This window comes from Rana temporaria, chromosome 2, assembly GCF_905171775.1.
Source record: "Rana temporaria chromosome 2, aRanTem1.1, whole genome shotgun sequence".
Classification (NCBI taxonomy): domain Eukaryota; kingdom Metazoa; phylum Chordata; class Amphibia; order Anura; family Ranidae; genus Rana; species Rana temporaria.
Genome location: NC_053490.1, coordinates 121,249,555 through 121,393,733, shown reverse-complemented (window position 1 = coordinate 121,393,733; position 144,179 = coordinate 121,249,555). Strand labels below are relative to the sequence as shown.

At 43.7% G+C, this 144,179-nt stretch overlaps 1 protein-coding gene across 3 annotated transcripts; it reads left to right on the top strand.

Annotated features, from left to right (window-relative positions):
* The first annotated feature begins 32,772 nt into the window (after window positions 1-32,772).
* LOC120929450 (glycoprotein-N-acetylgalactosamine 3-beta-galactosyltransferase 1-like) lies at window positions 32,773-89,252 on the top strand. Of its 3 annotated transcripts, none has more exons than XM_040340881.1 (5): window positions 32,773-32,859; window positions 56,663-56,802; window positions 72,523-72,717; window positions 80,246-80,907; window positions 88,412-89,252. In XM_040340881.1, the coding sequence occupies exons 3-5, from the start codon at window positions 72,525-72,527 to the stop codon at window positions 88,643-88,645; spliced, it is 1,089 nt and encodes a 362-aa protein (XP_040196815.1). In that variant the 5' UTR covers window positions 32,773-32,859; window positions 56,663-56,802; window positions 72,523-72,524; the 3' UTR covers window positions 88,646-89,252. The 3 variants fall into 3 exon arrangements, with proteins under 3 accessions (XP_040196815.1, XP_040196813.1, XP_040196814.1); XM_040340879.1 differs by lacking the exon at window positions 32,773-32,859 and adding an exon at window positions 56,424-56,533; XM_040340880.1 differs by lacking the exon at window positions 32,773-32,859 and adding an exon at window positions 56,470-56,572.
* The last annotated feature ends 54,927 nt before the right edge of the window (window positions 89,253-144,179 follow it).

Genomic DNA, 144,179 nt, shown 5'->3' with positions numbered 1-144,179 from the left:
GGTGTGTGGGCAATGTCGTTTTTAATGATAAAGTTGGAAAAACTTCGTTTTTTGGACATGCTGAAAAACAACGTTTTCTTTCATGCCGAAAAATGATCGTGTGTACGCGGCATAAGGCTCGTAGCTTTGGATTATAGCCAGGAGCAGAGAGATATATTTTAACAACATGCAATTGTTCCCTAGTGTCGGGCTGACACTTGGGAAATGTGAGTGTCATTTAATTGAGTTTTAAATAAATAAAGATTCCTCTTTTTTCTTTCCAATAATTATCTGCTGTTCACTACGAGTAGAAAGTGGATCCTCCTAATTATACAGACATCGCGTTATTGCTGGTTTATAATCTGACCAGCCACAGTCTCTGGTGAGTCATTTTAGAACTTTATTGATGAAGGAGCACATCAGATACTTGAACACATGAATTGTTGGATCACGTTTTTTGTTGAATATTGAAATTTGGATTTTGTTTGGTAGCACATTTTTTTCTGTTTTTTGTTTTTGTTTTTCCTTGGACTTTTGTAACTTTTTATTATTTTTATTTTTTTTTACTTTTGAAAATATGTTCACGTATGCACTTTTTTTGCCAGCACTGATTAGCAAGTTAATTGCAATTAGTACGCCGGCGTACTTTCAAATTTCCTGCGGCGTATTTTTGTTTTGAATCCTCAAAACAAGATACGACGGCATCTGGGTTAGATCCGACAGGTGTACGTCTTCGTACGCCTTCAGATCTAAGATGCAATTCTTCGGCGTCCGCTGGGTGGCGTTCCCGTTGTTTTCCGCGGCGAGTATACAAATTAGCTATTTCCGACGATCCACGAACGTACGAACGAGGTCGCATTTTTTTACGTCGTCTCTAGTCGGCTTTTTTCGGCGTATAGTTAAAGCTGCTATTTGGTGGCGTACACAATGTTAAGTATGGCTGTCGTTCCCGCGTATAATTAAAAAAAAAAATTTCGTTTGCGTAAGTCGTCCGTGAATCGGGCTGGGCGTAATTTTCGTCCATGTCAAAACAATGACGTCCTTGCGACGTCATTTAGCACAATGCACGGCGGGAAATTTAGGGATGGCGCATGCGCAGTTCGTTCGGGGTGGGGACGCGCTTCATTTAAATGAAACACGCCCCCCTACTCGCCGATTTGAATTCAGGATTCAAACCAAAAAAAGTAAGTTACGGCGGCGTAGCGTATCTCAGATACGCTGCCCCCGGGGCAGATCTTTGTGGATCTGCCCCATAGTATAATCGCACTTGCACTTTATTTCTCTATAGACACATATATAGGCCCAGATTCTCGTAGGGCGGCGTAAATGTAATCGGGCGTAGCGTATCGTATCATAGTTACGCTACGCCACCGCAACTTAGAGAGGCAAGTGCTGTATTCATAAAGCACTTGCGTCCAAAGTTACGTCGGCGTAGCGTAAATGTGCCTAAATCAAATGAGGAACAGGGGGGCGTGTTTTATGTAAACGAATCATGACCCCGACGGCCGCTCGTACGTTCGTGGATCGTCGGAAATAGCTAATTTGCATACTCGACGCGGAAAACAACGGGAACGCCACCCAGCGGACGCCGAAGAATTGCATCTTAGATCCGAAGGCGTACGAAGACGTACACCTGTCAGATCTAACCCAGATGCCGTCGTATCTTGTTTTGAGGATTCAAAACAAAGATATGACGCGGGAAATTTGAAAGTACGCCGGCGTATCAGTAGATACGCCAGCGTACTCTCTTTGTGGATCTGCCCCTATGTGTGTCAATCTATATATGTGTTACCACAATATACAATACGACGATTTATTTACAAATGAAATCTAATAATTGCAATTAACTGCTAATCAGTGCTGACAAATCTACTAGGGATTATCCTTTGTAAATATAGGTAGTGGCAGATTCCCAGTTCCCCACTGCACTGAGGGGCTTAATCTGACAAACCTTACATCACAACTGTGTTCTGTAGTAAAGTAGGAGCTGGTGGGAGGAACCACAGCTCCTGAGGCAGTGGCGTAACTAGAGACTTCAGGGCCCCGGTGCAAGAAATCATAAAGGCCCCCCCCCCTCCACAGTGACATGACAGTCAGGTGGACCCCTCACACTGGCGGGCGGCAGTCGGGCACCTCACATGAGCGGGTGAAGGCCCCCCCAAACTTGGCTGAATTACAGGGCCCAGGCGAAATGATGACTGCTGAGACACTGATAATTCTACCACTGGTTAAAGGTGTGTTACGTGCAGAGTCCGGGGTGTGCTACGTGCAGAGTCCGGGGTGTGCTACGTGCAGAGTCCGGGGTGTGCTACGTACAGAGTCCGGGGTGTGCTACGTACAGAGTCCGGGGTGTGCTACGTGCAGAGTCCGGGGTGTGCTACGTGCAGAGTCCGGGGTGTGCTACGTGCAGAGTCCGGGGTGTGCTACGTGCAGAGTCCGGGGTGTGCTACGTACAGAGTCCGGGGTGTGCTACGTACAGAGTCCGGGGTGTGCTACGTACAGAGTCCGGGGTGTGCTACGTGCAGAGTCCGGGGTGTGCTACGTGCAGAGTCCGGGGTGTGCTACGTGCAGAGTCCGGGGTGTGCTACGTGCAGAGTCCGGGGTGTGCTACGTGCAGAGTCCGGGGTGTGCTACGTGCAGAGTCCGGGGTGTGCTACGTGCAGAGTCCGGGGTGTGCTACGTGCAGAGTCCGGAGTGTGCTACGTACCGAGTGCAGATGTCAGAAGTGCCAAATTTCGGCTGAAAAAAAGCCTGGAGTAAAAGTGCAAACACTATCTACACCAATGAAAGATACAGCCACAGCACCTGTGATCATCATTATCATGCTGATGATTACACTGTACTTCATGTGACTGTACTGTATATAGGCTGTACAGTGTGATCATCAGCATGATAATGATGATCACAGGTGCTGTGGCTGTATCTTTCAAGGCTGCAGACAAAGTTTGCACTGTATACTTTTACTACTCTTGTCAAAAGTAGTAACAGTATACTATAGCAACCACTGAAGTCTGAGTCTCAATTCAGTACTATACTAGCCTGCTGGCTGGAAGAAAAAAAAACATTTCAGTACTGTAAAGAATGCTGCAGAACAGTTGGACGTAAGCTGGGATGGAAAGGGTGTCAGGCAGACAGTCAGTGTGTGGACTACTAGTTTGTAACTCCCAAATCTGAGACTGGAGGCTGCAGGATGTGTTCAGTGCAGATTTATGTGAGGGGAGAGCAGAAAGTAACAGGAGATAGTGAACTGGGAAGGAGAGGGGGTGGGGATCGGTGTGCGAGTGTCTGATCACTGCATAGTCTTACGGGGAACATGTGTAGGCAGTGGAGCATGTAGTACACAGAGGGAAGGGAAGTAAAGCTGGGGTGAAAGATGCATCAGAAGAAAGTGAATGTAACTTTTCTCCTCTCTCACCTCGATCATTGCAGGAACTTCTCATGCGTCTGGAAGCCCTCGGATTTGTCAGGGAATTCCCGTAAGACGCTTTGCACATAGACGTGCGCAAGCGCATAGTCTTTGCCATAGAATGGCTCACAGATGCGCGCATGCGCGCCAGAGCTCGCAATTGTGGGCACGCATGCGCACAGATACGGGCACGCGCGCACACGTACGAGCCTAATTCAGTTTGGCGTCGGACAGCCTATTTAAAGGGTGTCTGGGCTCTTGTGCCCTTGCTGACTGATCTTCAGCTTGTTTCTGTAATCCTGCTTGATCCTGTATGTTTTCCCAGTATTCTGACCCGGGTCCGTTCCTGACTCTGGCTCTGTCTACGATTCGGTACCTCACTGCCCGCTTGCTGACGAACCTGGCTATCCCTGAGACCTTGCTCCTGTCTATGCCCCTGGTCACTGTTAACCCTCGGTTACCTGCCTGGCTTTCACTTGTTCATGCGCAACTCATCACGGACTACTCCAGGCCGCTGAACCCTGCCAAGCTGTTCTCCCGGGACCCCCGGCTCCAGGCACTCGTGTCCCTCCTGTCCTTCGGCTTCCTCTGTTTCACCTTCAGCGGAGCCAGGACAGGAGATATAAGAGAGGCCGACCTCATCAATTCAGTCTCCCATCCGATCCCTGACAGGATTAATTTGAGTGCACTTTGTGTAGCCATTGGCTGAGGAGGCAGAAGCACCACCCCCTGCTGCCTTCCCAGCCAACGGGGGCCTGCTCTGCCACCAGGCTGGGGGAGCATGACGGCCGGGACTCCCTTCATCCAACTCGGCCAGCACCCGATCCCTGGAACGAACAGTACGCACCAGCGGCGGTTGGGCACCTCACACGGGCGGGTGGCGGGCCCCCCCCTACTTGGCGGAATTAGAGGGCCCAGTCGCAACGGCGACTGCTGCGACACTGATAATTCCGCCACTGTCCTGAGGAGTATGTGCAGGACTGGCAGCTCTTTGGTTTTGAATAGAGTACAAAAAGGTTAAAAGCCCTGCTTATAGTGTGTTGTCTGTGTCCTGTTGGGAAGATTTTCCTTGAATTGCCTCCCAGAGATGCAATAGGAAGTAAAGGGAAATCTGTGCAAAGTAAGGGGAAATTTTCTCTTAGTTGCCTCTATAACAGGTTTCCCCATTGGAAGATTTACCCTCATCTCTTGTTCCAATGACAACTCTAACTTTAGGTTTCGTACACTGGTCAGCAGGCCAAAAAGATAAAGTGAATCTCCCCAGTGGAGGTATAGACAGGATAAAAGCCTGACAGAATTCTAAACCTTTCCTACCATATCGAAAAATAAAATCAAAAGTTTGGGCTATTCATCCAACTCTAGGGATGCTGAGAGTGCTAATTTAAGAATGACATGTAAAGCCCTGTACACACGATCGGATATCTGATGGAATCTAATCCGATGGATTTTTTCGTCGCATATCCGATGAAGCCGACTTTCATCAGTCTTGCCTACACACCATCATTCAAAAATCTGACCGTGTCCAACGCGGTGATGTAAAACACTACGACGTGCTGAGAAAAATGAAGTTCAATGCTTCCGAGCATGCGTCGACTTGATTCTGAGTATGCGTGGATTTTTGACCGATGGACCTCCACACAGACGATCGTTTTGTTCTATCCCTTTTTTATCCATAGGAAAATTTTAAAACATGTTCTATTTTTTTTTCACTGATGGAAAACAAACCAATGGGGCCCACACACGATCGGTTTGTCCGATGAAAACAGTCCATCGGTCTGTTTTCATCAGACAAACCGATCGTGTGTACAGGGCTTAAGAGTATTTAGAGACAATGAATGGGTAGCGAGATGGGGGAAAGTGTCCTTATGATATAAATCTCCAGCCTGTAGAATAAACAAACAGAAACAAAGAGATATTAAAATACAAAAAGGAAAAGAGCAAAAGAAAGACAGGTAGGGAAATGTACAGTAAATAAAAGGTGACGCATCTGTTCCAAGCAGATCCTTGCCAACTTTCTATATTGGAGTTCCATCACTGTTAGTACAAAAAGCTGTGCAACATAGAACTGAATTGCTATTGTTATAAGTGAGGATTACTATTCTAAATATTGAAGTGTTTTAGAAGAGAACAGTATGTTTATGTACACTAGTAAGTATGCAGGCTGCCAGGGTTTCTTCTAAATGTAGTACATTTTTTGAATAGTAAGGCTTTTTTGCACAGTTTATGTATAAAAAAATAGTAGTAGAAAGTAAAAGTAATCGCAGTTAAAGCGGTTGTAAACCTACATTTTTTGTCTTATGAATGCATAGGGCAGGGCTCAGGAGCAAGCACGCACCAGCGCCCCCATAGCAAGCAACTTGCTATTGGGGGAACTGGTCATGGGAGAGCAGCCAAAAGACCCCAAAAAAAAGGGGATTGGGGCAGCTGAACATTTAAGACCTCTTCAAGTTTCAAAACCTTTTGCCTTTAGAACCATTTTATTGACAAAAATCTAAGACAGGTTCATTGGGGCAGATGTATTAAAGGATAAGTTCACCTTTGGGAACATGTTACATGTTCCACCTATTTTTAGGGTGGAACATGTAACATGTTCCTGCTCCTGCATCGGCTTGGCAATCCGAATATCTCTGTGTGACAGCAGTACAGGGAGAAGTTCCCTGTACCAGTTGTCAGTTTTTAAAAAGAGCGTGGACATGCGGGCTCCGCCCACATGGCCGCGTCAGTCATTCACTGAGTTCTGTGAATGGATGAACTACAAGTACTGACATCCTTTGCAGCTGTCTGCTTGTAGTTCTCAATGAACTACCTCGGCACTGTTGAGCACTGTGGTAGTTCATTGATTCATCCTGTCAGTGTGAAACTGCTAATCGCTGGTGCAATGATTTCCAGGCTTTTACCTTCAAAAAATGTGCATGTATTATTTTTTTTAAGTGAACTCAACCTTCAAATTGTCAAACTTTACAGTATTAAAACAATGTGAAGGGATAGTCAGATTAAAGTATATGTTAACTATTACCTTGTAAAATAACCAATTCAGTTTAAAATATAAATGAAAGGCAAAACATTTGTGTATAGATATAAAACAAAAACATTATAGATTCCTTTTTTCTTCCTTTCTATAAGTTAATCACTTATAGAAAGGAAGAAGAAATGAATCTATATAATTTTTTTTTTTTTTTATCTATACACAAATGTTTTGCCTTTCATTTCTATTTTAAACTGAATGGGTTATTTTACCCTCTGTTCTCAGCTGCATAAGGCGCTCAGGGAGAAGAAAGAGCAGTACACTGAATATCACAGTGAATGGCTGTGCAGAGGGAAGTCTCAGGACAAGTCTGATCATTGGCGGAGAGCAGGCCGAGTTGTTTTTTTTATATATTTTTGGGGGATATTTATTATAGCAAAAAGTAAAACATTTTTTTTTCAAAATAGCGCAAAAAATAAAAAAATAAAAACTGCAGAGGTGATCAAATACCACCAAAAGAAAGCTCTATTTGTGGGAAAAAAAGGACGTCAATTTTGTTTTGGTACCTCGTCAAACGACCGCGCATTTGTCAGTTAAAGCGACGCAGTGCCAAATCGCAAAAAGTGCTCTGGTCAGGAAGGGGGTAAATTCTTCCGGGGCTGAAGTGGTTAAATCATTGATTTTTTTATCCACCATGTAATGCTATATGCAGCACTACCCCTGTAGGAGCTGCTGGTTTACATTTTGTCTACGCTCTGCCTTTCAACCCCAGAAGTTTTGCTCGAACCCTTCCTTGGCACAACTGGACAACACAACAATTGTGGAACCCACTGGCAGTTGAGAACCACAATGATATCATACAGTGACAAAAATACAATTGAATGTTATTACCTTTTTCTGACCACCTATTCAAATAGTATTAGATAAGGCTTTACACAAAATGCAGTTTAACTAAGAAGTGTTTACTTGGTAGGGGGAAAAAAAAGAAACAGAGTTAATAACAACAGTTGACTTCTCACAGGGCCCTGCAAGAGTCAATGATAAAGATTAAGTACAGGGTTAAATATTACAGACCAAAATACAGACCAAAATGTTACGACGTGTAACAGGAAAAAAAAAAACTAGGAATCAATCTCTCCCTCCCTTAGGTCCCTCCACTGGTTGCCCGTAAATGACAGAATTATGTTTAAGGCACTATGCTTGACGCACAAATGTGTTCAAGGAAGTGCGCCCCAATATCTATGTGAAAAATTTAAATGTCACAACCCCAATCGCGTTTTCCGATCTACTAACTAAAATCTACTCCAGATACCCAAGGCTCGCTACAAGTCCAAAGGAGAACCAAGATTTGCAGTCCAAGGACCTAGACTGTGGAACGCTTTATCAACCAGTATCCGAACGGAAGTGAATCACCAGGCCTTCAGAAAAAAACTCAAAACCCATCTATTCTGAAGGGAAAATATAGTAGGAAATGGATACCAAGCGCCCTGAGGCGATTCAGTTCGCATGTGTTGCGCTATACAAGTTTTTCACTCACACTCACTCGCTCAGACCTGTGTAAGAACGCGGTGGAGGGGTTTCCCCAATATAGTACTATCAGCACTGGAGTAACTCTCCACTAGGCCTCACTCAGCTCTCAGGAACAACAATACTGTACAAAATGAGTATAAAATAATTACTCTATGTATACGAGTCTATAACTCTTTAGCTCCCCCTAGCGGGCAGTTCTTGGACACGTGTCCTACTATGATAGCTTGTAATCGTTCCTTTCCGGTTAACTGAAGTCATCGCTAGCATTAGTTGGTGCACGTTAACAATTTGTAATCCAATAGAGATAAAGAAAATGGAAACGTGTTGGTGACACAAGCGCCAATTCCTTTAATGCACAGTCACTGCCGGATGCAATGTATCCCTGCACGTGGCGTGTTAACCTCCAAACAACAATGGTAAGTCTACGAGATCCACCTTCCTGCGATACAGTTATTATATCATTGGGCAGGTGCCCTTCTCACCCAATGAGGCCTCGCCTCTCCAGTATGCTCCTTCTGTAGTGTCCCGGTTCTCGGCCTCTCCGCAACTGACAGATCCTGGTCCTCCACGCAGCTGACACAAAGTGCTGGTGGTCAGGCGACACTGGTTGCCCTGGAGCGTAGGCCAAACACTGCATCAAGGGTCCCCTCCCTCAGGATAGGCAATCCACGAGGGCGACTGTAGGCCCAGGCTTCTGAGGCCTAGGCTTCCTTAAAGCAGGCCTCAGCACAGGCTTCCTGCTTGCTAGAAGTTGCCGTCCCGAGAGAGCAAATCTACGCCTCCCCTTCCTTTAAGAAGCTTCTCCCAGAAGGCTGTGCACTTTTGGTAGCACAGTAGCACTGTGGGCTTTGTAGTCTGTTAAACACCCAAGGCAATGGAGTCTTTATCTCCCTGCACTTCAAGTTCCTAAATGCATTGTTGTAAAGTCATAAAACCAAACAAGTGGTGGCAGTATAATGATTGACCACCGGAGGGAGCTGAGTTCCTTCTTAATTACAAACTGTAGTCTATCGGTCCACATTGCAAAGTGACACCTTGTTACATATAATTAAAGATATTACCTTATACAGTTACTAAAATACAGTACATTACTTTTTTGCTGTAGTGGTGCTTTAAAAGTAATACATTTTTTCCTGCATGTACTTGGCATATTGTGTTTTTGCAGACGCATTTTGTTTGCTTCTGACTTTGAGGCTTTTATACAGTATATGGGGGTCCCGACTTATTATCTGTCAAGCCCCAGTAGATTCCTAATCCAGCTCTGTTAGGTCATGTATGACCATGCTTGTTAGTAAAGGTTGACCTTTAAAATGTTTCATCACCATACCTTTTTTCATCACGCCTATTCATCAACACCTGCATACCTGTAGAACTGGTGAATCAGCCTTTGGGTGTGCAGATCTGTGTGTGTAATGCTGATACTATGCACAGGACACACGCAACTGCTTGTCATTACTGCTCAATGAAGGACATGAGATTAAATTGAAAAAAAGATAAGCTCCACCCAAATGTAATAATTACCTGCTGGGTGAAGAAGGATCAAAAAGCATACCTTTAAATTCCATGATGATCAATTACTTTTGATGATGACTGGATCAAGTAGGAGAAGGGAGGGAAACTTGGTAATTCCTAATGGATAATTCTATCTTTAGCTGGGTGTTCCTTTGTCTGGCTGTTGCATAGGAATACCTATTAAATGTTAAAGGATTTACCAGTGGAAAAGCACTCTTTGCAATCAGATGCTATTGCTTTCCAACTATTGATGATCAGTTTAGTCCAATTTAGAACTGTCAAACCAATAAATCCTGGCGAATGTGTAAATTATACGCTCATCCTTTCCATTCCAGTGGTGGTCTCATCCCATTTCTCTATACACAGTAATATACCAAGGAAAAAAAGAGTAGCAAGTACATTAATGACATTTCCAGCAATATCTAATGAAAAAAAAAAAAAAACGCAGCTAAAAAAATTACAGCATAAGATGTCCTGCACCATCTCTGTAGCAATGTCACCTTCAAGTGCAGCCCAGAACACCATTATAAGCATGTCCAGAGTGAGGAAAATACATTCACACTGCCTTTAACCGTGTAGTGCCTAGAACTCAAGGGATCTATCAGTGGGTCATGGCATTGGCTCTTTGGAGAAGTGAGGGCATCCTGTGGTCATTCAAATAGCAACTTTGAGGAGGTTGGGTTCACATTAGTGCGAATTTGATGCAGGTTTCGCCACATCCAATTTGCATGACAGGAGACTGTGACTGGCTCTCTATGGAGCCGGTTCGCACATTTCCGTGGTGGCTCAGAAGCAGCTTCTGGTCCGTTTCAGGGCCAAATTCAGACAAAAATTTGGCCCTGAAACGGAGAACAGGGATACACTGGACACCTGCTGCAAGCCGCATTCGGCATCAGTGTAAACCCAACCTTACATAGCTATTTTAGGAGGCCATAGTCAGTGTTGGAAGAAGACTACATGGTAAAAATTTCAGAGGTTGAAGGAAAGAAAATTGCATAATGTATGGCCTGCCTTAGATAGTACAATCCCTAGCTGAGCACTCCGTGTTTCTCTATGATTTGTAGTTGGTTTCATTTTACCACTGCAGAGACAGGGCTCAGGAAAGTCATTGTTTTACTACACGTTCAAATACTGGAATAACATACTATTTAATAAACAGATCTTAAAGGAACACTAAAGGTACAATTTAAAAAAAAAAAAATAACATACATGTTATACTTACCTCCACTGTGCAGATCGTTTTGCACAGAGTGACCCGGATCTGTGTCTTCTGGGGTCCCTCGGCGGCTGTCTCGGCTCCTCCTCGCAAAAGCTTTCCACGTTCATGCGAGCTCCCTCGCATGGTGGAAAGCTTTTGCGAGCGCGCTCCCGTGATACAGCAGTGCCATAGCCGCCGACTGTATCACTCGGCCCCGCCCCCCGGCGCGCCGCGTCATCCACTGTGATTGACAGCAGCGCCAGCCAATGGCTGCACTGCTATCAATCCGCCCAGCCTAGCCAATCAACGGCCAGGCTGGGAACCGAGCAAGATGACAAGCACGCGCCCGGGACTTTCGAACGGTGAGGTAAGTAAAACGGGGGCTCGGGGGGGGGCGGTGCTGTCAGATGTTTTTTTACCTTAATGCATAGGATGCATTAAGGTAAAAAAACTTTTACCTTTACAAACCCTTTAAAGAAGTTGTAAAAGCAGAAGTTTTTTTTTTTTAATGCATTAAGATATAAAAATATTCTGTGTGTAGCAGCCCCCCAGCAACCCCTAATTACTTACCTGAGCTCCATCTCTCTCCATCGATGTCCACGAGTGTCTTAGCCATGGGGGACTCTCCTCCTAAAATGCACTTTTTTGAATAAAAAAATAAAACAGTAAAGTTAACCCAATTTTTTTTTATATTGTGAAAGATAATGTTACTATCAGGAATCAAGTACTTACCGAGACCGATATGCAGAGGGTGGCTCACCTTTACGACCAAGTGCGCCCGTCCCCTGAGGTTGAGACAGGAGGCAGAAGCACAAGGCGGTACCGGTGCCAGCGAAGAAGCGGTGCTTGCAGGTAGTAGCAGCAGATGTAGTAGCTTCAGCGGGACTGCAGCTGGAGACAGGAGATAACCGAAGATACGTCAGGGATGCAGGTACGGATCAGGTCCAGATGAAGACTAGGGACGTTCCAAAACACAAGCCGAGGTTCAGGGGGCAGAGAAGGTAGCAGGTCCAAGTCACAAGCCAAAGTCCAAGGGCAGGAGAAAGTACAAGTCCGGGTCACAAGCCAATAGGTCAGGTCAGGAGAGTTCAAGCAAAGTAGGTGAGACAAGCCAAGTTCAAAAGTTCCAGGAGAGAGCTGAGTCGGGAAGCAATCCACAAGGTAAGGTTTCCAGGATACGGGTCAGAAGCTGACGACGAACCAGCAATTAGCAGAGGGGAAGGGGCTGGCTTAAATAGGCAGCACTGGCCACTGATTGGTCCACAGAAAGTACAGGTTCAGCACCAGGCTCAAATGGATAGCACACAGGATAGCACTGAGCAGTGGCTCAAAGACAAAGAGCTGGACCTGAAACGGCGAGATCCCAGGTTCAACTCCATCCAGAACCAATTGGGGAAAGTGACCGCAAAAGGTCTGTGCCCTGACAGTTACACCGAGCAAATTGATACCCAACATGTCACGCTTCAAAATTACGCCCACTCGTGGAATGGCGACAAACTTTTACCTCTAAAAATCTCCAAAGGGAACATTAAAAAAATTCTACAGGTTGCATGTTTTAAATTATAAAAGACAATGGGCCAGATTCTCGTACATCCGCGTATCTTCGCGCGGGTGTAACATATCTGATTTACGTTACGCCTCCGCAACTTAGCAGGGCAAGTGCTGTATTCTCAAAGCACTTGCTCCGTAAGTTGGCGTAGCGTAAATCGTCCGGCGTAAGCCCGCCTAATTTAAATTTGGAACAGGGGGGCGTGTTTTATGTAAATGTTGTGTGACCCGACGTGATTGACGTTTTTCCCGAACGGCGCATGCGCCGTCCCTGGAATTTCCCAGTGTGCATTGCTCCAAAGTATGCCGCAAGGACGTCATTAGTTTTGACGCAAACGTAAATGACGTCCAGCCCCATTCACGGACGACTTACGCAAACGACATAACATTTTAAAATTTTGACGCGGGAACGACGGCCATACTTAACATTGGTACGCCGGGAAAAGCCTAACGTAAACGGTGTAAATGTACTGCGTCGGCCAGTCGTACGTTCGGGAATTCGCGTTTCTAGCAAATTTGCATACTCGACGCGGAATTCGACGGAAGCGCCACCTAGCGGCACAGCATAAATATGCATTTACGATACGACGGTGTAACACAGTTACGCCAGTCGGATCTACGGAAAATCTATGCATAACTGATTCTAAGAATCAGGCGCATGGATACGACCGCGCAACTTAGAGATACGACGGCGTATCTGGAGATACGCCGTCGTATCTCGTTTGAGAATCTGGGCCAATGTTTGTCACGCTAGGCACTTCACAGTTTGAGCAGGGTCATTAATGGGGAACAATCAACATTTTTTACATATATTCAAACAATTGTTTAAAATATTGAAAACATTGGAAAAAACATTAAAAAGATATATACGGCATAGGTGGGAAGTAGGGGGAAGCTGATGGGATGTTGGCTGATTCAGGAATTAAATATAAAGAATTAATTACTATATATGGCTAGCCCAGAGTGAACAGTCCATGTATCCTGGGTAGTAGGGCTGCAACTAACGATTATTTTCATAATCAATTCGTTGGCCGATTATTGTTTCGATTAATCGGTTAATAACCTTAGAAAAAAGAATTTTGCGGCGATTTGCTTTTTTTTACTTTTTTTAGGCCAATTTATTGTTGGGCAGATTAAAAGACACAAATTGCCGCAAAAATGCATTACATGCTTTTTTGTAGCTTCTTCGTTGAAGTATATTGAACCAAAAAAACAAAATAGCACTGTTTTGCTTTAAAAAAAAAAGTACTTGCCCTTTCCAAATACACAGCTTCTGAAAAAATCATGCAACGTGTCCCATAGGAAACCATGTAAATTAACTGTAGTGTGTTTCTGCAAAAAACACCTGAAAACAGAGGTGTGACCCAGGCCTGAGATGTTTAGTAACATAATGGGGTTAAAAAAACAAAAAGAAGTACAAAAAGAGCAAATAATCGCTACTGTAAGGGGTTAATTTTTTACTGTGTGACAGTGAAAATAATATTTACAGTAGCGATTTGCTCTTTTTGTACTATAAAGGGCTAATTTTTTTTTTTAATCTCATTATGTTACTGGCCAATTAATCGATTATGAAAATTGTAATCGATTAATTTCATAATCGATTAGTTGTCGATTAATCGATTAGTTTTTTTTTCGGCCCTACTGGTTAGTGACCTCAGGAATACGGTATATCAACACTGGAAAAGCAGCATGCTGAAGAGCAGAAGCAACTCTGATAGTAAAGACATAAAAACAAAAAGAGCAGCGCCAATCTAAGTGTAGATATTTGACAAAGCACGGTTTAATCATAACATATTGCACTCATTAGACAGTGGTGATGTTAGGGCACGTCTGTAACAAGGACCAAGGGTGTCTTAGGAGTCCAGGGCGGCCTCACAAGCAGCGCAGTTCCATCGTACTTGGGGGCTCCGGTGGTTTCCGGTGTCTCGGGCTGGATGTGGAGAGCGCAGCAGGAAGTCGTTAGCGGGACATCACTGATGTCAGACGGACGGCTATAGGATGATGCAGGGGGATGCTCACTTTCGAAGCATGCACGCTTCTTTCTCAGGCGATGTTTTAAATTACAGAGGTCTAGGGATAGGATTATTGTTCTCGCTCTAACGACTGCAGTGATATCTCACATGTGTAGTTTGAACACCGTTTTCATATGCGGGCGCTACTCTCGTATGCATTCGCTTCTGCACGCAAGCTCGAAAAGATGGGGTGCGTTAAAAAAAAAATATTTTATTTTTTATTATTTATTTAACCTTTTATTTTTTATTTTTACACCGTTCTTTTAAAAAAAAATGGTGTCACTTTTATTCCTATTACAAGGAATGCAAACATCCCTTGTAATAGAAAAAAAGCATGATAGAATCTTTTAAATATGAGATCCGGGTACCAAAAAGACCTCAGATCTCATATTCACACTTAAATGCAATAAAAATGCGGCGCGGCTTACCTTTCGCTGGATCCACAGGCAAGTTACTCACCTTGTCCCTGGATCCAGCGATGCCACCCCGCTGTGTGAGCGAGCAGGACCTCCTCGCTCGATTCACAGTCTCCCCGTGTGCCGCCGATCTCCGTTCCCTGCGACGTTACGACGCACGGGAGCGGAGAACGGCGCCAAATTCAAAAAAGTAAACAAACACTTTACATACAGTATATTGTAATCTTATAGATTACAGTACTGTATGTAAAAAATACACACCCCCCTTGTCCCTAGTGGTCTGCCCAGTGCCCTACATGTACTTTTATAAAAATAAAAAATGTAATTTCTGCCTAAAAACTGTAGATTGTCCAAAAGTGTCCCTTTATGTCAAAAATGGTTTTAGATCAGCTAGAAAACAGCGATAATAAATTATAATCACTTGCAGAAATGTGCGATAGCGATTTGTGGGGAAATTCGTCATAAAAAAAAAATAATAATGACAGCGACAATTCTGCAACTGAGCACATTTCAGTGATTTTGAGTTGATTACATTATTGAATAATTTTTATTATAATTATATTATTATTTGTTATAATTATTTATAATTATTTATTATATTATAATTTATAATTTTGTTTTAAAAAAAAAATCATACCCGGGATGCCTACAAGACTCTTGCTTGGTCAGATTTAAGTGAGTTATTTCTAAAAATTACAGGCCTACAGTATAAAACGCCAAATTTCCTTGCAAAATAATTGTACCGCTTTTGGTACGTAATTCCAGACAGAATCATACCGCCAGGGAGGTTAAGAGCTATGGGCGGAACTGCGACCCGAGTATCCTATGGGAGGCACACAAACCAGTGATCAGGGGGATACTAATCAAACATGGCTCACGTATTAAGAGAGAACGGGAATTACAACTGAAGACGCTCTTAGATAAGATTTGCATAGCAGAAGCCAAACACAAACGAACGCCGGAACCGGCTCTGGAAGCCGAGTTGCTTTCTCTTAGAAGGCAAACGGTGGACCTCCTTCACTATAGAGCTAAAGCGGCACTGCAATTTTGCCGGAAACTTACATACGAATCCGGGAATAAATGTGGGAAGCTTCTCGCTAAAGCGGTTAGGAGCCATAGACTTAAAACTTTCATACGCCAAATAATGACACCCTCGGGACACAGAACCATGCCGACCCACATAGCGCAGGAGTTCAGGAACTTTTATACCTCTCTGTATAATCTCCCAAACAGATCCCCTAACGATGCAACGATAGAGGCATACATTGCCGCCTCACAACTTCCCCAGCTATCACGGGCGACGGGAACCGACCTTGACTCCCCCATTACTGTAGAGGAACTGAAACAGGCGATGGGAGGGACGAAACCAGGCAAGGCGCCGGGACCGGATGGGTTCACCCTGCAGTACTACCATTCTCTTCTTCCACTGCTGGGTCCCCATATGGTGAGGATGTTTAACAACCTTGGAGAAGGGGGTTCATTTACCAGGGACACCCTGCGAGCGCACATCTCCCTCATACATAAGGAAGGCAAGGACCCGACCGCTTGCGGCAGTTACAGGCCCATCTCCCTTTTGAACACGGACCTCAAGCTATTCACTAAAATCCTAGCTAACAGATTGACCCATTTCATGCCGGACATTATTCATCTGGATCAGGTGGGCTTCATCCTTGGGCGTGAAGCCAGGGATAATACCACCAAGGTGCTTAACTTGGTCCACTTAGCGGCCACGTCCAAAACACCCTGTGTCTTTCTCAGCACAGATGCTGAGAAGGCATTTGATCGGGTCAACTGGACCTTTATGTTCTCCGTTCTTAAGCGAATTGGCTTGGGACCTAAGATGGTCCAATGGATCTCCAGTATTTACTCCATACCCACGGCCCAGGTTAAGGCCAATGGAATCCTGTCTGAACCCTTCCCCATTACAAACGGGACAAGGCAGGGATGCCCACTCTCACCCCTGCTCTTCGCGCTGGCTCTAGAACCTTTCCTGTGCACGGTGCGCGCGAACCCCGACATTACGGGGGTCGGCGTGCAGGGGGCACAATTTAAAATAGCGGCGTACGCAGATGATTTATTGTTTTCCCTGACTAACCCGGTGGTGTCCTTGCCGAACCTGCTCCGAGAATTTGATAGATACGGGACCCTATCCAACCTGAAAATAAATTTTGACAAGTCGGCAGCTATGGGGGTCAACATCCCCCCCGCTAGATTGAACTCTCTGAAAACCCAGTTTAAATTTAAATGGTCGGACTGCTCCCTCAAATACCTGGGGACCCTAATACCTGACGACTTACAGCGCACCTTTGACCTTAATTTCCCGCCTTTGCTGACCAAGGTTCGCCTGCTGTTGCAGGGGTGGACCAGGGGATTGCACTCCTGGTTCGGTAGGTGCAACCTGATCAAGATGTCGATACTCCCCAAATTTCTGTATTTGTTTCAGGCACTGCCAATTAAAATTTCGCCACGGTTCTTTAAACAAGTCAACTCTCTTTTTATTAACTTTATATGGGCTAACTCTAAGCCCAGGTTGCCCAGGCGCCTTTTGACTCTGCCGAAGCATCAAGGTGGATTGGCCTTGCCGGATATGCGTAATTATTACGAGGCGGTACATCTGGGCAGAATTATTGACTGGAACCGTCACGGTGAGACTAAACTCTGGACCCAATTGGAACAGGCCCAGACGGTGGTTCCACTGAAGGGGGCCGTCTGGTGCTTTGACCAGCTGCCCCAAATTCTGACCTCGCACCCGGTTATTGGTTCCACCCTCCGAGTAGGGGCGACGACTTTACGCTCCTCTCACCTTTCTTCGGGTGAATCCCCACTGTATCCTATATTGGGGAATCCAGCATTCCCCCCGGGGCTGGACTCGATGGAATACAGATCGCTGGCGTTGTCAGGGTGCAACCAGGCTTCTCACTTTCTCGCGGGCACTCAGTGGCCTTCTGTCCATGACCTGACGAGCGCCGAGGGACGCTTCCAGCTCCCGTTTTGGAAGGCGATCCGCCTTCACCATTTTCTACATTCAATAGCAAACCCGGCACACTATCAGCGAGAACTTACAACGTTTGAAGAATATTGCAGGGAGGAGGGGACACTACCCCAGGTCCTCTCTAAAACATATGCTCTACTTAACTCACCCCCCACACAACCTGACTTGCCCTTCCTGCGGAAGTGGGAGACGGACTTGCAGCGCTCTTTCACAGACGCCCAAAAACAGACGATGATTCGATTCTCACTGAAAACGTCAATATGCACAAAAATTCAGGAACTTAATTATAAGATCCTGACCAGATGGTACTACACGCCTCAGGTATTGCATAGATTCTTCCCCACGGCCACGGACATATGTTGGAGATGTCAGTCAGAGGTAGGAACGTTTCTCCATATCTTCTGGTCATGCTCCCGCTTACAACATTTCTGGACAACAGTTAGAACGATCACCCAGAAGTTCACAGACCATGTAATTGGCGACGACCCCGCCTTCATTCTGCTTCACGCGACTTCCATACCGGCACGGAGCTACAAGAAGTCGATCATTAGACATCTATTGAACGCGGCCAAATCATGTATTCCCCTTAGATGGAAGAAGAGTACTCCCCCGTCAGTGGGAATGTGGTTGCGCAGGGTGGAGGAGATTAAACAATTAGAAGACTTGGTCCTCACGGCCCAAAACAAGCAGGAGAAACACACTGAGGCGTGGAGACTCTGGAATATGTTCATCTATTCAGATGAAGGATCGGCTCTACGTGATTCTTAGTCTGGCAAGGGGATACAGCTGTTGTGGCTTTTGGCAAGTGATCCCTTCCTGAGTTATGGACTCTACCATCTTCACCTGGTCTTCCTTCCAGGTTCTGACTCTTCAGCTGATTGGGTTAGCTGTGCCACGATTATATCAGTCCCACGCATGCAAGCAGAAATCACCATGACAAAGAGCAGTGCTGTAAATGTACTCTGAGCTGCGCATCATGTCAGTGTTTGTTGGTTTGTTTTTTAACATTAACCACTTGCTGGCCCACCAGAGTATGTTTACTGCGGAAGGGCAGTATGTGCAGGCACAATCACGTGCATGTACATCATTGTGCCTGCTCGGGCTAAGGGCAGCGAGCCCCCCCCCCCCCAGTTGATCCCAACACTTGGGGCCCAGTGATCATGTGATTCATGTAAATCATCCATAACAGCTGTGTTTCCTATGCTGTGATTGGCCCTCAGCTATCACATGGTTAACCCATTCATGACAGTTGAAAAATTTGCTATTACAATGATCTTCATTGTATCAGCAAAGTGTAAAAAGAAATAAAAAATCCTGATTCACCCCCATGTAGTACTGATGAATGATTAAAAAAAACAGTAAAAATTTAAAAACATTTTTTTTTTATTGAATAAAAAATCAGTCATATGACAATGATCTACTGCACTGGGGACAGTATGTAAAATTACAACTTCAAAAAACTCACCATGCCTCTTACTAAATGCATCAGACTGTATACTTCCAAAAAGGGGTCATTTGGGGGATATTTGTACTGTCCTAACATTTTAGGGTCACAAGAAATGAAAAAGGCCGTCAGTACATCAGAATTTATAAATTTACAAATATATATACCGTAGTCAAATGCACAGGGGCTCACTTATATATATATAAAAAAATTATTGCGCTCCCACCTAGAAAATGATCATACAAACTCAAGTGTCCTTCAACAATAGTGTTCATACAAAAAAGCAAAAACATGTGAGTTCATAAATACTAAAGGGTTAACTCTGAAGATTTGTTCCAATAGATAAATATGAGCGGACTCATGAATGGCAAAGTCCATATAAATTGAATGGGATAAGGAAAACTTGACAGCAGGTGAATCTACTCTGATGTTCTGTTCATCTAGTAAAAGAAAGGCATTCACGGCCGCTTACCAGATAGAAGATCGTATAACGCCCATCAAAATATACTCCAGCCAGGCCAGGATAGTCATCCGGGGATTCCTCCTCCAGGACACACTGTTCACGTTGTGCTGAATTTCGTTCGGCTTACACTGGATTCCTGCTGCGGTATACTCCTCACAGTTTCACCCGATCGGATCACCGATCACTGATTCCATGTAACACTCAGGCAGAATGGAAAGAAGAAAGCCTCATGGTGTAGTATGAAGATTCAAAGGCGTTTATTAAACAAGTTGCACTGCACTGCAAACACAACGCAAATACACCAAAGGGCATGCAAAGATAAAAAACACAGCCGCGGCTGACAGTCCGATCGGCTCGTGCGTGGTGACGTATGGAATACTGACTCCACCCGACGCGTTTCTCCGTAACAGGATTCTTCTGGGAATCAGTGATCCGATCAGGTGAAACGCAGCAGGAATCCAGTGTAAGCCGAACGGAATTCAAAACAACGTGAACGGTGTGTCCTGGAGGAGGAATCCCCGGATGACTATCCTGGCCTGGCTGGGGTATATTTTGATGGGCGTTATACGATCTTCTATCTGGTAAGCGGCCGTGAATGCCTTTCTTTTACTAGATGAACAGAACATCAGAGTAGATTCACCTGCTGTCAAGTTTTCCGTATCCCATTCAATTTATATGGACTTTGCCATTCATGAGTCCGCTCATATTTATCCATTGGATAATGGATAACCCTTTAGTTAACCCTTTAGTATTTATGAACTCACATGTTTTTTTTTGTATGAACACTATTGTTAAAGGACACTTGAGTTTGATAATTTTCTAGGTGGGAGCGCAATTAATTTTTTTATATATATATATACCATATGTTGACTGAAGTTTTAAGGTTTTTTGACTGCACCACCACTTTATTTATCATTTATTTTTATTTTTTGCAATTTTCTTGTTTGCACGTTGGTGTAATTTTTTCACTATTTATTTAATAAGGGTTTCAGCGCAGATTTTTTTCCTTTTATACAGGGGCTCACTTACCTGCAATTATGTAACAACAACAACCTAAGTAAAGCACTGGGACCTGAGTGGTCCGACTTTGTTCACATATATGTTTTTCGAGTAACGCAGTTAATGAGCAATTCGCAATGATTTATTAATTATTTTTTGAAATCCTGACTCGGTTTGCGAGTGTTGTCTCGCAAAAACAAGCAGGATTCAAGCCTCTGCGGTGTGCAGTACCACATTTGGCCATTTCTTTATTTTTGTTGCGTGAGACCTTTTTTCCACTGTAAACTGTATGTGAATTCTGTTAAGTCAGCAAGTTGCCATACTGCATAGACTGGGTCTAAGAGGTATGCCTTTTGCATACAGTATATTGGCTTTTGAAATGAAACACAACTTAATAGAGGAGTGAATCTTTACCACCTGGGGACACAAACAGCAAAAAACTGATCTGACTTTACATGCACTTCAAAGATCAATTAAATATGATATGTCCGTTATCTTATAACTACGTTTTTTTTATTTGCGTCATGATCATTTTCTTATGAAAATGTTCAACCTGCACAAAAATATTGCATAGGTCTGCAATCTTTGTTATCACATGACATGAAGTATTAAAGTGGTTGTAAACCTTTGTGTTTTTTCACCTTAATGCATCCTATGCATTAAGGTGAAAAAACACCTTATAGTCACCCCCCCACGAGCCCCCTTTTTATTTACCTAAGCCCCGAATTTCCGTGCTTGCGATCCTGCATTGCTTTCCCCAGGTTTTGTTGGCTCTTTATTGGATAGATTGATAGCAGCGCAGCCATTGGCTCCCGCTGCTGTCAATCAAATCCAATGACGTGGCCACCGGGGGGCGGGACAGAGTCATACAATGGGCAGCTATGGACGCCGATTGTATGGCACGGAAGCGCGCCCTCAAGCTAACTCCCTGTGGAGAGAGCTTTCCAGAGTGGGTTAGCTCTTGCATGGATGAGCCGTGAGAGCCACCGTGGGACCCCAGAAGAGGACGATCGGGGCCACTCTGTGCAAAACGAACTTCACGGTGGAGGTAAGTATGATATGTTTGTTATTTAAAAAAAAAAAAAAAAAAAAAAGAAGCTTTAGTACCACTTTAACTCCTATATTATAATTTTTTTTTTGTAAATTACTTTTTATTCAGTTTTATAAAATACAAACAACATCAGGTCGCAAATTGCGAAAAACAACCACCGGCTACAATTAGAATTACCGGTATACATTAACAACAAAAACACAGAAAGAAAAACAAAACAAAAAACTATAAACCCCCCCCCCCCCCAGAACAACAGAACTTTTGCCTAGACAGATATGTTCCTTGCATTAACCTCTCACCGGAATAGTGACACAGTGATATAGCTCTATGATACCCTGCTCAGTCCTAACAGATAGTGCCAGCAATGCGGTCCCCCCCCCCCATCAGATGAAATGAAGGTCCAATGAAGAAGAAACAATTCCTCAACCCAAAATGATCAGTGCATTAACTTTTGTTCAATCTGTATACATTTATTACTCTAGAACATGGGTCTTCAAACTACAGCACTCCAGTTGTTCAGAAACTACAATTCCCATCATGCCTGAATGTCAGTGTGTCAGTGTGTCACAATGCCTCATGGGATATGTAGTTCTACAACAGCTGGAGGGCCGTAGTTTGAGTATCCCTGCGCTAGAAACATTCACCTCCCATGTTTATATTCCATACAGGACCAGTAGCTATAACATTCTTAAAGTTAATCTTATACTGTGTCCACAGAGTTCATCCAATCCCCCCAAACCGTGTCGAACTTGGCCATCGCCCCCCTACTCAGATAGGTAGCTTTATAAAAGTGCCTTCCAGGACTCCAAAGTTGGAGTCGAATAACTCATCCATGATAGGATAATATGCTTTTTAGCATAGAATAACGATAGGGTGAGAAGAGTCCGTATAGCCCTGGTAGTGGCCAAAGGCTCCACCAGATGCAACCAACATACTTCAGTGGACATGGGAATCGAGAAAGAAGTGACCGACCTGATACAGTGTGCTACAGATTGCCAGTAGGGTTTAACATGAGGACAATCCCAAAATATGTGCATGAAGCTTGCTAGGGGTGCAGAGCACCAAGTTGGTTCCCAAACATCTTGGCTAATCTAGCTGGGGTGAGATAAATTCTATGTAAGAATTTATAATGGATCAATCTAGCTCTGGTAGAAACTAGTCACCGAAGTGCAGTCCCCCACATGTCATCCTAGTCATCTCCAGGGCTGATCCTAGGGTCACAGGCGCCTGGGTGCCCTTATATGGGCGTCGTCATTTTACTAACTCCTCCCCTTTACAAATGTTTCTATGGCAATGACTCAACCACAGAGATGCTCCCCTTCTTCATAAACCTGGGATCCTTACATGATCTCTTAACAATAAACAAAATACAGGAAGAGAAGCAGAGTACTTTATTGGGACCTGGAGGGGGGCCTCTATGATGGACACAGAGAGGGCTGCTGTTAGAGAGTCTATTAGATGTTTGGCGCCCCCACCTCTGCAGACGCCTGGGTGCAGTGCACCCTGCTTAGGATCGGCCCTGGTCATCTCTGTCCAACCCTGGGGCCACAGCTTCTCAAGTCCATCTGCAGGTCTTCATTAATAGGATCACTCTTATATTCTATGACAAATGTGAAACAGGTTACTTGTGAACATCATTATCAGCGTTATGTATGAAACCTCTTGCATAGAATGCATTAAGGTGAAGAACTGTGAGGGTTTACAACTCCTTTAAGGCTGTATGGGCTAAAAGGTGTTGACTTTCACTGGCTGTATTTCCCTGCATATGAATAAAGGAGTTATTTGCTGATCCATGCCGTTGTGCTTGATTTTCTAGTGGATGGTCTCTATAACATACTCCCACAAGTCATTTGCCATTTGCTGCATTCTTTTCGAGTTTCAGCCATAATGACTCTGCACCAGCACAGTTCTTGTTAGTGATATAATCTCTAAATCCCACTTTTAGATAACTTTTTACATACATACATACATACAGTACATACCCTTTCACCCCTTCTGCCAATTCTGTCCCTCCAAAATAGAATGTACCCCTCCATATTTGCAGCTCAGTCATGGAAGTTGTCTGACCTTATTTCCATTGGGCCAGATTCTCCAATATTCTGCGGCGGCCTCGCATAAGCTATTTACACTACGCCGCCGCAACTTACTGGAGCAAGTGCCGTATTCCTCAAGCACTTGCTCCGTAGTTTGCGGAGGCGTAGTGTAAACGGCCCGGGGGCGGCTTATATTTAAATTAAGTGCCCCCCCGTTTCAATCGAACTGCGCATGCGCCGGGCTAAAAATAGCCCAGTGCGCATGCTCCAGTTCTCTGCGGAAAACGTCAATGACGCCGACGTGTGCGTCATTGACGTAAAGTCGTATTCAAGAACGACTTAGGAAAACAACGTACCCGACGGGAAAAGACGACGCGGACCCGACGCTATACTTAACATGGCATACGTGGGACTGGCGTAAGGTTACCCCTCATATAGCAGGGGTAACCTTAAGCTTACGCAAACGACGTAAGTGACGGTTACGAGACGCGATTTCGTTCGGGAATCGGCGTATCAGGCTCATTTGCATAAACAAATGAGACCTGAACGTAAACGCCACCTAGCAGCCGGCAGGGAAATTACATTTAAGATCCGACAGTGTAAGTGACTTACACATGTCGGATCTTCAGCGTATCTATGCAAAAATGATTCTAGGAATCACTCGCATAGATACGCGGGTCAAAAAAGAGAGATACGACGGAGTTTCATGAGATACTCGTTTTTTCGGGAGCAGTGATTTTAATAATGCTTAGTGAGGGGGGGTGTATAGTATGCCTGTGAAGTAGCGCATGTTTCCCGTGATTAGAACTGTCCCTGCACAAAGTGTAATTTCTCAAGGAAAAAAAGTCATTTAAAACCACTCGCGGCTATAACGAATTGTCGGCTCCCAGCAATACAGAGAAAAGGCATTGAAAGTCATTGAGAAAAAAAATGCGTGGGGGTCCCCCCAAATTCAATTACCAGGCCCTTCAGGTCTGGTATGGATATTAAGGGGAACCCCGCATTAAATAAAAAAAATGACGTGGGCTTCCCCCCCAAATATCCATACCAGGCCCTTCAGGTCTGGTATGGATTTTAAGGGGAACTCCACCCCAAATTTAAAAAGAATGGCGTGGAGTTCCCCCCAAAAATTCAAACCAGAGGATGCTTTGCGGGTGTGTGACCCCTCAAAGCACCATGTCCCCATGTTGATGGGTACAAGGGCCTCATCCCCACAACCCTTGCCCGGTGGTTGTGGAGGTCTGCGGGCGGGGGGCTTATCGGAATCTGGAAGACCCCTTTAACAAATGGGCCCCAGATCCCGGCCCCCCCTATGTGAATTGGTAATGGGGTACATTGTACCCCTACCATTTCACAAAGAAAGTGTAAGAAATTGTAAAAAAAAAAAAAAACAGACACCGTTGGGAAAGTCCTTTATTAAAAATAAAAAAATTAAAATAAAAAAAAAGATTCCAGCGGTGGTAACCGAGAGTTCTTTACCACCGCTGGAATCTTTTTTTATTTTATTTTATTTTTAATAAAGGCATGTTGAGGGGGTAGAATCTCAGGAGTTCTAAGTTTTAAAAACAGAAGTTTTTTTTGGTAGCAGTAATTTTAATAATGCTCAAATTGTGGCTGGATCTAATCCTAGATTTTCAGAATAAATTCTATCAGCCGCTCTTTTCTGAGCCCAGAAGACAAAAGAATGTCCCACTATCCACACCGAGAGACGTACCTGAAACAAGGCAATTGATTAATAAGGACAAATATACAATTTATAACAGTCAGAGCTTCACCTACCTATTTTCTTAATGCTATTAGCTTTTAAACCAATCCGAGCAGCCTCTGTGGCTGCTCCTATTCTGAATGAATGTGTCATTATCCTTAAATGGTGCAAATTAAAACGATACAAACTACGTTTTAATATTACTCTAAATTGATAACCTGTTAAGGTGAATCGTCACTGTGAATGAATATAGGTTCGATAAACCCGACCTTAAACTCATATATAACCTTAATGACCTCGCTGGACAAATACTTTCATCCTGACACTTTTTTAAATATATCCAAGAATCCATACCCTCTTGCTAATTTTCAAAAATATTTTCACACTTTCTTCCAATAACTGAACATTTGACAAAAAAAATACCTGACTTTCCTGCCCTAGATGGAGGTAACAACTCTGATACCCTGAATTCTGCAAAAAATGCCACAGAAAAAACTGCATTGAACAGAATAACTTCATATTCTGATGAACATATTACTTTTGTTACATTACATAATTTTGATAATATTTCAGGTGTTACCGGGGATCTATTATCATTATTCAAATGTGATTTCCTATATCCTTTCATGGCCTGTTTTATTGAAAAGAAACTGACAAGCCAGTAGTTTGAAAAGACGTAGGAAAAATTATACTCCATCTAGGGTTTTGCAAATTTTTGAGCAGCAGGGAGAAAAACCGGTCCATCTGCAGGCGGGAGAGAGCATCAGCTAATATGTTTACCTTACCTTGAATGTATTTAGCCTTTAGTCAGATGTTCCATTTTAGACAAAGAAATACTAAATGCTGCAATAAAGACACCACCTGCGGAGACTTGGAGGAAAGACAATTTACAGCAAAGCAAACACCTTTATTACCTTGTGCTCAGTAATATCCTCCTGGTTGCAAATTGCAAACTACATAACTCTAAAGAAACGACTACCGGAATAATTCCAAAAGCACAATATTTTTGCAGAAACCATTGGCCACACACCCGCTGAGTGAAGCGAATGTGCACCATTGGTTCCCCCAAATTTCTCCGAAACCAATCGATCCTGCTGCATCTGTCTCCAATAAGAAATCACTGTCATAAACAAAATCCATCCATCCAACAGTGATTTCCCACTGAACTGTTCCAAAAATGTTTGCCAAACCAAAAAGTCCCCTTTTATCTCTGAGGTTAATCTGACATAAGATGAAGGGCTCTTTAAACCAGATATAGCCGAGTACAACCTTCTAGAGAAAACTCTCCCCAACGGCAAAACCCTTGATGCAAATGCCAATTGACCCAGAAGAGAGTGCATTTCTCTTAATGTAACCTTCTTCCTTCTTATAAACATCAACAGCATCTGAGTAATTTTGTATATTTTTTCATCTGGGAGCCTATACTCGCCTGCTACTGTGTCCAATGTGATACCCAAAAATTCCAAAGATGTTGATGGAAAAACAGTTTTTTCAGAGGAATACCAAAATATTTACAAACGGAAAACAATGATTTGAGTAAATGCAGACAGTCTTCTGATTCTCCCAATCCCATGAAAAGAAAGTCATCTAAATAATTGAGAATTGAGAATCTAGAGCCCGCCACCTCATTTACTACCAATCCCATGAAAAGAAAGTCATCTAAATAATTGAGAATTGAGAATCTAGAGCCCGCCACCTCATTTACTACCAATCCCATGAAAAGAAAGTCATCTAAATTATTGAGAATTGAGAATCTAGAGCCCGCCACCTCATTTACTACCAATCCCATGAAAAGAAAGTCATCTAAATAATTGAGAATTGAGAATCTAGAGGCAGCCACCTCATTTACTACTTATTCAATGAAAGAAGACAAAGTTTTAAAAATAAGTACATGACAAAGAACAACCCATTGGCAGGCACTTGTCAAAGTAAGATTTACCCTCAAAACATATCCCTATTGAGTTAAAACAGTTTGGATTTAGGGGGAGAAGTCTAAAAGCAGACTTTATGTCTGCTTTTGCCATCAACGCATTGTTTCCCAAAATATGCAGTTTTTGCAAAGCTCATTCGAAAGATGCATAAGACACTGAAGCTAAATTTGGATCTATCTGATCGTTTAAAGAATTCCAAAAAAGGAAACAATAGGTGATGGATTAAACAAAATTTGTTTAGTTCCTGTTTGGGAACTACCCCTAAAGGCGATACCCTAAAACTCAAAAATGGAGGGGATTTGAAAGGACCTTCCATCCTACCCGCCCTCACTTCTTTAACTAATTTATCTCTAACCACGTTAGGGAATTCTCTAGCTGATTTTAGGTTATTAACTATGTTACAACCTAAACCTTCAAAAGGGGGTAAATTAAAAACTGCCGTGAAACCTTTAATTAATAATGAAGCCTTCTGCGGATTTGGGTAAATTCTGAGCCAAGGTAGCATTCTTTGAAGATTCACCAGTGTTACTGCCTTTTGGAAAATTGTCTCTTGGACTGGCCTGTAATTCCCGAAAACATTTATGCACCAGGTGAGCATTGAAACAAAATGCACACTCATGTTTGTATTTGCATGAATTCAGCCATTTGCAATTGCTGTCATTGAATGCAAAGCATAGTCCTTTCCTGTAAACTGTTCCTGAATAGGGATGAGCTGAACACCTCCCCCCCCCCATTCGGTTCGCACCAGAACCTTCGAACGGACCGAATGTTCGCGCAAACTTTTAGAACCCCATTGAAGTCTATGGGACTCAAACGTTCGAATTCAAAAGTGCTAATTTTAAAGGCTAATATGCAAGTTATTGTCGTAAAACGTGTTTGAGGACCTGGGTCTTGCCCCAGGGAACATGTATCAATGGAATTTTTTTTTTCTTAAACAGTCGTTTTTTTGCTGAGCAGTGATTATAATGATGCTTAAAGTGAATTTTTTTTTTGGAAAAATTCCTTTAAATATCGTACCTGCTGGGTGTCTATAGTATGCCTGTGAAGTGTTTAGAACTGTCCCTGCACAAAATGACAATACTATAAGAAAAAAGTAATTTAAAACTGCTTGCGGCTTTAATGTAATGTCTGGTCCCTGCAATATGGATGAAAATCATAGAGAAAAATAGCATGGGTTTCCCCCCCTCCCCCCAGGTCATTACCAGCCCCTTTGGCCCTATATACTTTGAACAGCAGTATACAGGCTGTGCCAACAAGACAGGGACTGTAGATTTGTTGTTAAGTAGAATCTGTTGGTAATTTTGAACTGGTACTTTTTTAAAGTGTAGCTCCAGCCAAAAAATCTATTTTTAAGCTTTTTGGAAAACATAGAGAAGGGTTATCACCCCTGTAACATTTGTTTTGCTGTCTGTGCGCATCTGTTCAGAAGATTGCACCTCACTTTCTGTCCCAATGACAAATGTTTTTTTGAAAATTAGTTTTTTTTAGTGAAACAAGGATTGGTGATAAAGCATCAGTGGACAGGAGACACCTCTTACAGAAGAGAATTTCCCTTCCTAGGGGTAGATTTCCTCTCACTTTCTGTTGTCTCCTTCCGTTTGCAAGTAGGAGTCGTTTGTAAGTTGGATGTTTGAAAGTAGGGGCCTGCCGTATATACTCTGCAGAAATTTGGTTGGTGTTGCCACAACGCTGTAAGCCCTCACAGTTAGTCTTGGTGGGCGCTGGAACGCCCTGCTGTGAACTATTATATCAAGAATTGTAATTACATGCCATTGTTAAACAGTGGTAGAAAAATTGGGCCTTTGGTGCTGGTGCTGGCGCTGGTGCCACAACACTGTAAGTCCTCACAGTTACTCTTGGTGGGCGCAGGAATGGGCCCTGCTGTTAAATATTAGATCAAGAATTGTAATTACATGCCCCTGTTGAACAGGGGCAGAAAAATTGGGCCTTTGTTGGTGGTGGTGGTGGTGGTGGTGGTGCTGGTGCCACAACACTGTATGTCCTCACAGTTACTCTTGGTTAGGCACAGGAATGGGCGCAGTGAAAATAATTGCTGATCAGCCACTGCCTGTGATATTAATATGACAACAACAGCAATTGTATTCATGTGGCTTTAGGTGCACACTGTGCAGAGGACACAGCACACCACGTCAAAATACTTGCAGAATGATCCCCTACCTGTGGTATTAATGTGAGAAGATCCCTGCTTGTAGGAATTAATATGAGAACACCAGCAAATCTATTGACGTAGCTTTACAATGGTATAGAATGCTAAAAATCGCACCGCTGTACCGCCACCGCACCTCCCGCGCCCAGTGTGAAAGGGGCCTAAGTAAAATAATAGGAGCTTCATATAAACTCTATTGCAATAATCAGTTTCACCTACTAATATACTGGAAGGTGACCATTACACACATACAGTAGCACACGTACCTAGCTACCTGGTATTGTGCATGTGAAATAAAAACAATAGTACAGAGAGTTTGTCATTAGGATTCATATCAAGAAGTCAGCACCGGCCTATGGGCCCCATACCGTTTAAGGGCCCAGCGACAACAGTTCATAACAATATTGATTTGATCTTGAAAGAAATCTACAATTAAACTTTCTTAAACTGTCTACAGAAAATAGAAACAAAAAAATTCAACTTAAAGAAACAAAAACTTTACATTCACAATTTCATAGAGAAAATATTGTATAAATGTAAGTTACCCAATAACAACTTAAAGTACATACTGTAAACCATAGACATCAGCTTTACATTACAGTTTGTCTCTTAAAAACTCATCTCCTTTTAGCTGTCAGTTTGTAAAAAAAAAAAAATTGGTGCAACCTACGTATGTGTAATCATGTACAGTAGTGATGGTAATTTCCATCTATCAGCCGACATGCACACTACTTATTTCAATGTTATCCCACTAGAAAGCGCACATTAGAAACCTCCAGAAAAGTTTTGACCATCGGACAGGGAAAAACGCAGTTTGCGTCAAAAACGTGGTTTGCGTTCTTGCTGCTTTTTATGTTTTCCTGCGGCCGCGGTCATGGTAGGTTAGTGTACATGTAGCCTAAGTTTATTTCACAAGGTTGTAGTGTTTTGCTTAAATAAGAAAGTTACTGTTAGGCCCTCGTCCATCAGTCCAATTTTAAAGCAAGTTCTGAGGCCCTGTACACACGATCAGTCCAAACTGATGAAAACGGACTGAAGTTCAGTTTCATCAGTCCAAACCTACCGTGTGTATGGCCCATCAGACTTTTGTCCTTCAGACCAAAGTTTTAAAACTTGCTTTAAAATCGGACTGATGGACTGATGACCGATCAGTCAAAACCGATGGTTAGTACGCAAAAGCATCGGTTCAAAACCCGCGCATGCTCAGAATCAAGTCGATGCATGCTTGGAAGCATTGAACTTCATTTTTCTCTGAACGTCATTGTGTTTTACGTCACCGCGTTGGACTCGATCGGTTTTTGAACTGATGGTGTGTAGGCACATCAGACCATCAGACCATTAGACTTCAGCCTTCAGTCGGTTTTCATCAGTTTGGACTGATCGTGTGTACAAGGCCTAAAACTTTGGACTGAAGGACAACAGTCCGATGGGCCATACACACGGTCGGTTTGGACTGATGAAACTGAACTTCAGTCCGTTTTCATCAGTTTGGACTGATCGTGTGTACAAGGCCTTAGGTGCAAATTTTACATACCAATGGGTAGATTCAGGTAGGGGCGCCTAAACTTAAGGACGGCGTAGCCTAGCGTGTTTACACTACGCCGCCTTAAGTAAAAGAGGAAAGTACATGATTCAGAAAGCACTTACCTCCTTACTTAGGGCGGCGTAGTGTAAACACGGCGGGCGTAAGGGTGCCTAATTCAAATTGCTTGAAGGGGGGCGTGTTGTATGGAAATGAGGCTTGACCTCAAGTTTTTTGACGTTTTTTTACACTGCGCATGCGCCTACATTTCCCAGGGCGCATTGCGACTAAGTACGCCGTACGGGCCTATTGATTTCGACGCGGACGTAAACGACGTAACTCCCGATTCACGGACGACTTACGCAAACGACGTAAAAAATTCGAACCTCGCGGCGGGAACGGCGGCCATACTTTAACATTGTTATTTCACCTCATAGGTGGAATAACTTTAGGCCGCCTAAGGCCTTACGGAAACAACGTTAATCGACTGCGGCGGGCTCGCGTACGTTCGGGAATCGGCTTAAAAGCTCATTTACATAATCTACGCCGGCCGCAATGGAAGCGCCACCTAGGGGCCATCCAAAAAATTGCAAGCTAAGATAGACGTAGATTCCGAGTTAGGTCGGCTTATCTACTGATAAGCCGGCCTAAATCTTTCTGAATCTACCTACAAGTGTTATTAGTGGTGCAGGATGATGAAATGTACCACTGCACATTAAAGGGACACTAAAGGAATTTTTTTTTTTAGCTAAATAGCTTCCTTTACCTTGCTGCAGTCCTGGTTTCATGTCCTCATTGTTCGTTTTTGCTTTCATGTTGCTGTAAATCTCTCTCTGTTTTGGACACTTCCTGGTTGCCTGTTTCCTGATAACCACAGTACTGGGAGATTTCTCACGGTGGTCACTAATCAAGGAGCTGTGTGTAAAACGAAACTGGATTGGTGCTGAGGAGTTTTAGACAAAGTATCACTGCTCTCTATTGGCTGACTGCCCTCTAGTGGCTCTCTGTACATCAGAGAACCAGCAAACAACAGCAAAAACGAAACTACACTGCAGGCACATTATATGATTGTTTTTTTATCAATTTTTAATCATTTTTAAAAGGAATCAGTTAACTATTATGTCTCTATGCCCTGTAAACAGTCATTTCAGCTAAAAAAATTTTTTCCTTTAGTGACCCTTTAATGCTTTCTATACTATGTTATTAATATAGTCAAATTGTTCTTTTAAACTAGCTGGAATTTCATGTAAAAAAAAGGGGGTAGAGTTGGGACTTTAAATGAGATGCGTTTTTAGCAGTATGCGATTAAATATATATATGGAATATAAAAATGTTTTCCATAGTAGCCAGGCTCAAGGTTGCCAACCAAAAAAGCACTAAACCAAATTAATCTGTCTAACTGTATGCAATTACACCTGCCCCCTGCCTATTGATTAGCACACCTGTGCTCCTTATTAGGAGGCTTCAAAATCATAGCTAGGACTGCAATACACGGAGTGCCTTGACGCTGGCATTGCAGCTTAAAACAGGTATTTGCAAATGCATGTAACTAAACCTCTGTTTTTAATTACATACATTTAGACAGATTAATTTGGTTTAGTGCTTTTTTGGTTGGCAACCTTGAGCCTGGCTACTATGGAAAACATTTTTATATTCCATATATATATTTAATTGCATACTGCTAAAAATGCATCTCATTTAAAGTCCCAACTCTCCCCCCTTTTTTTACATTTACAGGGATGGAGGCCTGTGGTAGTGTCTATCACATGCCTCATTCAAAGTCCCAACCCCCCAACCCCCCCCCAGCTGGAATTTCATTTTCATTTTCAAATGCCTGTGTCAAGATCTTTCAGTATTTTCTGACAGGAAGCAAAGTCATCATCGAGTATCTTTTTTTCCGCTTCCTGTGCATAGTATCTTACTTCCTGAAGGCTCCATTCTCCAGGAATTAAAAAGGAGAAAAAAGATTGTACTATTTCCCTCAAGGTCAGTGTAGATTTCTGGTCTTTATCATAGCTTTTATAATACTGCTTATTATTGCATTTGTAGTTAACGTCAATGCTGTTCAGTCTTATTTCCTCTTTCTGTTTCTCGGTGCAAGTGTTTACACAAGTTTTGTTTTGCACAGTTGAAATACATATATCAGACCTTTTTATCTACAAAAAGATTTGTTTTTCTCTACATCCTGATTTCTACACAGTCCAGTCATACTGCTCAGATGGACTGCTGCCCTTACTTTCCCAAAACGAGGTCTCCTCTCTGCCCCCAAGCCTGTGATCAGACAGTAGGTAGAATGTCACTTCTCTGCTCACACTGCTTTGCCCTCATGGTACACAACTTTCTGGTCAGGACATGTGCACTACGGCATATTTGATTGGCTCCTTGTATCATCACCCCCTCTTTCCACTAGCCTGAGTGCCTTTGTGGAAGAGACCGATGCAAAGTGAGTCCAATTTAGGTACTGATAATAACTACATTTAAAAACTTATTTCATTATTTTTAACCGGTACCTAAACATTTAATTGTTTTTTTTGTTTGTTTTTTAACAGGAAGTTCAGCTTTTACCACTTAAAGTGGTTGTAAACCCTTTACAACCACATTATTCTACAGGTAAGCCTATAATAAGGCTTACCTGTAGCTACCCAGGATATTTCCTAAACCTGCATGGTTTAGGAGATATTCCCTGTCCCCTGCATGTGCTGATGCTATTGGCACATGCGCACTAGAGCAAACTCAAGCAACAGCACGGCTTCAGTCTGTGTGCCATTACCAGAGTCTTCTGCGCGCATGCGCAGCTCCGACCATCATCACAGCTCTGGCCAATCACAGTGCCGGAGCCGCGATACACGGAAGTAACCCCCAGGAGAGATATCGCCAGCATACTAGCTCATTATGCCTTTGTCTTGTGTTTTTTTTTCAGGGTTTACAACCACTTTAAAGCAGTTGTATACCTGTACATAAAAAAAATGCAAGGCAAAGGCATAATGAGCTAGTATGCAGCACATACTAGATCACTATAAAATACTTACCTTGGATTGAAGCCCCTGTATCGCAGCCCGGTCCGAGGGAGTTAACATCTTGCCCTTGGCGTTCCTTCCGGGTCACGGCTCCAGCACTGTGAGTGGCTAGAGCCGCGATGACATCACTCCCACCTTCAGCCGGGGCATTCAGAGCGCAAGCGCCACTTACATCAGCGGCTGCATGCAAAGGGAAAATCTCTTCAACTTTACAGATTGAGGAGATATTAATTTTACATACAGGCAAGTCTTATTATAGGCTTACCCAGGGTTTGACAAATTTGCTTGGAATCTAGGAGCCAGCTAAAAAAGTTAGGAGCCAGAAAACGCACCCCGTCCCGACGAGCTTGCGCGCGGAAGCGAACACATACGTGAGCAGCGCCCGCATATGTAAACGGTGTTCAAACCACACATGTGAGGTATCGCCGCGATTGGTAGAGCGAGAGCAATAATTCTAGCCCTAGACCTCCTCTGTAACTCAAAACATGCAACCTGTAGATTTTTTTAAACGTCGCCTATGAAGATTTTAAAGGGTAAAAGTTTGTCAGCATTCCACGAGCGGACGCAATTTTGAAGCGTGACATGTTGGCTATGAATTTACTCGGCGTAACATTATCTTTAATAATATAAAAAAAAATGGGGATAACTTTACTGTTGTCTTATTTTTTAATTACAATTTTTTTCCCAAAAAAGTGTGCTTGTAAGACCGCTGCGCAAATACGGCGTGACAGAAAGTATTGCAACGATCGCCATTTTATTCTCTAGGGTGTTAGGATAAAAAATATATATAATGTTTGGGGGTTCTAATTAGAGGGAAGAAGATGTCAGTGAAAATAGTGTAAAATGACATTAGAATTGCTGTTTAACTTGTAATGCCTAACTTGTAATACCAATGGCCACCACCAGATGGCGCCAGCTCACACAAGGAAGAGCTGCGGACTTCACAAGGCTGCAAAGCCGCAGCCTCTTTTACCGGACATCACGGGCACCTCGCGATCGAGCGGCGGGGGAGGTGGGGGCCTAGTCCGCCGCGATCCTGGGGAAAAGGCGCTCCGCGGACTAGGCCGAAGCCGCGGCCTCACCTAAAACATCCTGCCCGCAGCGATCCTGCGAAAAGGCTGCCGCTCGCAGGGTTTCCCTGGATCGCGGCGAGCTGCGGGCAGGATGTTTTAGGCGAGGCCGCGGCTTCGGCCTAGTCCGCGGAGCGCCGGTCCTATGGAACAAAATTGTATTTTTATTTTTTTTGCCCACCTTACAAGCCAAGTCGCCAGGACGCTATTTCTAGTCGCCATGGCGACCTGGCGACCGGGATTTGTTGAGCCCTGGGATTACCTGTAGGTAAAAATGACAAATTAGGGTATACAACCACTTTAAGGACCGGGCCTATTTTTCAAACTTGTCTACAGGTTAAAATCTTTTTTTTTTATAGAAAATTACTTAGATATACTATATATATATTTTATGACACCCTATATAATAAAATGGTGGTCGTTGCAATACTTTTTATCACACCGTATTTGCGCAGTGGTCTTACAATGGCACTTTTTTTGGGAAAAATAGATTTTGCTTTTTTTATATTCTGAAAGATGATGTTACGCTGAGTAAATTGATACCCAAGAGACAGCAGGACTTGCGTGTTTAGCCTGCTGCACTTACTGTGACTCTCAGCTACTCTGCTTGCTTTGCTTTCCCAGTGAGAAGTTCGACTCCACAGGTAGTGCTTAGTGTGGCAGCATAGTCTTTTGTCTTCATCTTTCTGCAGTCTCATTGGTCTGTGTACTGGGTGTGGGGAATGTGCAAGCTCTTTTTCTCAGTCTCTCTGGGGGTAATCATGCACTCTCTCTCTCTGAGAGACTACTCCACAATGATTTCCCCCACAGAGAGTGACAGCTTCACACTTCCCCCACAAAAAGTGACCACCTCTCTGTGCAGGCAGTGTCAAGTGGTCTCTCTCTCTCTCTGTGCATGCAGTGTCAAGCGGTCTCTCTCTCTGTGCAGGCAGTGTCAAGAGGTCTCTCTCTCTCTCTCTGTGCAGGCAGTGTCAAGTGGTCTCTCTCTCTGTGTGCAGGCAATGTCAAGCGGTCTCTCTCTGTGCAGGCAGTGTCAAGCAGTCTCTCTCTCTTTGTGTGCAGGCAGTGTCAAGAGGTCTCTCTCTATGTGCAGGTAGTGTCAAGCGGTCTCTCTCTGCGCAGGCAGTGTCAGTCAGTCTCTCTCTGTGCAGGCAGTGTCAAGCGGTCTCTCTCTCTCTGCGCAGGCAGTGTCAGTCGGTCTCTCTCTGTGCAGGCAGTGTCAAGCGGTCTCTCTCTCTGTGCAGGCAGTGTCAAGCGGTCTCTTTCTCTGTGCAGGCAGTGTCAAGCGGTCTCTCTCTCTGTGCAGGCAGTGTCAAGCGGTCTCTCTCTCTGTGCAGGCAGTGTCAAGCGGTCTCTCTCTCTCTGTGGCAACATGGAACAGTTTCCCTCCCTCTCTCTTTGTGGAGAATGTGGTGTAGATGGATAGTGAGCCGATTCAATGGTTCAATGGGCTACTTGACTGGACTTGCCCCTAGGCCTAAGGCTGCCAGCCCTCCCCTGCTCCTGATTGTAGGAATATGTATATGTAGTGCCTGGTTACAGTACCGGTGCTAGTTAAATTTAGAGGGAGATCAGAGTGTAGTTAAACTCTAAACCAAATTGTTATGCGTTAAATAGGGTCTCTGTCTTAGCTTGGCTGTGCTGTGGGCTTATTCTGCTGTGCTGGGGTGTTCCAACCCCAGTGCTGCAGGTGGCAGCAGTGGAGTCAAGGTTTGGGTGCTCTTTCCCAGCAGCCAATCAGGAGGGTTTGACCTCGCTGTGCATGCTGGGGAGGGGTATTTATGGGGCAGACGCCATTGGTTCTGGCTCTTCTTCTTCGAGTGTGGCACCCACCTTTTAAGTGACCACATCAGGGCGCCCCGACGTTATGGCCTACCCGGCCGGGGCGTGTGTGCCACGCAGTGTTCCTGGTTCCGGGACCAAAATGGTCTGGAGCATCTGAACAGTGACGGGGACCCAGTGAGCGACTGGGTTTCCAACTTTGAGGATCCCAAGGAGGGTCTGTGTTAGAGACTTTTCCTCAAGTTCAAGTTCACTAAGGAGTGTCTGTGACAGGGACTTTATCCTACAAATGTTCGAGTGATACTCCAGCTGCCAGGTCAGTGAGAGAGGCCTGTCCGGGTACACTAACCCCACTCAGACAGGAGTGGCGCAGAGAAGTGTTACGCTTGGGAGCAGGACTGTTTCCCTATCATCACGCCTGAATTTGCTATTCTCCTTTCTTCTTCAACTTTATTTTCCTCACCACAAGTTTTATTGTTTTTACCCAGCTGGGTAATAAAGAGCACAGCAAAGAGCACCTGTTGCGGACATTCCTTTACTTCTACCAAATTCAATGCGCATCATTCACCCCTAGGAATTCGGGGGAGCCATGAGGTAAATGTGCCACCCGAAAAAAACAGCAGCTCCTCCGGGGGTAGTGCTACATATATATCCAGCTCCTCCTGGCTACACACATAGCTGCACATGGGAAGCCATGGGTGGCTGCAGGCAAGAATCAGTATAAGCAGCGACTGTCAGATCTGTACTCTGAGCCTCCAACTGACCCTGGACACAGACATTGTTTTTATGGAGTTTCTGGATGCACACATGTTTATATGCCGCCATAGCACAGAGTTATGTGGTCTCTAAATGCAGCAAAATATCTGTCCCTGCCTGCGTGTTTAAATTTAGCCTAAATGTAATGGATCCAAACCCCTGTACTACTGTCTCCTCAGTGCCCAGTGTAGGTAGGATCATGGTGCCGGATGTCAGTATATCCTATGCCACAAAGGAAGAGTGATGCCAGAGGTGGAATAGAGCTTGTGGGAGTGTAACTTTTAACTAACGTATTCACCTGACACATCCTGTAGGGATTCAGCAGCAGTGTTGCAATGGCAGAGGGTGAGCAACAATTCCAATCACTTCTTATCTACACAGTGTTATAGGATAATATTAAGAAAATATAAATATACATTTTTTTTGTATATCATGCTTATATTTTTAATTTAATTATGGTTTGGATCAACTGATGAGCGCACCAACTTTTCTTACTAAATTTCTATATGAGCCTTGTGTTGGTTGCAGTCTCTTCTGTGATTTGTAGTCACATATGTTTTGTTTCAGTGGTCAATTGATTAATTAACATTCAAAGGTGGTGGGTTAGGTGCAGGATTTTCTAATCTGTAAAAAATATAAATACCTGCAAGAAGTATAGCATAAAATAAACAGGTGTCAAAGTTGGCAAGTGCTCAGTTCACACTGTGAAACGCATATGAATTGCACAGGACCCATACCACCTTTCTGTTCAATTCACATGCAATTCAGTGCGGTGCAGTTTGAGCTCATTTTGAATGGGCTCAAATCGCACCACATCACACCAAAAACGCACATGCAGCAATTTTGTAACGACACTGCAACTGAATTGCATGGTTGTTTTGTACCATGCGATCCAGTGGCGGCAAACGCACTGCATCTGCGACCTGTGTTTTGGGTGTTGTTAAGATTGCACTGACACCCGCTGTGGACCGCAAGGGTAGTGCGATTTAAATGCGGTGTGGGGAACGCGCATGACGTTTCCCCACACAGCATTAGTGTGAACCCCCAACCATTATATATGTTTTTTTAGCAGACACCCTAGAGAATAAGATGGCGGTCATTGCAACTTTTTATCTTGCACGGTATTTGCGCAATAATTTTTCAAACACCTTTTTTTGGGAAAAGAAAATGGTTTCATTAATTAAAAAATAACAAAAAACAGTAAAGTTAGCCCAATTTTTTTGTAAAATATGAAAGATGATGTTACGCCGAGTAAATAGATACCTAACATGCTTTAAAATTGCGCACACTCATGGAATGGCGCCAAACTTCGTTACTTAAAAATCTCTATAGGCTACGCTTTAATTTTTTTACAGGTTACCAGTTTAGAGTTACAGAGGTGGTCTAGTGCTAGAATTGTTGCACACGCTCTAACGCACGCGGCGACACCTCACATTTTTGGTTTGAACGACGTTTACATACGTAGGCGGGACTTACGTGTGCGTTCGCTTCTGAGCGCAAGATAACTGGGACAGGGGCGTTTAAATTTTTTTTTCTTACTTATTTTTTTATTTTTTACACTTTTTTTTACATTTTTTTTTTCGATCGCTTTTAATCCTATTGCAAGGAATGTAAACATCCCTTGTAATAGGAATAGTGTGTGACAGGTGCTCTTTAAGGAGAGATGCCCGGTCAATAAGACTCCACATCTCTCCTCCAGGCTGGAAAGAATCAGATTGTGAAAAAAAATTCACAGATCTCATTCCTACTAGCTGCAATTGCGTTTTTTTTTACTTACGGGTACCCGGGCGTGACATCATCACATCGCGCCCGGGCCTCCGACGGTCATAGAGATGACTGGTGACCATCTGGTCACCAGTCATCTCTATGCTTCCCATCCGGCGCATGGCGATCATCTCTCCGGGCCCCCGATTGCACGGGAGAGCCTGGAGAAGTACCGGATGGTGGCGGGAGGGGGGGGATGTCCCCTCCCGCTGCCTATAAGAACGATCAAGTGGCGGAACCACCGCTATAATCATTCTTATGGTGCGCAGGATCGCCGCCGGAACAAAATGATATCTGAATGATGCCTCTAGGTGCAGGCATCATTCAGATATCACCGCACAAAGTACAGGACGTCATATGACGTTCACCCGGGATAAGAGATCCCCTTTGTGGACGTCATATGACGGTGTGCGGTATTGAAGTGGTTAATTACAATGGAATGCACACAGATCCCAAAAATAAAAACAAATTAGGATTATAGGAATTCTGATAAAGGTGGTAAAATATATATCCAACACAATTATTTATTTTTTATTTACATAAAAATTGCAAAAGGTGTTTGCTTAGTCATCCTTGGGTAGACTGTATCCAACCTATACATTTAATGACTCTTTGCAGTATGGTAGAGAATTATATTCCTTGTGCTTAGGACAAATTACTTCTACAATCACTATGAAACGTAGCTGAGAACTTTAATAATTTGCTAACTATAAAATGGGAGGTTTAAGGCCAAAGCAGCAAATATCATTGTGATGTTCCTCAAGGCATACCGAAATTTGAGAATTCTGGACAACACAGTTTAGTCAACAAAGATATTTCAACAAACATAATATCACATACTGTACTCCAATATGGATTTCTTCTTGCTAATTGAGGTATGAGTAAAATTACTTATTAAGCCTTTTCAAACCTATTTGAAGATAACTCTTATGACGATGTTTTGTTACAGACTAGATCATCCCTGAGGTTTTGGGTTCTTCTAAACTTAAACAGGAGGCCCCTTGAAATGCCTTTTTAAATGTGGGCCAATGTTTTTATTATTATGGCTGTGGAAGTTTAAAAGAAGATAGTTCACCCGGAATGTACTTTTCAGACTTGATTCTTTTTAAACTGCTTAAGAGATTTTCTATCTAAAGATAGAGCCTTGATATAAGTAGTCAGAAGGTCAGTTCCCATATCCACACACTACTAATGATTCAACAATCAAGTTGACTAGTGTCAAAAACAATCTGAATACATTATCCTTCTCACCTCAAAAATTTACTATAGCTTAGGCCTTTTATTGGAAAGACTGGAAGAAAACTATCAAACCACAAATATATTTTTCTTGGTGGTTGATTTTTTATATGGAGTTGGGAGCAAAATTGGTTTGAAATTTGCCATACTGTACTCCTTTGAACATGTTATGGTAGGATCCATCTTTTTTTAATATGAATGCCAAATTAAAAATGTAATCCATGTGTCTGAATCACAAAAGTATATGACTTAGGTTCATGGAATGGCCATAGTCAAAGCTGATATCAAAATCTGCAATGTAGAAATTAGCATACAAAGGGGCCACATTGCTCTCCATGGATGTACAGGAGACTATATCAAAACACCTGCAGCATCCCTAGGAGTCACTGATGTCATGGGAATCCTCTCCACTAAAGCAAAGGCCATGGCCATATTTAGTCAATGAAGTCATCACCATCCCTGCCCCTTTCTTTACATAGCTGGTGACAGTTGGGGAGCTATCATTCAGCCCTAAATGCCATTGGGATCAGTGGGAGGCCCTTGTCTCCATCCTCCCTGGCAAGGTACTCCCCATTTTGAAGGCATATGGCCTGGTATGAATGGTTCGAGCAAGCAGCATCCTCCCATTTCCTGGCCAGCCAGGCTGCATGCTCGGATAAGGATCTAGTATTGGTTTCCTGGGGGACCTTGCACTTTTTTTTTGTGAGGTGACCCCTTAAAATTCAAAACAGTCTTAAAGGGTCTGTATTTTGGGTGGGAAGCAAATTTATTTTACATTCTTTCTGTATGTTATGCTACAGCAAAAGCAAAAATTATAGTTTATATTACTAGCAAATGACATTCATTTCTGGCTTCTCGTGAAAAAACAAAAAACAAAATGGCACACAGACTCCTTCAAAGTTCCCCCAAAATACACAGCAGACCCTTGGAGGGGTCTGTGTGTTTTTTTCCAGCAGTTTTAAACACTTTCCTTTGTAAATGTCAGTGCTGCTGTAGCACTTTCTGTACATCACAGAAATGCGCTCCTTCACAGGCAGATTTAGGACACCCCCAAGCCTCTCATTTAAAGGAATTGGACATTTTAATGTCTCACTTTAAGCAATTAAAACAATCACTGCTTCCAGATAAATTGAATATTTTATTTTTTTTGGCATTAGTACATGTGCCCCAGGGCAGTGCCCACCTCCCCATGCTTTTTTTCTGGACACCCCATTGCCTTTTTTAGCCCAAAAAATGGGCATTTGTAATTTGACATATTTGGCTCATATTGATTTCAATGGAGTTTTGGTTCTGCACGTGAACTTCTTTAACCACTTAACCTCCAGAATATTTACCCCCCTTCATGACCAAGACATTTTTTTTTACGATATGGCACTACGTTACTTTAAGTGACAATTACACTGTCATGCGACACTGGACCCCAATGTCCTTTTTCCCCTACAATTAGAGCTTTCTTTTGGTATTTGATCACTTACCCATAAGGCGCTGTACACACAAGGAGACATGTCCGATGAAAACGGTCCGCAGACCGTTTTCATCAGACATGTCTCCTGGGAGCTTTTGGTCTGATGTGTGTACACACCACCAGACCAAAATCCCCGCGGACAGAGAACGCGGTGACGTAGAAGACACCGACGTTCTCAAACACGGAAGTGCAATGCTTCCACGCATGCGTCGAATCAATTCGACGCATGCGCAGGATTTCGGGACGCTGGTTACACGTCATAACCAGCGGACATGTCCGATTAGGTGTACAAACCATCGGACATCTCCGACGGACATGTTTCCAGCGGACAAGTTTCTTAGCATGCTAAGAAACTTTTGTCCGCTGGAAACCTGTCCGCTAGGCCGGAAACCTGTCCGCTAGGCCGTACACACGGTCGGACATGTCCGCGGAAACTGGTCCGCGGACCAGTTTCAGCAGACATGTTCAGTCGTGTGTACAAGGCCTTAGAGTTGGATCATGAATATATATGATCCAGGGTAGTAAAACTGCTATAGGGTGGACCTTAAATGGTTAAAATGAACTTAAAACCCAGGACCCTGCATTCACTATATCTGGTCTCCCACAGTACACAGAACATGGAAATATAAACTGCTAAATACCTTTGAGATTGCATGCCACACCCCTCCCAAACGCTTTTCCCCAGATACAATACATTTAAATAAGCACTCAGGATACCAAGTTTTTGACAAAGAAATGGCCGCGGCCCTTTATTGTTTTTTTTACATTAAATATCCTTCAATACTCTTATTATCAACCAAATGACATCATGAATTCAAATAACCATCAGTTCTTACTGCCCAGTTTTTGTAACTCGAGCAGCAGTACCACATATTTTACATAGAAAATAAACTGTCCCCACAACCTGGACTTGCAACGCAAGGCTGGCCCCACCCCACCACCGCGGAATTCTCAATACTGTATTGAAAGCCCAAGTTGAAAATATCCAAGCCTACATCTGAAAGGTGGACCCAGTGCCGATAGGATAACCCACTAATCGTGGGCATGATCTTCTCCAAGGCCCTGTTCTTTTCTGCATCTTCTCCACAACCCTCCTCTGAGCCGAGGACAGCCATTCGAGATGAGGGACGACTTCAGAAAAGACAATCATTGTACCTGGGGAAGTGACCGAAAAAGTGACAGAAAAACAATTAAGATCCCTTTTTATCATAAACAATAAGTCTAGCGTTCTAACACTACCTAAGTCATTACCCCCTAATGAACCACTAAGCTAGTAGGTGGGTATCATGATTTATATAAATCAAAAAGAGGGAATGAGATGCCACAAATGGATGAGTTTCTAAGGGGAATAGAAATGCCAGTTCTAACAGAGGAGGATAGAAATATTATAGAAGCCCCAATAACTTTAGAGGAACTGCAACAGGCAGTGGTGGGGATGTCTAATCAGAAGTCCCCTGGACCAGATGGTCTACCAGCAGAAATCTAAAAAAGTACGGTGAGGTGTTGCTCCCAGGATTATTAAAGGTGTTGAACTGGGCGTTAGAAGGGGGGAAGCTGCCCGCCTCAATGTCAGAAGCCACCATAATAGTGCTCCACAAAGAAGGAAAGGATCAATTAGATACATCATCCTATAGACCGATATCATTGTCATGCTCTGATGTTAAAATACTGGCTAGGGTGCTGATGGCTAGGATTAATAAATACATCCAGAAACGTATACATCCGGATCAGTCCGGATTTATACCGAATAGAGTGTCAACATTAGAAGGCTGGATTTGAACCTACAAACGCCAACTGAGAATACAGGTGATAGATCCATCTTATCCCTGGACGCCACTAAGGCTTTCGATAGCCTAGAGTGGGACTATCTTTGGCATGTCCTGGAAAAATTCGGGTTTGGCTCCGTTTTCATTAGGTGGCTAAAAACACTTTATAACTCCCCAATTGCAAAAATAAAAATCAACAATGAATATTCACAGATGTTTAGGTTAGAAAGGAGGACAAGGCAAGGGTGCCCTTTGCCCCCCTTCTTTTTGCTTTGGCAATAGAGCCACTGGCAATTGCGATTAGAACTATACAGGATATACAAGGGTTCCAGAGAAGGGCATGAGAGGAAAAAACTGCACTTTATGCGGATGATAGCCTGCTTTTCTTAGGGGACTCTACAACGTCTTTAAAAATGGTAGTGCAGATAGTGGAGGCATTTGGATGACTTTCGGGGCTGGTGATAAACTGGGAAAAGTCTGTACTTTTGCCGGTGGACCCACTAGGCAATGCTGTTTGTACAGAAATCCCCCAGCTAAAAATAGTGGAGAAAATGGACTATCTGGGGATAGTGGTAACACGAGACCCAGAATATACATTAGTAATAACTTAGAGCCACTTCTAGCTAAATTTAAATGTAAAGCTGATATTTGGGGGGCGACTTCCCTTATCGGTAGCCGGACGAAGTAACCTCATTAAGATGATCTGGATGCCACAACTGCTTTACATGCTCCATAATTCTCCTGTATGGATAGGTAAAGCATGGTTTAAAAAAATAGAGACCATTTTTAGGGAATTTATTTGGAAGAAGGGAAAGGCGAGGATTAGTCTTCAAACATTACAACTGCCAACAAATAAGGGAGGTCTGGCCGTCCCACACCCCGTAGCTATTTTTTAGTGGCGCAGATACAGCACCTTGGGGGGGGTGCAGTATAGAAGGAGGAGGGAGTGCCAGTGGGAAAATTATGTTAATGGGGTCCCCACATAATTCTATAATAGAAACTCTGGAGGCCGACTCCTTCCCTGCTAAGAATCCAACATTAAGGATGTTTAAAAGAATATGGCAGGCAGGAAAGTTATCTTTGGGGTATAAGGGGCTAATGGAATATTCCCCACTCTGGGAAAACAAATATCTGCAGGAAATTGTAGCTATGGGGAAATTAAAAGAATGGGAAAATTTAGGTATAACCAGATTGGCACAACTATATGTAGGTAATACACTGAAATATTTTGCAGAACTAAGTAAAGAATATGCTATTCCAAACTCCTTGTTCTATACTTACCTGCAGACTAGACACGCTCTTCAGGCCCAATTCAAGGTGTATCCGGTGAGATGGCAAAAAATCCCCCACCTTCAACGGCTAATTAAGTCAGGAATTTCCAAAGGCCTTAATTCAGAACTATATGCACAGATTAGTGATGGGTCTATGGGGGAGAGAGATTGGGAAAAAAATAAATAAAGGTGGGAGGAGGATGTAGGCCCTATAACAACTGAACAATGGGAACGTATACTGGAGCTAGGGACATCAGTGTCACTCGCCCCATCACAGAGAGTATCTCATCTATTTTTAGTACATAGAGTTTCTTACACCCCAAAGAGGTTATATAAATTTGTAAGGAAATTAGATGACAAATGCCCTAGGTGTCAAAGTACAGGAGACCTTATACACATGATGTGGAAATGCCCCAAATTATATAGATACTGGGTTAAGGTATTATAGATTATAAATACAACCTTTGGGATTGCTCTGGAACCAGAGGCCAGGGAAGGAAAAAGTAGTTCTAACTACAGTAGAGGCGGTAATTTTAACAAATTTAAAATACTGTGGGAGCCCTGGCTGAGTAAAATGGGGTGTCCATCCTAGAGGAGGGAGAAGTTGGAAATTAGCCCGACGAGAGAGAGAGTAAATAGAGAAAGAGAGTTTCACTTTTACTAGGAAGCAGGAAAGAGAGGGAGAGAGGGGAAAGAGAGAGAGAGATGGGGAAAAAAGCTTGTACGGCAGAAGGGAAAGAGTTTATGTGTGAGGTACAAATAAGACGATAGGGGTGAAGGGGTGGATAGGCTATGGGTATAGTGAGCATTTTAAAATTCATGTAATGTGTTTTATGTATAAAGATGTATGTATTTTAAACAGATGTTTTGTACGGAAGAAAATAATAAAGAATATATAAGGAACAAAAAAAAAAAAAAGATAGTAGGTGGGGGCCAAGTGTGATATAATCTAGACAAATGAAAATAAAATTGATACCATTGAAGGCTTCTTATGCCTTTCCAATATAAATAAAGGATTCCGGCTGCAGGGATAAATTCATAGTGTAGCTTCTCTGGGCTGCTCTCTTACGTGCCCAATATATAAACGAATGATCCAGAATCCATACTGTGTGCTAAAAACCTGAGGAAATTAAACAAAAAGGTTTGGCCTGAAATACAACTTAAAACACTTAGGCCTCGTACACACGACCGGGTTTCTCTGCAAAAAACAGCAAGAAAACTGCTTCTTGCCGAGATTCCCGTTCGTGTGTACGAGGCATTCAGGTTTCTCGTCTGGAAATATGGCCAGAATCTCGACGAGAAAAAAAAGAGAACCTGCTCTATTTTTTCTCGTCGAGATTCTCGTTTGCCTGTTTCCAGACGAGAAACCCGAGAGTGTGTATACTTACCTGTCGCCGTGGAAACCCGCGCATGCTCAAAATGACTTCAACGCATGCGCGGTAGCTTCCACGGCATAGGTAGGGTGCAGCAAGATGGCGGCAACGGCATAGAATGTGACGAGCGCATGCTCGTCATACGCAATGACGTCACTGCGTTCTTTCCTTTTAAGAGAACCGCGGTTCTTTTGAAATGAAAGTCAGTGCATTCGGGCGGCAAGAGTTTCTTGCCAAGAATCTCGTCAGGGAAAACGTCGGGTTTTTCCTGATGAGATTCTCGGTCGTGTGTACGAGGCCTTAGATTTCCACCTCCCCATTTCCATAATGGCCGACTCTTGTAACCCCTTACTTGTCACCAATGAAGCTGCGCCAATTCTAAAGGAGTGAGAGGAAAACTTTAAATTACCCAAACCCATTTTGCCTAGGCATTTCCACGAAACACCATTGAACTGGTACTTAGTAAGTGGGGTAAATTAGCGTGAATAAGGTAGTGTTCTTCCCATGCGGGTCTAACCCCAATAAACAGCCGAATCATCTCTACCAGGCAAACAAACCCATTTTCTAGAGCCTGCAGAGAGACCCACCTACCTCTCCCATCTTGGTCTGTTTTAGATTTTTGTAACAAAATATGCACCCCAAAAATGCGGTTCTGAAAAGTAGCTCTTCGTAATTTGAAAAACAAACCACTCTTGTACCCTCACAAAGGCTACTAAGGATGTTAAAGGAGATCAGCCTTCTGTCATCTGCTACAAAAAAGGATCTCCTATTGTAATTTTCCAGGAAATTAGCCCAAACCCCTAAATCATCTTTGAGAGAACTGGTTATTCTAATATGAGCAAAAGGCGACTTCAGGCCTGTTATAGAAAGATAAAGTCTTTGTGAAAAAACTCGCCCCACCGAAATAATCCTGCAAGCAAATGCCAGGACACCCAAGAGCGATTGCATGTCCTTCAAACTTATTTTCTTTTTCCGCAAAGCCAGGACCAATAAGGCCTTCAATTTCTGCAACTTAGCCACCAGCAGGCTAAACTCCATACTGCAGGTATCAATCTGTATGCTCAAAAATTCCAATGACGTGCTGGGCAAACACATTTTCTCTTCTGCCAGCTTGCAATAAATTATAACAAAAAGTATACCCTGCTGGTCCTATAAATGAATGGTAAATGATGTGAAAGGATCCCGGCTCTCGCTTGGGTGCCACACCTAATGGTGAAATGCAAAAATTAAGGAATGGTGGATATTCAAATGGACCTTCAACTCTGCCCCATTCAATTTTCTTGAAGATTTTCTCCCTAACCACTTGTGGCTATACCTCCACCGATTTCAAGTTTCCCACTACTGAACAACCTTCTCCTAAAAAAGAGGGGAGGGGAAAACCATTTGTAAAACCATCAATAAGAAAACATGCTTTCTCCCTGTTTGGGTACCTGACCAGCCACGGGTGCATTTTTTCCAGCCTCACTGGAGTGCAGGCTTTTTTGAAAATATCTTTCATCCCTTGACTAGTGCCCGCATTTCCATTTTTCCTAAAAACACTTTACTACCGGGTGCGTCCCAGCACAATAGGAACATTCGTGCTCGTATCTGCATGCGGTATTCCAACGACATTGGCTTTCGTTAAAAGCAAAACAACAGACTTTCCTAAAAGTCGGTTTCAAAGGATTGACTGAGGTTTGCTTAGGCATGACTTGTTTTTGTGGCAAAATGAAATTGAGCCACAACCCAACATCTTTCATACCCCATATGAGGGACCCATGTATGGACAGCTTTTGTCTAAACGACTCAGCGTAATAGTACCAACCCAATCCGCCCAAATTTTTGTAACCTTCCAAAATGTCATCTAAGTGCTGAAACACTTTTTCCAAGGTGTTTTTCTGTAATTACTCCACAATAGATGCCATAAGCCTGCAGCCAATTGTGAAATTACCTAGGTATTGGTCTACGCCTATATTGGTCTACGCTTTTTCTTCCCCCCTCCTATCAGACTTCATTGCAATATCCTTGTGAAAAGGTGAGAGTATATTAATGAACTCTCCCTTACAAATTTTTACCGCCATGCCCAAATGATAGCCCAGGAAGGAAATCTCACAAGGCATAGCATCCTTCATGCAAATTGCAGGGACAGTGAACCTAGCAGGTGCAGCCGTCTGCAATGTTACAGGACCGTGTAACTCTTTTGTAAATCCAACAGTGGCCACAGCATCAGGTGCAGGCTGAACAAACATATTCACACCTTGAAACTCAGAAACAAAAGGATCTGAAGGTTTCACTAGTTAGCTAGGCACTGAAGTGACAGTTTTAACAGGCAAATTGTTTGACACTTTAGGAGCCAGAGACTGTATCAGAGATGACAAAGAATCTACTAATCCAAACAATACACTTAATTGACTTGACTCACCAGCTGCTGGGGGCAGCACTGTCTCCTGACTGAGCTTCCCACTCTAGAAGCATTCTCCTTTCTGGGCCTTATAGTGCCTGCCCGGTTGGCAACACCTGCGGAATTTCAGCATGCCAGCTTCCCTGCTGCACTGGAACAGCCTCCTGCTGTTATTGATCCGGTGACTCGGGCGTCCACCCTCTTTGGTTCCTCCCAGCTGGCTGTCTTTCCTTGTCCCTCCGACCTAATTCTCTGTTCACTGGTGCCGTATGAACCTATTCAGCCACTTCTATTGCCTGTGGGCTCCTCTCTGGAGGAACGCTGCGCCTTGGTCTCCCACACTGAACATGTACTTCCCCCTGTTGTCCCGGACTCCTGTGAGAACTCTGCAGACGAACCACTGCCACCACTATGAACTGGCCTTTCCTCTTCCCCGACAGTGTCAGACAAGCACCGGCGCAGCCACGACTCTCCTCCCTCACTGCTTGCCTTTTCTAGCAGCTGTCTGACGAGAGCTTTCATGGTGACACAGAATGAGAGCTTTCTTCTTCTTGTCTTGACTGCCGGGAAAGAGGGAGAACCCTATCCCCACAGTCCTTAAAAGAGTTGTAAATAAAAAAAATGTTATGCTGAAACGACTGTTTACAGGGTATAGAGACATAATAGTTAACTGATTCCTTTTAAAAACGATTAAAAATAGATAAAAATCAATCATATAATGTACCTGTAGTTTCTAGTTTCATTTTTGCATGTTGTTTCCTGCCTCTCTGCTGTACAGAGCCACAGAGCCAATACAGGGCAGTGATGGTTTGGAAAACAAAACTGATTGATGCTGAGGGGTTTTAAATACACAGTAATCACACCTCCTTGAAGTTAGTGACCACAGAGAGAAAGGTCCTAGCACTGTGGTTATCAGGAAACAGACAACCAGGAAGTGTCAAGATCAGAGAAGAATTACAGCAACTTGAGAGCAAAAACGAACAATGAGGACATGAAAACAGCACTGCATTAAAGGAGTTGTAAAGGAAAAAACATTTTTGCCTAAAATTAATGTCTGCAAGGTAGACAGACAGAATAGTGTAATGATTCTGTTAAAAAACTAGTAAATACCTATTAAATTCCTTCATCTGTATCACCTCCGGCATTCTAGTTTCTGTTCTCTCATTCACTTCCTGGTTTGCATTGCTCATTCATGTAAGAACTACATTTCCCAGTATGAATTGTGGCACACCCAGTAATTCACACCTCCTTGAAGTCTCTAACACGTAGAGAGCATCCTGCCACACAGATGTAGTTCCCAGGAGGGGGTGAGCACGTTACTGACCACCGCAGTAAAGCCTCCCATCACGGTGGTCAGTAAAATCGGACAAGCAGGAAGTGAACAGAACAGAGAAGAAATAGAGCAACTTCTGAGAAAAAACGAACAATGGGGAAGTGAAAAGAGGAATGTCTGCAGGTAAAGGATGTTTATTATGAAAAAAATGTTTTCCTTTACAACCCCTTTACGGTAAAGGAAGCTATTAAGATAACAAAAAAATCCTTTACAAACCCTTTAAATAGCCTATGCCATATTTCCAGAAAATTCCCCGGATTCCCATTGGTCGCTACCCTAGCTCTGAATCCTTAAAGGAGACAGCACCTATAATATCTGCGGGGCTAAATTCTGGCTTCCCTAACTTAAATGCATGAAATAATGGGATGGGGTGGCTACAATCTCAAGCAATTGGGCCCATATTGTGCCCCCTTTATACATTCTCGTCAGCAGCATATAGAAGTTTTGTGACTTCTATCAGTGTCTGGGTAAAGCTTGTATAAGGAGTTTTCATTCTCCTCTGACTGTCCTATGAGGCTACATGACCCCTGTATTTGTGTGCTGATTGGCCCTGTGCTGATCACATGCACATGCAAAAAAACTCTATAGCAATACACACCGAATTGAGCATGTGCAGAGTGCCTCCTAGGGCTGTGTGCTATCAACAGATGGATTGGGGACTGTGGAAGAAGGAGAGGATCAGAGAAGACAGGGTAAAACAGCCTTTTTACAAAATGTGGAGGATTAACTCCTTAGGTTTCATGGTGAGTATAACAAGCATGGTTTGCTGCATTTTACTGTTGTGGGTTTTATAACACTTTAACCCTGCTCGAAACCGAACCCAGGTCAGTTTGGCTCATCCCTAATGGGGGACAATGGCCCTGCTCTTAACTGATGTTTTTATAATCCACTGATCATTGTTGTATAAACAGCATCACATTACTACTTACTAAAATTCTGCTGACTAATATACAAGCCAATGGTGCTAGTGGGACAGTGGTTCTTGCAATGTTCTGCCCTGGAGCTGGCGTGCACTCTAAGGCAACCATGGGCTTCAGGAAAGAAAATTAACCGAATCCAACATCAACACTGTCAGCGTTAATAAGGGAGAGCTATTATCATCTTCCAGTGTGGGGGAGCAGGATGCCGCCCCCAGCCAGGAGAACACAATGATTATTGCTAGCTGCTATAGCCGCTGGCTATAATCGCATTCTAGAAATCTGACATGCTGGTCAGATCGACATTGGGATGACTTGGGTACAATCAGCCTGCCCCGTTCAGCAGATACAGGCCAAGATTCCAACCATCCATGACCGGTGTTCCCGTCAGATATGGTGACCCGTCAGAATTGGTAACAGAAGTGACATTCCGTCGCCGCCATCTTGCTACACCCCGCACTCCTCCATAGTAATGATACACCGAGAAGGGGGCAAGTGGACATCTTGTTACACCCACCAGAGTTTTGCATTTCACAGTTATTTTTAACAGGAAATGGAGCATATATGCTAAAATACAGTATTTGGAAATCCGACTGACTGTTTTGATGTTAACTTTTAAAAGCAGAGACAAACCTGCTAATCTCACAGGTTTGCTAATGTGACAGAACACCTCTGATTTTAAAATTCAACATGTAAACAGTCCGTCGGATGTCCAAGTACTGTATTTAAAGTGGAGTTCCACCCAAAAATGGAACTTCCACTTTTTGGAATCCTCCCCCCCTCTGGTGTCACATTTGGCACCTTTCAGGGGGGGAGGAGGGAGCAGATACCTGTCTAATTCAGTTATTTGCTCCCACTTCATGGCATAGATCACCTCAGTGATCTACGCCACTTTTCTGTCCTCCCCCTCTGTCTTTTGGGAAACACACAGGTCCCAGAAGACAGAAGGGACCAGTGAGGACGCGTAGTGCGACTCGCGCATGTGCAGTAGGAAACCGGGAAGTGAAGCAGCAAGGCTTCACTTCCTGATTCCCTTACTAAGGATGGGGTGGCAGCCGACAATCCTCGAGCGACAGATCGGCTTCGGCTGCCGACATCACGGGCGCCCTGGACAGGTAAGTGTCCATTTTTTTTAAAAGTCAGCAGCTGCTGTATTTGTAGCTGCTGGCTTTTATTATATATTTTTTTTTTGTGGGACCTCCGCTTTAAAGCAGAGGTAAAGAAAAAAAAAAAAAAATTGCCCAAAAAGTTCAAAAAAATATGAAAAATAAATGTTTATACTTACCAGAAATGGCTGTTGCTAGGCAGATCGTCCTAATCTGCCACTTCCTATTCCGCGGGGGTTCTTCTCTCTTCTCCCCCTCGCGCTGTCTCCTGGGACCTGTGTGTGTCCCAGAAGGCAGCCGCCCATTCAAAAAGCACTGTGCGACTGGCACATGTGCAGTAGGAAACAGGCAGTAAAGCTGTAAGGCTTCACTGCCTGTTTCCCTTAGTGAGGATGGCGGCGCCAGCACACGATCCGGAGGACAGATCGGCCTCGGACAGCCGATTTCGCGGGCACCCTGGACAGGTAAGTGTGCTTATTAAAAGTCAACAGCTACAGTGTTTGTAGCTGCTGACTTTAAAAAAAAAAAATTCCGCTGAACCTCCGCTTTAAGCATATAAGCTGATGGGGGTAACAAGATGTCCGCTGAAAATAGAAAAGAAAAATGCATGTATTGAGAGTCCATGGGCCGCACACCCCAAAGAATGCAAAAACAAAATGGAGAGGTCCCCCAGGTTTTTTTTTTAGCGACATGATGTATTAAATTCAAGAAATATTAAATGTATTAAAATTAAATCTTTACTTAGTTTATACAATAACTAGGATACAACATGGTTGGGTCATTAAAAGTGTTAAACTCTGGTTACACATCATTTAAGGAATATACCAACCGTAATAAAATAGTCAACAATACAGTACAGTACATAATAAGCCATTGTTGAATTAACTTCCATATGACTCATATGGAAGTAAATTAAACTTCAACTTTAACACTACTTCATATCATTAGTAAGACCTCATCTGGAATACGCAGTTCAGTTTTTGGCACTAGTTCTCAAAAAGGATATTGGAGAGCTGGAGAAAGTACAGAGAAGGGCAACCAAACTGATAAGAGACATGGAGGAGCTCAGCTATGAGGAAAGATTAGAGGAACTGAATTTATTCTCTCTTGAGAAGAGGAGAATAAGGGGGGATATGATCAACATGTACAAATATATAAGGAGTCCATATAGTGAACTTGGTGTTGAGTTATTCACTTTAAGGTCATCACAGAGGACAAGGGGGAACTCTTTGGGCCAGATTCAGATAGCCCGGCGTAATTTTGTGCGGACGTAGCGTATCTCAGATACGCTATGCCGCCGTAACCTAGTGAGGCAGGTTCTGTATTCAGAAAGAACTTGCGGCTAAAGTTACGGTGGCGTAGCGTATGTGGTCCGGCGTAAGTCCGCGTAGTTCAAATTATTCAGGCAGTGGGCGTGTTGTATGTTGATGAACGGTGACCCCACGTAAATGACGTTTTTTACTAATGGCGCATGCGCCGTCCGTGGACGTATCCCAGTGCACATGCTCCAAATTACACCGCAAAGCCTCATTGGTTTCGACGTGAACTTAACTTACGCAAAACCCTATTCGCAAACGACTTACGCAAACGACGTAAAACGTAAAAAACTCGACGCTGGCACGATGTCCATACTTAACATTGCGTACGCCTCATATAGCAGGGGTAACTATATGCTGGAAAAAGCCTTACGCAAACGACGTAAAAAAAATGCGTACGTTTCTGAATCGGCGTATCTACCTAATTTGCATATTCAACGCGTAAATCTACGGAAGCGCCACGTAGCGGCCAGCGTAAATATGCACCCTAAGATACGACGGTGTAAGAGACTTACGCCGGCTGTATCTTAGTAAAATTCTGGCGTATCTTGCTTTCTGAATACAGAAAGAAGATACGCCGGCGCTTCGTAGAACTTACGCGGCGTATCAATAGATACGCCGACGTAAAGGCTATCTGAATCTGGCCCTTTATGTCTAGTGGAAAAAAGTTGTTATCTCCAAATACAGAAAGGTTTCTTCACAGTAAGAGCTGTGAAAATGTGGAATAGACTCCCTCCAGAGGTGGTTCTGGCCAGCTCAGTAGATTGCTTAAAAAAAGGCCTGGATTCTTTCCTAAATGTACATAATATAACTGGGTACTGACATTTATAGGTAGAGTTGATCCGGGGAATATCCGGGATGCCTCTCGGGGGTGGGGGGGGGGGTCAGGAAGGAATTTTTTCCCTGCTGTAGCAAATTGGATCATGCTCTGCTGTTTTTTTTTCGCCTTCCTCTGGATCAACAGTGGGTATAGGATTGTGTATATGGGATTGTATGATATTTTATTTTATTTTTTTATTGGTTGAACTAGATGGACTTGTCTTTTTTCTACCTGACTAACTATATACTTCATCTACAGAATACAACCATTTCAGGTACAAATCATACACCTACTCCGCTGGTACCCAAAGTCCTAGTGCATATGCACTCCTATTCAGTTGTTGGGATCTCCTTCACAGTCACTTTCCATTCTTCTGACAACAAATCTAATGCCCAGGGGCGGACTGACAACTCATGGGGCCCCCGGGAAATAGAAGATTATGGGGCCCCCGGGCTTACAGATGGCCACCAAGCCAGGAGGCATTACAGAGGCGGGGCAGCTAAAATCTCAGGATTTTCACATCAAAAGCATGTTGGTTTTGGACATATCAAGGACAGATGTAAAAAAAACACAGATTTGTACATACTGTCCCTGGTTTTAATGACAAACAAGGAGAGAGGCGCCTCTGGGTGCAATACTTAAGACAGTTTTAATTTTTAAAAAGCCACAAGTTTAAAAAACCACTCACATTTTGGTGGTCAATCAGAAGCGTGTGGAAGCAGTTTTTCGGAGGAATAGGTAGGTATCATCTGGTGGAGTCTTTTCCCTTGTCCCTGGTACAGCGCTGTGGGATGCAGGGGATCTGTCCTTCTGCCGCAGGTGGTGTCTTTATTTTCGGCAATGGGCAGGGGTATCCTGTGCAGGCGCTGCAAGCCGTGTATGCCGATGGACGAACAGGGATGACGTCACCAGGAAAGCGACGCGTTTCTGAATGCTGGCAGCGAATGACAGGACTGCCGCATTCCTTTCTCAAGCTGTTGATACGGAGCGTGGGGCTAAACTTTGTATAGCGGGGGAGTGGGCGGAGCTAGTCGGGAGCAGACTGCAATAGGTTTAAAACTAGGAGCTGGGCAGGGTGATCTCGGGACGGAAAGAAAAGTTAAAAAATGTGTTAAAAAATGATGATGAAAAACAAAAATAATAATAAAGGACAAAATATAAAAAATCTAAATATAAAAAAAAAATCGGGACAGAAGTGGAAGAAAAATATATCTAAATAAAAAGAGGAGGGAAGAAACAAAACGATATATGAAATGAAAAAAGGGGGGGGGGGGTTTTATGACAACGGTTAGGTATTGTTTTTTATAAAAACTGAGGGTTTTGGTTACGGAAAGGCTAAGAAAAAATAATAATAATAATAATAGTAATAATAGATAAAAATAAGAAAATAAATATAAATAATAATAAAGGTAAAAATGAAAAGGCTATAGTGGGACTGGCGAGGGTACAGTTATGGTGGCAAACTAAGCAAGAGGACATAGGGATAGGGAAATGGTATATGATACATTTAGGTTGTCATAAGGCTCCACCAGATGATACCTACCTATTCCTCCGAAAAACTGCTTCCACACGCTTCTGATTGACCACCAAAATGTGAGTGGTTTTTTAAACTTGTGGCTTTTTAAAAATTAAAACTGTCTTAAGTATTGCACCCAGAGGCGCCTCTCTCCTTGTTTGTCTCCTAGATTGGAACATGGTCTCTGTTCCTTATTGACGGCAGCCCTGAGTACATACTCCCATTCAAGCATACCCGCACATCCCCCATCACCACCCCAAACAGCCGGAACTCTTACTGATTTCAGCTTTCTATACTGACTATGCTGCCTCCAATAATAATGCTCTGATAAACTCATTGCGCATAATTTACTCGCTATACCTGGTTTTAATGAGCCTGGCAACCCCGATGGGGCCCCCTAGTGACATGGGGCCCTCGGGCAGTGCCCGAGTGCCTCAATGGTCAGTCCGCCCCTGCTAATGCACACGATCAGGCTTTTGCCCGACAAAAAAAGCTATAGGAGACATGTCACATTTTTTCTTTTTGTTAAACACCTTTCATTGTACATGTCCTACCGGTAATGTCAGTTCTTTGTCATTCAAGTCAGGTCTTTCTTTTATTGTACAGTAGTTGGGCGAGTCATGTGTAGGAATGTAAGATGCTGGCAACCGATTGGTTTCTCTAATGACTTCATAATAAAGCTGAGGATCCCTTAGGAAGCAGATTAACTCCTAATCAAATTCTCTGCTGGGAAGGACTAGTTTTAGTATCTTGTGTCCTGTGACGTGTACAGGTTATTATCTCACAAATCTGTTTGTACTGTAGTTAATGAGTGGGTACAACGTGTGCTGTATAGTTCAGCCCCAAGCACTTTAAAAACAGAGCATGCCATAGCTCGTGTGTGACTGTGTCTATTTTACAGCTGTTTGCAGTGCTGAGTTTCTGATCTGGAACACGGAGACCTTATCCAGCTATCAAGAGTCACATCCCGGTGACAGGCTTCAGTCCTTACTGGAAAGAAAATTAATCCCAACTGTATTGAGGCATCACTGCGTGACTAAGGTAATTACAATAAAGGCACCTCTGGAATATTGTAGAAGATAAATAATAACTTGTTTCTAGATTCCAAGAACAGAGCTGAGCTTGTGGTATCTACATTTATCAAACATTTCACTCTTGGAGACATACAGTATGTTTAGATAAATCCCCATTCAAAATTTTGGGTTCAGTTCGCTAATGTGTATTTGCATTTTATTTCACAATACTTTTTTTTCATCAAAATGGTTAACTCATATGTGTATCTAATGATTGCAGAGAGGTGAAATGGTTAAAAATAGATATTTAACCACTTCATTACTGGGCACTTAAACCCCCTTCCTGCCCAGACCAATTTTCAGCTTTCAGCGCTGACACATTTTGAATGACAATTGCGCGGTCATACAATGCTGTACCCATCATTTTTTTCCCCACAAATAGAGCTTTCTTTTGGTGGTATTTGATCACCTCTGCGGTTTTTATTTTTTTGCGCTTTATACAAAAAAAGACCGAAAATTTTGAAAAAAAAAAACAAAATATTTTACTTTTTGTTATAATAATATTCCAATTTTTTTTTTAAAAAAACTATTTTTTTCCTCAGTTTAGGCCGATACGTATTCTTTTACATATTTTTTGTATATTGTATATTGATTGGTTTTGATTGGTTCTACCCCCTACATAATAGGGGATAGATTTATGTTTTTTTTTTATTTTTTACTAGTAATGGCGATCTGCGTTTTTTTTTGTCAGGCCTGCGATATTGCGGCGGACATATCGGACACTTTTGACACTATTTTGGGACCATTCACATTTACACAGCGAACAGTGCTAAAAAATGCATTGATTACTAAATAAATGTGACTGGCAGTGAAGGGGTTAACTCTAGGGGGCGAGGAAGGGGTTAAATGTGTAAACTGGGAGTGATTCTAACTGTGTGTGGAGGGGACTGACTGGGGGAGGTGACCAATGTTGTGTCCCTATGTACAAGGGACACAGCATCGGTCTCCTCTCTCCCTAACAGGACGTGGAGCTCCACGCCCTGCTGTCACCGCCGATCGCGGGTACCTGGCAGACATCGCGGCCGCCAGGCACGCGCATCGGTTTCTCAGCGATGTGCGGGGCACGGTGTTTCCCCGCTGCGCTTCCCCCAGCGGCGCGCGCAGGGAATGTAAATAGCAGGGACGTCCACCTGGCACTTGAGAGCCGCGCTGTGGACATCTATAGCGCCGGTCTCAAGTGGTTAAAGTCTGTTTTTCTTTAAAGTAACATTTTTGTATTAAATCCCCTACCTGTAATTAATTTTTTTTTGTCTCGCAATTTTGGGTGTAAAATTGTTATTTAAAATTCTTCTACTGCTGGGCTATTTTCCATTGCTATATCCTCTGCAGTTTCTTCATTCATGTATTTGGACCCTTACCCAAAGCCTTTTTTGAGGTGGAACGCAGTTCTGGCACCTCCAGCACAGAATATATGCAAGGCAAGGGGTACTAGCATGTGCTGGAGGTTATATTGATGCTGGCTGCATCAATAGATTCCTTATTGTTGTGGGGAGGTTTATTGTTGCGGTGGAGGATCTACTGTTTCTGGGGGGGGGTTGTAGCTGGGAGGGATCTACTGTTGAGAGAGGGGGTCTATTGTTGCTGGCTGCTGGAGTGTCTATTGATGCTGACTGCTGGGAAATCTATTGTTGCTAGTGGAGGTCTATTGTTTCTGGGGTGTGGTGTCGTTGTTTGTGGCAGCTCTATTGTTGCTGGGGGGGGGAATCTATTGTTGCTTGGTGGATCTTTTGTTGCTACAGGAGTCTATGGTTGAAGTGTCTATTGTTGTAGGCTGCAGGGGATCTATTTTTCTATTCTTTATTACTTTTCTTCTTATCTGTGTCCAATTCCATACAGAATACTTGGTTCTGTATTCCTTAAGAGGGGTGGTACTGGGAGGTGGAACCAAGGCACTATGCCCAAAGGTGGGTAGGAGAAGGAGACAAGGGATGATTCAGAAGGAGGGAGTACCTGCACCCATAGTTCCCAACTGTCCCTGATTTTGCGGGAATATCCCTGATTTTGGGACAGAGTCCCTCTGTCCCTCTTTCCTCCTCATGTGTCCCTCATTTTGGTCTGATTAATATAGTTGTATATAAAATGCACTTTTTATCTTCCAAAAAGTGTTTTCCAGTGCTAAACTTGTCATCCAATTTCTAAATTTCTGCATTTGTACATTTCAAAAGCCAATATAAAGGAATAGTGCTATAATTCTCCTTTAAGGGGGGGGGGGGGGGTCTTTTTGATAATAGGCGTCCTTCATTCTCATCTCAAAAAGTTGGGAGGTGTGTCTGCACCTATTCCCTGAGAAAAAAAAAAACCCTGCCCTTACCCGTCTTTATCTTTAGTAACTTTGGGTTTAAAATTGTTATTTAACTACTTCAGCTCTGGAAGGTTTATCCCCTCTTCATGACCAGGCCATTTTTTGCGATATAGCACTGCGTTTAACTCCTTGCCGACCAGCTGCCGTCATTGTACTGCGGCAGGTTGGCTCGTTTCCACGAATCACCGTCATTGTACGTTGACTCGGACACACTATATTGTGGGTGACTGGCTAGCGGGGGAGCCAACCAGGGGGTGGGGCGGGCTCTATGTCCGCCGGCCACCTGCGATCGTTCCCTGCAGTGACAGAACGGGCATCTGCCTGTGTAAACAAGGCAGATCTTCATTCTGACATGGGAGACACAGATCCTGTTTGTCCAGGCAGCCCATCCCCCATACAGTTACCTGCAGGGAACACATTTAACCCCTTGATCGCCCCTGATGTTAACCCCTTCTCTGCCAGTGTCATTAGTACAATAACAGTGCATATTTTTAGCAAGGAAATTACTAGTACCCCCAAACATTATACATGTTTTTTAGCAGACACCCTAGGGCAGGGGTGACCATTTTGCCTGACATTCTTTGAACCATTAAAATTAAATGCAAATTAGGTAATACAGTGCCCAACAAGAATTATTTCGCCTTTGTGGCTGTGTGGTGAAGAGTCTAAAGATTTGCTTGGGCGTGTTATTTGGATATACTGTATTTATTGGCGTATAACACGTACCTTCACTTTAAGAGGGAAGTTTCAAGATTTTTTTTTTTTTTAAATAATGAACTGTGAAGCAAAATACGGGTCAGTGCCCATCAATGCAGCCTAATCAGTGCCCATCTGCAGCCTTACCATTGCCATGAATGCAGCCTCACCATTGACATGAATGAAGCCTCACCATTGACATCAGTGTAGCCTGATCAATGCTCATATGCAGCCTCGGAGGGGACAGGGAGGGGGCGGGACAAGCACCAACAGATTACATACAGGAGAATCTCCTGTTTACTCGGCGGCCTCTTTAATACAAAGTTCCGCCTCCTATGATAGACAGAACAGTTGTCCAATGCCAGTCCAGGAGACAGGAATCCCTTCTCCTGTATGTAATCTGATGGCACTCGTCCCGCCCTTTCCCTGTCCCCTCCAAGGCTGCCAGAATGACAAATACAGTGCTTGGGGATTCGTTGGGGGTCACAAATTCTCTCTCTCTCTCTCTCTCTCTCTCTCTATATATATATATATATATATACAAATTACCAATGGGGCCGAATTGAACCATAATGTGGCCCGCAATTGGCCCGCGGGCCGGACTTTGGACATGCCTGCCCTAGGGAATAAAATGGTGGTCATTACACTACACTGACCAACTTGATTCCTACACTGACCAATACACTACATTGTCCAACCTGATTCTTATACTGTCCACTACACTATACTGACCACTATACTGTCCACTACACTGACCACTATACTACCACTATACTATACTGACCACTATACTACCACTATACTACACTACACTGACCACTACACTACACTGACCACTATACTGTTCATTGCACTACACCAGGGGTGTCCAAACTTTTTTCAAAGAGGGCCAGATTTGATGAAGTGAACATGCGTGAGGGCCGACTATTTTGCCTGACATTCTTTGAACCATTAAAATTCGGTCTAAGTGTGTTTGTCTGAGCACTAATACACCGCCCAACAAGAATTCTCTTGCCTTTCTGGCTGTGTGTGAAGAGATGAGCTTGGGCGGTTATTTGGATATACTGTATATATTTCTTTTGTGGCCCCAACGAATCCCAGAGCGCTGCTTAGGACTAAGGATGAGCTTGGGCGTGTTATTTAGATATACCGTATTTATCGGCGTATAACACGCATGGGCTTACCATTGCCATGAATGCAGCCTTACCATTGCAACCAATGCAGCCTTACCATTGCAACCAATGCAGCCTTACCATTGCAACCAATGCAGCCTTACCATTGCAACCAATGCAGCCTTACCATTGCAACCAATGCAGCCTTACCATTGCAACAAATACAGCCTTACCATTGCAACCAATGCAGCCTCACATGTGCCATCAGTGCAGCCTGAACAATGGCCATCTGCAGCCTCGAAGGGCAGGGGGGGGGGGGCGGGACGAGTGCTGACAGATTACAAACAGGAGAATCTCTTGTTTACCCTGTGGCCTCTTTAATACAAAGTCCCGCCTCCTATGATAGACAGAACAGTCTGGCATCCCAGGAGATAGGACTTCCAATAGAGACGCTGCTGAGTAAACAGGAGATTCTCTTTGTGTAATCCGACGATGCTCATCCTGCCCCCTCCCTGTCACCTCCAAGGCAGCGCCAATAAATACAGTATATATCTTTTGTGGCCCTGGGGGCCAAAAACAATATATATATCCAAATCCCCAGGGGGGCCATATTAAATCAACAGGGGGGCCGCATTTGGCCCCCGGGCCGGACTTTGGACATGCCTGCACTACACTGACCACTATACTGTCCACTACACTACACTAACCACTATACTGTTCACTACACTACACTGACCACTATACTACACTACACTGACCACTATACTACACTACACTGACCACTATACTGTTCACTACACTATACTGACTAAACTGTCCACTACACTACACTGACCACTATACTGTCCACTACACTAACCACTATACTGTTCCTGTCTCAGTGATTCAGCTGGGTGGTTTTTAACATTCCAAGGCTTGGTCTGCTGCTGGACAGGGGGGCCGACCGCCCCAGCTCCCTGGAGCTGTAGAGACACTGTTTGTGCTAGGTATGGGCCAGCGGCGCTCTGCCCTTTTGCCTGCACTTCTGCTGGGGACTTTATATCATCCGCTCCGGCTAACTGTTGGGGAAGGAGGCTGGATTCCGCCACACCCAAACTGTGTGGCTGCCATTGGGGAGGTGAGCTGGCTGCTTCCTTTTCCGTTCCCTCATCTGGCTGCTGGGACAACATGTTTGTGGTACTGTCTCCCAGATGCACGGATCTTTGCTGGGGAGGAAAGACCACCTTCTCCACCCTGGCCAACTGTTGGGGAGGGACGATGAACACCTCCTATCCCTTCTCCCCCTGTATCTGCTGCTGGGAAGTGATCGCCACCTTCTCACCCAGAGCCTCCGGAACTGCCACAGGAGTGGGGCAGAGGTCTTGAACCCTCTGTCCGGTGACCAGCGCTTCAGCTGGGGAAGTTCCTTGTAACTCCACAGATACTGCCCTTGGTGCTGGGCAGAGCACAGTGAAGTTTGGCCCTGATACCAGCTTTTCAGCTGGAGGCTTATCAGGTTGTTCTTCCTCAGCAGAAAAGTCTATTAAATCCCTTGTCTCTGCAACTGGTGTCTGGGGATAGAGGTTCACCATCTCCTGTCCATGGAACCCAGAAGATGCTATAGGTACTGAGCAGAGGTTAGCAGAGCTCAGCCCCGCGGTCAGCACTTCAGCTTTGGGAATGGCAATCTCCAGACTTTCCACTGCCGATTCACTGGCATACTGCTGGACAGGCACATTCCTCCATTCCAGATCATCCCATGCAGAAACCGGATCATCAAGGTCAGTCAGCACTTGCTGCATCCGCCATAAGACCTCCGCATCCATAGCTGCGGGGGCAGGTTGGCAAAGCACACTGTTACTCTGCCACATTGCCGATTCTTCAGCCAGGATTTCAGCGTTGTCCACTGGTATTTCCTCATAGTCCCAGGCAAAGGGAGCCCCACCCCGCTGCTGAGCAGAGTCTAGCAGCTGTCTGTAGGCAATCTCCAGCTCCTCTTGTCGCTCTCGTTCTCTCTCTTGTCGCTCATCCTGCAGCTGGATGCCTCTAATGGCATTCTGTATGGCGGTCTCTGATGGGTTAGCACCATATAATGCCAACCGCTTTCGAACTCGTTCCTGCTGCTGAGCAGAGTCTAGCAGCCGTCTGTAGGCGATCTCCAGCTCCTCTTGTCGCTCTCGTTCTCTCTCTTGTCGCTCATCCTGCAGCTGGATGCCTCTAATGGCATTCGGTATGGCGGTCTCTGATGGGTTAGCACCATATAATGCCAATCGCTTTCGAACTCGTTGCTAAAACAAGTCTTCAACTGACCAGGGTCCTGCATCACCATCTCTCTGATCCATCTCGGCTAGCCCACCGATCCCTCCACGGCTCTCAAGTAGTTCTTTCAGCGTGGCTCTCCTGCATGCTGCATAGCTGGTCATTGACTGTGGTGGTTTGGAGTCTCCCAGTAACTGGAGAGCAAATCCCACCGCTGCCAACCAATGTAACGAGACCCTTGCGCGCTCGCTTACGCTCTCCCGACACTCCTCTGCTACTAGTGCGTCAGCTTGCAGATCGCAACGTCTGATGGTTCGGTCATCCAAGGCTCCGGGATCCGAACTACAGCTATGTGCCGTTCGGAATCCATTAGAACAAACACCAGGCAGGCTGTATGAAAGTTCAAACAGGAAGACCTTTATTGGAAGTACACAACACACTTTTAAACAGAATTTGGAACATCCCGCCCCCAACAATCGCTTTCCTATTGGTCAATTGTAAAGTACATGTAGTCCTCCTTCAGGTCCTCCTTAGTCATGCAAATGAGGACTTGAAAATGAGTCAGCAGGGATTGGTGCGATAGCTTGAATGGAGGGACTGTTATGTGTAATGAGACAGAAGCCCCAGGGGGCAATCAATGTACACAATAGCCAGACACAGAACAATGGAGCCGTGTGGAGCTTTAAGATAGGGAAGAAGACCCCCCACCGTGTAACAGCTTTCAAGGAGGAACACTTCTGCATTCCAAGGTCCATGACAGCAGTGTCCAGGGCCAACCATGCAAAAAGACACTCATGGAGAGGACTCATTATTTTGCAATGTATATTATCGCAAAGAAGAGAAGCAAAAAATCGCACAGGTTTGAATATACATTTTTAGAAGTGTAAATAATACTCATATGCTAATTAGCTATAAAAATAAATAATATTTAATCACTTTAAAAAATATGTTAATAAAAAACAAAATTCATATAAAATCAATTTCGGTAACGGAAAAATTGCAACGTCAACCGCGGCCATCATTACAAAGGAATAAAACAATTAACGATCAGTGATAAAACAATTGATATCAAAATCAATATATAATCCCCCAGGGGCAAGCGCCTCGGTTTCATGTATCCAATAGGATTCACGTTTACTCAGCTGACAAATAAGATTACCCCCCCCTCCAGTGGTTGGTAACGCTTTCAATCTCCCAAAATTGTAAGCTCTTGGGATTTTTTTGATGAACTAGTTCAAAATGTCAAGATACATTGTGGTTAATAAAACCTTTCTTAATATTTCTGACATGCTCATCAACTCTCATATGCAAAGATCTAGATGTCCTTCCTACATATTGCAACCCACAACCACATTGCAACATATATACAGTACAACACCGACCGTATCGCATGTGATGAGCTGCTTAATCTCATATTCTCTACTTGTGGCAAATGATAAAAACTTTTTCCGTTTCTTCACAATAGTTTTGGAGTGTTTACAAGAAACACACCGACCACAAGCATAAAAGCCTCCCAAAAACGTAAACAACTTATTTTCACTAGGGATCGGTGGATTAAGGACACTTGGTGCTAGACGATCCCTCAGCGAGGGTGCTTTTTTGTATATAAACTGCGGACCTGCAGGCAAAACAGGTCCTAACACTCTGTCATTTTTCAAGATAGACCAATTCTTATTGATGATTCTCTCAAACGCCTTGAATTGAACGTTATAATCAAGAATCATCCTGAAATTATTAACATCTGGGTTAGGTTACTACACTACACTGACCAACCTAATTCCTACACTGACCATTACACTGCATTGTCCAACCTGATTCCTATACTGTCCACTACACTATACTGTCCACTGCACTGTTCACTACACTGACCACTATACTGTTCATTGCACTCCACTGACCACTATACTGTTCACTACACTCCACTGACCACTATACTGTTCACTACACTCCACTGACCACTATACTGTTCACTACACTACACTAACTACTAAACTGTCCACTACGCCACACTGACCACTATACTGTTTACTACACTAACCACTATACTGTTCACTACACTACACTGACCACTATACTACACTGACCACTACACTAACCACTATACTGTTCACTACACTACACTGATCACTATACTGTTCACTCCACTGACCACTATACTGTTCACTACACTCCACTGACCACTATACTGTTCACTACACTCCACTGACCACTATACTGTTCACTACACTACACTAACCACTATACTACACTGACCACTACACTAACCACTATACTGTTCACTACACTACACTGATCACTATACTGTTCACTACACTAACCACTATACTGTTCACTACACTACACTGACCAATACACTGCTCTTTCAAATTCTCTTGTCACTACCATCAAAAAAGAATGTTGATTTGACCACACTAATGATTAGGAAGTTAACTAATAACTAATATTTTTAACAAAATTCTACTAGTATTTTGCCAGCTTTAGTGAAGTTCTTTAGATTTTTTTTTTCCATGACTGATGAGCATTGTACTTGTGCACCACCTAGTGGCAACACTACATATCGCCAAATTCTGTAAAAGATTATTTCTTGGACACTGACAAAATAAATATGTAAGCTGCCACTGCTGACATTTCTGTCTGAAAAACCTAGTTGTCCAGCTGTAGTGCTTTCCAATAGATTCAATGTTTTCTAAACCACTGACCCAAAAATCAGTATTTGCCTTGGTTACCACCTGGTCGGAAAGTTAGAGAAAATCCAAAGTTTTAGAGAAGTAAGGAGGGACAACCTTACCACTTCCATACTGGGCCTATTCTGGCACTCCTCTCCTGCATGCAAAAATCATAATTTTTTTGCTAGGAAATTACTAAGAACCCCCAAAACATTATATATGTTTTTTTTTAGCAGACACCCTAGGGAATAAAATGTCGGTCATTGCACTACACTACACTGACCAACCTGATTCCTACACTGACCACTACACTACATTGTCCAACCTGATTCCTATACTGTCCAGTCCACTACACTATACTGACCACTAGACGACATTGTCCAACCTGATTCCTATACTGTCTACTACACTATAGTGACCACTACACTGACCACTATACTATCCACTACACTACACTGACCACTATACTGTTCATTGCACTACACTGACCACTATACTGTCCACTACACTACACTGACCACTATACTGTTCATTGCACTATACTGAGCACTATACTGTTCACTACACTGACCACTAAACTGTCCACTACACTAACCACTAAACTGTCCACTACACTAACCACTAAACTGTCCACTACACTGACCACTATACTGTTCACTACACTACACTGACCACTATAATGTCTACTACACTACACTGACCACTATACTGTTCACTACACTACACTGACCACTATACTACACTGACCACTACACTACACTGGCCACTACACTACACTGACCACTACACTACACTGACCACTACACTACACTGACCACTACACTACACTGACCACTATACTTTTCACTACACTAAGGTGACCAGATTTTTAAAATTAAATCCAGGGACATTTTTTTTGGTAAATGGTAAACTATTTTATAATCATATTTTCCTCAAATGATATATGCAGTGTATGTGGTATGTGTTTATGGAACGATTGTATGATATATACGTTATTTCTCACATTTCGTTCTCGAGATAAAAAAAAAACTTAAGTACAAGAGGTCTGCGAAGTGTATGGCGGTGAGTAAGTACACTGACCACTATACTGTTCACTACACTACACTGACCACTACACTGCTCGTTCAAATTCTCTTGTCACTACCATCAAAAATGAATGTTGATTTGACCACACTAATGATTAGAAAGTTAAATAAATGTTCTTACAACTAATATTTTAAAACAAAGTTCAACTAGTATTTAGCCAGCATTAATGAAGTTCTTTTGATTTTTTTTTTTCATGACTGATGAGCATTGTACTTGTGCACCACCTAGTGGCAACACTACATAACGCCAAATTTTGTAAACGCTTATTTCTTGCCAAAAGAAATATGTAAGCTGCCACTGCTGACACTTCTGTCTGAAAAGCCTAGTTGTCCAGCTGTCGTGCTTTCCAATAGATTCAATGGGCCAGATTCAGAAAGGAGATACGGCGGCGTATCTCCATATACGCCGCCGTAATTTCAAATGTGCGCCGTCGCATCTTTACGCTGATTCACAAAGCTAGATACGCCTGAAAACATGGCTTCAGCCATCCGACGTAACTTGCCTACGCCGGCGTATCGTGGGAGCATAGTTACGCTGGACGCATTCGGCGTTCCCATTAAAAAATATACAAATGAGTAAGATACGCCGATTCACGAACGTAGTTGCGCCCGGCGTATCAATATACGTCGTTTACGTAAGGCGTCTGACCGACGTAAAGGTACCCCTGCTATATGAGGCGCAGCCAATGTTAAGTATGGACGTCGGAACAGCGTCAAATTTTACACGTTTTACGTCATTTGCGTAAGTCGTCTGTGAATGGCGCTGGGCGTAGGTTACGTTCACGCCGACTAAGCATTGAGCGGGCGTAATTTACAGAGACAATTCGACGTGATATTGAGCATGCGCGCGCATGCGCCGTTCGTAAAGTGCGTCATTTACGTGGGGTCACGAATCATTTACATACAACACACCCACTACCAGCCTAGTTTGAATTAGGCGGGCTTACGCCGGCCCATTTACACTACGCCGCCGTAACTTTGAATACGGGACCTGCCGCTCTAAGTTACGGCGGCGTAGTGTATCTTTTAGAGAGGTAAGGAGGGACAACCTTTAAATGACAATATCTGGTAGCTGTGTAATAAAAAAATTCCATCTCTCTTCTTTTTGGTATCCAGTACTGTATGCAAGTAAGTAAGAATCTCCCCAATAGGACACAGACAACAGATGAGAGTCCAAAAGACGTTTTATTTGATACCCTACCAATTAAAAAAAAGAGAAGATTGGGCTTTAGCTATACGTTAAATTGTTTGTTACCCCAGCATATCATATTCCTGATATATGTCTGTTGTACCACGTATTTTTGTCAAATAAGTATAGTATTCTCTTTGTATGTAGCGCTACCCCCGAAGAAGCCGCTGGTAATTGATTGGGCCTGTACTCTGCTTTAACACCCCCCAATAATTTGGTCTCACTCCCCTTGACACAGCTGTGGTGCAGTGCTGATGTAAAGCTCAATAATAAAAGACAGGTACATAGACACAGATTATATTCACTTTACCTGTGTTGTCACCCAGGCATACACTGTTACACCTGCTTGGAGAATTGACAAGCCTCACAACAGATTGTGTTAAAGCAAAATGTAACTTTACTAGAACAGGTTTTATCGTTAACATGGAATCACAATTGGTATACAACAATGAGACAAGAGGCTATAAGTGGCAATTGCCTGAGAGCCTCCTGTATTGCTTCAGCAGGAACGTCTCCAAGTGGGACTAATGCTCAGGCAACAATCTCAGCACTGGGCACCTTCCCACTTCCAGCACACCATGTAGACACTATGAAACCCACTATGCGGTACACAGTATTTGGCAAGAATGATATATCACAGTATAATGAACTCAATATTCCCCCTTACAGTCTCTAGTAAGTGGTAACATCACTGCAAGGCCTTGCGGTAAGAATACAGTATAGTCTCTGGTCTTCTTTCTTCTGCTAGCTATTGTGAAACAAAGATTTGTAATCCAAAGGGCTTTCTGATCAATAAGCAATGTAGAACAACATAGAACTGTAGTTTAAATTGTGAAAAGTATCTGTGCACTCCTTCCTAGAAACGCACCTTCAGCAACAGTCACCAAACAATCAATTCAGGCTTGAGGCCTATGCACATGTGACTCTATTGAACTGAACTGTTCCGTGGAACTACCGGTCCCAGCAACACTATGCACTCAGTCTAAGGCCCCGTACACACCATAGAATCTATCCGCAGATAAATCCCATCGAATGGGTTTCAGCGGATAGATTCTATGGTGTGTACACTCCGGCGGATATTTATCCGCGGATAAATCTCCCCTGGGATGGATTTTCAGCAGATGAATATTTGCTGACATGCTCAACAAATCCATCTGCTGAAGTCCATCCCAAAGGATGGATCCGCTCGTCTGTACAGACTCACCGGATCCATCCGTCCATAGGGATTCCCCGCACGTGTCGTAATGATTTGACGCATGCGTGGAATTCCTTATATGACAGCGTTGCGCCCGTCGCCGCGTCATAATCGCGGCGACGGCGCGACACGTCATCGCCAGAGGATTTCGGCGCGGATTTCAATGCGATGGTGTGTACACGCCATCGCATAGAAATCTTCTGAAATCCTCGAGAGGATTTATCCGCGGATACGGTCCGCTGGACCGTATCCGCGGATAAATCCTCTCGTGTGTATGGGGCCTAAGTGTGTGAAAAGCAGTACAAAGTTCTGGGCATCAGCCCTCTCACCACACGAGGTCCAGGCAGATGGATGCCTCCGCTCCACAGGATCTCAGTCTGTTTGCTGCGACCACACTGTCACTGCTTCACAGATGACCAGGAGTTCTCGGTTACCTCCTTCAAGGGTCTCTGGTTCAATCACACTGTCACGTTGTTCTGCTTCACAGATGACCAGGAGTTCTCGGTTACCTCCTTCAAGGGTCTCTGGTTCGTTCAGCACAATAGGCCAGAGCTCTGTGGAACACACATACACATACACATACACATACAGAGCTCTGCTGGCAGGCCATGCGTCCCAGGAACAAGACACCTAAGATGGCCACCACAGGGTTTTTTATCTCCTACCCAGCATGCACTTCAGCCCCGAGTGTTCATGGGTAAGTGATTTGCATAATTCACTGTGCTCTTGAAAAACAAAAATGAATGAAGTCCATTTTAACCACTAGATAGTGCCAAATACCAATTTATAACATTAATCAGGAAATATCATTACACAACAATAACACAAGATTAACAGGCAAAAATGCCCCCGCTACATGTATTTCTTCCTTTGTGTGAAATACTTGGTGATCCCGCCAGTTCCCCTGCGTGCCTTCTTGTTCAAATAGAAGAGATTCCAGTACAAAGGTATTGGTAATAATGCAGTAAATATATGATCACAACAGGTATGACATAACAAGTTGAAGCATGAAAACGACCATGTGGAAACACAAAGAAAAAAGCAACAGTTAGAGATAAGCAACAGTTGGTAGTCCCCCTGCTTTCATATTTCAAACTCCCATATTTCAAACTTTTTTTCTTTTTTTAAAAGTGATCACATAATCTCTGTTCTCAGCTGCAGGGGATGGAGACTGAACAGGGTGTGTCAGCAGGAGGCAAAGAAACTGCAACACATTGATTTCCCCACTAAATAACTGTGCAAGAGGGTGTGTCAGCACAAGTCATGGCCATCGGAAGGACAGGCTGGCTGTTCTCCCAGCACTGCCAGAAAACTTACCACGCTGGAAAGGATGTGCCATGTCTAGTATGGTCAGTTTGAAATATCCCTGTTCTGTGCTGACTTCCTCCTGGGGCTGTGCCCCTGCTGTGCTCATTATGAGAGGCTCCCACCATCCCTGTGCTGTGCTCATTCTGAGTGGCTCCCACCATCCCTGTGCTGTGCTCATTATGAGGGGCTCCCACCATCCCTGTGCTGACTACCTCCTGGGGCTGTGCCCCTGCTGTGCTCATTATGAGGGGCTCCCACCATCCCTGTGCTGTGCTAATTATGAGGGGCTCCCACCATCCCTGTTCTGTGCTGACTTCCTCCTGAGGCTGTGCCCCTGCTGTGCTCATTATGAGAGGCTCCCACCATCCCTGTGCTGTGCTCATTATGAGGGGCTCCCCACAAACCATCCCTGTGCTGTGCTGACTTCCTCCTGGGGCTGTACCACTGCTGTGCACATTATGAGTGGCTCCCACCATCCCTGTTTTGTGTTGAGTTCCTGCCGGGTTTGTTTGTAGCCCCCTTTTTTTCATAATTCGTGTCTGAAATTCAATTTGGATTGAATATGAATTTTGGTTAGGTTTGTTAACTTTTCGTAACAATTATGAACATTCGTTATGATGAATTTAAAAAACAAACCCAGGAAGTCAGCAGCACTGCTGACTTCCCGGGTTTGCTTTTTAAATACATCATAACAAATGTTTGTAATTTTACGAAAATGTAACGAATCTAACAAAAATTTGCATTACATATGAATCCAAATTGAATTTCGGACACGAATTACGCAATATGAATTAACGACTATTACGAAACGGAACAGAACAAAATGAAACTAATTTATTGACGGCGCCCATGTCTAGCGTAAAGTTATACTAAGTGTAAACATTCCCCTCTATGTGATCTATGCACAGTACAAGCATTTTGACAGACTTTTTTTTGCAGATTCCTACCTTTTGGTATTCTGAAGAAATCCCTGCATGTTTCTCTGTGCCCATGTACAAAAGTGAGTCTAATGGGAGTGGTCTCATAATTACCAACCAGATGCTACACCTGCAATGCTCTAATGAGGAAAGTAGCAGGGCCTGCATTCCTTTAGACTGATTTCATATTAGGGTTAGCTTAACAAAAATATTTTTTGTTGCAGGGGATGCCTGAAATCTTCTGGGAAAATCAGTGAGCCAATCACACAGGTAGCATTAATCAATGACTTCCGCTGCTGCCTTTCTGTGGTAAGAGAAAGTGAAGAGAGCAGCTAAAGTGTTTAGGGTGGGGGCTAGACTTTTTTTTTACCATAAAGTGGATGCAAACCCTCCATACACCTAGTGAAGTGAACAGCTTCAGATGATACACAGGGATAAACCAAATCTCCCTACATTGGTTTTTCCTGTACATGTATATCTGCTGTCTTCACATTTATATACTGTTTAGAAAGTTGAGATTGTGTTAGGAGATTTTCTCTTCCTGTTTAACATAGAGTGGGATGTCTGGGCATGCAGCCAAGATAGCTAAAATTGCTGATTGGTGGAAAAGCACACACCACCTCTCATAGGCAGAGACTCTAAGAGGTGTTTTGTAACAGGGCCAGCTCCCTGCTAATCTATTTTAGCAACAGAAATTTTCAGGCTGCTTGTATCTGAATTTGTCAGGAGTTATCAGACTGATAACAGAGGAATGGGTCAGGAGAGAGCTATGGGACATAGCTCTTTGAAGAGAGATAACAAAATACTGCAGATATATGTACCCAGCTCAAATTTCATGAATCAGGTTTACATCCATTTTAATACATGGAATGCTTTAAAGTAAAAGACATTTAGACTTTGAAACCACTTTAAGTGTGACAAGTTTTGTTAGTTGATACCTTGTAAAACCATGTAATAAATGTTTACACTTGTCTTTACAGCCATGGCATTCTTTGTGGGCAAGAAATCTGGGATGGCATTAATTCTTGGCATCTTGCTGGGCTTCTTCACAACATTTCTCCTCTTTCACACCGTCTTTCACAGTTCCTGGAACAAGCCCCCTCCAGCCATTCAGTATTGGAAAAATATGGAGAGGCTACAGTCACTTGATGAGTTTCCTCATACTCACCTTTTAGGTAAACTGATATTAGTAGCTAATTCAATTAAGTTATACAACTTTTTTTCCCTACTGTTGTTACTGTAAATGCCTAATGGATCACCAGTGTCTTTGCATCCCTTACAAACGGCAGACAAGCATGTCCCAAATTATGCCTCGTACACACGTTCGGGATTTCCGACGGGAAAAAGTCAGTCGGGAATCCCGACGGGAAAAAAGAGAGCTGATTCTCTTTTTTTTGCCGGCGGATTTAGGCAGTTTTCCCGTCGGAAAAACTGCGAGGGAGCATACACATGGCTGGGATTCCCGGCCAAAAGCTCTCCTCGCAGTTTTCCCATCGGAAAACCCGGTCGTGTGTACGAGGCATAAGTCTTGTACCACTGCGGGGATATCATCGTGCTGGGGCACCACCAAGGCACTTTTTTTCACAAGTAGGAGCGCTATTGGAAGAGATTTGTTATATAGGGCTGAAGTTCAGTGACAGGGTGGGGTAATGGGGTTGTGCAAATCGAAAACAGTGAAAATAAAAGTAATGTAAACAAAAACTCACCCAAGCTCAACAGCATGATTGTAGAATGATGAGCTGAATAACGGTGCTCAGGCTTGTTGTGTCCCATAAACATCAAAATCGCAAGAAATTCCGGCAACTCGATTGCTTCTTCTTAAATCTTTATTGAGCAGTAACAGCAGTGCGACATTTTAAGTGCTAACATGTTTCAGCCAGAGCCTTCCTCATAGCATACAGGTTTTTTAGAGGAATGGATATCTTTTCTATATAAACTTGATTTTTATTGTAAACCTGTGTGCTATGAGGAAGACTCCGGCTGAAACATGTTAGCACTTTAGATGTTGCACTGCTGTTAGTGCTCAATAAAGATTTATAAAAAAAAGCAATCAAGTTGCTGGCATTTCTTGCTATAGTGAAAATAAAAGGGTATGGTAAAAGGGGACAAAGGGGAAGCTACTACACCAGATATATTCTGGGAAAAAAACATTTTCAACTCCAAAGGGGAGAACAAAACTATTTTAATTCCTCTAATGCTAGGTACACACAGGGAGTGTTTTTTCGTTCAACTTAGCAGGTTGGTGCAATGTTAGTGCCATGATCTTTCCGACTTAGCTATTGTGTTGTGACAGGGGGACTGCCTCCGCCACCACCAGAAAAAAATGATCAGCACTTTTAGCCATTCGCTTCTGTAGGACAGGCTGCTGTGAACACAGGCTGAATGTCGGACAGTTTCTGTTAAACCAGCCGATATTGGGCCTGTATGTACTAGCCTTAACTGATTTTTAACCACTTGCCAGCCATATAAGTTACATATATGGTGACAAAGTGGCACTGCTGCGCCACTTCCGTGTAGCGGATACACAACAGGAGCTGACCGGTGGGTATCGCAGACTCGATGTTCGCCGGCACCCGCCAATCCTTCAGTACAGAAGGAGAATGGCAGTCTGCCTATGTAAACAAGGCAGATTGCTGTTCTGCCAGGAGGGAAGGCATGGATCCTGTGTCTTTGCAAAGCAGGGACACGAATCCATGCTTTCCCCTAATAAAAGCAGCACACAAAGTACACTAAAACACTGGCTAGGAACACAAAACTGTAAGCTGTCTCTGACAGCCATGAACCAGTGCTAAAATAGGAAGCTAAGCTAAGAACTGACCTTTGGTACGGAGCTTCTAATAGTGCAGATATTCTAGTTCACAGGTGTCAAACACAAAAACGCCTTTAAAGTGGTAGTAGATCAAATTTTTTTTCTCCTGCAAGGCAATGCCATAATGTGCTAGCATACATTGCACTCTAGCATATTATGTGAAACTTACCCTAGAACAAAGCCATCCAGTGGCGCACTGTCACCGCTGACAGGGCTTCCATCTTCACCCGGTCTTCCTTCTGGGTTTGCAGACTCTGGCTGTGTAAGTAGCCGAAACTGTGATGATGTCACTCCTGCGCATGCACATGGGAGCCACCGTTCATGGCACAGTAATCTGAAGGAATGCCGTTCCTTCAGAACACATGCACCAGTGACGTCACCGGCTGCATCAAAAGTAAATATCTCCTAAACGGTGCACGTTTAGGAGATCTTTACTGTGCCTATAGGTAAGCCTTATTATAGGCTTACCTATAGGTAAAAGTCATGCATGGGAGTTTACTCCCATTTAAAAAAAAACAGCAATCAGCGCACAGATGTTACAAATAAAACTAAATTGATTGCAAGCTGAACACCGACAGAGGCAATCACAAAAAAACTAAAAAAATATAAATGACAAATAATAATAAATGTGCAGCGCAAATAAAGTCCTTGACTGAAGAATCAAGAATTAAGATGACACCCAGTGAAATAGCAAAAATCTTCGGCAAATGTGATGATATCCTCCACCAGTATAAGAAATGCCTCCTTACCAGATGAGATGGACCATATGTTTTCACAAGTGGTCAAAGACAGCTTGTTCTCACCATAAGGGAGATGGTGCATTGGAGTCCAATGCAGCAGTGAATAGTAGATCCAATGCGGAATAAAAAAATAAAAACACGTTCTAAGTGTAGACTGTATTTATTCCAGGGAAAGGTAAAAAACGGGGGTTCACCATACTACAGTCAATCTGGTATGTCTGCAGACAATCTGCCAGAAAACTGGCCAGTAGGCGATTGGCAATATAAAATAAAATAAAAACTCGGAGCAACAGCCACGAGCATACGGGGGAGGAGCTTTTCCTGTGACGCCACCCACCGCTGGCGAAGTCCTTTCTGCTGCTGCTCGTGGTTGTTGCTCTGAGTTTTTATTTTATTTTATATTGCCAATCGCCTACTGGCCAGTTGTTTTCTGGCAGATTGTCTGCAGAGATACCAGATTGACTGTAGTATGGTGAAGCGCTGTTTTTTACCTTTCCCTGGAATAAATACAGTCTACACTTAGAACGTGTTTTTATTTTTTTATTCAGCATTGGACCTACTATTCACTGCTGCATTGGACTGCACTGCACCATCTCCCTTATGGTGAGAACAAGCTGTCTTTGACCACTTGTGAAAACATATGGTCCATCTCATCTGGTAAGGAGGCATTTCTTATACTAGTGGAGGATATCATCACATTTGCCGAAGATTTTTGCTATTTCACTGGATGTCATCTTAATTCTCGATTCTTCAGTCAAGGACTTTATTTGCGCTGCACTTTTATTATTGCAAAAGAAAATACAAAAAACTGCGCTGTAAACCAACATGAAAATAAAAACAGTGGAAATTATCTTAAATATAAACAATATAAATACCACACTAGGTGCATAAGTATAAATATACCCACATAATTATATGTTAAATGGTATAAAAGTCCAATTGCCAAAAACTAAATGGCAGCAAAAAGGAAAAAGAAAAAGTCCTGATATGCTTCAAACAAAAGTGATTCCACAATGACAGAAACGTGAAGAAAAGCCTAATGGCACCAATATCACACGTGTCCCTTCACCAGAAGTACAAGCCTGCTTACCAGAACACAGGCTAATTGAGTCTGGAAGTCAAACACACTCTGGACTTGAATAGGTAGTTAGGACGATGGACGCGGGAAATCCGAGCGGATCCAAAGTCGATATCCTCAGTTTAGACAGCTGGAGGGTGGATGGAAGTAATCCGACTGAGTGGAAATGATCACCTCACTCACAGCGGGTATCACGTACAGTACCGAGGGAAGAAATACTTGCATAGCATAATATTGTATGCACAAAGTTTAATGTAAAAAAGTCAGATATACTCACAAAAGCATCTGAATAAAATCGCATATAAAAACAAACTGCCGGCCGGCAAGTAGACACCCGTCCTATGGGCGAAGACGTCAGCGCGTCAACTTCCCAACGATCGTTTCGTCTCACAAAGACGTCGTCACAGGGGATCAGGTGACACACTGACGCATCGCATATAAAGGAAACAACGGGAACCACGCCTCGATGTGACTTTGAGACGACGGAAACACGCTATACGATCAAACAGAATCTCCAAAAGGAATCAACCATAATGGAGAGCTGTGAAATATAAAGCGGAAAAAAAAAAAAAATAGATGACGACCAGAGAATATAAAATTACTAACTAAAATATGATTACACAGGCTAGAACAAACCAGCATGTGATACTCCGTAGGGAAAAAATTGCACCTTCACTGGCTGAATAGGAGAATGCAATTAGGTGATAATACAAGATCTTATAAGAATAGTGTATATACACCTTAAAAATATTAATTCATAGGGTGTTATAATGAAAAAAATATTAATAAAAATGATATATAAAAAATGCATAGAATCTAAGTTCCTGCATAGTATATATAAAACAAAAAATATAAAAAATATATAGCGGAGTCTCAAAGTCACACCAAGTGTACATCAATAAGACCAAAAATATGATAATTATGACATTAACAATGAATATAGGAGCAATCACGAGTTATCAATAAATGCGTTAAGGTCAACCTCAACATTTAAAGGGTCACTAAAGGAAAACATTTTTTTTTGCTGAAATGACAGTTTACAGGGTATAGAGACATAATAGTTAACTGATTCCTTTTAAAAATGATTAAAAATAGATAAAAAACAATCATATAATGTACCTGCAGTTTAGTTTCGTTTTTGCTGTTGTTTCCTGGTTCTCTGATGTACAGAGACAAAGAGCCAATAGAGGGCAGTTATGCTTTGTAAAACGAAACTGGATTGGTGCTGACACACAGTAATCACCCCTCCTTGATTAGTCACCACAGTGAGAAATCTCCCAGTACTGTGGTGATCAGGAAATAGACAACCAGGAAGTGTCCAGAACAGAGCGGAATTACAGCAACATCAAAGCAAAAACGAACAATGAGGATATGAAACCAGGACTGCAGTAAGGTAAAGGAAGCTATTTAGCTAAAAAAAATGTTTCCTTTAGTGACCCTTTAAGCCAAATGGAGTAAAACACTTAATTTTGTGGATCCAGGCCATTTCTAGCCTGGATATACTATGCACCGTTGAATCACCTCTCCATTGTGGAGCATATTTGTCAATCCCTAGAAAAATGGTTTTATCTGGGTTTTTGTCATGGACCTCCAAATAGTGCAGAGAGACTGGATGTTTTGGAAAACCTGTGAGGATATTAGTTATGTGCTCGTTTAGTCGCACACGCAAGGGTCGTTTAGTTCTGCCCACGTATTGAAGCCCGCACGGGCATTGGAGCAGATAGACGACTCTTTCAGTCGAGCATGTTATGAAAGATTTTATTTCAAACTCGAGTCCAGTGCTGGAGGAGATGAATTTATGAGTACGTCTATGATTGCATCCACTTAATGTGCACACTCTACATTTTCTACACTGGTAAAACCCAGTGATATACTCAAAAAAAACTCTCTTAATAGGGGGGGATCCAAGATGTTTGGTGCCACTCTTTTTCTAAGAGATGGAGCTCCCTTGAAAATGACCTGTGGTCTGTCTGGAAGTGCAGGTTTAAGTACTGGGTCATTAGTAAAAATGTGCCAATGTTTCCCCAAGAGTTTTCTGACACTGAAGTGTTGCACCGAATAGGTGGTTGTAAAGGGGACAATAGGTGCCCTATTGGTTCTAGGTGGCCTCTCTGTGAGTAAGTCCCTCCTATTAAGTAGAGTAACTTCCTCCAAAATGTGTCCAAGGGAGTCCTCCGAGTACCCCTTATCTACAAAACGCTTGCATTGGCCTGATCTCGGAATTCTAAATCATTAGAACAGTTCCTTTTTAACCTGATAAACTGGCTTTTGGGTACAGACCTCAGCCAAGATGTATGGGGGTGAGGCCTGCCAATATGTTGATAACACGGCGGGGATCTTTTATATATGATGGCATCTTATTGATCAACGGTTGCAAGTAAAAATCAATATATTTACCAACCCGGGACGTAATGGAATCTATACCACTAATAATAGGGCGTCCCGGGGGGCAAGTAGGATGTTTATGTATTTTTGGCAGGTAATAAATTACCGGAGTGCGTGGTGCTATAAGTACCAAAAAATCTTTTTCTTTTCTATTCAGAATGCCTTGTTGGAAACCTCTATGTACCAAATTCTCCAATTCAGTTTTATATTTAGTTTTAGGGTCTGAAGGCAGTGGTGTATTTAGGTTTTGTGCTGCCCTAGGCCTGAATAAACTCGTGCACCCCCTAATTTAAATATTACCCGCCCCTTCCTGTCAAGGCTACACCTCTTTCTGTTTAAGTCCCACCCTAAACCCGCCCCACTTTTTGAGTGGGGACACTAGTTCTGAGGGCCTGGGGGGGGGGCAATGGATTCCCTTAATTTGCAGGGATTTTCTCTCACTTCCTGTTTTGCTATGGGGCAGGAAGTGATGGGAAATTTCTGCAATTGGACATGGATGGTAAAAAATAAACTGACAGGGGCAGTGCGGCCGCTTTATGGGGGCGCTGGACTAATTTGCCTCTCAGCCCAATCCGACCCAGAGGGCAGCCATCACAAATTTTGGGGCCCCTTACACAGCTTTAGGCAGGGCCCCCCTGGAGCAGGAAAAAACAGTGTATTCTCTTCTCTCCTGAGGTAAGATAATAAGCGTAAGCGGGGGGCCCTGGGGACGATCGGGCCCATTACAGGTATAATGCACAAAAAAAAACGGAGGGGGCAGGCCTGGTCTGTAAGGGACCCTGGGGACCATTGGGTCCCTTACATGTGTAATGCAAAAAAAAATGCCTATACCCCCCTGATGGCAGACCTGCCGGCCCATAAGACTGGCACTACACTAACAGTGTAGCACAAGTCGGCGGGGACACTTTCAGTGCTGCCCCCCTGCAAAGTGCTGCCCTAGGCCTGGGCCTTGTTGGCCTAGGCCAGGATACAGCGCTGTCTGAAGGCACTTTTATTAATATTTGTCATTTGTACTCCCATTTTAAGACTTGGGCCCAGATTCACGTCTAGCGGCGTATCTCTGCGGCGGCGTAACGTATCCGATTTACGTTACGCCGCCGCAACTTAGACGGGCAAGTGCTGTATTCTTAAAGCACTTGCTCCGTAAATTGGGGCGGCGTAGTGTAAATCAGCCGGCGTAAGCCCCCCTAATCCAAAGTACGCCGCAAGGACGTCATTGGTTTCGACGTGAACGTAAATGACGTCCAGCCCCATTCACGGACGACTTACGCAAACGACGTAACTGTTTCAAATTTCGACGCGGGAACGATGGCCATACTTAACATTGTTACGCAGCACTTATGCCACCATATAGCAGGGGCAACTATACGCCGGGAAAAGCCTAACGTAAACGGCGTAACTTTACTGCGTCTGCGATAGGACAGTCAAAATTAGAAGCAGCTTGCGTTACACTAACAGTGTAGCACAAGCCGGCGGGGACTCTTTCCGTGCTGCTCCCCCTGCAAAGTGCTGACCTAGGCCTGGGCCTTGTTGGCATAGGCCAGGATACAGCGTTGGTCAGACATGGTATGTGCATCTCTGTTTCTTTTTAAACCAACTGACAAGCTTTGACTGTTCAATTTGCTTCTACGAAAGCTATTAAGATTAACGTACATGTGTAATTATTTATTTTATTTGTGTTTTTTTTTCAGATAACAGTGAAGTAAGTGATATACTTTCACAAAAAGTCAGAATACTATGCTGGATTATGACTGGACCAAATAATCTGGACACCAAAGCCATACATGTGAAGTACACTTGGGCACGCCACTGTAATGTTGCCCTATTTATGAGTTCTATCCAAAACAATAGCTTCCCAACAGTAGGATTGGAAACCAGGGAAGGCAGAGATCAACTGTACTGGAAGACCATCAAAGCATTCCAATATGTTCACAAGAACTACTTGGAGGAAGCTGACTGGTTCTTCAAAGCAGATGATGATACCTTTGTTGTAATGGAGAACTTGCGCTGGATGCTTTCAAATTATACAGCTGATCAGCCTGTCTACTTTGGGAAGCGATTTAAACCATTTGCCAAGCAGGGCTACATGAGTGGTGGAGCTGGATATGTACTTAGTAAGGAGGCCCTAAATCGCTTTGTGGAAGGTTTCCGTAATGGAACATGCAAGCACACCACGTCTGTGGAGGACTTAGCACTGGGCCAGTGTATGGAGAAAATGGGTGTTATAGCTGGAGATTCCAGGGACACTGAAAAAAGAGAAACATTCCACCCATTTACACCTGACTCCCATCTTACAGACCATTACGATAAGAGCTTTTGGTATTGGAGTTACTGCTTATATCCTATTGTGGAGGTAAAATTTACTGCTGGATCTTTGCTTTAAGAAGAATTTTAATACACTACACACTTTTATTTAAAATAATGTATAATTCTGATCAAAGTTGCTTGATTGAGCAGCAGGATAGTAACTACTATAGAAAATAGGTAGACATGTGAGAAGCAGGGGTGAGATTATAGTTTGGGTTGACAGTTTGCAGACCCGGCAAACAAATGCACACCGCCATAGCAACCAACCACCAATATTGCACTTCCTGTCCTTTAAAATTTGGTCATATGGCTTAGAAGGGCCAAAGTGGACTCATTATAAAACTGTGAACTTCCAGCAGCCATTTTTATGTGCTTAGCTGTGATAGGGAGAGCATATTTCATGATTTTTGCTGGCTGCAATTGATTTTTTTTCACAGCTTGTCCCTGTTTACATGCACTACACATTCAAGGCTGCACATGTATTGTCACAGGGCATATTTAATAAATGTTGCTGGCTGCATTTTTACAGGCCCCTTTTTGGCTTCATTTAAAGCAGCACTGAGGCTCATTTACCATGATGAGACTTTTTTTCAGGGTCGCTAGACTCCAGTTGCTGCATGCAGGCAGCCCATAAGTCTAATAGGATACTGACTGCATGAACACAGCCGCTCATCCTAGTTTGCATCATCTGAAAGAAAAAAATAAGTACAAGAACAGTGTCTACATGTTGCAAGTTTTATGTTACAGATGAGGTCTAGGACTAGAACTATTGCTCTCACTCTAACGATCGTGGCAATAACTCATATGTGTGGTTTGAACACCGTTTTCATATGTGGGCGCTACTCAAGTATGCGTTCGCTTCTGCATGCAAGCTTGCGGTTATTTTTTTACACAATGAGAGAGAGAGAATCAGTAAAAAAGTATACATTTTATTACAACATATTTAAAGGGGTTGTAAAGGTTTGGTTTTTATTTTCTAAATAGGTCCTTTAACCACTTGCCGCCCGCCAATTACAAATTGACGTCTGCAAAGTGGTTGTAGAATCCTGACTGGACGTCATATGACGTCCTAAGGATTCTGAGCCGCTGCGCGCCCCCGGGGGCGCGCATCGCGGCGATCGTTGTTGCAGGGTGTCAGTCTGACACCCCGTAACACCGATCAAGGTAAAGAGTCTCTCACGGAGTCTCTTTACCACGTGATCAGCCGTGTCCACGGCTGTCAATAGGAAAAGCCGGTAATTAGCTTTTCCTCACTCGCGTCTGTCAGACGCGAGCCGATCGGCTGCTCCTGTGACAGGGGGGGTTTGTGCTGATCGATCATCAGCACAGCCCCCCCCAAGGATGCCCACTGGACTACCAGGGATGCCCACTAGACCACCAGGGATGGGCAAATAGTCCACAATAAATAAAACAAAATAAAAAATAAAGGATGCCACCCTAGACCACCAGGGATGAGGAGGACACAGACAATGGATGCCAATCAGTGCCGCAATGAATGCCAATCAGTGCCCACAATGGGCATCACTGATTGGCAGGTATTGTTTGGCACTGATTGGCATCCATTAGTACAACACATACAATAGTGCCCATCTATGCCCATCCGTGCCACCTATCAGTGCCCATCCATGCCGCCTATCAGTGCCCATCCATGCTGCCTATCTGTGCCCGTCCGTGCTGCCTATCCGTGCCCATCCATGCCGCCTATCCGTGCCCGTCCGTGCCGCCTATCCGTGCCCGTCCGTGCCGCCTATCCGTGCCTATCCGTGCCGCCTATCTGTGCCCATCTGTGCCACCTATCTGTGCCCATGCGTGCCGCCTATCCTAGCCCATCCATGCCACCTATCCGTGCCGCCTATCAGTGCCCATTCGTGCCGCCCATCAGTGCCGCATATTAGTGCTCATCAATGCCACCTCATCGGTGCCCATCAGTGCCACCTTATCAGTGTCCGTCAGTGCAGTACCATCAGTGCCCATCAGTGAAGGAGAAAACGTACTTATTTACAATGTTTTATAACAGAAACAAAAAAAAAAGTTTTTTTCTAAATTTTCGGTCATTTTTTTATTTTTTTTGCAGAAAATAAATATCCCAGAGGTGATCAAATACCACCAAAAGAAAGCTCTATTTGTGGGTACAAAATGATAAAAATTAAGTTTGGGTACAGTGTAGCATGACCGCGCAATTGTCATTCAAAGTGCAACAGCGCTGAAAGCTAAAAATTGGTCTGGGCAGGAAGGTGTATAAGTGCCCTGTATGGAAGTGGTTAAGCTAGTTCATTGTTGGTTCACTAACCTTTTCCTTTGATTTCCCTTCTAAATGTTTTTTTTCTTTGTTTTCTTTGTCTAAATTTCACACTTCCTGTTCCTCCTCGGTAAGCTGTTCTGGCTGACTGACCCCCAGCCAGAACGGCTCGGATGATGGGGGCAAGCTTACTGAGGAGGAAAAGTGAGAAATTCAGACAAAGAAAAAAGAAGGGAAATTTAGAAGGGAAGTCAAAGGAAAAGGTTAGTGAACCAACAATGCACTAGCTTAAAGGAACTTATTTAGATAGTGAAAAACAAACCTTTACAACCCCTTTAACAAAAACATATAAACAACACCCTGTATGGTCACAGTTACCCAATAATGCAGTTATAGAGGACTGGACCTATGGTACAAAGATTAATTTAATATCGTATCAAGGTAAGAAAAAAATTCTGATCCAGCAATGCCTCCAAAAACGTGCTTGTCATTGTGTTTCACTAAAATATTAGCTTCCTCAGGACATATACTGGGTAGGTGCTGGTATATTTAAAAACAAGAGAGTACATGTATAAGTATTTAGTGTACTATATATCTATATAAGTATGAATTATGATTGTTGCAACATTTCTCCGGGAGGAGTACAAGTACAAAGACTAATTACATATAGACATAACAACGTGTATGCTTGCCTGGTAAACTTGTGGCTCAAGGTGTGGGGGAACTTGACCAAACTCTCTTGTTTTTACTTAACGGGGCTGTATACTTACCCATTTAATAATTTTGTCCGGTATCCATGGGCCATTTTTGGTACTATTGGTAAGCACCATTCATATATACTCTCTGGATATTTTCTTTTGTATTTCTTCTTTATTATATATATCCTATCTAAAGGGTCAATATCTGACTATTGACTTGGTTTATTTTTAGATACTGTATTGAACACACTTATAGTGGGAATTTGTGACCACTTACTGCTGCGTGTGATTTATATCCAAATACTTATACATGACTACTATATATCAAGTGAGAGCTAAGTTTAATACAAATCGGTTTTTGAACTGGGGGACCTTTAGAGTAGCATCCTAATCTGTAACGCATATACTTGTTTTTTGTTTTATCTCTTGTAGTATATCTACTATAGACCATGTGGGATATCCATGTAGGGTATATGTGTATCCTACTACCATAGAGACACATATGCAATTTAGTTTTTTTCGGTTGTCTGTCAGTTTGGTCAAATTCTCCCACAACTTAAGCCACAAGTTTACCAGTCAAGCTTACATGTTGTTATGTCTATATGTAATTAGTCTTTGTGTATATGTACTCCTCTTGGAGAAATGTTGTAATAATCATAATTCATACTTATATAGATATATAGTACACTAAATACTTATACCTGTACTCTATTGTTTTTAAATATACCAGCACCTACCCAGTATCTGTCCTGAGGAAGCTAATATTTTAGTGAAACCCGTTGACGAGCAAGTTTTTGGAGGTATTACTGGATCAGAAATGTTTCTCTTACCTTGATACAGTATTAAAATAATCTTTGTATCATAGGTCCAATCCTCTATAACTGCATTATTGGGTAACTGTTTCCATACAGGGTGGTGTTTGTATGTTGTTTATATGTTTTTTTAAATATATTGTTAAAAAAAGTATACTTTTTTACTGATTCTCTCTCTCTCTCTCGTTGTGTGCCCACAAAGTTCGCAATTTTTTTTTAACTTGGTCAATCCTTGAATATGCCTTAACAAACAGTGAGAAGGCAAGCATTAGTTTGAAGAAGACATGCAATGTCTCCTCTGCAATAAAATACACCTACTTGCCTGTTTACTACCTTTTCTGGTGATGTAAAATTAGCTGGCCATGCATTGGTACATGTTCCACATGGCAGTGCCCAGATCCCCAGACACTTTTTTGACAACCCCTTTCCTATTAGTCTTGGAAATAGTCAGAATTGATTATCAAGATCCGTCCTCTCATAGACTTTAGTGGAGTTAGACTTAAAGGGCCAGATCCACAAAAGGGATATGCAGGCGTATCTACTGATACGCCGTCGTAACCCTGTTTCTATCTATGCGACTGATTCACAGAATCAGTTACGCATAGATATTCCTAAGATCCGGCAGGTGTAATCGTTTTACACTGTCGGATCTTAGGATGCAGTACCTCGGCCGCCGCTGGGGGCATTTCTCGTCGAAATTCCGCATCGGGTATGCAAATTAGCACTTACGGAGATCCACAAAGCGGTTTCCCTTCGCAAAGTCTCCGTAAGTTGTTAGTTTGCAAATGCAAAATTAGGACTGCTTTTACAAAGTGTAAAGTTAGTACACCATGTAAAAGTAGACCCTTCTTTCCCGCGACGCTGTCAAATTTTTAAAAAAAATTTTTTTTTCCCGCCGCATCTCATTTTTTTTCGGGCGCGATTCACAAAACTCGACGCAACGTAACTTCGCGCAAAGCACGTCGGGAAAATCGCGTCAGGAGCATGCGCAATACGTCCGGCGCGCCTAATTTAAATGGGACTCGCCCCATTAGATTGGGCACGCCTTGCGCCGGACGGATTTAAGTTACACCGCTGAAAATTTCTAGGTAAGTGCTTTGTGGATCGGGCACTTAGGTAGAAATTTTGCGGCGGTGTAACTTAAATCCCAAAAATTAAGTTGCGCCCGCTGTACGTGGATCTGACCCTAAGTTCTGAATCTTTAGGCTATATGGAGGGGTGTGCAACCCCCCAAATTGGGCACATTTGTTGGTCTCCAGTGAGAAAGAAAGCAATGTAATACACCAACCAAGAGAGTGGTTGAATATGCAGGTGTGATCTAACTGCACTTAGGAAAGAAGAACTGTGTGCAAGTCAATCCATGGAGAGGAAGGAGGGCAGGAGGGAAAAGTAGAGGGATGCCTCCAAATAGAAGCAAAGAAGGTAAGTGGGGCATTGTGGCATGCAAAGCAGGTATGGCTGAATGAGCAAGATTAAACCTGCATGGTTTAGTCATTATGAGTAAAACGTGGTCTAGTTTAATTCACATATTTTGAGCAAATGTTTTTCTATCTGGGAACTGTAGTTTTTAACTCCATAGTTTCCTCTTGCAAAAGTGTAAATTTTATCCTGTGAGGTGTCCCATTTGTAACCAGTTTAATAATATGTTTCTGTTAGACAGTAGATAGGATGGTGGTTATTTAGAAATTAAGGCCATTTTAAAACCTGCATACTTTAAGGAAATGAAAAGATGATACAAGCAAAAAAATAAGCATAGTAGGAGATGTTGGGGTTGCTTTTCTAAAAATAAAAAGACTGTTCACTTTGCAAGGGAAGTTGTATTTTCTAAGGGAATGTTTTCTAGAGACTAGTGAATAAGGTGAAGCTCTGCTGGCTTCCATCATCCAATCATGTGCAAGCATAAATGCTGTTTTATTATATTCCTTACACGTGATTAGGTATTCTTTGTAAAGTGATATTTCACCAAATTTACTACGTTCTGAGGAAATATCCCTTGCGTATTGCATAGTGAACAGCCTATTTGCCTTTCCTTAAGTCAACCCCATGATGTGCATATCAAAGGGCAAGTCATTGATCTGCATATTAGAAATGAACGCATTACCTTTCTAACAGTGTAACAATATTGTTATATTTAATTTTTAATAAAGCCTGAAATTGTTGTTTGCAGGCTTTATTCCCTCCTTTGTTAAAGCAAACCTGATCTGATCTGAAACATGTTTAACCACTTGACACCCGCACGCCGTCATATGACGTCCAAAACGGGGACCTGTTATCCTAGGTGGACGTCATATGACGTGATGGGCTTTGCGGGGGGATATCTCAATGATGCCTGCACCCGGAGGCATCATTGAGATATAATTTTTTAGCGGCGGCGATCCTGCGCACCGTAAGAACGATCATAGCGGCGGTTCCGCCGCTAGATCGTTCTTACAGGCGGCGGGAGGGGACATCCCCCCCTCCCGCCGCCATCCGGTGCTTCTCCGGGCTCTCCCGTCCCACCGGGGGCCCGGAGAGATGATCGCCGTCCGCCGGATGTTTGCCATAGAGAAGACTGGTGACCATCTGGTCACCAGTCATCTCTATGACCGTCGGAGGCCCGGGCGCGATGTAATGACGTCACGCCCGGGTCCCCGTAAGTAAACAAACCGCAATTGCGGCTAGTTTGAATGAGATCTGTGAATTTTTTTTCACGATCTCATTCTTTCCAGCCTGGAGGAGAGATGTGGGGTCTTATTGACCCCGCATCTCTCCTTAAAGAGGACCTGTCACACACATTCCTATTACAAGGGATGTTTACATTCCTTGTAATAGGAATAAAAGCGATTGAAAAAAAAAAGTGTAAAAAAAAGTGTAAAAAATAAAGAAATAAGTAAAAGAAAAAAGAAAAAAAAATAATAAAAAAATTAAAATGCCCCTGTCCCCGGTAGCTCGCGCTCAGAAGCGTACGCACACGTAAGTCCCGCCCACGTATGTAAACGTCGTTCAAACCACACATGTGAGGTGTCGCCGCGTGCGTTAGAGCGTGTGCAACAATTCTAGCACTAGACCTCCTCTGTAACTCTAAACTGGCAACCTGTAAAAAAATTTAAGTGTCGCCTATGGAGATTTTTAAGTAACGAAGTTTGGCGCCATTCCATGAGTGTACGCAATTTTAAAGCGTGACATGTTAGGTATCTAGTTACTCGGCGTAACATCATCTTTCATATTTTACCAAAAAATTGGGCTAACTTTACTGTTTTGTTATTTTTTAATTTATGAAACCATTTTTTTTACAAAAAAAAGCCGTTTGAAAAATTATTGCGCAAATACGGTGCAAGATAAAAAGTTGCAATGACCGCCATTTTATTCCCTAGGGTGTCTGCTAAAAAAACATATATAATGTTTGGGGGTTCTGAGTAATTTTCTAGCAAAAGAATGAGGATTTGTACATGTAGGAAAGAAGTGCCAGAATAGGCCCGGGAAGGAGGTGGGTTTTAAAGCCCGGTATTGAAGTGGTTAAGTGAATGAAGTGAGGGTACTTTGTGGAAATCAGAGTCCCTCTATCTTTGTGCAATCTTGGAAATTGAACTTCTACCCAAATCCAGATAAAGCCTTTCCTTTTCCTGGTGCTAAGCAACTGCCCTTAGATGGGTCATTAAATTCAAATTATTTGAAAATAATCTAGGTATAGGTCAAAGTCTTCTGTGCATATTAGAATCATCTGTCCTAGTACTAACATTTGTCATGAGTCATATACATATTGTGTAATGTATTGTGTTCAATATAGTTTCTATGAATCATATATATTTTTCTCCTCTTTAGGGTCCTCAGTGCTGCTCAGATCTGGCTATATCCTTTCACTATGTTAATCCTGAACTCATGCATACTCTGGAGTACTATGTCTACCACCTGAGGGCATATGGATACCAGTATCGCTACCAGCCCAAACTGTCAAAGGCGGCAGACAAGTTACCAATGCACGAGGAGGTGGCCAATATAGACAGATTTCCAGTACAAAACACTAAACACTCAAATGACACAGCCACTTCCTCATGAATTGGGTGTGTTATAACAAGTGGATTATGTAGCACATTTTAAATGAAGAAATACGTGCAATGAATAATACATTTTATTACCACATGTGAATAAATCAGTTACTGAGAATCCCAAAGACAGAAGATGCGGAACAATTAAGAAGGCTGTGAATCAAACTGTGAGAAGATCACGATCTCAAAAAACATTAATTTATGTTCTATCTGCATTAAAACCCTGAAATAATGTGATGAAGTCATGTTAACAAGTGTTTTTTGCAGCAACACAACTGAAGCAGATCAATCTCTTGAATTTAGCTGCAACAAGCAGAACTGTTGAAAGTTTGTGAGATCATAATGTACAACTATTTTTATAGTGGTTATTATTTATTGAATAGATTGAGACTTCAGTTTATTGGAAAGGGGTTGTACTGAAGCTGTCATCAGTAAGAAATATATTTATCTTTATGATTACTGATTGGGGTATCGGGAGAATAATTTGTAAAGTGCCTTTTTTTTTATATATTGCAAATTGTAGTTTATTGAAAAGGGGCTGTCAGTTCTTGTGCCCCATAACAGTCAAACCTCAAAGCATAAGTGAAAGTTTAATTAAATTGGCTAAGTTGGAACTATTGGAGTGTGTGTGAGATCATAATGTGATAACTGATTAGAGTTATTGGGAAAAGACTTTGGGGTTTCTTTACTAAAGCTGGAGAGTGCAAAATCAGGCCCACTTCTGCATAGCAGCTTTTAACCTCAGCTTGTTCAATTAACCACTTCAACCCTGGAAGAATTGGCTGCTCAATGACCCGGCCATTTTTTCGATTCGCACTGCATCGCCTTAACTGACAATTGCGCTGGCGTGCGACGCTGTACCCAAACAAAATTGACGTCCTTTTTTCCCCATAAATAGAGCTTTCTTTCGGTGGTATTTGATCATCTCTGCAATTGAATTTTTTTGCACTATAAATGAAAAAATAGGGACAATTTTGAGATTTTTTTTTTTTCTCAGTTTAGGCCGATATGTATTCTACATATTTTTGGTAATAAAAATTGCAATAAGCGTATATTGATTGGTTTGCGCAAATGTTATAGCGTCTAGAAAATAGGGGATAGATTTATGGCATTTTTATTATTATTATTTTTTACTAGTAATGGCGTCAATCTGCAATGTTTATTGGGACTGCGACATTATGGCGAACAGATCAGACACTTTTGACACATTTTTGCGACCATTGGCATTTATACAGCGATTTAGTGCTATAAAAATGCACTGATTACTGTACAAATGTTACTGGCAGGGAAGGGGTTAACACTAGGGGGCGATCAAGGGGTTAACTGTGTTCCCTAGTGTGTTTCTAACTGTGGGGGGAGGGGACTAACCTAGAGGAAATTACAGATGGTTCCTAGCTATTAGGTACTCACAATCTGTCTTTCCTCACAGAACAGGTATTTGTGTTTTTACACACATATATCCCTGTTCTTCTTCTTCTCGTGCCCACGATTGCTCATTCCGACCGGCGGTCACGAACCTCGGCACTCCCGCGATGCAGCAGGCGCGCGTGACTCCAGCGGCGCACAGGCGCCTGCTGTCCCGCTTAAAGGGACCGGCATACAGCTACGGCGGTTCGCGGTATCGTGCTGACCTGACGCCGTATAACGACGGCAGCTGGTCGGTAAGTGGTTAAGCTTTGGCAGTAAAACCTGTAAGCTGATTGTTTTTTATACAGAAGTGAGAATGATTTTGCACCTTCCTGCTTTAGTAAATAAACCCCTTTGTATAGTGCCTTATTTATTGAATAGATTATAGACTTTATTGAAAAAAAGGTTGTACTGAAGCTGTCATAAGTTAGAAATATATTTATCACGATGATTACTGATTAGGGTATCGGGAGAATACTTTGTAAAGTGCCTTATTTATTGAATATGTTGCAATTACAGTTGAATGAAAAGGGGCTGCCAGTTCCTGTGCCCCATAACAGCCAAACCTCAAAGAATAAGAGAAAGTTTAGTTAAAGGGTTTGTAAACCTTGTTTATTTTTTTTAAATAACAAACATATCATGCTTGCCTCCACTGTGCAGTTCATTTTGCACAGTGTGGCCCCCGAACCTCGGCTTCTGGTGTTCCCCCGGCGACTCTCGGGGCTCCTCCTCGCATCAGTTAACTCCCTGGGAGATGTACACTTCCTGGGGTTACCTTGCGGGTGCACTGCCGAGTCCAGCATTTGCGTCTATAGACACAGAATGCCGGACTCGGTTCCGCCCCCTGACACCCGCGTCTTTGGATTTGATTGACAGCAGCGCGAGCCAATGACTACGTTGCTATCATACTATCCAATCAAGAGCCAAGAACCCTGGGCAGAGAGCTAGAGTGCTTCTCCGCCGAAGGATCAAAGGACTCAGGTGAGTAAAACGGGGGGAAGGGGCTGGGGGGGCCGGTCACTGTCAGAACCCCTTTAAATCGGCTAAATTTATTTCAAGTGCATCAAAACAAAAAGGTTTAAAAAAGGTATACATCTCATGGTTTGCTTTCTTTAGAAGAAAACCAAAGCCTGAATAGAAAGGCCTGTCTCCTGCCAGCACGCTGAGGAAAAAGATGCCAGCTCCCTGTGTGAAAACAGTGATCTCACTGCAAGATGTCTGACATGCCCTCTACTGAGTCAGAGCTACAGCTCTCCTTTCTGCATTGAAGAATGAGCTTTGCTATATGAAGAGCTCCAATAGATGTGATGTAAAAGAGGAAGGAAGTGCTGGAAAATCAAATACAAAGACTGCTGCACCTGAGACTCCCCGAACACTGGGAGAAAAACTTATTAAATATGAATAAAGTGCGCAGTCTTAGTATATTACACTATCCAAAAATTATAATAAGAAAAAACAAAAGAAAAAAAAGAAAAAAACATTTAAGAGAATAAAGAACTATATGCACCTAAATAAAGGACATACAAACCATTTGGGTGGCGTTAGCCCTTATGTCATTACTCAGGGCCCACACTGCAGGCAGCGGTGCCACCGCGATACGCTGTGCTATTACCCAATATAATAGTTTGTAAGTGCAATCTTTTTAAATACATTTATGGTTTTAAATAATATTTCACTACCAGTCCTCTTTCTATTTCTTTTTTTTGTTTGTTTATTTCAATATACAACATAAAAAAAAGTAGAAGAAAAGATTATCTAACAAGGACATCTGATAGAATTCGCAACAGACCAATGCGCTATACCATCAATGAACAGTGAAAAATAAAATAGTTGCAACTGCATGGCATTGCGAATGACAATGATACATTTTAACCACTTCAGCCCCGGACCATTTGGCTGCCAAATGACAGGGCCACTTTTTGCGATTCGGCACTGCATCGCTTTAACTGACAATCGTGCGACGTGGCTCCAAAACAAAATTGACATCCTTTTTTTCCATGAATAGAGTTTTCTTTTGGTGGTATTTTATCAGCTCTGCGTTTTTTTTTTTTTTGCGCTATAAACAAAAATAGAGCGACAATTTTTAAAAAAAAGAAATATATTTTGTATTTTTTGCTATAATAAATATCCCCAATTTTTAAAAAAAATATGTTTTTTTTCTCAGTTTAGGCCAATACGTATTCTTCTACATATTTTTGTTAAAAAAAAAAACGCAATAAGCGTATAAAGATTGGTTTGCGCAAAAGTTAAAGAGTCTACAAAATAAGCGGTAGTTTTATTGGATTTTTCTATTATAATTTTTTTTTACTTGTTATGGCGGCGATCTGCGATTTTTTTTATGACTGCTACATTATGGCAGACACATCGGACGCAATTTTGGGACCATTCACATTTATACAGCAATCAGTGCTATAAAAATGCACTGATAACTGTATAAATGTGACTGGCAGTGAAGGGGTTAACCAGTAGGGGAAAAGAAGGGGTTAAGTGTGTCCTAGGGAGTGATTCTAACTGTTAGGGGGCGTGGCTTACACGTCACTGATCGCTCCTCTGATGAGAGAGTCACCAGGCAAAACAGGGCGATGCCCTGTTTACAAAGGCATCCCCCCCATTCTGCCATTCCGTGACCTGATCGCAGGACACAGGCGGACATCAAGTCTACGGGAAAAAGTTATAGCGTCTACAAAATAGGGGATAGATTTATGCCATTTTTACTAATTTTTTTTTACTAGTAATGGCGGCGATCTGCGATTATTATCGGGACTGCGACATTATGGCGGACACTTTTGACGCAATTTTGGGACCATTGTCATTTATACACAGCGATCGGTGCTATAAAAATGCACTGATTACTGTGTGAATGACACTGGCAGGGAAGGGACTAACCACTAGGGGGCGAGGAAATGGGTTAAGTGTGTCCTAGGGAGTGATTCTAACTGTGGGAGGAGGGGCTGGGCTATGAGTGACACGACAGTGGTCACTTCTTCCGATGACAGTGAGAACTAGATCAGTGTCCTGTCACTAGGCAGAACAGGGAAATTCCTTGTTTACATAGGCATCTCCCCGTTCTGCAGCTCCGTGGGCACTATCACGGAGACCGTGGCGGGCACGCGCGCTCCCGCTAGGGGGCAGGATTCAAAGCATTGTATATATACGTTGCTTTGCCTGCCCGTGCCATTCTGCCAACGTAAATCTGCGTGAAGCAGTCGGCAAGCAGTTAACTTAAAGGGTAAGTTCATATTTACAGAAAAATCTATAAGGTGAACTTACACAGGACCCCCTCCTCACGCTCGCCATCCCCCCCACTCCCGCTGACCTGCAGCGCAGAAATTTCCTGTTCTGAGCCCCGGTAAAGCTGCCTCACTGCTCCAGGGCTTAGAAATCCCAGGAGTTTAAAAAACACCCACCAGTGGGTGAAGAGCTGGCATATACCCCACCCCTAATAACCCTTTAGTCCCTAAGTACTATCGTTGCAACAGCCTCAATTACTACTGCAAATCACTCCAGAGAATGGGCAATGTTTTTCACTAAGGAATGTTCTGAAGAGACCCAATTCAGCAGCACATCCTTGTCAGGAACATCTAAGATTTGATATCTTGAAGGCACGACTAGACCCAGTGAAGTCGCTCCTTGAGGTGAGCGAGCAATTCACCTGTTGGTGGAGGCAGCGTCACTTATCACTGAAAAGTTTTTTTTTGGAGAAGCACTATAAGAAGCTGTAAAACTAAACATTTTCAAGCCCTTAAAATGACTTATTTTTAATGAGATTTTGTTTAACTTCACTTTATTTATTTATATCATGGCTAATGTGTCACGTTTATGTACATTGGAATTGTTTATATGATTTATTTTGGAATAAGCGCATTCTTCAATTATATACACTTTAAAGGGGTTGTAAAGGATTTTTTTTTTTTCATAATAAGCATCCTTTACCTGCAGACATTCCTCTTTTCACTTCCTCATTGTTCGTTTTTGCTCAGAAGTTGCTCTATTTCTTCTCTGTTCTGTTCACTTCCTGCTTGTCTGATTTTACTGACCACCGTGACGGGAGGCTTTACTGCGGTGGTCAGTAACATGCTCACCCCCTCCTGGGAACTACATCTGTGCGGCAGGATGCTCTCTACGTGTTAGAGAATTCAAGGAGGTGTGAATTACTGGGCGTGCCGCAATGCATACTGGGAAATGTACTTCTTACATGAACGAACGATGCAAATCAGGAAGTGAATGAGAGAACAGAAACTAGAATGCCGGAGGTGATATAGATGAAGGAATTTAATAGGTATTTACTCGTTTTTTAACAGAATCATTACACTATTCTGTCTGTCTACCTTGCAGACATTAATTTTAGGCAAAAAATAGTTTTCCTTTAGTGACCCTTTAAGTAGTAAACCATCTGGCATTAGTAATAACATCCATCAGGAACAGTCCCAAAAAGGGACCAGCCTAAGTTTAGCAGCCCTATTACAAGAGTCCTTGAATATTCACAGAGTCCTTAAAATCAGTCCAAAAATACCAACAATAAAAACAGAAGACAGAATAGAGAAGAAGAAGAAGAAGAAGAAGAAATAGTAGACAGGTGAATTCAACACTCCTGGGGAGCATGAGAGCTTACCATTAATACAGACAAAAATACATTAAACGTTCATGGGGGGAGGGGTCTTCCCGTAAGTGCCAAGGCTCCCATATTGCCTTATGAGTGACGCTTGACCGAGTTGGTGAGACGGGGCTGTAAGAGACTCTATAACTTCTATGTCTTTAATCATAACATAAAGGTCAATAGAGGTCGGGGAGCGTTTGCCTCTTCCACTGGAGGGCTATAAGACACCTATCGGCTATAAGAAAATAACACGTCAATTTCTTAGCTAACTTGGGTAGGCTATTGGGCTGTAAACCCAATAGAAATATTTTAGGACACAACTGGATGTCCACCTCAAAGAGCCTCTGGAGAAGGTCCTGGACCAATCTCCAGTAGGGAAGAAGAGGGCATCGCCAGTAGATATGGAGCAGAGTATCGCAACCTCTCCAAAAATGCCAAAATTGGTCTGAGGCCGAAGGGTAGATGGCTTTGAGATGAGACGGAGTCATATACCAGATGAAGAGCACTTTGTATGCGTTTTTTTTTATAAAGGGTGCATATGGAGCTCTTGGCGACCTGGGACCAGACAATTTGCCACTGATATATAGACAACCTTCTTGTATTTCTTATCGTCTGTGATGATCCAGAGTCCTAGAGAGGAGGTAACACAGATCGATGTCGCCTAAGCTGCGATCAACGTATATCATCATTGACGTTTTGGGTCTGGTAAGCGGCCATTTCATTACTTGTGTATGGTGGTGATGCATGCAGCACTTTGAAGGCTACTGGATGCTGTAATCATCAGCACAAATCTACAGTTTTTTGGGACTGTTTTTTTCCTTTTAGTAACATATTTTTCATTTTTGGGATTGTGCGCTCAAGCTTTTAATTATTATTATTTGCTGATGTTTATTGCACACCTGATTGCTACAGGTGTAAATCACTGTTATTTTGTTACATATGTTTTAGTAAGGTGGGGTTGTTTACAATTGTTTTTCTATCTGTGACACTTTGTGATATGCTACATTGAATGGTTTGTATGTCCCTTATTTAGGCGCACACAGTTCTTTATTCTCTAAAATCTTTTTTCAAAATGTTTTCAATTTTTTTTTTCTTATTATTATTTTTGGATAGTATGTTAGTGTGATATACTGAGAGAGCGCACTTTATTCATATTCATTATATGAAAATCTCTAGTGCCGCGTACACACGGTCGTAATTTCCGACTGACTTTTTCCATCGGAATTTCCAACAGACTTAGATAGAGAGCAGGTTCTCTATTTTGTCATCGGAAATTCCGACTGAGTTTTGCCCGGTCAAAAGTCAGACCGTGTGTACGCAGCATAGCTCTGACTAAAGGCTCGTACACACATTACAAAAATTGGATGGAAAAATTTGTAAGACAAGCTTTCTGACAATTTTCGGATCGTTAGTACGGTGCTTTCGACAGCCGATTTCACTTTTTCGTCAAGCAAAAGCTGGATGTGCAGACTATGACATTTTTGTGGGATGTGAACTCAACGTCCGATTTTCATTTAATTAGTGCGGTTTTCGTACAAAAAAAATCGTAAGAGCAAGACTACGTATGCTCGGAAGCTAAAAAATACATACAAAACTATTCAACACGTTACGTCACTTCTGACGTTGTATTCTGTCGTACGAAAGTTTTTTATATTTTGAGTAACCTCTTCGCTTTCCACATGGGACAAGCATGTCAAAAAAAAATGGACGATCAGTCATCTGAAAATCTAAGCGCCTGTAAAAGTTCTTTCCCTGCAGCATGCTACCGTAGGTCAGGTTTTCTACTCGGGCGGTGTCTGCTTTCTGAGGGCTACTGCATGAGCAATAAAACATATGTTAAATACATTTCAAAAAGTAAGATATACTATTGAAGGCAGTATTAAACCCCAAAAAACTAAAAAATATTATATATTGTGCTTACCAATCCTTAATTGTGGTGGCTGCATTGTTTTCTATCTTTTTATTTTCAGCCAGTAACATACAGTACTTGGGGTGTCTCCACTCTGGATGGAGTAGCAATGAGACAACTTAACCACGGATTTGGCTGCCCAATGACCGGGCCATTTTTTGCGATTCGGCACTACAACGCTTTAACTGACAATTGCGCGGTCGTGCGACGTTGCACCCAAACAAAATTGACGTCCTTTTTTTCCCACAAACAGAGATTTCTTTTAGTGGTATTTGATCACCTCTGTGGTTTTTATTTTTTGCGCTATAAACAAAAAAAGAATGACAATTTTGAAAAAAAGCTATATTTTTTACTTTTTGCTATAAAAAATGTCCCCCCAAAAATATATAAATAAACAATTTTCTTTCTCAGTTTAGGCTGATATGTATTCTTCTACATATTTTTGTTAAAAAAAAAATTGCAATAAGCGTATATTGATTGGTTTGCGCAAAAGTTATAGCGTCTACAAAATAGGGGATAGATTTATAGAATTTTTACTAACATTTTTTTTTTACTTATAATGGCGGTGATCTGCGATTATTATCGGGACTGCGACATTATGGCGGACACTTTTGGCGCAATTTTGGGACCATTGTCATTTATACAGCGATCGTTGCTATAAAAATGCACTGATTACTGTGTAAATGACGCTGGCAGGAAAGGGGCTAACCCCTAGGGGGTCGAGGAAAGGGTTAAGTGTGTCCTGGGGAGTGATTCCAACTGGGGGGGGGGCTACGAGTGACACAACAGTGGTCACTGCTCCCAATGACAGGGAGCAGTAGATCACTGTCATGTCACTAGGCAGAACAGGGAAATTCCTTGTTTACATAGGCATCTCCCCATTCTACAGCTCCGTGACACGATTGCCGGGACACCGGCGGACATCGAGTCCACGGGTCCCGCGGGCACGGCCACGGAGCCCACGGCAGGGGCATGCGCGCCCACATGGCAGCAAATTCAAAGGGACGTACAGGTAGGTTTTCTAGTAAGAAAGCTTCTACTTTAGGTACTATGCTTTCCCCTTCTCTATTTCGTTCCACATATCCTTCCATTTCATGGTTGGGGACAGTGGGGTCCTATCCCTGCGGTTATAACCCCTGTAAACAGTGTAAAAGACACAGAAAAATCAAGTATGTTATTTCTTTTTTAACAGGTAGAACATATCCAGTTAAAAGTTTTATAAATTGTAATTCAAAGATTATTGTTTAGCTCAGGGGTGCCCAACCGCTGGCCCACGGCGCCCTCTGAGATGGCAGGTGGGCAAGCCCAGATCACGGGTTCCAGACCCACCATCTCCGAGCATCAGTGTGAAGAACGGAGCCGCCGTTACAGGAAGCAGAGCTGATGCTTCCTGTATAGCGCCGGCTCTTTCACAGGCGCAGTGATACCAAATGTACTCTGCCTGTGACAGGAAGCACTGCTCTGCTCTCAGTCTATGGCCCCTGCATGCTTCTGTCACACTTATGCACGGGAACACGTGATCTGGGACAGCAGCCAGCAGCTGTGCCAGTACCAGCCTTGCAGTACCAGTCGCCAGTATCAGTCATCAGTACCAGCCACCAGTACCAGCCACGCAGTACCAGTCACCAGTATCAGCATCAGTACCAGTCAGCAGTATCAGTACCAGCCAGCAGTACCTGCCACCAGTTCCAGTACCATCTAGCAGTACCCGCCAGCAGTACCAGTACCAGTCAGCAGTACCCGCCAGCAGCACTAGTAGCCACCAGCAGTACCAGCCAGCGGTACCTGCCAGCAGTACCAGCAGGCAGTACCCAACAGCAGTACCATCCAGCAGTTCTTGCCATCAGTACCAGTACCCACCAGCGGCGATCAACCCTCCTGATTGGCTGCAGAGGAGAAGTATCCACACTACCCTGACTCTACTGCTGCCACCTGTCGGTCTGGGGTGTGAGGCCCCCCAGACAACGACAGTGGACACACAATACAGCCAAAGCTGGTACAGAGGCCCTAAAATTTAGTCAAATAACACGCTCAGAGGCAACTAACTCTCTGGCCACCCTCTAAATTTACAGCAGAACCTGCTATGAAAGTAGCCAGGCGCTACACATGATTTTAATTGTTATTTGATTTAAAATTGGATTGTACCGCCCCCTTTTCTGGAGGAATGGAAACTTTTCCTATATAAACTTGATTTTATTGTAAATCTGTATGCTATGAGGAAGACTTTTGCCGAAACATGTTAGTGTTTTGATGTCGCACTGCTGTTTGTGCTCAATAAAGATTTAAGAAGAAGCATTTGAGTTGCCGGGATTCTTTTTGCAATTTTGATGTATGGGACACAATGGCCATCACCCAACAAACTTGCAGTAGAGCTTGGGTGAGTTTTCATCTATATCACCACGTACAGGTACGTCCCTTAGCGCAGCCGTGCCATTCTGCCCACTTAAAACTACAGGCGGCGGTCGGCAAATGGTCAAAGCCCCAAACAGACTATTAGATTTTCTGCAGATTTTTGTCTTCAGATTTACCAAAACCATATAATATGAAGTCAAACCTTAGGAGTTTGTATGCAATCAGACAGGCCCTTGCCCTACATGGTTTTGGTAAAATCTGAAGACAAAAATCTGCAGAAAATCTAATAGTGTGTATGGGGCTTAAGGCGCTTAATGCGTTTTTTGATGCATTTTGCAGAAATGCAGGGACATCTTTTTTTTTTTTTTTTTTTTTTTTCTTTTTATACCACCTCAGCTTTCTTTTACCCAATTCTAGAGACCAGCTCATGATTTGATGCTTCTTACGTCTCAGGTAGTGGTTTGCATCATATGTGGTATTTATTCTGCATTCTTTTTTTTTTTTTTTTTTATACTTAATCGTAGGTATTACAGTTTCTATGTCGGCCAACCGCTAGGGCAGAAAGGCAGTGACCCTACGCCCTGCTGGTCGAAACCCAATAACGTTTAACAGAAAAAGAAAACATTTTTACTATTATTTAAGCCCTCCCCCCCCCCCATGGCTCCCAGGGATCTCGTCCTATTCTCCTCTAGTGTAACCTCTAATAAGTTCAGCAACGGAAACCATGTTTGTATTTCCCTCTGATAGTAGTCGGTAGAAGGGCGAAGAGGAAGTGCAGGTGGGTTAATGCCCACCTACACCTTTCCTGTTCCTAGCAGACCCTGACTCTCTCGGCGTAGCTCCATGTTTTTTTGTATTCCTTCCATTTTGCCCATTTCTCCTTATATTCCCCATTCCTTTCCAGATGACTATCCCTTAGTTCTTCTAACCTGTACGTTTCCTCTACTTCGTCTATCCAGTTCCAAACATGGGGACTTTCCTTCTCCTGCCACTTTTTGGGGATGAGTCTCTTAGCTGCATTTAGGAGATGGGGTAGTAAAGACTGCTTATATTTTTTCACTCCTTCCATACTGCCGTGAAAGAGCACGACCCAGGGGTCTTTCTTTATCTCCTCCCCCGTTATAACCTTTATTTGGGTCAATATTGTGTCCCAATAGCTTTGAATTTTTGGGCATAGCCACCATAAATGGGCCATCGTGCCTGTTTCTGAGCAACCCCGCCAGCACTCTGCGGGCTGGCTTGCTTTAAATTTATTAGCTTTATCCGGGGTGATATACCACCCTGAGAAGCACTTGTAATTTGCTTCAGCTGTGCGAACGTCTATTGCAGATGAGTGAGTTAATTGAATGATCCTCTGAAAAGTGTTTGTCCCTCTCGTGATACCTAACTCTCTTTCCCATTTATCTATAAAAGGTGCTTCTCCCCGAGACCCTATCTTGACCAATATTCCATAGAGTTTAGTGATAGTGCCCTTTGAATTCTTGGATTTGCAAATCCTCTCAAGTGAAGTCAGCTCCGCCTCCGTCCGAAGTGGGCGGGGGAGGTGCCGCACAAAGTGATGCAACTGGGAATAATGCCACCTATCGAGGTTCCAATAATCCGTTTTGGATTTCAAATCTCCGTAGGTCATTATCTCTCCGTCTTTAATGATATCTCCTAAGTGCACTGTGTCTTTCCGGATCCAATTCCCTCCAATTTTGTTTTCCCCGGGTGCGAAATAAGGATTTTCTTTTAAATTCATTAGTGGGGAATTAAATTTCCCTTCTAGTTGTGCCTGGGTTCTATCCCATATTCTTAATGTGTGTCGTGTTATATCATGTGTTTTGTGATCTAGTGCTCTGTGTTGTGAGGGGATCCATATGATATTATTCAAATATTTGCTAGTTAACGCTTTCTCAATTTGCACCCATCTTTTGTCTGGCCTGTCGCGAGCCCATTCAACCGCCCGCGATAGGACCGCCGCTTTATAGTAACTTTTGATGTCCGGAACACCCAATCCGCCACGCAGCTTTCCCTGTTTTAATGTGGCGAGGGATATTCTATGCTTCTTGTTTTTCCATACATAGTTTAGTAGCAAGGTATTCAGAATGCTCAAAAATTGCTGTGGGAGGGCGATTGGTACCAGTGAAAATTTATAAAGAATTTTTGGGACTACAACCATCTTCAGCATATTTATGCGTCCGATCCATGATATGGGTTTATTTACCGTGCTTTTTAATTCATTCTTGATCTCATTTAATAAGGGAACATAATTTATTTTATACATCTTCTGTACTGTATTGGCAAGTTTGATACCTAAATACTTTAGTTCTTTAGTCCAGGGGAAGGCACAGACTTCCTTTACTAATCCTACCTCCCTATTATTTAAATTAATATTCAAAATTTCTGATTTGTTTATATTTATTTTAAAGTTAGAGATATCCCCGTATTGTTTCATTACTTTAGTGAGCTTTGGAATGGATTTGACCGGGTTGGTTACAAAAAATAATATATCATCGGCAAAGGCCGATAATTTATGTTCCTCACCGTCTACTCCTACTCCATTAATATCAGGATCCTTACGAATAGTAGCCAACAAGGGCTCCAATGATAGAATGAAGAGAAGGGGTGACAGGGGGCACCCCTGCCTTGTTCCATTTTTCATTTCGAAAGATTCCGATAGCGTTCCGTTTATTTTAATTTTTGCGGTAGGATGGAGGTACAGTGTTTTAATCCAACGGGACATCCTATATCCTATTCCCATGGTAGTAAGGGTCTCCGTCATGAGCCCCCAGTCTACCCTGTCAAACGCTTTTTCAGCATCGACTGACAGGAGTAGACCGGGGGATTTATTCTGCCTAATGGTCTGAAGCAGGAGAATTGCCCTTAGGCTATTGTCTTTGCCCTCTCTGTTGGGTACAAATCCTACTTGGTCGGGGTGCACCAACAAGTGCATGACCCCCTTCAGGCGTCCTGCGAGGATTTTAGCAAACAGCTTGATGTCTGAATTTAACAGCGAAATAGGCCTGTACCCCGAACAGAGAGAGTTGTCTTTCCCTTCTTTCAATATTAAAGCGACCACGGCTGCTGTTGCTTCACTGCTAGCTTCGAATTCGGAGCCTAGCCCATTAAAATATTTGCACAACCTTGGGATCAGTATATTGCTAAATCTCTTATAGTACATAGTTGAAAACCCGTCCGGACCCGGGCTTTTTCCGCCCGTAGTGGTATCTAGTGCTGTTTTAATTTCTGCCTCGGTTATGGGGCGGTCCATATTCAAACTCACCGTCTCCTCCAGTCTAGGAAGTCCTGCCTTTACAAGGAAATCTCTGGTCTCTTCTTCCCTTTCCCCTTCCTGCAAACCTGGGTGTTTTATTGTGTATAATTCCTCATAATATTTTTTAAAGCTGTCTGCAATTTCGGAGGTTGCATGAACCAAGTTCCCGTTTTTCCCCTTAATTTTTTCAATGTAGTTCCTAGTTTTCTTTTTTTGGGCCATTTTAGCTAACAGCTTACTTGGCTTATTACCCCATATGTACCTCTCCTTGGAAATACAGTTTAGTTTGTGCCTTGCTTCCTGTTCCATAATTTCCTTAAGTGCTTCTCTTTTCAAGGTTAGATTAAGGTAGGTCTCTTTTAGTCTTCGCTCTTTATGTTTGCTTTCTAGGTTCTCTATCTCTTTCCTCAGGGAGTTGGCTTTACTTTTCCTTTCTTTTTTTTTTTTTAGCGCCCTCGGCAATTAAAATTCCTCTAATATACGCTTTGTGCGTCTCCCAAAGGGTTGCACTGGAAATCCCTGCTGTATCATTAATAAGAAAGAATTGTTTTAGTTCGGCCTCCACTCTTCTTGCCCCTCCTTCATCTCGAATCAGGCTATCGTCTAGGCGCCACATCGGTCGCTGCCTCTTTTGTGTAGATAATATAATTTTCATTGTTATTGGAGCATGGTCAGACACCGTCATAATTCCAATTTCAATCTCTGTGATAGAGTCGAGCAGCCCGTGATCCGCCAAGATGTAGTCTATTCTAGAGTACGTTCCGTGAGGAGGGGAGAAAAATGTGTAGTCATGTTCTTTTGGATGAAAAATCCGCCAAACGTCCACTAATTGGCGTTCGTGTAGCTTATGTTTGATTCTCTGTAAATGCTCATTTTTTGTCACCTTCCCACGGAACGTACTATCTTCTGTCGGATTAAATACGAAATTTAAATCCCCCATCAGTATTATGTGTCCCTCAGCAAAATTATTCAGTTTTCCCAAAATTTTACCTAAGTATTGGATTGGGTGTGCGTTTGGGGCGTATATATTTGCTAGAGTATAAATAGCATTTTCGAACTTTATTTTGAGAAATAAAAATCTCCCTTCGGGGTCTGTCAACCTCGCCTCAAGCGTAAATCCAAAGCCTCTTGTAAACCCGATAGCCACACCCCTCGCTCGTTTAGAGATGGAATCACCATAAAACCAAGTGGGGTATGCCGGGGAGTATAATTTAATGTTTGCGTCTATGGTCAAATGAGATTCTTGAATAAATACCACATCCGCTCTTAGTTGCTCGATCTCGGCCAGGACTTTTAATCTTTTGACGACTGAATTTAAACCCTTTACATTGTAGGATAAGAATTTGACTTCTGTCATTTCCTATTACTGGGTCGTTCCTTGAACGTGCTGGACTTTCCAATAGATCCCCTGGGAGCCATATTCCCTCCCTATTTTGAAGGGGGAGTGTGTTCTCTCCCCTCTCAAGCCCACCCCTCCATCTCCCCCTCCCCCCCTTGCCTAGGCCAGTGCATCGCCTCTGAACCGCGGGGATCTACGGTATCCCCTACCCGACGGTTCTTTTGGATGAGGTGTAGCACTCAGCGCCCCTCCCACACATTGTCACCTGGGACTTCCCAGGGGATCGGTCTTGTATGTGTGGGGGTACGGATCCACCCTTCTTGTTCCCCTCTCCAGTCACCCACCCTCCAACCCTCCCCCCTTTCCCCCCCCTCTATGCCCATCTCTCCAGGCCTCCCCGGGGGGCGGCTGTTTTCTAATCGCTATTCAACCCAGTCGGGTAGCTCTGTCACCGGTATATCCAGTTTACGGCAGAACCCTACCAAATCCTCAGGGAATGTCAGTTTAGCTGATATACCCTCTTTATATCCTATCAGGCACGCCGGGAACCCCCATTGGTAATTTATATTAGATTTCCGCATTTGTTCCAATAAGGGTTTTAAGTGCCTTCTTCTAGACAGGGTTTCCCAGGCCAAATCCGTAAAAATCTGAATCTCCGTCCCGTCATAGGATAAGGGAGGCTTTCTTCTCAGTTTTTGCCAAATTTCCTCTTTGTCTTCGAAGTGTCTGAACCTGGCAATTATGTCCCTATGCCAATTTCCTCCTCCCTCCCTAGTCTTTCCCACTCGATGTACTCGTTCTAGTTTTAGGGGACCTTCCAAGCCGTTATTTAGGAGGGGGAGGAGCAATTCATTGAGAATTTTCCTCAGGTCTTCCCCCTTCTCCTCCTTGACCGATCGTATCCTCAGGTTTTGCCTTCTATTACGGTTCTCGTAATCTTCCAGTCGGTATTGCATCAGCCTCTGATTTTGTTTCATATTCAGATGTTGAATGTTTAATTCTTTTATTTCGAGATCCTGCTTTTCTATTTTTTTCTCCGCTTCCTCCACCCGTTCCAGCGTATGAAATAGGTCCGTTCTTAATGTACTAATTTCTTCTCTTATAACATTCTCCAATCTCCTTAACATGGCATCCATTTCCCCTTTAGTGGGGATATGCGAGTCCGAACTATAGTCTTCCATTTGGCCGACCGCATGTTCAAGTTCTACTGAAGTGTCCGCACTTGAGGTTGCCGCCCCCCCCTATTCCCTTCTTATTTGTCCCAGTTTTTTCTGCTTTTTTAGCCATTCCTGGGCTCTTGGAACTGCCTTCCGGCGTCATGTAGTGTCTAATCGTACTGGTGGTGGCGATATCTTTAGGGATTTTAGGGGCGGCCCCCCTTGTTGATCTATTCATATTATATTTCTTTATCGCTCTAATGCGTTTACCCAGTTTGAGCAGAAGGTGGAGGGCCTCACTCCCCCCCCCTTTTTTTTTTTCTTTTTTAAATTAAAATTTCTTTCCTTTTTCTTTTTTTCTTTTTTTTTTTTTAAGGGAGGGTTTTTTTTTTTTTTTTTTTTTCCTCTTTCTTTTCCCTTTTTCTCCCTGGGGGGAGGTTTTGTCGCGTTACGAGAATATTTAATTACTTCTTAATGGGTTTTTAACGCCGAAGTTGGAAATTGACCCGAGAATTCACCTGTTTGTACTATGGCGGGTTTTAACAAGAAGGATTGCAAGCGGTGAGGCGTGGGTTGCTCGCCTTCTATCAGAAGGACGATGCGACCCCTAATTGGGTTTGAAGTTTTTTTCTTTTTTCTTTCTTTTTTTTTCTTTTAGTTTAGTAACTACTTATAAGCTATGATCCATACCAAGCCCTGCGGTGTCCAACGTAGCTTTGGGACATACCCCTTCCAGGGTGTAACTGTATTTTCTGGGGACAGAAACAATATCTGATGCTTTTCTGCTTAACCGCCAAGTTGTATATCAACAGTATATACGGGAATCCACTCATAAGTGCATAAGTTCTTGTACTGAAAAAAAAACCTAGAGATATATAAAGTTTATGCGGACGGCAATCGCGGCAGGTGTCCCTCTGATGTTACACAATTTTATCAGATTGCCCAATGTATCGTCTTAATTAACTCCCTCTGCACATTTTATGTATCCAACCTTGGGGACATTGAAGAAAAAAAAAAAAAAAAGGGGTCAATGGTGGCAGTACTCCTACCCTGTTTCTGTTAGTGGGCGCCAGGTCGCAGGTTGCTCCCCTTGCTACTTTGTAGTTCATATAGCAGAAATCAGCCGAAAAGGGGAAGAGCTTCTTAAGTAAGACCGTTGGGTTTATCCCCTTTTGAGTTCATAGCCCGCTTTATTTGATAGTGTGGGGCGTATTAGGTGCCCTCCCCTTAAGTTTACCACTCGTGCTTCGGTACTTATCACCTCCAAGGTTTATCAGTGTTTTATGGGGGCTGGTACTGTGTCTCTGGGGTGGCTGCTGCTTTTAGCTTATCCGCCAAAGTGAATGATCACAGTATATAAGCTGTTAAGTCCTAGGTATATACATTTAAAAGTGTCTATGGAGAGAAAAAGAAACTTGTACACATAGTTTCACAGCAGGTTCATCTTTGATAAGTCATACATCTTGTTTATAATGACAACAGATTAGGGTATCTGTAAGTGAGACAGTAGCTGCAGCACTCCTGCCCTGTCTCCACCGTCAGGTCCAGGTCTCAGATTGTTCTCATTGCACAATACAGTTTTATAGCAGGAAGAAAAAACGGGTTGTTGTTACCTGTTGCTGTAGTTTTTACCCATGCTTTTCCAAGGTAGCCTGGTAGCCTGGTTTCGCTGTGTACAGAGGAGGGAGGGGGATGGCTAACCAATACGCCGCGAGTGGGAGCCTCCCTGCTGTCCCTCCATACTGTACCTTACCTGCTGTCTCCCTGGTGGGCGTGAGGGGGGTCGGATGGTGAGGGGTTTCCCAGAGAGCGGCGGTGGCAGATGTAAGCCTGCGGGTTGGACGAGCTAACCGCTCGGTGTGCTCCCTCTCAGCGGCGTGTCTGCTCCCGCTGGAGCTCCTCCGGGTCTCTGTCCTCCCATCTCCGTTGCCGGGTGAGATCCGTGGCGCGAACTGCTCCTCCCTCTGACGTGCGTGCTTCACGTGCACCACGTCATGACTGCCGAGATGGATATTACTTCTGATACGCACAGCAGGGACATCTTTTAACATGGTTTCCTATGGAACATGTTCACATCAATGCTTTTGTGTGCCTCTGCGTTTTTGGAAAGGGTCTGGGACTTTTTTTCTTGCAAAAAGCAGCGTTTTGCATGTAATAGAATTCAATGGACCCTCATCCAAAACGCAAGTACTGCGTTTTGCCGATTTTTGCATTGGGCTCGATTCACACCTATGCATGTGGTTTTTGAGCGTGTTTGCAGTGCTTTTTGCGGTGCTTGCGTTTTTATAAAAAAAAAAAAAAAGTCTGCAATTTTTATTTTTTTTACATTTCCTTTAACCACTTGCCTACTGGGCACTTTCACCCCCTTCCTGCCCAGGTAATTTTTCACTGTCACACTTTGAATGACAATTGCGCGGTCATGCAACACTGTACCCAAATGAAATTTTTATCATTTTTTTCCTACAAATAGAGCTTTCTTTTAGTGGTATTTGATCACCTCTAAAGTTTTTGAAGAGGCACAAGTTTGAAAAAAAACCACAATATTTCTCTTCCGTTCATGGACGGATACAGGAGCATTAAGCTTAGGGTTATATACCTTTCCTTTCAGGAGAGACTAGGCAGAAAAAACAGCACTTTAAGTGTTAAAAACACTTCTCTCAGTACAGCACCTCCCAGGGGGGCGTGTCCCCCGGGTACATCCCACTCTCTGGAACATCCATTTTCTGCCTAGCAATAGGAGAAGACATGGCCCTTCTGGAGCCCATGTGCTCTGGAGATTTTTTGCGATTTTTCGCCTTTAATTGATTTTTTTCCTGCGTTTTTGGATCCTGGGATCTACTATCAACTGCCGACTGGGTGACAGGCTGGAGCATTCCCGGGGAGGTCGACTGAGGTTCCGCCCTGCTTTCCTCTCTCCCTTCCTCTCCCTCCTTCCCCGTTCTGGGTGGCGGCTGTGAGGTGGGGGGTCCAACTGGGGGGGGGGCTCTGTTACTGCCGGGGGGGCTCTGCTGCTGTGGGGTGCTGTTGTTTTTTTTATTGTGCTATGTGCTGTGTATGCTGGACAGTGTCTGCTGTGTGTTACTGAGTGTTTTAAACACGTGTACGGCCGCCATTTTACCGGTGACACGGTTCTATATGTCGGCGGCCATTTTCTTGTAGCCCACATGCTGTTTTTTTATGCATGTCGGCAGCCATCTTGGAAAAGTCTTGGCCTCTAGTGTCGGGAATAACGGCGCCAAGCCACAGCGTTCTTCCTGAGGGACGGCACAGCACGGACAGCGCTCTCAGCTCTGCACAGTGGTATAGCCTGTTTCTGGGTGGTGAGTTCCCTGAGGGTGGGTCAGCATGGAGTGGGTCAGCATGGGTGGGTCAGCATGGAGTCTGAACCAGAGGCTTCTACCCCAACCATGCCAAAGTTAACCCTTAGTGCCCCTGTTCCTGCGACCTCGGTGGATGCTATGGCAGCAGTCCTTGAGGCGTTTGTTGCCAGGATTGAAACGGCAAGTGGCCAGAAGGGGGGTAAAAAGCGCCCCTCCCTGCGCCTGCTTCTGGGGATGTCTCTGACACGGAATCAGGCCCTGCTATTGCATCTGGCCCTGGTTCCGTTATGTGGGATAATGCAGACTTAGCCCACACGGACAGTGAGGATGACTCTGCTTCAGGGTCAAAGCATGATAAGGAATTTGTTGGAGCTCTTATCACTGCGGTGCGGGATACTCGGAAACTTGAGGATTTGGCGGAAGGCATCAGACATGCCGGTCCCTTTTGGTTCCGCAAGCCACCCCGCACCACGAAAGTGTTTCCTTGTGTTCCATATCTGGACAAACTGTTATACAAGGAATGGGAACGGCCGCAGAAAGTTTTTGCAGTACCAAAATACTTTGCGGTCCGTTACCCTTTTGAGGAGGATTTCCTAAAAAAGTGGGTATCTCCTCCATCAGTGGACCCTCCGGTGTCCAGGCTGAACAAGGCCACCACGTTGCCTATGGAAGGGGCTCCCGCATTTAGGCCCCTTTTACATTGAGGAGTTTTTCAGGCGGTACAGCGCTAAAAATAGCGCTGCTATCCCGCCTGAAAAACTCCTTCACTGCAGACTCAATGTGAAAGCCCGAAGGCTTTCACACTGTGGCGATGCGCTGGTGGGAGACAAAAAAATCTCCTGTCAGCAGCATCTTTGGAGCGGTGAGAGGAGCGGCATGTATACCGCTCCTTCACCGCTCCTTCCCATTGAAAACAATGGGAAACCGCGGCAATACCGCCCGCAATGCACCTCTATAGAGGCGCATTGCGGGCGGTATTAACCCTTTAATGGCCGCTAGCGGGGGTTAATACCGCACCGCTAGCGGCTGATTCCAGCGGCAATCCCGGCGGTATAGCGCCGCCATTTTTAGCGCCATTATACCGCCACCGCGGCTCCCGCCCCAGTCTGAAAGGGGCCTTAAGGACCCCACAGATAGGAGAGCTGAGGCTGTGGCCCGCTCCATATTCACAGTGGTGGGGTCGGTGGTGAGACCGGTTTTGCCCGGGGCTCTGGTGTCACAGACGCTTACCGAACGGGCTAAGTCCCTGGTGCAGGAGCTGGAGGCGCAGAATGCTTCTGAGCTCTGTGTAGACCTGGCCGACCAGTTGGTGCAAGGCCTAAAATTTGTCTGTGAGTCGGCCCTGGATACCCTCCCCTTGCTCTCCAGGGCCTCCGCCTACACGGTGGTACTACGCCGCCTTGTGTGGCTAAAGTGTTGGTCTGCGGACCAGTCCTCTAAGAAGGCCCTGGTGGACTTACCCTTTAAGGGTGAAGGGCTTTTTGGGGTGTCCCTGGATGACATCATAAAGGATGCCATAGGCGGTAAGAGCACTCTGCTCCCGCAATCTGGGAAGGGTAAGGAGCCTCGCCGTAAGCAAGGGCCCTCTTTTACTACCCCCAAGTGTTTTTTTCGCCCGCCAAGTGTGGCAGGAAATCGTTTCCAGGGTGCTAAGGCGTCCACTGAAGGGCAAAAGCGCCCCTGGTACCACAAGCCCAACAAGCCTGTGGATAAGTCTGCCTCCGCATGAAGGTCTGCCCCGCCCACATATCGGGTGGGGGGGGCGGCTATTTCGCGAATTTGCGGCTCGGTGGAGGTCTCTTCTTTCCGACCGTTGGGTTTGCGAAGTAGTTTCCTCGGGGTACAAGATAGATTTTCTCTCTTGTCCACCAAACAGATTTTTTCCCTCCAACCTCCGGCTTCCTCCGGATTGCCTGAAGGATCTGTCAGGGGCTGCCCAGGATCTGCTGGTCAGGGGAGTGATTGTGCCGGTTCCCTCAATGAAACAGTTTCAGGGGTTTTACTCCAATCTGTTTTTAGTCCCCAAGAAGGATGGGGTCCGTCCAATCCTGGACCTCAAGGCCCTCAATTGCTTTGTCAAAGTGCAAAAATTCAGGATGGAGTCGATTCGCTCAGTAATAGCAGCGCTCCATCAGGGGGACTTCCTAGCATCCTTGGATATCAAGGAGGCGTACCTGCATATCCCAATATGCGCAAAACACCAGAGGTTTCTGCGCTTTGCGGTCGGGGAGGACCACTTTCAATTTGTGGCCCTCCCGTTCGGCCTGGCCTCAGTACCTCGGGTTTTCACCAAGGTGCTCGCCCCGATTCTGGCCCTGCTGCAGCAGCTTGGGATCGCTATCGTGGGATACCTGGACGACCTTCTTCTGAGAGCTTCCTCAAGCTCAGAGTTAGAAGAGGACGTGTTTATCACCTGTCGACCCTCCGAGAATTCGGTTGGCTGCTGAATATCCAGAAGTCAGTACTGGTACCGTCTCAGCGGCTGGAATATCTGGGGTTGGTCCTGGATTCCTCAGAGGCGAAAGTTTTTCTTCCAACGGAAAAACTACAGACACTGCCATGGGCGTCCGCTGAACTTTTTTCAGGGGGGGGCATCATTTTAAAGTCATCAATGCACGGTCCCTTTTTGACAATGTCATGAAGAAGAGGGGCTTAGTCATTATAGCATAAAGCGCAGGCATGCAAAGGTTTGAGAAACCTGATACAAAAGCTTAATAGAGGGATCAAGCTGCCATTGTCTGATTAGCAATTTCTAATTTGTTTTTATGTTTACACTAGTGACACTATTGAATGCACCACATTATTCATACATACATGATCAAGGCACTACAACGAATTATAAAAAAAACACGTAGAATCTGCATTTGGTGTTAACAAATGGCAAATAAAATATATGATAAATGTATTTATTTTGAAATGTATTACCTTAAATATTATACATACACACACATTTATATATATGTATATATATAACAAAATAACTTTTCTCATCCAAATTGGAAAATAAAATATATAAACTTTAACTGCAAACATCTGCACTCTTGCTCAAATTTAACAATCACATTTTTCAATGGGTACAGTAGTTACATAGTTACATAGTTAGTCAGGTTGAAAAAAGACACAAGTCCATCCAGTTCAACCACAAAAAACAAAATAAAAAAACACAGTAAAATCCTATACACCCAACTTCATACCCACAGTTGATCCAGAGGAAGGCAAAAAACCCCAGCGGAGCATGATCCAATTTGCTACAGCAGGGGAAAAAATTCCTTCCTGATCCCCCGAGAGGCAATCGGATTTACCCTGGATCAACTTTACCTACAAATCTTAGTACTCAGTTATATTCTGTACATTTAGGAAAGAATCCAGACCTTTCTTAAAGCAATCTACTGATCTGGCCAGAACCACCTCTGGAGGGAGTCTGTTCCACATTTTCACAGCTCTTACTGTGAAAAAACCTTTCCGTATTTGGAGGTGAAATCTCTTTTCCTCTAGACGTAAAGAGTGCCCCCTTGTCCTCAGTGATGACCGTAAAGTGAATAACTCAACACCAAGTTCACTGTATGGACCTCTTATATATTTGTACATGTTGATCATATCCCCCCTTATTCTCCTCTTCTCAAGAGTGAATAAATCTAGTTCCTCTAATCTTTCCTCATAGCTGAGCTCCTCCATGCCTCTTATCAATTTGGTTGCTCTTCTCTGCACTTTCTCCAGTTCTCCTATATCCTTTTTGAGAACTGGTGCCCAAAACTGAACTGCATATTCCAGATGAGGTCTTACTAATGATTTGTACAGGGGCAAAATTATATCTCTGTCTCTGGAGTCCATACCTCTCTTAATACAAGAAAGGACTTTGCTCGCTTTGGAAACCGCAGCTTGGCATTGCATGCCATTATTGAGCTTATGATCAACTAAAACCCCCAGATCTTTCTCCACTACAGACCCCCCCAGTTGTACTCCCCCTAGTATGTATGATGCATGCATATTCTTAGCCCCCAAGTGCATAACTTTACATTTATCTACATTAAACCTCATCTGCCACTTAGTCGCCCAATCAGACAGAGCATTGAGGTCGGCTTGTAAATTGGAGACATCCTGTAAGGACGTTATTCCACTGCATAGCTTGGTGTCATCTGCAAAGACAGAAATGTTACTTTTGATCTCAGACCCAATATCATTTATAAATATATTGAAAAGTAAGGGTCCCAGCACTGAACCTTGGGGTACACCACTGATAACATTGGACCATTCAGAGTAAGAATCATTAACCACGACTCTCTGAATTCTGGCTTTCAGCCAGTTTTCTATCCATTTACAAACTGATATATCCAATCCTGTAGACCTTACCTTACACATGAGCTGTGTGTGCGGAACTGTATCGAACGCTTTTGCAAAATCCAAATATATCACGTCCACAGCCACGCCTCTGTCCAGGGTTTTACTTACCTCTTCATAAAAGGAAATCAGGTTTGTCTGACAACTTCTGTCTTTCATGAATCCATGTTGACTGCTGCTTAAATAGTTTTTTTCCAGCAAGAACTCATCCATGTGGTCTTTTATTAAACGTTCCAGTATCTTCCCAACTATAGAAGTTAAACTAACAGGTCTATAGTTACTTGGTAAAGACTTTGTTCCCTTTTTAAATATGGGCACCACATTGGCCCTGCGCCAATCCAGTGGTACTATTCCTGTCTTTAATGAGTCCCTAAATATTAGATACAGTGGCTTTGAAATGACAGAGCTCAACTCACCTAGGATCCGTGCTATAGTTACGTTTTGAACAATTTTTTTGTTCACTGGTTAGTGATCTCGAAAAAGAAACTGTAAACCTCTGTGGTCACTGGTTAGTGATCTCGGAAAAGAAACTGTAAACGTCTATGGTCACTGGTTAGTGATCTCGAAAAATAAACTGTAAACGTCTGTGGTCACTGGTTAGTGATCTCGAAAAAGAAACTGTTATGCCGCGTACACACGGTCGTTTTATGTGATGAAAAAAAATGACGTTTTTAAAAACGTCACTTTAATTGACCGTGTGTGAGGGAAAACGTTGTTTTATGTCTTCTAAAAACGACCAAAAAAAATTGAAGCATGCTTCAATTTTATGTGTCGTTTTTCAAAACGTCAACATTTACTTCACAGAAATTGACCGTGTGTAGCAAAAACGTTGTTTAAAACGACGTTTTTTCATCCGCGCATGCCCAGAAGCTACTTATGAAGCGAGCTTCAATGGAAAAACGTGGTGGAACGTAACCTCGCTTTGCTAGAACATTGTGAGAAAAACGATGGTGTGTAGGCAACTTCGTCTTTGAAAATTGAAGTTTCAAAAACGTTGTTTTTTACTTCACAGAAAATGTCGTTTTTTTTCATCACATAAAGTGATGGTGTATATGCGGCATAAACGTCTGTGGTCCTGTGCAAATTTATCAATTACTGTGTCAATCAGCTGTTGTTTGTTTTCAGCAATTTTTGCTCTATGTATGCTCATCATGCACAAACCCGATAAGCGATCATCTGCCATTGTTGATCTCAGCCAGGTTTTCACCCTTCTCATTGTGCTGAATGACCGTTCCACTGTACAAGTGGTCACTGGTAATGTGAGAGCAATTCAAATTGCTTGCCGGACTGATGGAAATAAATCTGTGTGATTTAGCAAATCCAGAAATCCATTGTCAAACTCCTTATCCTTCGTTGACCAAACCTCAAACCACGTCACTGCTTCTGCTTCCAGGTTTTCAATGCCATAAATTTCTGTGATGTCTGCAATATGGCATTTGTATTGCTCAAGTGTCATTTTGCCATATGTTTTGGGTAGAGTGAGAACAGACTGAAATTTTTCTTGTTTTCATTGCCAAACCGGCTTTCTAATGATGCAATGATTGAGTCCATGTATGGCACATAGATAGACTGGCGATAGTATTCTCCCACAGAAGAGGAACCAAAATTAGAACGAAATACTTGCCTGCCACACTGTCTGGGAACAGAAAGTTCGATGTTCAATTTTTCTGCCATTGTTTGAACATTTGAAAATATTTCCTTAAATTGTTCCTCTGCATTTTCTCTGTGATTGCGGAACACAGTCAGAAGGTCTTGCATGTGATTACACACGTTGAGGATATCAAGCTGAACAGCTTGGAGAGCCTGGCTTACTGATTCCAATCTTGACGGGTAATTTGAAATGATGGTCAAGCAAAAAAGGAAGCTCACTGTGCTTGAAGAACATTGCAATTGATATGCATCCTGACGTGTTTTCCCTGATGCTGTAGTGACCAGTAAGCTTAATTGATTAAAAATATCTTCAAAGTTTGAGCTAAAAATTCTAATGCTTTTGTATTTGGCTGTCCATCGTGTTTCACTCAGCAATGGCACATTGGGAATCAGAGATCTTCTTTTTGGACTCTCACGGAAAAACTTGATGTTGGCTTTCACTGTGCCAATAGAATTCCGTATATCAGGAACAGCATTCAGGTCATTGACAACCAAATTGAGTTTATGTGCAGCACAGTGAGCAAAAGCAGCTTTAGGGTATCTTCTCTTTATTATGGCTTGAACGCCACCTTCTTTTCCTGCCATTGTAGAGCATCCATCATATCCTTGGCCGTAGAGTTTTTCTACGTTTCATCCAAATTTAGAACATGTATCCATAATCATATTTGCAATTGATATAGCATCCATTTCTTTTAAGGTTGCAAATCCAATGAATTCTTCCCTGATGACAGCTATGGTTCTGCTTGTGTCTACAAAACGTACTCCAAGTGACATCTGTTCTTTTCCAGATATGTCAGCACTTTCATCAGCAATGATTGAAAACCCATTTGACATGTTGACTAAGGATACTAGATCTTCTCTTAATGTTTCTTCACATAATCTAATCAATTCATTTTCAACACGAACTGATGTGTAACGCGCAGTAACTGGTGCATTTTCAAGATGGTTCTTTAGGATCACATCTCCTGCTTCAATGCGAAATTGGTACAGACTTTGCACATTTCCAGTTGTACGTTGTTTCCCACGTAAAGCAATGTCATGTGTTCCACAAAATAAGATAGTAGACAAAATTGGAAATAACTTTTTCTGATTTTCTTCAACTTGCCTTTTCACAGAGCTGTCTATTTGGCAAACAATACTTGTTTCTGGTTTCTTTCTGACATCCAAAAAATGAGTTGCATCCACTTGTGCATTTTTATGCCAAGACGTTGAAACATGGTTTCTTGCACCTTCATGGAAATCTTTATATTTTCTGAAAGGCGTAGTTATGAATGCCCCTTGTATCCAACGATGAACTGGCTGTGGAAAGACTGTGCAATACTTGCAAATCGCACCTTTCAGTTGTGGAGAGTAGCTAAGCCAAGGTGAATATTGATTAATCCACACCTGACGGAAAAAGTGTGGTCCAGTAGAATCCTTCTTGAAGTCATAATTATCTGGTGGGGTATATGTATTTATTAGCAGATTATATTTAAAATCATCTGTTAGTTTTTTTTGATGAATTTAAATATAATCCAATATCATATACAGGAGCATCAACATGGCTACATTCTGTTGGAGCTGGAACTGGACCAGCAGAACTGCTTGTGCTTGATTCTGCCTGTTCACCATGTCCAGATTCTTGTCTTGCTCCTTTATCAGGTTCTACCTCATCCAATTTTCGTTTAAAAAAAAAATTGCGGATATCCATTTCTAAAAAGAAATGGAGATCATTATATACTCTGCTCATCACCAGGCTAAATCACCAGTTTGTACCTACAGCAGTTGCCACAGCACTAGATTGCACCCAAAAAACTTGCCACAGCACCAGCTCTATAGATATAACCCCATGGCACAAGATATAACCCCACTGCACCAGATACAGATCCACAGCACTTGAAATAACCCCACAGCACTAGATATAGATCCACTGCACAAGATAAAGATCCAGAGCACTAGACAAAACTCCACAGAAACCACATACAACACCATAGTAAAAAATATAAACCCACAGAAACAGATTTCTCTGTGTGCTGCGATTGGCTGACTGGCACCTGGTGCCTGGCTACCAGGTTTTTCTGCACCACCAGGTACTACAGGCTCTCTGCAAAGGATATGTATATTTAGCCAACATGACCCCCCTTTACAGCAGGCCAGGGTCCCTATACCGATAGAATGCAGGGATCAAGAGTGTGCTGCACTCAGAATGCAGGGATCAGGAGTGAGTTGCACTCAGAATGCAGGGATCAGGAGTGTGCTGCGCTCAGAATGCAGGGATCAGGAGTGTGCTGCGCTCAGAATGCAGAGATCAGGAGTGCACTGCGCTCAGATGCAGGGGACAGGAGTGAGTTATGCTCAAAATGCAGGGATCAGGAGTGCGCTGCACACAGAATGCAGGGATCAGGAGTGTGCTGCGCTCAGAATGCAGGGATCAGGAGTGTGCTACGCTCAGAATGCAGGGATCAGGAGTGTGCTGCGCTCAGAATGCAGGGATCAGGACTGTGTTACGCTCATAATGCAGGGTTACTGTATTGATTGTTTTCATCAAAATATGGCCACCCACAACGCAGATGTATTGCAATACATTGCAATACAAAAAGATGTACATTCTTCAACTAGGCTATATTTATATGGGCTGCTGGGCATAACGGACTGGTATGCCTGAGAGTGAGAGACTGAGTAACTTCCAGTTCCATACAAAGTGAAGAAGTCGGAAGATTATATGACATAAACTGTTACACACATACATTTTTCCAGCAATAGCTCAGCTCAGCTGTCCAACTTTACAAGCAGCAAATTACAAAATATAATATTCTCCTCCTAACTGGCACAGTGGTAGGGCACAGTGATCGTGACCAGTAAAATCATTCATCAGTGACCCGTGACCAGTAAATTAATTCATCAGTGACCAGTAAAATAATTTATCAGTGACCAGTAAATTCATTCATCAGTGACCAGTAAAATCATTCATCAGTGACCAGTAAAATCATTCATCAGTGACCAGTAAAATAATTCATCAGTGACCAGTAAAATCATTCATCAGTGACCCATGATCAGTAAAATAATTCATCAGTGACCAGTAAAATAATTTCTTCAGTGATAATAATTCATCAGTGACCAGTAAAATCATTCATCAGTGACCCGTGACCAGTAAAATCATTCATCAGTGACCAGTAAAATAATTCATCAGTCACCCGGCCGTGACCAGTAAAATCATTCATCAGTGACCAGTAAAATCATTCATCAGTGACCCGTGACCAGTAAAATAATTCATCAGTGACCAGTAAAATAATTCATCAGTCACCCGGCCGTGACCAGTAAAATAATTCATCAGTGACCAGTAAAATCATTCATCAGTGACCCATGATCAGTAAAATAATTCATCAGTGACCAGTAAAATAATTTCTTCAGTGATAATAATTCATCAGTGACCAGTAAAATCATTCATCAGTGACCCGTGACCAGTAAAATAATTCATCAGTGACCAGTAAAATAATTCATCAGTGACCAGTAAAATCATTTATCAGTGACCAGTAAAATCATTTATCAGTGACCAGTAAAATCATTCATCAGTGACCCGGCCGTGACCAGTAAAATCAATTATCAGTGACCAGTAAAATCATTCATCAGTGACCAGTAAAATCATTCATCAGTGACCAGTAAAATCATTCATCAGTGACCAGTAAATTAAATTCATTCATCAGTGACCAGTAAAATAATTCATCAGTGACCCGTGACCAGTAAAATCATTCATCGGTGACATGTGACCAGTAAAATAATTCATCAGTGACCAGTAAAATAATTCATCAGTGACCAATAAAATAATTCATCAGTGACCAGTAAAATCATTCATCAGTGACCAGTGACCAGTAAAATAATTCATCAGTGACCAGTAAAATAATTCATCAGTCACCCGGCCGTGACCAGTAAAATCATTCATCAGTGACCAGTAAAATCATTCATCAGTGACCAGTAAATTAAATTCATTCATCAGTGACCAGTAAAATCATTCATCAGTGACCCGTGACCAGCAAAATCATTCATCGGTCACATGTGACCAGTAAAATAATTCATCAGTGACCAGTAAAATCATTCATCAGTGACCCGTGACCAGTAAAATAATTCATCAGTGACCAGTAAAATAATTCATCAGTGACCAATAACATAATTCATCAGTGACCCGTGACCAGTAAAATAATTCATCAGTGACCAGTAAAATAATTCATCAGTGACCAGTAAAATCATTCATCAGTGACCGTGACCAGTGCAGGACATTAAAGCGGGGGTTCACCCAAAAATCAACTTTCTGTCACTAGATCCAACATACTGCTGACATCTGCAGTATGCTGGATTTTTTTTTCTGTACTTATCATTTTAGCGGTCTTTCTTCTCCGGCACCGAGCGGCGTATCCCACCGGGTATAGGCGTTCCTAAATCAAGCGCAGTTGATTGACAGGCTTGGATAGCGCATCACGCCTTCTGAAAATAGCCGACGTGACTCTCGGCAATTTACGGCGCCTGCGCAGTCAGCTCTACACGGCAGGTGCAGGCGCCGTATAGCGCCATAAGTAGCCGAGAGTCACGTCGGCTATTTCCGGATGGCGTGACGCGCTATCCAAGCCCATCAATCAACTGCGCTTGATTTAGGAACGCCTACTCCCCGCAGGATTCCCGGCTCGGAGCCAGAGAAGAAAGACCGCTAAAACGATAAGTACAAAAAAAAAAAATCCAGCATACTGCAGATGTCAGTATGCTGGATCTAGTGACAGAAAGTTGATTTTTGGGTGAACCTCCGCTTTAATACATGAGTTGCTATGACCAGTGCAAGACATTTACCCCCCTCATAATAATGATTTTACTGGTCACTGCTGAATTTTCAGAAGGAGAGAGGCCTCAGAGGCTCAACACTAGAAGCCTAAAAACATTTACAGAACAGGTTTCAATAAGTGAATCTGTGTACACATCTGTCTACATCCTAAAAGCTTGAAGTTTTATCTATTTACACCAATGCTAACTCCCAATGGACCTAGTACATACACGATTAGCTCAATTTAATTTTTACTATGTAAAATTGTGTTATTATTCCAGCCAAGTGTGTGCTAGTGCTGAACTTGCCTAAACAGCAGCGCTGGCTCCTCTTGGTGCAGGCAGCAGAGCAGCTCTATGCTCCTCCCATCAATCCAACGGTGATCCCCTCCCGGCGTGAATGACGTCACGCCGCCAAGTCCTGCACTTGTTCCGCTCCGCTCCCGCCCCTGTTTGCCGACAGCCAACAGATGATCGCGCTCCATCTAACTTTACAACCCCACCCGTCGCTAGTCCTGGCGGTGGGCGGGGCTGTAAGATGGAGCGCGATCATCTATTGGCTGGCTGCAAACAGGGGCGGGAGACGGAGCGGAACAAGTGCAGGACTGTGCAGACAACACGAGCACACAGACAACATGACATGCCACTCACAGAGACAGTGACAATCGGCAGCGTAGGTGGCCCTGGACCAACGATGTGCGAGAGGCGGCCGTGGCTCCAGGGGGGGGCAAACGCCCTCCCTTGCCCTATGGAGCAGACGCCCATGCCCTGGACCAGCGATGTGCGAGAGGCGGCCGTGGCTCCAGGGGGGGCGAACGCCCTCCCTTGCCCTATGGAGCGGACGCCCATGGACACTGCAATCTGCGGTGCAGCGGTTAGCGACCCAGAAATGGGCGTCGCTTTTGCATGAGAGTGCTGGGTCTGATGGTGGCCTCTTTCGAGGCAGTTCCGTATGCCCAATTCCACACCCGAGTGTTGCAGTAAGAGATTCTGTCACGTTGGAACAAGCTTCCTTCGTCTCTGGATTACCAGATTCGGGTGAGTCGACTGGTCAAGTCCTCCCTAGTTTGGTGGCTGGCATCTCCGGTACTTCGGACCGGAAAATAATTTCTGCCGTGTCATTGGACAGTGATCACGATGGATGCCAGCCTATCCGGTTGGGGGGGTGTCTGGGGTGTCCAGTCAGCCCAGGGGCGCTGGACTCAGGAGGAGTCCCGCCTTCCAATCAATGTACTGGAGCTCCGAGCGATCAAGTTGTGTCTCTCCAAGTGGTCTCTGGGTCTGCAAGGCCGACCAGTCAGAATCCAGTCCGACATGGCCACGGCCGTGGCGTACATCAATCATCAGGGAGGCACACGAAGCTCGGCTGCAGCGACGGAAGTCGCGCACATCCTCCGGTGGGCCGAAAGTTACGTTCCGTCTCTGTCTGCGGTGTACATTCCGGGGGTGCTGAACTGGCAAGCCGACTACCTAAGTCGCCAAAAGTTAGACCAAGGAGAATGGTCACTACACCCGGAGGTGTTTCAGAGTCTGTGCCAAAAACGGGGCACTCCAGACGTGGACCTTCTAGCGTCCTGTCTCAATCGGAAGGTGTCACGGTTCGTGACCAGGTCGAGGGACCTGTGGGCGGACGCGTCAGATGCGTTGGTGGCGCCATGGGGTCATTATCGCCTAATATACGCCTTACCTCCTCTGAAGCTTCTTCCTCGCCTGCTGCGCAGAGTGGAAGCCGAGGGGATACCAACAATCCTGATCTCTCCGGATTGGCCGCGCCGCCCCTGGTACGCAGACCTGGTGTGTCTGGTGGCAGACGTCCCTTGGCGTCTACCCCTGAGAGAAGACCTTCTGTCGCAGGGTCCTATCTTTCACCCTGCTTTATAGTCGTTGGCTTTAACGGCGTGGCTGTTGAGAACCAGGTGTTGAAGGACCGAGGTCTGTCGGGCTCGGTGATCTCTACCATGCTACGAGCACGGAAGTCCATTTCACAAAAGATTTACCATCGTACTTGGAAGGCCTACATCTCTGTGTGAGGAGATGAAATGGCACCCCGTACATACGTGATGTCCCGGATTCTGCTGTTCTTACAGCGTGGAGTGGATCAGGCTCTCGCCTTGAGTACGGTTAAGAGTCAGATTTCGGCTCTAGCTGTCTACTTTCAGTGACTCCTGGCGGCACACCCACTGGTGCGTACGTTTGTGCAGGGGGTCCGGCATGTGGCCCCCTCTTGTGCGTCCTTCACTGCCTTCATGGGACTTGAATTTAGTTATTTTGGTGCTTCAAGAAGCTCCGTTTGAGGATATTCGGAAGATTCCTTTGTTGACTCTGTCCCAGAAGGTGATTTTTCTGGTAGTAATTACCTCGGTCAGACGAGTATCTGAACTGGCGGCCTTGTCCTGCAAGGCCCCTCACCTAGTCATCCTTCGGCTTTTCACATTAATAAGGACATCGTTTTGCCATCCTTATGTCCTCGGCCGAAAAAACCCGAAGGAGGCCACTTTGCATTCCTTGGACGTGGTTCGGGCTCTACGGGTGTACTTGTCTGCTACGGCTCCGTTTCGGAAGTTGGACTCACTGTTCGTGTTGGTGACTGATCCTAAAAAAGGTCTGGCGGTCTCGTCGGCCACCATTTCTAGGTGGATCAGACAGGTCGTGCTCCAGGCCTATGCCCTAAAGGGACGGGCGCCTCCCTTTCAGGTTACGGCGCATTCGACCAGGGCGATTGGTGCCTCTTGGGCTTTCCGCCATCAAGCGTCTGTCTTACAGGTGTGTAAGGCGGCTACCTGGTCGTCAATCCACACCTTCTCAAAATTTTACAAGGTTGATGTGAGTGCATCTTCGGATGCCTCCTTTGGCCGCAAGGTTTTACAGGCGGCAGTTTAAGGTTGAAGTTCCTCCGTTGAGGAACTCTGGTTTGTTTGGGGTAAAACATGGTTTGCTGTGTTTTTTCCCACCCCTCGAAAAAATGTTGACACTGCTTGGGGACGTCCCTAAGGTCAATGCTGCTGTGTCCGTCCATGAACGGAAGAGAAAATAGGATTTTTGTACTCACCGTAAAATCCATTTCTCTGAGTTCATGGACGGACACAGCACCCACCCCTCCTTTGTTTGTACTGCTTGTTTACGAACTGGGGCTGGATGTTCCAGTGGGATGTACCCGGTGGACACGCCCCCTGGGAGGTGCTGTACTGAGAGAAGTGTTTTTAACACTTAAAGTGCTGTTTTTTCTGCCTAGTCTCTCCTGAAAGGAAAGGTATATAACCATAAGGTCAATGCTGCTGTGTCCATCCATGAACTCAGAGAAATGGATTTTAGGGTGAGTACAAAATATCCATTTTTTTTTAAACAATTTTTTTCTCAGTTTAGGCCGATACGTATTCTTCTACATATTTTTGGTAAAAAAAATCACAATAAGCGTATAGTGATTGGGTTGTGCAAAAGTTATAGGGTCTACCAAATAGGGGGTAGATTTATAGAATTTTATATATTTTTTACTAGTAATGGTGGCGATCAGTGATTTTTATCGTGACTGCGATATTTTGCGGCAGACACATCAGACACATTTTTGGGACCATTCACATTTATACAGCGATCCCTGCTATAAAAATGCATTGATTACTGTATAAATGTGACTGGCAGGGAAGGGGTTAACACTAGGGGGCGATCAAGGGGTTAATGTATTCCCTAGGAAGTGATTCTTACTGTGGGGGGAGGGGAGTGACTGGGGGAGGTGACTGATGACTGTGGGGGGAGGGGAGTGACTGGGGGAGGTGACTGATGGTTGTCCCTATGTAAAAGGGACACACCATCGGTCCTCTCTCCCTGATAGGATGTGGATCTGTGTGTTTACACACACAGATCCACGGTCCTGCTCAGTTACTGGGCACACGCACCCGTTTCCCAGCGATGCGGCACGCGCGCACCCCCTAGTGGATTAAAAGGGCGCAACGTCATATGACGTCCACCCAGAACAATAGGGTCTGCCTCCTGCCATCATTTGACGGTAACAGGTGGATAAGAGGTTAACAACCAGCTATAAACAGGTTAAAAAAACGCAAATCACGGCAAAATCGCGGTAAAAGCGCGGTACTTGCGTTTTGGATGCAGGTCCATTGAATCCTATTACATACAAAACGCTGCTTTTTGCAGGAAAAAAAGTCCCCGACCCTTCCCAAAAATGCAGAGGCACAAAAAAGCATTGATGTGAACATGTTCCATAGGAAACCATGTTAAAAAAATTCCCTGCATTTCTGCAAAATGCATGAAAAAAATGTTTGTGTGTAAATGGAGCATACGAGGTAACTTATACATCAATCTTGCAATTGTAACATCCACACTGCAGGACACCCTTGTGATGCAATTGCCTATATGCTTCAGTCTAATGCTCTCCCTGCTAACTTAATGCTGTGGGTTACAGGTAACAGGTGTTTCATGTGTGATTCATCTCTCTCTGTAAAGACTGTTCATATGTTAAATAAGGCTAGCTTTTGAAAGGCCTTTAATTGTGTGATAACCCTGTCTAAAAACCTAGTGATTCTCAGAGGTGTTAATAGGTGTCAAACTGGATACAGACGAAACGTCTGCTTAGGAAACTCAGTGTGTGAAGGTGGTTTATTGTTTAAGGAATGTGCAGTGATTAGACATGATAATTGTCGGTCGGTGCCGACCTGTCTAGAATGTTTTAGTAATTAGCCTTAGTGTGTGATTGGGGTGGGTGGAGATTTCATTGTTGCTTCAATGTCTTGGACTGTATAAAAAGCTGAGAAGAAAAACCATTAAAGTCTGTGTTGTTCCAGCCTTAAGCCTTGCCTCATGTATGGATGCTTCTGTGATGTTCTTGTATGGAGAGGAGGGAATGCTTGACGGGGATATCATACCGATACCGTCACAAATTGGTTGGCAGCAGCGGGATCTTCCCTTCTACTCTCCCTTACACCAGGACTCCAAGCAGACACTGGGAACAGTGAATGGAAGGCTGCTACACCCTGCTTAAAAGAACTACTGGAAGTTCGTGGAAGGATTGCTAGCAACAAAACCAAGCGGGTCATCATAGCAGAATTAATGGAGCTAGACCAGGAGAACGTGATTGCAGCAACGCCAGCAGTACAAGAGATGGAGACACCAGTGATTCAGGAGGAGTCACCAACCAACAAGCTAATGAGAGAGAAGCTAGCGTGGTTCGGCCCGAACCCAACGCCGGATGTGGTGCTGAAAGTGATGGACCTGTTAGCGAAGGAGGATAAACACATAAGAGACGCAGAACTACAGAAGGGTAAACAAATAAGAGATGCAGAGCTACAGTTAAAACTGGCAGCAGTCCAACAAGCAGCCGCACATTCTCCAAACAGTGAGTACAGCACAGCAGACACAAGGAAGATTCCGTTTAGCGCTTTTAAAGCTTTTGATGAAAAGGACTGTGAGATTGATAACTACCTGGCAGATTTTGAGCGACAATGTAACCTGCACCGAATAGCTAGAGGAGAGTGGGTTGCAATATTGTCAGGCAAACTGTCAGGCAAAGCTTCTGATGCTTTCCGGACCGTGCCAGATCAGGATATCCATAGCTACGCCCGGGTTAAAGAAGCGCTCCTGGCTCGTTATGCAGTAACCCCAGAGTCCCACCGACAGAAGTTCAGGGACTCACGCAAAACCACGAAAGACTCTTACGCGGAATGGGCATGCCAGTTGTCCCTGTCGGCCTCTAACTGGGTTAACAGCAGCCAGGCCACCACCGCAGAGGACATTTTGCAACTAATGCTCCTGGAGCAATTTTACAATCACATCCAGACGGACGTCAAAGATTGGGTGAGAGATCGCAGGCCCATGACTCTACCAGAGGCCGCGAAGTTGGCGGATGAATATGCGGATACTCGCAAGACAAACCAGGTCACACCACGGGTACAACCTCCACGACCAACGGCGCCCTCACACCCACCAGCCGCTAGATACCAACCGCCTAACAGACCGATGACATCGAGCCCTCGCTATCCACGCCAGGAGGACAACGAACAACGCTGCTTCCGGTGCAAACAGTTGGGTCACTTCAAGCAGAATTGCCCCCTGAATGACAACACCAGGTCAAATTGGTCTCAACCTGGGTACCGCCCACCAGCAGCAGCCCATTGTGTAGACTCGGCTTGGGATCCCCAGGAGCTGGGTCAGGAAGAACCATTGGGCACCCCTTACGAAGCCCTCATGGTACAATCTGTTATTACGGACAACAGGGAACACCATTGTCAGCTGGTCATGGGCGACAGCCATGAGCCGGAGGGGCCTTGGAGGGAGCTGGGCAGAAAGAGGCACCGCCAGCTACCCTCCAAGAAGAAGAGGTCCTGGAAGTCATATAACCAGCGGACCTGGGAGGAGAAGAAGCGACTGGAGGAGATGGAATCGCAGCGGGCGCCCCAGATGCGGGCCGAGATGTTCGCCAAGGGCCCACCGGTGGCCCCTTACACCACCACCCAGTTCCTGATGATGAAGGACCACGTGGAAAGCCTGCAGGACATGAGCAAGCAGGATCTGATCCGTGAGTACATAGAGCTGGAGGAGTGCCTAAGCCGCATGGAGGAGGAGAACAACCACCTGAGGTCACAGCAGGCTGACCCCCCCAGGCTCCATGAACTGGAGATGGAGCTGGAGAAGCTCAAAGAGGAGAACTGGCGGCTGCGGAGGGAGCAGAGGGTGGCTGACCCTATGGGGCCCTGATAGCCCCCCCCCGAACTCTGAGCACCGGTGCTACAGCATTTCAACAAATATAACTTTTTCTTTTTATGAATCTCCTGTGACTGTCACTTCAGAGCCATAACCTGCCCCCTCCCATAGCGGGACACCTAAACGGCGGCGCACAGACCCATTCGCCGTCTTCACACTGACTTCTGGTGACTCTGCAGATCACACAAAGACTTGGGGACTGACCGGCGTGTGATCTGACGACCCGGTGACATACCTGAGTCGGGAGCAGTTGCCAAGGGAGGTCAGTTACGCCAAACGGAGTTAACCTCGGACTAAAAGTTCTGAACCCGTCAACCCTACTGGACCAGGGAAGGTCCAACCGGGTTTGCCGTAGCAGGGAGAAAAAGGGGGGCCATTGTGATGCAATTGCCTATATGCTTCAGTCTAATGCTCTCCCTGCTAACTTAATGCTGTGGGTTACAGGTAACAGGTGTTTCATGTGTGATTCATCTCTCTCTGTAAAGACTGTTCATATGTTAAATAAGGCTAGCTTTTGAAAGGCCTTTAATTGTGTGATAACCCTGTCTAAAAACCTAGTGATTCTCAGAGGTGTTAATAGGTGTCAAACTGGATACAGACGAAACGTCTGCTTAGGAAACTCAGTGTGTGAAGGTGGTTTGTTGTTTAAGGAATGTGCAGTGATTAGACATGATAATTGTCGGTCGGTGCCGACCTGTCTAGAATGTTTTAGTAATTAGCCTTAGTGTGTGATTGGGGTGGGTGGAGATTTCATTGTTGCTTCAATGTCTTGGACTGTATAAAAAGCTGAGAAGAAAAACCATTAAAGTCTGTGTTGTTCCAGCCTTAAGCCTTGCCTCATGTATGGATGCTTCTGTGATGTTCTTGTATGGAGAGGAGGGAATGCTTGACGGGGATATCATACCGATACCGTCACAACCCTCCAATCCTATCAGAATCGGGGCCCAAACCGGTATCATACCCCCACCCGCCCATGGTCCCGCAGTTAGGCTGGATTCACACCTATGCAGTTTTAGTGCTTTTTGCATTTTGCAGATTTGCACTACAGTCCATTTAACATCGTTTCCTATGGAACATGTTCTGTAGTGCAAATCTGCAAAATGCAAAAAGCACTAAAAATGCATAGGTGTGAATCCAGCCTTAGAAGGCCACTCCCCCCTACGCCGTCCATGGTTGCCAGATTTGCAATTCCTGTTAATATACGTTAATTTGTGCAGTGGTAACACAGCATTGATAGATCTCTCCCAAGATTCCACCGCTGGGGGGTAGGAGGGGTTCCAACCAGGGCTGTCTTAATGAGAGGGCACACCTGGGCACTGCCCAGGGGCCCCATCTGCATGGGGGGCCCCTGCACGTTCCCCAAAGCAGGGTGTAGAGGGATCAGAGTGCTGTGGGGATATCTAGGGTGTAGAGGAGTCAGAGTGCTGGTGGTGGATATCTGGGGTGTAGAGGGGTCAGAGTGCTGGTGGGGGATATCTGGGGTATAGAGGGATCAGAGTGCTGGGGGATATCTGGGATGTAGAGGGGTCAGAGTGCTGGGGGAATATCTGGGATGTAGAGGGGTCAGAGTGCTGGTGGGAGATATCTGGGGTGTAGAGGGGTCATAGTGCTGGGGGGATATCTGGGATGTAGAGGGGTCAGAGTGCTGGGGGGGGATATCTGGAGTGTAGAGGGGGTCAGAGTGCTGGGGGGATATCTGGGGTGTAGAGGGGTCAGAGTGCTGGGGGGATATCTGGGGTGTAGAGGGGGTCAGAGTGCTGGGGGGATATCTGGGGTGTAGAGGGGGTCAGAGTGCTGGGGGGGATATCTGGGGTGTAGAGGGGGTCAGAGTGATGGGGGGGATATCTGGGGTGTAGAGGGGTCAGAGTTCTGGGGGGGATATCTGGGGTGTAGAGGGATCAGAGTGCAGGGGGATAATTGGGGTGTAGAGGGGTCAGAGTGCTGGGGGGATATCTGGGGTGTAGAGGGTTCAGAGTGCTGGGGGGGATATCTGGGGTGTAGAGGGGCCAGAGTGCTGGGGGATATCTGGGGTGTAGAGGGATCAGAGTGCAGGGGGATATCTGGGGTGTAGAGGGATCAGAGTGCTGGTGGGGGATATCTGGGATATAGAGGGTTTAGAGTGCAGGGGGATATCTGGTCTGTTTACCTGTGCTGTCTCTATTGTAGGGGCCCCAGAGCATTACTTTGCCCAGGGGCCCATGATGCTATTAAGATGGCCCTGGTTCCAACGCAGGACAATTTCCCTCTTTGCATAGAAAAAGAGGTAGGTGAAGTGTAGGTGGTGTAGCGAGGCCTCTGATCATCATCCTGAATGCCCAGGAGCACCAGCTCGGGGGACACAGGAAGCGCCAGTTGGAGGTGGCCATTAACAGTATCCACTACCTTAGCTCAGTATCTAGCAATCCTAGTACAGCTCCAGAACATATGGAAATATGTACCCACACTATTCTGGCAATGGGGACAGTCCTGTGTGCGTTGTGGGTACACCTTATGGAGCCTCTGGGGAGTATACTAGACGCTATGCAGAAATTTGACCTGTATTAACTTCTCTCTAGTGGATATCAGTACGGCAGTACTGTCAGCTAAGCAGTTGCCCCAATCCTCTCTATCAAGATCCGGAATATCAGTTTTCCACTGATCCCAGAGTTTGTCTACCTAAGAATCATTCCTCAGCAGGTCTAAATATAAAGGCAGATAATGGCTTTTGCAGTCGCTCTTGGGCCAACAATTCCTCAACTGGGTCCATAGACAGTCTGGGCGGTGAGGTGAATTGAGCCCGAACAGCGTGGCGTAGCTGGAGATACCTGAAATACATCCACCCAGGCATTTGATATTTGGCCCAGAGGGTCGTAAACGGCACCAGGACTCCCGCTGAAAAGATATCCCCAAGCGATTTGATTCCATACAGTGGGTGACCGCGATATTGTGTCAATCTCGCTCCTTCTCGGCGAGATTGACCACCTACGAGCCCCATGGTGGGAGCCAGCGCCGAGCTGGCTTGTCGCGATGGAGACAAAGCCGTCATAGAAGCGACGGGAGATCGGACTTGGATTCCCACCAATTCTAGCTGCGGCGTTTGGTATGCATAATGAGAAAGAACTCCACGCCAAATTTTAAATAAAAAAACAGCATGGGTTCCCCCCCCAGGAGCATACCAGGCCCTTAGGTCTGGAATGGGTTGTAAGGAGACCCCCCCTACGCCGAAAAACCGACGTGGGGGGTCCCCCCACAATCCATACCAGACCTGTATCCAAAGCACGCTGCCCGGCTGGTCAGGAATGGGGGTGGGGACGAGCGAGCGCCCCCCCCTCCTGAGCCGTACCAGGCCGCATGCCCTAAACATGGGGGGTCCCATGTTGGGCCCCCCACCCTAAGTGAATGAATATGGGGTACATCGTACCCCTACCCATTCACCTGGAGGCAAAGTGTAAAAGTAAATAAACACACAACACAGGGTTAAAATAATTTATTAGTCTGCTCCGGGGGCCCCCCTGTCTTCTTTAGCTCTGTTAGCAGGGGGGCTTCTTCTTCACCGCCGTCTGGTTCTCTTCCGACGTATTCATTCACTTAGGGTGGGGGGCCCAACATGGGACCCCCCATGTTGAGGGCATCCGGCCTGGTACGGCTCAGGAGGGGGGGGTCGCTCGCTCGTCCCCACCCCCATTCCTGACCAGCCGGGCAGCGTGCTTTGGATACGGGTCTGGTATGGATTGAGGGGGGACCCCCCACGTCGGTTTTTCGGCGTAGGGGGGTTCTCCTTACAACCCATTCCAGACCTAAGGGCCTGGTATGCTCCTGGGGGGGAACCCATGCTGTTTTTTTATTTAAAATTTGGCGTGGAGTCCACTCTGTCCACTTTGTCCACTCTCGGGTGCACCCTCTTTGGTTGATCTGTGTATGAACCTTCGGCTAGCCGGACAATCAAATAAACCAATGACGCACTGATGGGTTCAATAGATTGTTTATTGTAATCAGACATCGTTGACAATTTATAATCTTAAACCACAAAATTTCCCTAAACCTCCCAAAACCTCCCAAAAGCTTAATACCCTCCCACACCCCTTTTAGCCAATTACCTATCAGAGCTTATACAAATCCCCCAGTTACAGAGGTTATACAAAGGCAGGGCTCAAGTCCTGCGGGAACGCGTGGGAACGGAGTTCCTGCACTTTTTTCACAGCAGGAACGCAGTTCCCTTTGCAGGACTAAAGCAGACGAGCCACCCGAGCCAATCCTTCACTGAGCGGCGATGCCCAGCTTGACTGACTGTCAGGGGCAGGCGAACCTTAGTAATCCTTTATGTTACTGGCCGCTTCATGTATATGGATTCATCGGGTAGTATTCCGTCACTTCCTCGATGCCGCAATGTCTCCTGGGAGCTTTTGTCTTTGTTCCCAGGAGACATTGCGGAGGTCTGGCGCGAGTTATCGTGGGATTTAGAAAGAACTTGCTTAAAAAAAAAAACATGCGCTTTAGTAATTATGCATATGAGCGTATCATTTTCTTTTTTTTTGGTGGGGAGTGGATCTTGGGTGGGAGTTCCCACACTTTTTTCCCCGGGACTTGACCCCTGTACAAAGGTGATACAAAACATGTTACATCTGTGACGCAAACAATAGCTCCTTAACAAGACCACATCTATCACACCTCTTGTTACAGCGAGTGTCAGCAAATGTCAATTTATCATGTGGTCTAACCTGGCAGGTGTTTGTACAATGTACAGACATTGCTATCTTGATATAAACTTGTGGTTACATAACATCTGCAAACATCGGCAAAAACATCTCTCTTGTCTAAGCAACTTCTCCTAATTATAGAGGAACCCTAACTATTTGCTGCATGAAAACATTTGCTCAAGATAAGCTATATATATGTGTAACCATCATGCTGTATCAATGTATATCAATGTTGTGATGCAATTGCCTATATGCTCCAGTTTAATTCTCCCTGCTAATTTAATGCTGTGGGTTAGAGGTAACAGGTAGAATACGTTTTGTGGACAAATATCAGTAGTCACAGGCACCTCACCCCAATGATAAGAAAAAATGAGAAGAGGGGGGAAAAAAGGGGTAACCAAAAGGACCCCGGGGCTTTTGAATGGTGCAAATAGATAATCAAACAAAAAATGATTATAAAATTGAAAAATATAATTTATTACACAAATAATTAATATGCCATAAATACAATAATTTTGAAATACATCTCGATTAAATACGTGATATCAAGACGAAGCATTGTTTAAGTCAGCTCTACATGTTTCACTCCGACGAGTTTCTTCAGGAGCTTTCAGACATACAATGCTAAATAAGTAAGTATTTTTTCTTTTGATATTGATTGGACGACGTCCATGCATGTGTAAAGTATACATTTAATGATTTATGTATGATTTCAAAAATCTTTTTGTTTTGTTTTTTTCATTTTTTCTCTTTTCTTTTTTCTATTTTCTGTTTTGCAATCATGGCTAATTATTGTGGGGAAGCTTTTAGTGGGTTAATGACTGATATTCATAGGTCACAAAATAAAACCAGTGGGGGGTTATCGATGGACCATTTTTTTGTTAGATTACAAAGGATGCTGGAGAGAAAATCCAGACTTTTTTGGAATAAGTGGTACTTCATGAAATATATGGATGACAAAATCACCCCATGGGGTTTAAGGATTCAAATTTTTCCAACAATTTCTAATGTAGACCAAGAGTTTAAAACTGAATGGGAGACAAATCTTCAAACTTGTTCCTCTAAAATGATGGCACTTCTGTGTCAGAGATACACTCTGGATTTGGATTCCCTGGATAGGGAAATAGAGAAACTGTATAGTGAGAACAAAAGCATCACAGATGATGAGATTTTCTCTGAAAGAGAAGTCACGTTAAAAGGTAACTTGGAAACTTATGTTTCGGTACTTTTAAAAAATAAAGAACAAAAATTCACCAGAGACAAGTTGTCTTATGACAACTCTCAAGCATATAACTGGGGCTCAGCCTCTAAGTACCGTAAACGGAAGGGGGATAAACCCAAATCCAAACGTCCTGATATTCCGAGTGATATTACTGGCTCTGACTCCTCTTTGTCCTCTACTATTTCTATTTCGACAACAGATCAAATACCGAATGTGAAAACTCACGGCTTTTTCCAGCCAAAATCAAACAGAGGAAACATGAGAGGTAATTCCTCGAGATCATCAACAAGGACTACTGTCAACACGCGAGCACAAGCTGCGAAGGCATCTTCAGCAAACGCATTGACTCTATCGGAACCAGCGAGTGGTATGATCAATAATATGTTCAGTGTATTAAAAACTCCTACGGTAGGCACCTCTCAAAGTAACTCCACAGAGTTGGATTTTCGTCCTGCACGGGCTCTCACCCAGCCAGTGACGGACGACAAAAAATGACTTCAAAATCATCTGATATTGTTCAAACCACCTTGGGGGGCTTCCAAATAGTAAATTTATCCTCAACCCACTTATCCACTGAACAAATTGATGTTTTAAACCTAGGTCTGACATTTTGTCCTGTACAAAATACGGATACCTTTGATTTAATTAAGGATATACATTTATTCTCTCGCAGACTAATGTTAAAAGTACTCTTTGACAAACCCAAACCGTCAGTTGCATCAACCAATTTTGAAAACCCCATCTGGGAAGAAATGACTCTAAAAGATATCAAGGCTCTTGAGGAGCTTACAGAACTTTGGGAGGAGGGAGGCATCGATGAGACCGACCTAATGGAGGCGGTTCTCCTTGATGCATCCACCCTCCCTGTTTCTCTATCCGGTGCCTTGGCAACAACACACGTCCCAATTTCCAAACCTAGGGACTATAAACCAAAGTCAAAAATGTTCCCTACGTTGCAAGGAAACCCCAGTATATGGGCTTTCACAAATCAGGTAACAAAGGAAATCAGTAGAACGAACTGGTCCCATATGCCCCACTCTAATTTATCGGAGACACAAAAATCTGCTCTCAGCTCCTTACAGACCAATGACACAATTGTCATAAAGCCTTCTGACAAAGGCGGCAATATTGTCATTCAAGATAAAACAAGCTATAAATTGATGGTATATAAAATCTTAAACAACAAAGAATGGTATAAAAAAGTAAGCGAGACACATCTTAGAAATACCATATTGCGATACCAAAACCTAATCAATTCAGCTTACCATCAGGGCCTTATTGTGAAATCTACATGGGAATTTTTGAATGTGACGCATCCTAGGACACCGACGCTGTATGCGTTGCCCAAAATTCATAAAAATTCTACCAATCCACCGGGTAGACCGATTGTTTCGGGTAACGGATCCCTAACTGAAAAAGCCAGTCAACTCATCGACGAGTATCTTCGTCCTTGGGTTAAAAATCTGGCTTCGCATTTACAAGACACTACCGATCTTTTGAAAACATTGGATGGGATTAATATCCCCAAGGATTCGTGGCTGGTGGTCTTGGATGTGGAGGCCCTCTACAACTCCATCCCCCATTCCCTGGGGTTGAGGGTTGTAGAGGGCTTCATCTTGGAAAATTCTGAAGCCTCCACGGCATACAATAAATTCATTTTGGATTTGTTGGACTTCATTTTATCTAACAATATTTTTCTTTTTGATGGTTCCCACTACCTCCAAGTACAAGGCGTAGCTATGGGGACTAAGTGTGCCCCCTCCTACGCGAACTTGTACTTGGGGGGGTGGGAGCAAAATTTGCTACGCACGGATGATGTGCATTCATTTTTTGAGCACATCCCCCTGTGGCGTCGCTTTATAGACGACATTTTTTTTATTTGGACGGGCCCCAAGGTTCATCTCTTATCCTTCTTGAAGAGTTTGGAGAGCAATGAATATAATCTTAAGTTTACCTCTGAGATGAGCCAATTGTCTATAACGTTTTTAGACATTCAGATTTCAATAGACAATGCAGGAATGATTGAGACATCTTTATTCCGTAAACCATCGGCAGGTAATGCACTTTTGCATGCCTCTAGCTCACATCCTAGATCTCTTATCTCGAATATTCCTTATGGACAATATTTGCGACTACGTCGCAATTGTAGCACAGAATCTAACTTTGAGCATGAGGCAAAGTTATTGCAAACCAGATTCCAAGAGAGAGGATATAGCAAAAAGGGCCTCAAAAAAGCATACCTCAGGGCAAAGCAAAATAAAAGAAGTTCCTTGCTCCATGACCAAAAAACTTCCAAACCCGATCCGGGCATACGATTGATCACACGCTTTTCTGGCCACCACCAGAAGGTGCGCTCTATTCTTCAGAAATATTGGTGTCTTTTACTCAGCGATGAAGCTGTGTCTAGACACTTACAGGACTATCCACAGATTACCTTTAGGAAATCTAGATCGCTGCGGGACCGGCTTGTTCGCAGCCATTATTCCTTAGGTAATACACGTCTCTGTGGACCCAGGGGCTCTAGACCATGCCACAAATGCCCATTTTGTTGTTATATTCACGCTTCCACCACCGTGAATCTTCCAAATGGACAAATATTGAAACCCACTTTCTCTGTAACATGCCAATCTATTGGCATAGTATATTTGATGCAATGCGAATGTGGGGCTTTTTACGTGGGAAAAACCAAGCGTCCATTTTTCCATAGGATCAGGGACCATGTTGCCATGATTGCTAAGAAAAAGATGGAAACCCCGATAAGCCGCCATTCAGGCATTCACCACCAATTCAACAGTCATAAAATGAAATTCTCTGCCCTGGAATACATCACCCCCGGTGAGAGAGGGGGTGACTATGATAAAATACTGCTCCAAAGGGAGGTTAAGTGGATTTATTCCTTGTCCGCTTTGACTGCTCCAGGGTTAAATGAAGCTTTGAGTTTCAAACCTTTCTTATAGGGCTGTCTTCCATTTTCACTTTCATCATATGATTATTGTTAAATTCACAATTCATATATCACATATATATATATATGTCTCTGATTTCACGGCAATATTTATCAATATCATTTTATATTGATATTCATATGTATATATTTTTTCATATTTATTTTTATTTATTTTTTATCCATTCATTCACTACAATTAATTTATTTTTTCTTTATTTTATATTTATTTTTATTTCATTCTATTATTTTGTCTTCTGTTTTCCGTTTTTCTTCTTATTGAAATCCAAAAATCACTTAGGATATTTCCAGATGTAATAATCACTGTATGTTTATCATACTGTAACTTCTTATGCAATTATGTATGGATTGTCTCTCCAAATAAAACTTTGTGTTTAATGATTGTTGGATCTGCTCGCTCATGGATCTCACAAATACAGGGTGCTAATTATAAATATCAATTAGGAATACTATATGTCAAAACAACTTGCTTTATCTACTTTCAAGTAGTAACAATATACCATATTGTTTTATTTTCATTGTATCATTTCTATCTATAATGACGGCACACCAAGGAATGTTTTTCCCTCATGCCTCTGGGCGCAGGATGGATTCAGGAGAGCCATACAGACACGTAGGGAGCTGCAGGGGTTAAGAGGGTCCAACACTCCCCTTTCATTATTGTTTCCCCTCAGGTCCCTTTCTTTTAGACCAATTACGCCAGCACATCCATCTCCAGCTTGAGTTTTGTGTTTTTTCAGCGCTTTTGCGCTGTCTATTCCATTTGTCTTCCAGCTATCTTGTACTGGAAACTTTTCCAGCCTCCAAAATGGCGCCGATCGCTTTTGGACCGCCCACAGAGACCTTTTTCTTGGTCTCATGTGTGCCGTCCTACTTTTGGCTACATTGGGATCAGCTGAGCTTGTCAGCTGGGTGGATTATTTTCCTTCTGCTGACGCCCTGGTCACGTGTCTGCACCGCGGCGCTCTGATTGGTCAATCATCGCCGTGGTGGCAGATTTAAAGCCCAAGCGCTGTGTTTAGGCGCTCCAGCTGAGACCAGACCTAATTTATGGAAGGAAAGGCTGCTGTATGCACAGCTATCTAGGTGGCTCTGCCTTTTCATCTTTGGACTTCGTCCCAATCAGGTATTAACCTCAAAAGCTGTTTGGCTATGTGCTAACACACTGTGAGCATTAGGGATTTGTTGCTCTGTGCATTTTTTTTGGCAGACAACTATCCCTATTTACTCACAATACACATTATTATTTCTCCCTTTTTTCCAACAGAGCGGATCCCGCTTTTTGATCAGGTTATTTGAGGGGCTGTGAGAGTGTCCTCCTTCCCCTTTATCCTCTTTTCAATCCATATCTATGGCAAACATCAGACTGTCTCTACTGACAATAGGCACTTTTGCTTACTATTGACAGGTGTATATATTTTTTACATACATATTTTTCATTATAAACAAAAACATTTTTGGAGTGTATATTTTCTTCACCCCCTGTTGTATAATACAACTGAGAGTAGTTTGCATATGTGTCTCCACATGTGCTTTCCTGATTTTTCAGATTTATTCCATTAATGGCTTAAAATCCTGCTGTGGTTCTCCTGAGCTGTTCTGTTTTCCCTGAGGACTCTGGTTCCTTCCTGTATGGTCTGCTGTCTTTTGCTGTTTTACCTTTTTGGTAAGTAAATATTATTGTTTTTACTTCCGGCCCTTGTTTATATATAGTTGAGATCCTTGAGCATGCATTATCTACAATAACTGATGTATTCATGATCATTTTTTTCTTTTCCCCTTTTTTTGACATTATTTACCAAAATGTATTGATATATAAATGATTGTTTTTACAGTCATTTAATTATATGTCTTGTTGTTTTTTCTTCTGATATTTAGCATTGTATGTCTGAAAGCTCCTGAAGAAACTCGTCGGAGTGAAACATGTAGAGCTGACTTAAACAATGCTTCGTCTTGATATCACGTATTTAATCGAGATGTATTTCAAAATTATCGTATTTATGGCATATTAATTATTTGTGTAATAAATTATATTTTTCAATTTTATAATCATTTTTTGTTTGATTATCTATTTGCACCATTCAAAAGCCCCGGGGTCCTTTTGGTTACCCCTTTTTTCCCCCCTCTTCTCATAGAGGTAACAGGTGTTCATGTGTGATTCATCTCTCTCTGTAAAGACTGTTCATATGTTAAATAAGGCTAGATTTTGAAAGGCCTTTAATTGTGTGACAACGCTGTCTACAACCTAGTGATACTCAGAGGTGTTAATAGGTGTCAAACTGGATGCAGACGAAACGTCTGCTTAGGAAACTTAGTGTGTGAAGGTGGTTTGTTGTTATGCTGTTTAAGGAATGTGCAGTGATAAGACATGATAATTGTCGGTCGGTGCCGACCTGTCTAGAATGTTTTAGTAATTAGCCTTAGTTTGTGATTACGGGGGGGTGGAGATTTCATTGTTGCTTCAATGTCTTGGACTGTATAAAAAGCTAAGAAGAAAACCATTAAAGTCTGTGTTGTTCCAGCAGTAAGCTTGTCTCATGTGTGGCTTTCTGGGCGATTCCAGGAATATTCCTCCTCATGGAATATTGGGGTGATTTTCGTTATGGGAAGAAGGGAACGTTGACGGGGATATCATTGTAATACCGTCACAAATGTATATATTGTGGCTGATATATTAAACTATATATGTATATATATTGGCAATATGTATTGATATATTGGATATATATTGGCAATTTCCCCACAACCGCCACGTTACCTTTAGAGAGATTATACCACCACCGGACCGTGACTAGTACCGCCGCCCAAAAGTAAGTTCGGCAACGCCAGGCCCCCATAACGAACGGGAAGTGTTAGTGTCGATTTAGCCAGTCTCTGGGTCGCGCCACCCCATATAAAGGAGCCTACGCATGGATCCACCTCAGCAAAGAAGGAGTTGGGAATCCAGGTGGGACTTTTTCGAAAAACATACAAAAATTTTGGAAGAAAAGGCATTTTCACAAGATTTATACGCCCCATGAGGTTCAGGGGCAGGGAGGCCCATGAGGTACACCTGGCCCGAAGCTGGGACAGGACCGGGAGCAGATTGAGGTCCTTGAAGCTCAATAGTTCCCTCCGCACCTGGATATCCAAATACTTAAATTGATCCACCCAGAGCAAAGGTGCCTTCATATCCGGATCGCGAATTTGTGGGTCAAGGTGAAAAATAATTGATTTGGACCAATTAATACGTATCCCCAAGAACCTACCAAAGGTGTCAAATATCTCCAATACCGCCGTCAGTGACTCGCCTGCGTCCTGTAAATACAATAAGATGTCATCCGCATAGAGAGACAGTTTTTCCTCTAGGGAGCCCACCATCAACCCCCTCACCCTGTCCGAGTTCCTGATAGAGACGGCTAGGGGCTCGAGCGCAAGTGCAAACAGGGTCAGGTATAAGGGACACCCCTGCCGTGTGCCCCTCTGTAACAAGAAGGACACCAACAGTCTGTCATTGGTTCGGATACGAGCCGAGGGCATCCGATAGAGCATCCACAGCCAACGGAGGAACCTAGGTCCAAACTGTGCTGTTCTCCTCATAATTATCTGTACATTGCATTATTAATCTTTCTTTCACCATGTGTTGTTTTCATGCATCTTTTGTACTGCTGCCATCTGCTGGCCAGAATGTGCATGCCGCACGCCTCTGTTCTGGTTAATAAAGTTTTTTCCTTCGGGGGCGTGGACTCAAGCTGGGCTGGCTTCATCACGTGGGGGGAGCCATCACAGTGCCTCATGGCTGTGTGACTAGACACTGCACATTTTTTGGGCTTGAGAAGGCATCAGTTTTGACCAGCAGTTAGCATTTAGGATAGATACCAACAAGACAGCATTGATACCACTGCTAGAGAACAGTATTGTATCACCGTTTATTGCTTTATCTGGATTGAATAAACCCACGTTGATTTCATTCTCATGTCTAAGTCTGGATCCATCTAACCTGAGCATCTGCCGGTCTACTCTGCCCCACTGCTTGGATATGAAGGTAGGAAGTCACACCGCTATCATCAGTTATACCTTCATTCGCCTTCATGTGGGAACAGAACAGTCAAAAACTACCTTAATGTCCACACCTCGCCCACAGATTCCCTCAGAGTTACCACACTCAGGAATCTCCCTTGCAGCAGGCCCACCTGCAGCGAATCTGCCCGGCTACAGTGCATGTTTCACAAGTCTAAGGGTAAACACTGCGTGTCCACAGTATCTTTACTGTCACCTGGAAGTCCTCCACAACTCATCAAGCCGTTTTCTATATCCCATATCAACCTTTGCTCGCATAGCAGAACTGTTAACGCACGCGGGGTCTCTCTCTAACCTAACCCCCGCAAATCACTTAAAACACCTGAGGAACCTTGCCAGAGTGCCCCAGCGCAGCCGCACTGCGATTTTCAGCCCCCAATTCAAAAGTTTATTTTCTTAACCACTTAAGCCCCGGACCTTTAGGCAGCTAAATGCCCAGGCCAGGTTTTGCGATTCGGCACTGTGTCGCTTTAACAGACAATTGCGCGGTCGTGCGACTTGGCTCCCAAACAAAATTGGCGTCCTTTTTTCCCCACAAATAGAGCTTTCTTTTGGTGGTGTTTGATCACCTCTGCGGTTTTTATTTTTTGCGCTATAAACAAAAATAGAGCGACAATTTTGAAAAAAATGCAATATTTTTTACTTTTTGCTATAATAAATATCCCCCAAAAACATATATAAAAATATTTTTTTTCCTCAGTTTAGGCCGATACTTATTCTTCTACCTATTTTTGGTAAAAAAAATCGCAATAAGTGTTTATCGATTGGTTTGCGCAAAATTTATAGCGTTTACAAAATAGGGGATAGTTTTATTGCATTTTAATTTTTTATTTTTTTTTTACTACTATTGGCGGCGATCAGCGATTTTTTTCGTGACTGCGACATTATGGCGGACACTTCGGACAATTTTGACACATTTTTGGGACCATTGTCATTTTTACAGCAAAAAATGCATTTAAATTGCATTGTTTATTGTGAAAATGACAGTTGCAGTTTGGGAGTTAACCACAGGGGGCGCTGTAGGAGTTAGGGTTCAACTAGTGTGTGTATACAACTGTAGGGGGGTGTGGCTGTAGGACTGACGTCATCGATCGAGTCTCCCTATAAAAGGGATCACTCCATCGATGCGCCACCACGGTGAAGCACGGGGAAGCCGTGTTTACATACGGCTCTCCCCGTTCTTCAGCTCTGGGGAGCGATCGCGACGGAGCGGCTATAAACGAATAGCCGCACCATCATCCCGGATCGCTCCCCGAGGTAAGCCGCCTGACGCACGCAGCGGAGGGGGTCCCGATCGGACCCCCGACCCGCTAGAAGGCAGGGACGTATATATACGCCCATCTGCCTGTACGTGCCATTCTGTGGACGTAAATAGGCGTGCGGTGGGCATTAAGTGGTTAAAGAGACAGCGCACCTTAAATCAAAATGGACAAAAAGGACCTTGCACAGTTCCCCAGTGATGAAACGAAGCTAATGCAGCCTGATACTGATCACTATGAAGAACAGGAAGCAGAACCCACACTTCCAGCAGACCAACTCGTGCGACCAAGACGCTCCCTTAAACCGACAATAAAGGTCAGGGAAAATTATCAAACCACAAAAGACGAGCTATGCGATAACCTGGAAGAGCTATGGGAACGAGTTTCCTCCCTCATGTCAGGACTTAAATCCTCTGGTGATACCACAAGCTTACAAGTTGCCACACAGCTCATGAAGGATACAAGAGACTGTCCACAAGGTATATAACCTTTCTAAGAAATGTTAATAATGATGAAGCCCTTTCAGAACTGAGCAAGGCAGAATCAATAGACATACAAAGAGACGCCATGGTGCTGCTTGCTAAAGATAAAGCGGAACTCCGCATCACCCATTTGCAAGAAACTAGATCACAAAGATCAAATTCATCCAAACATTCCTCTCGGTCATACAGATCATCATGCTCAAGAAGCTCAGCCCTAAGCGACAGATTACCAGAGGCCTGAATAAATGCAGAGCAATCCAAAGCCAGACGTTTCTTCACTGAGAAAAAAAAGCTCTGGCAGAAGCAGAGGCCACGAGGGCAGAAGCAGAGGCCAAGAGGGCAGAAGCAGAGGCCAAGAGGGCAGAAGCAGAGGCTCGAATAAAGATTCTTAAATCAGAGACGGAAGAGGAAACTGCATTAGCTAAAGTAAGACTACTTGAGCAAGCATTAAACCAAGGTCTTGATACAGTCTGCTCGCCACCACAGGAGGTAGAAGATCCAGCTGACCGCACCAGCAACTATGTACTGGAACAGTTATCTGCATCACCTCCAGTATGCAGTACCGTCCAAGCCGACAACACCGAAACCTCCAAGTCATCTCCACCTACAGTGCCAGTGTCACTTCCAGCGCCTGAGCAACCTGATGGTGTTCACCCAGATGTGCCTTCTCAAGAAAAAATATTACAAAACTACAAAAAAGGCTATCAGGCGTTTCCTGGCCTACCCCCACAGCTCAAGCAGCAGTCATCACGATCTACAGAGGCTAGATCACAGCTCAACCCTGCAGCAACATCATTCTACCTGGATGCATCTCACCCTTTCATGCCGCGCTGCCTACACGCCTCTGCGGCATCACAAGTTGTCCTGGCAACAAGCAGTGAGAAATCAGATATGCATGAGTTTGTCAGGTTTATGGTGAGCAGAGAGCTAATTAACACAAGTCTCTCGAAATTTGGTGACCGTGCAGAGAGCTACAGAGCTTGGAAGGTAACCTTCGAGGCCGCCATTGCCAACCTCAACCTAACCGCAGAGCAGGAGCTCGACCTTCTAATCAAATGGCTGGGCCCAAGCTCCACAAATCGCATTAAGAGCCTCAGAATTGTCTATGTGGGACAAGCAGAAGCAGGTCTTGCTGCCGCCTGGCAGAGACACGAACGTACCTTTGGCAGTACAGAAGCAATAGAGAAGGCCCTATTCAAGAGACTGCAGAACGTCCCAAAGATCAATCTTAAGGACATCCATAAGCTTCAGGATTTGAGTGACCTGCTCATGGAACTAGAGCTTGCCAAAAGAGACCCTCGTCTGATCAGGCTATGCTACCTGGATACAGCCCATGGAGTGAACCCAATTGTGGTGAAACTACCATACAGTCTGCAAGAAAAGTGGGCGGCATCAGTCTCAAGGTACAAAAGGGTGCATGACGTCACCTTTCCCCCATTTATTCATTTCTGCAGATTCATTGATGAACAGTCCCAGATGAGGAATGACCCCAGCCTCGATTTCCTGGAGTTCAACACTACAGCTCCAGCGACACCATCACCAAGGTATGAAAGTGTCATGCATAAACACAGAGACTTTAAGAGCAGCGTGAGTGTTAGAAAGACTAACCTACCGTCTTCTGCAGCACCCACGGGTAAACAGTACAATACCTCATCAGGAGACAAGTCCTTCAATCGTGAATGTCCCATTCATAAAAAAACACACTCACTGAACAAATGCAGGGTGTTTCGATCCAAACCCATACAGGAGCGCAAGAAAGTCCTCAGCGAGCTTGGGGTATGTTTCGTTGGAGCACATGGCTAAGGACTGTAAATCCATCATCAAGTGTGAGGAGTGTCATAGTGAAAGACATAGGAGGAAAAGTTGCTGCGCTAAAAATAATAAATCTAAGCAATATTTTAAATTTATGGAATTCTGAAGCCAATATCTCAAATCGATGCGATACTAAAAAGGAGAATAGTTGCAGTCCTAATGCATCCACAGAAATAAAGTTCGTATAGGAGTGGCAATGTTGAGAAACAAGTAAAGAAAAAACACCTCGAACCAGTAAAAAATTGGAGGCTTACCAGATGGCAAGCAGTGTGTGCTTGCGACTGCAAACCCCAGTCAAGGCCTTTAAAATAGTCCTCACAGGGGAAGATGGTAAAGGAAGAGGATTCTTGAAGTCTCCACCGGAAGCCAAATTAATGAGCCGTATCATAGGAAAAAATATATTGCAATGGTGAAGTACGTTTGATCAGCACACATATAGGAAAAAAGTGACTTAAAGTACCACCATCACCAGCACCCTATAAATAGGAGGCTTACCAGAACGGATAAAAACAACAGCAAGTGGCTAAAACCCTAGCCTGGGCCTTTAATTCCTGGGCTGTAATGATAGTCCTACGTGTTCTCCGTGTTCAGTGGGTACATAAAGGAAGTGATAGAGCCCACATAGTGAAGTATGTTTAAACAATGCGTTTAATAATAAAAAGATTGCACTTACAGAGTCAATGAAAGTAAAAAACAGAGAGAAGCCGGCCGGCTCGGAACAAACGCCCGTCCACTCTACACAACACGTCCTGCGTCAGCACGCTACCTTCCCGACGCGCGTTTCGTCATAAAATGACGTCATCTGGGGCACGGGCGACGTGCTGACACATCGCAATAAATACAAAACAACAGAGCCAGGCCTCGATCTGATTCTATGGGCTAATTGACCGCTCATGGTGGCTGCGTTGGGACAAAACTAGGTTTGAGAAAAAACCGAATGACACAGGCCCTCTAGTGGTTGAATAAAATAAAACGACCAGAGCCTGTATTAAATTTAGACTGAACTTGTATATTAACAAGCCATCTTGTGGACAAAATGGGTATGTCAACAAAAGCTTCTAAAAATAATTAAAAAATATATATAAATATCAAAGGAAAGAAAACATTTATCTTAAAAAAGAGGTCATTTGGCCTTTCCGGAAATAGTGGGTTTCATCTAATATAATTAGAGGAAAAAAATGTATATACATGCTCTAAGATTAAAATAGGGCATGAAAGATTACAAAAACTTTATGTTATAATTAAACATAATGAGAAATATGTGAAGAAACTAGATTCAGAGCATAAATATTCAAAATGCAGACAAAATCTAGGATAAGTGAAGAATAACAATGATAAATTAAAATTAATGAGTAAAAAATATGTGAAATATTTAAATAATTTTGATTATGATATGCTTACAAAATTAGGAAGCATAAATATTTATATAGTGAAAAAATATAAAGATGTATAAAAACGTAATATTGATCATAAGTGAATGTGAGTAATAGTGATTCTACAAAAAAATTAATAATGTAGAATTATATAGAATTGTGAAAAATAAGAATAAAAATAAAATATAAGACTCCAAGATATAAAAAATCAAATTAAAATAAAAATAAAAATAAAATTGAAAAAGGGGGCCCATTAGAGACCAGTTTCAAATAGTAAAAAACCAAATATATTTAAATCGTGTATCCAATTAAAATGTATATATAGACCCAGTTAGAGGCCAATATAAGGGTCCACCCATAATTCAGATCGAGTTCACAGAAATATGATGGACCATACAATAAAACATGAAATATCAAGAGTTGTCAATAAACGCGTTGACATCAACCTCAATATTGAGACCATGTGGGGTATAACTTTTAATTTTATGTACCCATAGCATTTCTGATCTGGAGATGCTCCTCACTAGTGGGCTACCACGCCAATGGGGACTGTATCTATCAATCCCCAAAAAGATGGTCTTTGAGGGGTCCCTATTGTGTGCTAAGCGGTAATGCTTAGATACTGAGTGGTTCAAGAAACCTGCTAAGATGTTTGTAATGTGCTCATTGAGTCTTACAGATAACGCTCTCTTGGTCCTACCCACATATTGGAGCCCGCAAGGGCATTGCAACAAATAGACCACCCCCTCAGTCGCACATGTGATGAAGGGTTTAATAGTGTGTTGTTCGCCTGTGACCGTAGAAGTGAAATTATGCGTTCTTCTATGTGTACAGCCACTAAGCGAACACACCCGACACTTCCTACACTGGTAAAAACC

What these genes read in the sequence shown, in the direction of transcription:
- LOC120929450 (XM_040340881.1), top strand. Translation starts at nt 72,525, where the DNA reads ATGGCATTCTTTGTGGGCAAGAAATCTGGGATGGCATTAATTCTTGGC. An exon ending in TCCTCATACTCACCTTTTAG is followed by an intron (nt 72,718 to 80,245) that starts GTAAACTGATAT and finishes TTTTTTTTTCAG; the next exon opens with ATAACAGTGAAGTAAGTGAT. An exon ending in GCTTATATCCTATTGTGGAG is followed by an intron (nt 80,908 to 88,411) that starts GTAAAATTTACT and finishes TCTCCTCTTTAG; the next exon opens with GGTCCTCAGTGCTGCTCAGA.